The sequence below is a fragment of the Mercenaria mercenaria genome, chromosome 14, assembly GCF_021730395.1.
Source record: "Mercenaria mercenaria strain notata chromosome 14, MADL_Memer_1, whole genome shotgun sequence".
Taxonomy (NCBI): Eukaryota; Metazoa; Mollusca; class Bivalvia; order Venerida; family Veneridae; genus Mercenaria; species Mercenaria mercenaria.
In genome coordinates, this window is record NC_069374.1 from 8,082,278 (window position 1) to 8,217,524 (window position 135,247).

At 34.2% G+C, this 135,247-nt stretch overlaps 4 protein-coding genes across 9 annotated transcripts; 1 reads left to right on the forward strand and 3 right to left on the reverse strand.

Annotated features, from left to right (window-relative positions):
* Positions 1-34,823: 34,823 nt before the first annotated feature.
* Positions 34,824-37,816, reverse strand: LOC123527988 (G-protein coupled receptor dmsr-1-like). The gene has a single exon (XM_045307732.2). The coding sequence runs from the start codon at positions 37,245-37,247 to the stop codon at positions 36,189-36,191; it is 1,059 nt and encodes a 352-aa protein (XP_045163667.2). The 5' UTR covers positions 37,248-37,816; the 3' UTR covers positions 34,824-36,188.
* A 4,479-nt stretch (positions 37,817-42,295) lies between these two features.
* LOC128548351 (serine/threonine-protein phosphatase 6 regulatory ankyrin repeat subunit B-like) lies at positions 42,296-48,213 on the reverse strand. Its single transcript, XM_053522905.1, has one exon. It carries the CDS (start codon positions 47,722-47,724, stop codon positions 43,912-43,914), a length of 3,813 nt encoding a protein of 1,270 aa, XP_053378880.1. The 5' UTR covers positions 47,725-48,213; the 3' UTR covers positions 42,296-43,911.
* Positions 48,214-59,350: 11,137 nt separating this feature from the next.
* Positions 59,351-117,249, reverse strand: LOC123526308 (polyamine-transporting ATPase 13A3-like). Of its 6 annotated transcripts, XM_045305396.2 has the most exons (34): positions 116,876-117,131; positions 111,623-111,861; positions 107,514-107,587; positions 91,789-91,956; positions 90,636-90,694; positions 89,740-89,812; positions 89,057-89,089; positions 85,953-86,038; positions 85,587-85,731; positions 85,059-85,193; positions 83,179-83,245; positions 81,212-81,343; positions 79,730-79,906; positions 78,929-79,074; positions 76,049-76,249; positions 75,627-75,688; positions 74,305-74,449; positions 73,600-73,716; positions 71,899-72,055; positions 70,175-70,295; positions 69,477-69,601; positions 68,140-68,333; positions 67,821-67,931; positions 67,238-67,317; positions 66,391-66,543; positions 65,777-65,873; positions 65,247-65,319; positions 64,281-64,431; positions 63,708-63,859; positions 63,297-63,385; positions 62,287-62,370; positions 61,473-61,552; positions 60,888-61,069; positions 59,351-60,297 (listed from the first exon to the last, which is right to left on the reverse strand). In XM_045305396.2, exons 3-34 carry the CDS (start codon positions 107,568-107,570, stop codon positions 60,143-60,145), a joined length of 3,807 nt encoding a protein of 1,268 aa, XP_045161331.2. In that variant the 5' UTR covers positions 107,571-107,587; positions 111,623-111,861; positions 116,876-117,131; the 3' UTR covers positions 59,351-60,142. The 6 variants fall into 6 exon arrangements, with proteins under 6 accessions (XP_045161331.2, XP_045161333.2, XP_045161330.2 ...); XM_045305398.2 differs by lacking the exons at positions 111,623-111,861; positions 116,876-117,131 and adding an exon at positions 117,160-117,249; XM_045305395.2 differs by lacking the exon at positions 111,623-111,861.
* Positions 117,250-127,872: 10,623 nt separating this feature from the next.
* LOC128548633 (uncharacterized) lies at positions 127,873-129,898 on the forward strand. The gene is made up of 2 exons (XM_053524007.1): positions 127,873-128,100; positions 128,424-129,898. The coding sequence occupies exons 1-2, from the start codon at positions 127,873-127,875 to the stop codon at positions 129,300-129,302; spliced, it is 1,107 nt and encodes a 368-aa protein (XP_053379982.1). The 3' UTR covers positions 129,303-129,898.
* The last annotated feature ends 5,349 nt before the right edge of the window (positions 129,899-135,247 follow it).

A 135,247-nucleotide genomic window follows, 5' to 3' on the forward strand; every position in this document is an offset into this window, starting at 1 on the left:
GCTGTAGGCTTCGTTCGGAATGTCACCATAAGACTTGAGTAGTATTAAATTCACTTTGCAATAAAACAAACGATTGACTAAAGGCTTTGGTTCCGTATGAAATTGAACAGTACTAAATTATATAAAGGTGGCGGTGTTTTATATGAAAGTTGGGCAGCAAATCCAGCATGTTTGTTATGCTACATATGATCTGTTACTTTTATGACATATGAAAGTTTCTGAAAAAATGATCCCAGAAAGGAGTGACACTTCCAAAAAGTTGAATGTTTAAAATACGATACTGTAGTTCTGGAACTAAAAACGTGTACATGCGCGGGATTTTATTACTAGAATCAATGTTGAATACGGCCGTTAAAGTTAGTCGCAGGTATTTCCTACTTTTATTTGAGACATAGAAAATAGATCAAAGCATGTTATTATTTGAAAAAGGTAATTTTGATTAATTCCAGCCTAAACGTCAACTATATTTCTATTATATGCCAAAGCTTTCTTTTACATCATTCTTTCCAGCAGCTTCTGACAGAGGTATTCAGAAATTGAGTCTAAGAAAATTCAAATAGGATATGTTTAAGTCATGATTCTGTATGTGTGTTTTCAGACAGTCCTTTCACGGTTTTATATAAGTGATAAAATGAGGTAATTTCTGGTTATTATCTGATCAAACGTTATGCAAATGTTTGAATTCGAATTTAAAAAACAGATAATCTTCATAACGACTTTTAGGGTAGAATTGTATGTGAAATAAAGTCGACTGGTTGATCGCTTTGGCACCAAAAACGATAATGTAATGTAAAGCTTACCTTCCGAAGATATTGACTAAAGGTTTTCGGACATTCTCCATATCACATGCGCTTCCGTAGAAACTCCTAATGTACAAACATGAATTTATCATGTATTTCTCGGGGGTTTCAATAGCAATAAACATTTAAAATTTCCATACAACTGGTTTGTTATAGCTGGATTATAAGGATTTGAACGCACTACAGTTATACGTATACACTGGTGTTGTTTTATTGTAAACATGGAGGTTTCACGTAGAAAGGAAATAATTTCCTACATAAAGATGTGCTGTTCTCTATACCAGTCAAGCAGATTCTGCAAGAATGTTACGTTGTTTACGGTGATGATTCTTCCCCATCTAAAGGCGAGTATTGATAGGTAGCGAAAGATATTTAAGAAGGGAGGATCTACCTTATGTGGGGCGCCCTAAAACGTCAGCATCCTCTCATAACATTGCAGCTGTAGCAGTCAATGTAGCAAAAGATATTTTTTCCAAAAAAGCTGCATCAGTGAGCATTTCATCAGGAATTGTTCATGGAATTCTGACATAATACTTGAAATTATCGAATTTGTATCACATCATTTGGCCAAAAAGCAAAAAGCGGATGCTATGATGCAAAAATGAAACTTATAAAAATCTATAAAAGTGCAGATGAAGCTACTCACAAGTGGTGATATACAAGTATATAATTTCTCACCTAACAGGCATATACACAAAAAAGCAGTAGCTTAGGAAAGGGCAAGAACGAACAGTTTTCGCAAAATTGAACTATATGTTGCGAACGAGTTCTTTACACAATTTTCTTCCATTGTAAGGACACTGCTGTCCAAATACCAAGTGCATACGGCAGATATGTTACCCTGAAAGTTTTACAAAGACAATGTTCTAAAGTCAGTAAGAAAACATTGCGTTAGTATCGCTCACAAACTGGTTTACCGGGCATTAGCCTAATTCATGACAATGGATTTACTTTCAAGAGCAAGATTGTACCGTTGTATTTAAAAGGACCAGCAGGTCGAACAATAGCCGCACCCTCCACATTCGCCCGGCCTAAGTCCCAGAGTTCTTCTATCGCTGAAAACAATGGCTTGGTGTCGCTACAATTCCAGTGGACCGTTGGTAGCGCATTACATCAGTGTCTGCATATTAGTATACCAAGGCCACATTAACCTGCGGCATTCATGTCATCGACGGTCCGAATGGAGAAGTGCGTTTCTGTCAAGTGTTAATATCGCGTTGTAGCTTAGTCCGCATCTTAAATATATTGATATTTGGTTCGAAGCTATACTTCTTTATCAAGATAATTATGAGATGTTTAAAACACAATACAATAATGAATCGGAAAACAGATCGAACAATCTCAAGGAATTGTGTGCATGGTACAGAAATAGCAGGAATATTGTCTTAATGACAGATTTAAAGAGGACTTTTAAAACAAAGTAGCATAGAGAAATACCATTATGCCTATCACCCCGAGATTTCATAGCGATCCAACCACTTCCGTCCCAGTTATAAGATCCTTATAAAATATAAAAGTTAAAATGTTGAGAGGGGAATATCTAACAGCAATAAGTTTCAAAATATTTACAAACCTGAACATCAAATTGATCAATTTAGACATATGAAAAAAACAAAGACAAGAAAAACCCGAATGTACGGAGTGTTGTGATATACATAGATTTTGTTTAAAAATGTAAGATCTGAGAAATACATAAATCTAATTTAACGGTTAAATGTGCTTTTGGGATGTGTCTAAATAGGATATTATCAGGATTATAACAATAAGGAAGAGAAATGTCGAATTTTAAAGATTAATGATATGCTGGAAACTATATTTGAATTATATTTGATAAGTGCCCTGAAATACATACATCTAGTATTCGGACACGATAATGCAGCCTTTGGTTCTCTTTTCCATTTCGAAGCACAAACAACAGATCAGAAGGGTTATACATTATAAGAAGTCAGCGATCTTAACTATTCGGTCAATGAGCCCCTCAGTAGTCTCAAGCACTACAGTTTCAACATGGAAACCACAAAAATATACAATTTATCTATCTAGACCGTGAGTGTATGCAGGAACATACAGGAGCCAACTGCGTGCTATTATAGCTAACTTATATCTATTGACGTCCATACTGTTAAACAGGACATTTCTGTGTTACTTGTACTAAAAATAAATGTCATGCACAGACCAGGATATGCTAGTGGGTGCATATTTGAATGGACTATTTGCTGTGATAGAAAAACATCCTCCTGTCCGCACAAAACAACAGTTCTTCGACCACCTGCTCCTGGATAAACTTAACTAGGCCAAGCTTCTACACCGCACAGTTGTGCGTAAGTGGACAGAAGTTTACACGTCGATTAGATACCTAAGATCAAAAGACAGTGCCATCCTCTGTGCATAAAACTTGAACTGTGAAGTATGACTACCGGAGCAACGTTTTGTTTTACTCATAATAAAGACATTTCGTAATATGTCAGAATCTACACTCAATTTGTGTAAATAAATATAAAAGTTTTAATGGCACGGGCGTTGATAACGTATGTGAAGCACAACACTTCGATTTTTTACATCTTTAAATTATTTAGTTAATCACATTGAAATGAAACTTTGATATATATTTAAAATATGTATTTAAAAGTTATAACGAAGTAATAAAATGATATACAAACAATAATTTTAATAAAACAAATGCGGATTGCAAACATCTTTTTTTTTCAAACAGAAAAGGTTGAAGTTGTACTGTTACAGTAATACTTTGTAGTAAAAAAATACGTTAGTACATACATTGTATATTATTGTACTTTTAGACCTTCATGCATTTATACTTTATGAATTTTCACATGCCCCGGTGTTTAATTTAGTATTGCTTATAATTTTACTTCTAGATCTGAGGACGACTTGCCATGCTTCAACTTTCGGTGCTTTAAATAGCATGGTACTATTATGTTCGAAAATAATACATGTATTTGATATTCTGTATTTGGTAGGCAAGAGTATATTAAGCTTTCAACTAAATTCCCTTATTATCAAAAATAAATTTTAACATGCGAATGTAGCGATGAAACGAAGTTTTCATGATTGTAAATGTCGTTTATGATTTCAAAACATTGTGGGAGATTTTATATTACCAGTTATGTTTAGGAACTTTAAAATTTGAATAAAATATATTTCCGCATCTCGTTGACTAGCAACGCATTTTTCAATAATAACAAATCCAGAAAAATCATCATTATTTTGTCAGTACAAGGTACTGATACTGAGGCTTGGAATAAAATAAGAAGCAATTGTTCACCCAGTTTCCCGAAAATCAAGTTATGAATAGATTAGTCTATGACTATTTCAGCCTATTAGAAAACAAATCTACGAGTAACTCTAGGACACGCTATGTGCAATATAGTAACTATTATTATTTTTGCAAAACGTGTGTTGAACAAAGTATATTATTCAATATTCACACATAAGTGCATGCAACATAATACATTTTATGAAGGTCAACATGACCCATGATCAGAACTTGACATGTGTAATTAACAAAATTGAAAAGGTTTGTCGACAGATGTCCGGGAGAAAAAAGGCAAAATGAAATACGCAGGGAACATTACAATTTTCTGTGTAATACCAATCACTTGTACGCGTCAAACTGTCGTCCGTTTCACTGATGGATAAGCTGTACAAACTCTCCGGGAGATATGCATTGTATATGTCATTAATTGAACTCCAAAGGAGGCGGTAAACTGCATTTACGATTGTATTGCAAATAGCAGGAAAGTAATTTAAAGAGTTGTTTAAAGTTTGTCACTGTCTTAAGCATTAATGAAACAGTAAAATGTAATGTAGAATACAAGGAAGTATTTTGATTTGTACTTTTTTACATTTTTGAAAATAATTTAATTGCCTGGTTAACTTACTCTTCGTCTTTGATAATGCAGTACTGACTTGTTCTCCTCCGCACATCTGTCCCAAATGTTGTAAGAAGACACTCATCCAATCATCAAAATCGAAATTAAGACGTCTGCCGATCTGTATACAGTACACTTTACTTACCAGGTCGGATGTTTTACGCCTACAGAACAATTTCTTGAGGCGGTAGTTTTTGTTAAATTAATGATATTAGAACTCATCCAGGACGTCAAACGTCAAATAATAGATGAATAGCGATATCATATAATTAAATTTCTACATGTATACATAATATTCAGCTTCTGCCAAAGACTATCGGATAATCTTTACCTGATACATAACTTGTACATTTACGCATACGAGTAACCTTTTGTGGATAATTTTTAATGTTCTTTGCCGCTGGAGACTCTCTTTGAACCTACACGTATGTGTACTCGCACAGGTACAACCCCTCAATTACAAAACATACACTGCCAAACCTGTATTAAGCAGCTCCTAAAGGAATGAACCCATGCCAAACACAAGTGGCTGCCTAAGTCAGGTGACGTTGAGCATATCTAAATTTATATAAATAAATATGGACAGAAGAAACATCACTAGTTAAACACCATAGCAACTTACAGGCAACGCAATGAGGAAATATTTTAAACTGTAAACGAGAAAACTCTTCAATTACAGCTGATAGGAAAGTGAGGTGAATTGTTCATCGTTTGCTTAAATTTATAAATTGCTTTAATTGCTATGCCATACCTAAATGCGGCCACATGTGTATCGAGGGCTCCTGAATTTTTTTTATGAAATACATTTCGTCCACTCGGCACATAGAATGTTGTTTAAGTTGTTGAATTATTATTTTCAAATTATTTGTCAAAATTATATGTTAATTATATGAACATAAAAGTATATGAAATGAATAACTCACCTTTACTGTTTTAAGGCTTAAACAAGACACTTTTTTCCATTTATAATGAAGTGCGGTCCGGCTTCTGTCTTGTAGTAACACAAGGTGCATATCCATATCGGCGAACTCTTTGCAAAATCTGCTATATCGGCGGTTTCTTTGCGTCGGTAACGGCTATTCTTTGCTATAAACAATGTCCAGTTCGGTAGAGGAGGCGAAAAATCGAGCTGCCATCCATGATATGCTGCTCAAAAATAAGTAGAGCACGGAACATTAGAATGTCTTTACTATGTATTATAGTGTTTACTTTTTATTATATATATAATAACTAACTTTTTGAGTTTAAATTTAACACTGTTAATAAGGTGACTTATAGACCTGCGTGGCCTTGTGTTCTCTAATTCATTGTATATATGTCTTGTTATTATCATGTTCGTAAAAACAGGTCACTACAATAAAAAAAAATATCTTATCTGATCTGTGACATAAAAGTAATGAGCCGCACCATGAGAAAACCAACACAGTGCATTTGCGACCAGCTTCGATCCGCGGTGCGGCTCAAATGGTCTTTCCACAGCTTTTGAACTCATCAAACAGAACGCTTCACCGAGATTTCTCATGGTCATGAATTATGTATGTATTTTTATCCGTTGTGCTCATTTAAACATCACTCATAGACATTGATTGCTAAATCCCATGTTAGACGTAACAGTGTGAATTATTGCACTGCGCATTTGCACAATTCCTGGCGGAATATGGGAGCCTCTTTAGAATGGAACTAATTTATCTTTATTCCAATTACTGACTTGGATTTCCTTTCATTAGTCAGCGGTCTTCAAACATGAAATTTGAACGTTTTGATTAAATTAAAAACAATCCTCTTTAATATGTTTGAAAACCAAGTAGCCATCATAAAATCTCTTCATATTTGTCCATAAATACACACTTTGTAACACTGTGTTTTTTATTTAGTTTTGATGATTCCATACCAGCAGTTTGCAGAAAATAAAATTTGTGTTCGGAGTTGTACTGGACGAAAAAGTTTTCTATTTATTTATGTTCTATCTTTACGATTTCAAACGGTCTTCACAGAAAAAATAATTTATTTTGTAAAGTATATACTTTAGTCATTAGCATGCCAGGACAAAAAGTATTAGCAACTTAAAAAGAAAAATGACCTACATAGATATTGTAAATCATATCAATTTATTTCAATGACAATAGTCTGTGTAGTTTGTTTTAACATTTTATCATACATCTTTCACTGGCGGACAAGATATGTTTATTTTACATACAAATGCATTGACCTTGACATTTATGCAGTTTTTGACCATACAAATAACCTAAAGACAAGCTGTATTCATTTTACACGCGAAAGCATTGAAGCTAGTATTTATGCACTTTCGACCATTTCTTTGATACGTTTCCATTTCATAAAAATACACTGTATTTTTTATTTTACATAACTGCTTTTATATTAGTTTTTGTTCTTTCGTATTTTACAGTTTGGCGTATATTGCATTAAATAAACTTTAGCATTGGAGTTTGTATTAATTTTCATTTCTACGTAAAGTAGAGACGTTTAATATTGTTGATGTTTCGCTTATTATTAGATAAACAAATGATAAATAACAGCTGGCTTTCTGCGAGCAAATGGTAACTACGAACTGTGTTACCGCTAATATTGATTTTATCACATGAAAGTGAACTTTAAATTTCATATAGAACAAGAATCAACGTAATCGATTCGTCATACTACATGACGTCATAATGTTAAGTTGAATGCACGCTTGGGGCGCCCCCCCCCCCCCCCCCTTCTGACTGTTTCTTTAGAAATTACTTTTATAATTAGTTTTTTTTAATGTTCGCAAATGATTATCATTTTAGTTATTTTGGTATTAATATTTATCATTCGTTATACTTTCATGAATGTACATATTTAGCAAAATATAACTAGGATCAAATAAATAAAATACGCTAGATCATCATTGTCATTCAATTACAAGAGACTTGCATAAGTTTTTATGTATTTAAGAACCATATCAAATGAATCACACGGTGTCAGTTAGAGTAAAAGTCTAATTAAATATTACTTGTTCACAGTAATCAACAGGAAGAAGACTTTTAAAACCTTGAGACATATTTGACAGATACACAATTAACATTTAACATATATGAAAACAATGGTAATCGTGCAATCGGTAGAAAATTTCTTTCCAGAGGAGGTCAATATTTCCTGTTTAAAATACTTAAAATATCAAAGCTTTTAAATATCTAAAGCCGCAAGAATTTAAAGCAGAAATACTCAATTAATTAAGACTTAGATGTTATAATGATTTTACCAACAGCAGTTACTCAATGGAAATATTAATGTTTCCTGGGGAAAATACCCATTTTTCAAAATACATCCACATGTACATCGAAACTTTGATGACGGAGCGAGGAATATACTTTTTCCCCTATGTCCCATTGGTACGATCGTTTGATACTATGTGTTCAAAACATGTCTCCTTTTTCTAAGCGAAATATATCCGTTACGATGCAAAATGTAGCAAGAAGGAATTTAAAGTAAATTGAGTTAAACGTGGTAGCTAGGAAATACCTCGTTTTCTATCAGTATTTTTTTGAAAATAATTGTGTAAGTGAAAATGTTGTTTTTCTTTATCCACTATTTTATTGACCGCAGCGGTATGCTTTTATCATCTCTGTTTTAAAGTTTTGAAAGATAGAGTGATAATGTTTGCTTCTATTCAGGAAAATCCGAATGGAGATTCTATTTAAATGATATAGTTGGTAAAAGAATTCATTAGTCGCTGTAACATGACCGTATGACATTCTCATTACGTCATTTGTATGAATTAAGTGACCGAATGGTGCGCAGCATAATTGTATAGCGTTTAATATACCTATGACATAAATGCATTCTCATATGAAATCTTTCATTGGCCAGCCAGTACTTAACAACCATGATTTATGTTTCAGAGGTTATGATATTTGATTATTCAAATCTAAGTTCCACAAGTGCTTGAACACGCACGTCATCATAAAGTTTGTGTCAGGCACTTTTCGTTATACTGCTTGGAAGATATTTCACAGTAGTGATATTTCGCTATTCTGGATTCTTAAAGTTTATCCATGCACTCACTGATATTTAATGTAACATGCAAGAACATTGCATTACTAAGATTATTGCTGATATTATATTTTTCAGGAACACAGTATTGCGTATTCCTGCTGTAATGTAGTATAATTACACAGATTTTGATAAATAGTTGGTATTTAGTACATGCGAACTGGTGAAATGTATCTAAGCATGGCGTCTTCTCCTAAATGTTAAAAAACAACTTACTACACTTATCAGCACAGAGAAACTAAATGTCCTTAAAACATTAGAGAAAACTGACAAAATATGGGAAATATTCAAACCTCTGATTGCGGACAACTAGGTACAGTAACAGTAAAATCATAAATGTGGCTAAATACATAAGTAATTTTACCATATCCTAATACATGATTTATTGAGCATTCTGATTTACCATATCTCTAATCCACACTTTTGAAACTAGCCTTTTTTAAAAACAAGCGAAGGTATGAATAAATTGCTTATCAGAATCTGATATATGTACACAAAATGAATAGGTAATATTTAACGATCAAATAATAGTATTAAAATGCCAAATACTAGTAATGAAATGTGTACAATTTGCCTAATACTAATACATTGCATGTCACTTACATCCCCTCATCTAGAGTTTGAGGTGTACTAAGGAGACGTAATGTCAGTCGGTCTTTTGCATGTCTGTCCACGTATTCAAAATCAAAATTAGAGAGCAAGTTAGAGGAAATGTGTGCATCATTGAAAGTTCTCCAGCATACCGTAAGCTTTTTGTCTACGCCTAACGGAGTTCTTCCCCTTGGACCTATTGTATGCTTCACACTTTTATTACATCGCTCCAAGATCCGTGGAGTAGTACCACTGGATCTCATTAGTGAGGCAAATGTTTCTATTCTGTATAAGGTAGTAAAATGTAAAATGTATTACTTTGTGGAGCAAATCACTTATTCGTTCTATCAAATGATGCAGTCAAAGTAGATTTAAAATGTTTTATTGTATGTATATGTGAATAGTCTTAAGCAATTACTTTACTTTGGCCTTAGTATTAAAAATCCAGAAAGGTTCTTCTAATATAGTATGCTCTCTTTTTTCAATGTGATAGATGAATGCAAAATGGTCTGCGAAATTACGATTCCATTCTGTCACAGGGTTATCTATGTCCTAATTTTGTATTATTTGGATATTATTTAACATCACAAATTATACCTTTATGTAGTATTTCACGCGACACCTAGATATATTTTAGTTATTACTCCAATCTTCTGACATGAACTTTCGATACAATATTTTAATATTATTATCAAGTTTGTTATGGAAGGAACAAGTCCCCTTTCACTTAAAATACCGTATATTTCTAAATGGAAAGACATCTGTCCCATTGCCTCCGATGAAGGTAAAGACCCTGCCTTGTTTGTCACGGAAAGGAAACTTACAACGGTATGTCCGATCTAGGTGCTTTTTTTGCCATTTTAGTATAAAACATTTTGTTACCTTTACTGGAGCAGAACCTCAACTGAATTCTGCATAATTATAAAAAAAATCTTATATATGTATTTAGAGGAATAAAGTCTGAAAAAAAGTACTTGCATTAGTTAAAGTTAACCACTTTGCAATGTAATTCAGGAGCGTTCAGGTGATAATCTTTAAACAAGAAAGAGTTGTGATTTCGTTAAGAACTGTGGAAAAGAAAATGTAAATTCAGTTTACAGTCGTATCATAAACAAGCACACTGGTTTCAACTGTATGCTATGTTATGTTTGGTATAATATCCATTATTAATAATTTCGGTTTGAGTACATAAGAGGAGATAATATTAGGTTAGTAAATATAATGCTAGATTAGATGGGGTTCATGTTAGATAAAATGTAGAGACTTACCCGAAGCCCTCTTTACCCAAGGGAAGCTGTTCACTGCGGGGAATCACATGATCAAAATAATCTCTTAACCAAAGTTATATTTTGAAGGACATGAATTAATGTCCTACCATGATAAGATATTTCAACATAGCCTAACATATCACTAATGAAAATTGTTAAATTATTATGTAGTTGGTAGATATCCTGTATTTACAAACACTAAGGAAAATAAGAATTCTCAGTTTCTTGAAGTGTTCTTGATAATCAGAAGGTGATTGTGATTGAAATCTATATAACTTTAGGATACATCTGTAACACACACAAAAGGCTATATTTTAGATTTACAGCAAAAGTTGCTTCAATATTATTACATATCATTCACAACTTTATTTTGGTTTAGAGATTATTTTGATCATGTGATTCCCCACAGTGTGTTAAATCAGTGAGAGAAATTAACTCCTTGCATAGAAGTAAATAAGAAAGACGTCAAATATGATAATGAAATTTAATGAATGAATAACGTGTCAGATTCAAATTAAGTTTAAATGTCAAACAAATAATATGAATTATGATTATTATCTATATAATTCATGAATATATCATCAAAACCTGCCAATCAACAGCCTAAGCAAAGCAAAACAAAAGCAACAGAACAAGCATAAATGAACATAAAGAACATAAAAGCAGCAAAAGAAAATATATCCAAAATGCGTTAAATCATAAAATAAGCAGCAAGATAATAATATAAAATCTTACCATACATTACAGTGTCTTATCACTGTAATTTGAAAAAGACAAGAGTTAATCTCTTAACACATAATCTCAATCTGTTTTAGATTTACAGTTTTATTTGGCATATCGGCATAAACATGCCTTTGGCCATTTACAAAACAATATCTCAGATGGCCAAGACATACATTTATAAAATACAAATTCATGATATTAACAGTATATAATGCAAATACAGTATATTGTATATATTGTATAATATACTGAGTAATTACGTCACATAAACGCTCATATAATACTATATTTGTTCACAATAAATTGAATTAAGAAGCAGCAGTATCAAGTTTTTCTTTGCGTATTTTCATAGCATTAAATACATACTTGGCTACATTTCTAATAGTTCTAACGTTTTTTGATGATAATATTTTCACAAACTTATTAATAGAAGGAAATGAAGGATCAATACAATACTTTTGGCTTAGATCACGATAGAAAGGACAACATAGCATAAAATGGTACTCTGATTCAACATTTTTCATACAGATTTTACAAGAACGATCATTTCTAGCTACATTTATAAATCTACCACTCTCAATTTCTAAGCAATGTGCAGACAGTCTAAACCTAGATAATTCAATTCTTAGAGAAACACTATCAATAACATCTAGATATTTTTCATAAATAAACTCAGTCTTGAATTTTCTATAATAATTTAGTTTAGACTGATTTGATATTGTATCGTTCCATTCTTGAACATATTGGTCATGCAGTCTTTGCTTAAGCAAAGGTTCGTAATTAACAGCAAAATCAGTTGTATACCACAAATTACTATACCCAAGGTTATTAAGTAGATCTTTCACCGACAAAGCCCAAGAGTTTTTTTATGTTTGTATTGTTCCCAGTAGTATTCAAAGCATCAATAAATACCTCGTGAATTATAGAATTAGGATTTTTCATTATTTTTAGCCATTGTTTCAATGCACGTTCCTTGCAGATCATAGACAATGGGAAACGACCAAGTTCTCCTAATATAGCAGCATTAGAGGTCTGAGACCGCACACCAAGAATACGTTTACAAAATCGAAAATGTAATTTATCAATTTCTTTTAGATTGTATATCCCCCAGACTTCAGAACCGTAAAGCAATATAGGTGTAACAAGAGAGTAAAAAAGAGTCAACTGAGTTTTAATATCCATAGGAACTGAACTGCAAACTGATAATAAATTATTATAGGCCTTGAGAGCTTGGTCGTTTAAAGACTTTACAGCATACTGCATATTACCTGTGTAATAAAATTTCATACCTAAATAACAAAATGAATCAACAACTTCTACATTATTATCATTTATATACCATTTATAATTCCGAGTGGTTTTTCTCTTTTCAAATACACAAATTTTCGTTTTTCTTACATTTATTTTCAGACCCCACTTGAGCGAGTATTCATATAAATTGTTAAGCAAATCTTGAAGACTGTTAGGGTTTGTAGTGAATAGAACAATATCGTCAGCAAATAATAACATGTACATAAATAATAAGTTTATATCAGTTTCAGACAATTGTGAAAAATCAATAATATTCTTTACATCATTTATAAATAGTATAAACAATAGAGGCGACAGTGGTTCGCCTTGTTTTACGCCTAACGTTACATTAAAAAAGTCAGAATACGACAATGTCAAAGTGTCTTTTACATAGGCTTTTACGTTACTATATATAGACTTTATCATTTTTACCATTTTACAACTTATTCCGGATTCAATCAATTTAACCCATAATGCATCGTGTATAACAGTGTCAAATGCCTTTTCATAATCTATAAACGAACAATACAATTTAGAATTCTGAGATAACACTTTTTGGATTATACTATGCAACAAAAATATACAATCAGCTGTACTATGTTCATTTCTAAAACCGAATTGGGCGTTATTAAAAACATTTTCACTTTCACACCAGTTGTTTATTCGATTGCGTAATGCAAGGGAAAATATCTTTGCCATTACATTAACTAGTGTTATTCCTCTATAATTTGAGGGATCAGAAGTATCGCCTTTTTGTGAATTGGTACGATCACACCTTTCCTCCAGAGATCAGGGTATTCACCTGAATTAAATATAACATTAAAAATTATAACTAAATATTATGAGATAAAATCCTTTGAATCGATGAAAAAATCGGCAACATTGTTTGTTATGTCACAACTTTTATGCCTGTTCAAACATTCAATAGTTTTCTTAATTTCATCATTAGTAAACTGACAGTCTAAGCTTTCAATATTTATAGGTTCGTCTCTTCTATCGAAATCATCAATATTAAATGTTGACTCATGTTGGGAATTTGAAACATTTTTGAAATGTTCAACAAAACTATCTAAACTAATATTACCAGATGCATTATTACATTTTCGTTTATATTTCTTAATATATTTCCAAAACTTTTTCGAATTACTTTTACTCAAATTTGATAATGTTTTCCTTTCTTTTGTATAAAATTTTCTTTTGGCTTTACGTTAACATGAAGAAAAAGCGCTTCTGGCATTTAAAAACAGATTTCTATTATCAACAGAAGGATTGTCCTTATATAATCTCTTACATCTATAAAATTCAGATTTATGTGTTTTACAATCATCATCAAACCAAAGTGAACGTGTATATTTTTTGGTTTAGGATTTCTCTTCCTATGAAATGTTTTACCATGTAATTGAAAGGATATATCAAACATTATATCCGAAAAATTATTAATACAGGTATCTAGGTCAATAGTATTCGTCAGTAAATCGTTTGTTAAATCATCAAAAATATATTTTTTATCATTTAACAATATGTTTAGATCGTGTATATTACAATCATCCCAAATTATCTTATCATAAGTGATATCATTTTTACAGTCAAATTTCATATCATCAAAATTTAAAGCAAAATTGACAGGACAATGGTCTGAAAACTCAGTTAAATCATTTACATGCATATTATTAATAATAGAAAATACATTGCAGTCTGCTATTATATAATCTACAACACTAGCAGCAGTTTTATTACGTATCATATTATAGCAAGTAAATTGTCCTGGTTCTAAACGCCCATTTGCAATATACAAACTACTTTCCTTACATATAGACAATAGTTTGTTACCAAACGTATTTACATGGTTATCACATGATGAACGCAACGATACATTCACAGAACGCTCATCATCATCGGGTAAATCTATAAAACGGTTCAAATTAATATTTTCAACTAAGTCTGAACTTTGACCTGTTCGTGCATTAAAGTCGCCCGTTAGGACTATGTCACCTAACTGACTATACTTTCTTATATCATCAGACAGCACATCAAAAAAATCAATATCGAATAAAGGAGAGTTACGTTGTTTATATACGTTTGAGTCTTCTGGTGGTATGTAACAGCTACAAAAGTAAATGTCATTTAAACACCTAAAATATGACTTCTTTAATTTAAACCATACGATACCTATATTATTTAGGGAAACAAGCTCAATATGACCATAATATTTTTTGTTGTAATAAATAATTATACCACCACTATTTCGTTTAGCACGCTTGTTATATTTTGGACGATGACATGAAAAACTTTCAAAATTGTTTAAGTCAATATTAAGATATCTAGAGTTCCATGTTTCTGTAGCAATAATGATATCGTAGTCCGTTATAACATTAAGAAAGTCACTGTCATTTAACTTATTGCTAATACCCTGAACGTTCCAGAGTAAACAGTTAAGCTGCTTCTTAGCGGGTTCCTAGCTGTCCTCCATACCCTGACTTCCGGTCGGCTGATCTCCCGTACTGTTTCCTGTCGCAGGTTGGTTCCGTCTACGTCGGGGTTCTAGGGGTGGGACAGGGCCAGGTGGTAGATTGTCGGCCGTGTAACGCCTACCGTTAATATAAAGAATGTCATGAGAAAGAACGGCGTCTTTATTGTCCTTTCGGGCTTGGACAAGATAAGGGATTAGCCTTTTCCGCCTCTCCTGTATTTCACGTGGAAGCTGATCACATACGGGATTGTTTTTACCCATAAATTTCTGACGCGTCCTATCTTTCACTTCCACCTTATCTTTATAAAAGTTAGATTTTGCTACGATGGGCCGGGCCTTAGTAGGTTCAAATTTGCCGATTCGATGCGCCCTATCTATTTTGAATCTGTGTGCGTCAATAATTCCCAGCGAGTTCACGCAAAAATCTAGCACTTTTGTGGTACAGTCTTCGGACTTCCTCAACTCTACATCACGCTCCTCCTCAATAAAATGGAACAACAGATTATCTCGCATTGAGCGTGAGTTAAGGTCAATAACTTCATTCACAACAGTTTTATTTTCAGATCTCATTTGTTCAATAGAGCTCGATAACGATTCGTTTTTAACCTGTTCAGCCTTTAATAATTTTTCAATTTCTTTGTGTCTCTGATTTATATCGTCACACACCTTACTGTCAAAATTTCGACTATCCTCAATTTCAGACAATTTTTTGTCAGACGCCTTTAACTGCTGTTCCACAGAACCTACGCGTGTTTCAACTTCGCTCATTTTTTTCGACATACTGATAACATCTGCTTCAATTTTGTCAAGCTTTGATAATTTGATTTCAATATTTTTCTGATTTGATTCTATGGCAGTTAATTTTGTCATCAAGGCATGGTACCAAGACTGTTCGTTCACTGCCCCCGCCTGCAGGAATGGGGGAACTCCTGGGGATACGGGGGATCCCACTGTTTGCAAAGGCGGGTTAACAAATTGAAGGTGCGGGGGATAATATTGTCCAGCATATTGCGTAGAATTATTCACTTGGGGTGGCGATGCCATGATATGTCCAGAATAAATAGGCTGCGTCTGTTGAGAAACTATAGCAGCCCGTTTCTCCGGCTGAATACTATTAGAATTTGGTGACACTTCATCTTTAGTCCGTTTCTTCTTTTTCTGTTTATTGCCACCGTTTTGCTTAATTGGCGTTTCGGACATTTATATGGTCAACTATTGCCCCTGGCTCCAATAAATTACACAATAGGACACCAAATATCATATCAACTAACATGAAGAAAAACTGGATAATCCGTCCGCTATTGACCATTGATTATTATCGATTAACTACCGTACAGATAATCCGTGACCAACTTGCCATGAGATTTAGAAAAAGCTGAATCTAAACTAGTTTGTAACCAGTTAAGATGGTAAGGTAGAGATCACCCTTAAAAAGAAATGTCTGAGGCGATTAGAGCCTTCAGAATTCAAATGTAGCCCGCCATCTAATTTGGCAAACAAATTTTTTTTTGACTTGTCCTTTAAAACAAAAAGGACGATAAGAGATGGTGAACTTAAAGTTCAGTTCAGCAGCCAAAACATCCTCAAGAAAATCATTTAACTCCTTTATTTTGTTATCAGACAAAATATGATCCACCGGTCGAGGAAGAGGATACAATAATCTTTATTGCAGGATTTTCATGTCTGACGGCAGCAATTAAATTGGTAAAATCTGAAGAGCTGACATAGAATGTAGTGAATGGTGATAACTGATATTATTTGTACCAACATGAATAATGATATTATGGCTATCACTTAAAACAAATTTCGTCTGGCTAACCAGAAAGGATAATTTTCCAATGGTGGCACCTGGGAAAGACTGTAACTTTACTCCCTCGATCGGTGGAATATTCTTAATAAAGGAGTCCCCAACAACAATCACTTGTCGCACTCCTGCAAGTACAAAAAAGGTGTTAAAACACTTACACGTGACATACAGATATAATATCAACATAAGTTATTAAATAGTGTTTAATTAAAAGCTTACATGCAAGCTATGTTGAAATAAATTGTAAATAATAATTGAATCGAAGTACTCAAAATAAATAGAAATAGGCAAATATGTCTATTATTTAGTTTTATAACTTAAGGAAAAGGAGCACTCATATATATATATATATATATTTTTTTTTAACAATTATATGTGATGCACAACATATTACTACTACACTTAATGACCCAGTTATGCCGATATCTGTATTGGTATATATATTCTGTCCAGTTTAATAAAAAATTCCCAACTGATAATATTATTTATTTACCTATTTTGATGCCATAACTTCTGATAAGATTTCTGATTTTACTGAATTTTGTTTATCGATAGAAAGTTCACTTTTACCTTTCAGGGCGTTGACCTCTGCTCTCTTTTTCTTTAGTTTCTGGCGAGGCTCCTCTTTCTCTCGTAACTTTTTGAGTCTGGCCTATTCTCTTTCAAGACTCTCTAGCTCATTTTTCATCTTCGCCGTATCTGCATCTTCTCCGTCACTATCTAATTCCTCTATCAACGAAATAGAAGAAGACTTTCTTCCCACCTGTTCCAGTTTTACGACTCCCTCGGTAACTGACTCGGTCGGCTCAGAATCAATTTCTGCGGTACCTTCATGCATCTTTTTATAGTCGTGCCTTATTCCTTTGCGTGACTTTGCCACTGTGAAAAATATACACTGATAAATGTCTAAATAACACTGTATATTTCTGTCAATCAAACTGTTCTTCTGGGCGACGTTTAGAATGTCAGTCTGTGATTTCTCATCACAAAAAGTAAAAGTTACCCTTCTTGCAATAAGCCAAGAGGCTCCTGGAAATCTCTCTCGAATTGTATCTCCTTACTACATATCTGTCTCTGATTTAAAACTACATCTATTATTCTGTTTTATCTTCTTCTTGTAACTACTACCGTTTAAATTGTGTACGAGAAGTGACACGATCACAAAGAATTTCAAGAAGTGGCGCGAAAACTCTAGCGCGTCGTTAAATAAACCGAACGCACCAATAGAATTACATGTTATAACTTAAACCAATGAGAATAGCCGACAGACAATTTAAAGGAATGATAAAATTTTTAATAAATGCAAAAGAAAAGCTGCGCTCGTCAATTAAATATTTTAATATCTATTAAAATATCCAATTGTCGAGTGAACACCGTTTGTCAATCTAATCCTGTGTATCAGTGCAATGCAAAAGTAAGCTATCTATGTTAAATGTTATGCATGATAATACAACCATGCATCTTATAGTCCTGACATTGTTTTCTTTAATTTTCACACATTTCTTGATATTCCAACACGTTGACGCATATTATTATTATACCAGATTTATAAAGCACCCTTTTCATGATAAACACGTTTAAAGGCGCTTTACATAAAGCAAACGCAGCTAAAGTGCAAAATTTATCCTCTACTAGTACAGACACAGAGCGATCTGACCAGAGGGACAGAGTGAGATAAAGTCCCCAGAACAAATAGAGAGAAATTCTTTTTTAGATACAGGCTTGTTCAGCTTACTTTGTCTAGCTCTTTGCGAATAGGCAGTCTGATTCTTTAACGTGCCCGGTATATAGCACCGATACACGCGAAACCGTCTTTCCTGGGAAGAACAGTACAGGCTTCTTACTTAAAGGTATTGGACCCGTAATAGAGTACCTCCATTTTGAAGAGTATTCAATTCCTACCATAAACCTATTTTGACAACAATGTTCAGGGGGCGTAGGTTCAAGGTCCACTGGGACAAATTTTTTTTTTCCATATTTTCCTTTTTTCCTAGTAAGTTTTTACTTCTTTCAAGACTTATTATGGATGTATTGTACAAAAATGAAAATTTTTCATTTTATAAGCGAATTCTTGCTGTTCAAAGTGAATTTACTTCTGAATCAGGAGGGGTAGAGTTAGACATCTTTAAAAATACTGAGTTACATGCGGTAAAAGTTCTCTATTTTGCCTTCATTCTTTAAATTACATATTGTGGAAGAAATGCAAGTAGGTTTTACTTCTGCTCCAAGGTTATTTTTGAATGAAGTGAGCAAAATTCAAAACAGACCCACAGGATTCGACCTTAATTTTTCAATGTTGGAGTTAGAATTTGTTTCATTAAATCTGTTTACTTGAGGCACCCTAGAAAAAATGTTATTTACAGTCAGTTTTATTTTGTGTTTTATAATTGTTTAACAATAGTTTGATGTTTCTTTTATCAAAACTAATTCTGTAATGAATTCTCTGCAAGCGTTTTAGATAGTGGCCATCACATTGAAATTTGTCTCTACTTGGGCTCGAGGAAATACCATAAATTATACAAAATTTACAAAAAACGGCACGGTAAAAGTTGTTTAAAATTTGCAACACAGTGCGAAACATGGTCAGCTTTAAGAATATACCATGCAAATGCCATTTTTTTTAAACATTACCATTAGGGGTCCAATACCTTAAGTGGGATACACTCAAGAGCATCTCCAATTTCCAGTGCCTGGACCGGGATTCGAACCTCCGACCTCTGGATTGATCCTCAAGCGTGTTACCACTAGACCATCGGCCCACTACTTACCACATATATGGGTAGCAGTAGCTTTTTCAACATAAATTACCTTGTGAAATTCTGTGGGTTTTGGCTCTTTTTCAAAAAGATATTACAAATTTCACTACAAAAACTGTAACACCTCCCCCAGGGCATTAACTGATTTGATATATGTTTACACAATTTACTTTTCAGGCACAAAATGCATGGTTTGCATAAGGTATTGGTTAATATTTACCTAAGCCTGCAAAAAAGCACCGGCTTAAGCCGAATTCTTTTACATTGGTTTTGAATGCACTCCATGATCCCAAAGGACCAGAAAATATAACTAAAGTCATATTGCAATGAGGTTCTCTAACAACAAGAAAACTGATGTCCAATACTACAATTACAGTAGCCATCTCGATGATTTTGTTTTGGAAAGATGAAAACTCTGTTTGATACTTAGACTATTCAAAATATACTTAGGCATTTTATATTGCTACAACGTAATTTGTATTTTGCATCGTTGGGTTTGAGTGCAAAGCGATAAAGAAGCTAATAACTTCCCGGGATTACATTTGTTGAGCACATAAAAAACGAATATGCTATTAAAAGATCATTAGTCTAAGGTACCGCCTTACTATCTATTTAATAATGTTTATTTTCTGCTAAAATACATTTTTAAATACACAAATGCTATATAAACACTTCAAAGTATAATACAATTTTAGCGAGAAACTGCACTTACATAATTTTAAGATGTTAAACATCACCCGTGTCTAAATGAAAGTACAGATGTAACATAATGTATTTAAAGTACGTAATATAATTACGTTTTATTTCACAGACGTAAATTGCTGGCAGTAATAACTCACTTACAGACACCTTTACACGTATTATTTATTACGTCGAAAATGCCAAGGTATTAGTCTAAGTTCTACTAAAAAAATGGGAGTTCATTGATATTGCCAGAAGTGCAATTTATAGTTAACTTCACGAAACATGAAATCAGAATATATTTAATTGAACCTTCCAAAACCTGCAACTGATGCTTTAAGTGTAAGAAACCATGGACACACACAATTATAATTGTGCAGTAGAAACAAAGAAACACAATTGCCCTGAGCTAAGACCAGTTTTATGGTGTTCACTAAATCAAACATTGATAAATGCTTTATGCCAGATTCGATAGTGCTATTTCATTGCTTTTTCACTATATGAAAGCGTAGATCGCAATACACATATTCTAATACTATTACTGATTGTCTTAAATAAATGACTCCATTGCGACAGTGTTCGTCCACCAGGAATGCAAAAAGTCTAAATATTGGCTTTCTTTGAGCATGTACCGTCCACCAGGGACGCAGATAGTCTAAATAATGGATTTCTTTGAGCATGTGTCGTCCACCAGGATTGCAAATAGTCTAAATACTGGCTTTCTTTGAGCATGTGCCGTCCACCAGGATTGCAAATAGTCTGAATATTGGATTTCTTTGAGCATGTGTCGTCTACCAGGAATGCAAATAGTTTAAATATTGGCTTTCTTTGAGCATGTGTAGTCCACCAGGGATGCAAATAGTCTAAATAATGGCTTTCTCGTCCACCAGGAATGCAAATAGTCTGAATATTGGATTTCTTTGAGCATGTGTCGTCCATCAGGAATGCAAATAGTCTAAATATTGGCTTTCTTTGAGCATGTGTCGTCCACCAGGATTGCAAATAGTCTAAATACTGGCTTTCTTTGAGCATGTGTCGTCCACAAGGGACGCAAATAGTCTAAATAAGGGCTTTCTTTGAGCATGTGTCGTATACCAGGAATGCAAATAGTCTAAATACTGGCTTTCTTTGAGCATTTGTCGTCCACCAGGGACGCAAATAGTCTAAATATTGGCTTTCTTGGAGCATGTGTCGTCCACCAGGAATGCAAATAGTCTAAATAATGGCTTTCTTCGAGCATATGTCGTCCACCAGGGATGCAAATAGTCTAAATATTGGCTTTCTTTGAGCATGTGTCGTCCACCAGGGATGCAAATAGTCTAAATATTGGCTTTCTTTGAGCATGTGTTGTCCACCAGGGATGCAAATAGTCTAAATATTGGCTTTCTTTGAGCATGTGTCGTCCACCAGGGATGCAAATAGTCTAAATATTGGCTTTCTTTGAGCATGTGTCGTCCACCAGGATTGCAAATAGTCTAAATATTGGCTTTCTTTGAGCATGTGTAGTCCACCAGGGATGCAAATAGTCTAAATAATGGCTTTCTCGTCCACCAGGAATGCAAATAGTCTGAATATTGGATTTCTTTGAGCATGTGTCGTCCATCAGGAATGCAAATAGTCTAAATATTGGCTTTCTTTGAGCATGTGTCGTCCACCAGGATTGCAAATAGTCTAAATACTGGCTTTCTTTGAGCATGTGTCGTCCACAAGGGACGCAAATAGTCTAAATAAGGGCTTTCTTTGAGCATTTGTCGTCCACCAGGGACGCAAATAGTCTAAATATTGGCTTTCTTGGAGCATGTGTCGTCCACCAGGAATGCAAATAGTCTAAATAATGGCTTTCTTCGAGCATATGTCGTCCACCAGGGATGCAAATAGTCTAAATATTGGCTTTCTTTGAGCATGTGTCGTCCACCAGAGATGCAAATAGTCTAAATATTGGCTTTCTTTGAGCATGTGTTGTCCACCAGGGATGCAAATAGTCTAAATATTGGCTTTCTTTGAGCATGTGTCGTCCACCAGGGATGCAAATAGTCTAAATATTGGCTTTCTTTGAGCATGTGTCGTCCACCAGGATTGCAAATAGTCTAAATACTGGCTTTCTTTGAGCATGTGTCGTCCACCAGGGACGCAAATAGTCTAAATACTGGCTTTCTTTGAGCATGTGTCGTCCACTAGGCACGCAAATAGTCTAAATATTGGCTTTCTTGGAGCATGTGTCGTCCACCAGGAATGCAAATAGTCTAAATATTGGCTTTCTTCGAGCATGTGTCGTTCACCAGGGATGCAAATAGTCTAAATATTGGCTTTCTTTGAGCATGTGTCGTCCACCAGGGATGCAAATAGTCTAAATATTGGCTTTCTTTGAGCATGTGTCGTCCACCAGGGATGCAAATAGTCTAAATATTGGCTTTCTTCAAGCATTTGTCGTCCATTAGGGATGCAAATAGTCTAAATAATGGCTTTCTTCGGGCATGTGTCGTCCACCAGGGATGATGCAAATAGTCTAAATATTGGCTTTCTTTGAGCACGTGTCGTCCACCAGGGATGTAAATAGTCTAAATATTGGCTTTCTTTGAGCATGTGTCGTCCACCAGGGACGCAAATAGTCTAAATATTGGCTTTCTTCGAGCATGTGCATTTAATCACTATCTTGTCTTCTTTAGATCCATTATGGGATACTAAGGTGTCAGGAACACAGCGGTGTACAGATCGAATCCCGATCGAAGGCAAACGCTTCAATATCCGTTGGCAGCAGAATTTGATAGAGGTTTAGCGTTCACAATCTTTAAAGAAGACGCGATTACCTGCCGGAATATTTGAAATCAGCTTTGCCGTACTTTACAGAAATAGTGTTAAAACTTATGATCAGTCGATGAAAATGAATATGTTTAAAACAAAACTCAACATTATATCAAAGTTAATCATCACATGACACACTGCTTCAAAGTTAAAAATTGTTTCAGTTGTGACTTTGACGACATTATTTGATTCTAAAGATAGTCACTTTACTAAGAGCGCCTTCGCTGTTTGTATGTTTTACTATAACTCTTAATAATTGAGCTAAGAGTTTTATGAGTATTAACATTACGTACCAAGTGACAATTTCAGAATTCGGAGTTCAATACAGCAAAGAAAATTTTCATACGTGTATAATTACACGATAACTGGATTTAAACACTATAACAGTTATTATTGATTATTTTAAATAATAAACGATAATTGACCAAAAACGTTTTATGGTTCCTTCTTGTATGACCTAATACGGTAACATTGGTTTGAAATGGAAAACGCAATGTGACAAAACCTTTTTTTGTATGATCTTTTTTATGAATATCACACTCATGTATGCTACAAAAGGCTTTGAATAGGTTACCATACGACACGTGTATCTTTTGCACTGAACAAAAGAGGAAACAAGAATACTTTAAAGTTTATAAACTTTACTATAGAGTATACTCTCTGACAAACTCTAAGCTTTGTATGTCAGGCATACAGTTTTATTAACCAATAGCGTGTTAACTGATATATTACTTCATGCAATTATACATGCATACATTATGCAATTTTAATTGACAGAAAATTTGACATGGAGTGACATCCATTATCTGTCATATATTCTTATTAGTGAAATTTATACAGCGTGTTGTTCTTCTTCCGGGATTATGGATTCCATTCAATGTTATTATAAGAAAGAACTTTGCTTAAACCTGTCCTGAGGTGTTTCACTGCCCTCTTTCTTTCTTAGATAGTTTCCGTTCTGCTGATGGATGGTGAGGCATTGTGGAGATTTATTTTACTCTAAATTACTTTCCATTTCATAGGTCATTACAACCTTTTGCCGATTTCAGTTAGCAGATTATTTCCTCCGTCTGTGGTTTCTTGACTTGCAGCAGGTTTTGGTACATCAATATGATGCTCCTGTGTGAGATCTAAAATAACTGATCTATCAGCACGACATTTATGTTTTTGTTAGTTTTAGTTGTTAGCATGTTGTGTCAGTGGTACTGTTTAGTTTTTCAGCTTAAACGTTTCGGATTGGGTAGTTCCAATACTCCCACTTCAACAGCCCAAGAAATTGTTTAATCACCCTATGGATAGAATGCCTGCTTTTTGATTTTGTCTTTAAGAGGCCCCATAACCTTAAATATCTCTCTAAATTCCAGTTGTTTAAGTCTACCCATTGTTTCATCCTGTATGACAAGCCTATTATTTCAAATCGGAACCAAACGCCACTTTTCATTGAACTGTATACTACTGCATCTTTGAAAGTCCTTTGTACATCGCCGTATGGAGACATTTGCAAATGTCTCAAAATTATCATTTGGAATTTGTTCTATGTAAAAATGTTGAGTTCTGCTTAACCTGGTTCTGGAAGGTGTGGACGGTAGCCTGCATTCCAACACAGGCCTTGAACAGGCTCAATCAAACCGAGCCAACAACATTTTACCTTTTGTCGTGTTGAGCTACCTTTGGAATCTCCACTATTTTTTTTAGTTTAGTTTTCTCGCTGTGACTGTATCATAATATCAAATTGAATGCTCATGATTTGCAAGAATCTGTTTTTATGTCTAACCTCTTTGTTGTATGACATTGTATCAAATTAAATCGGTTGACTTTTCTAAGATTCCTCTTTCGATATTTTATCGTCAAGGACGGTCAATGAAATCTGTGAATTATATCATTGTTACAGTATCTATTTTGTGAAACAACACAGAATATTTCACTGGCATGAAGGGTGGTACTTGAAAGAAAAGATTTCTACTGTTTTACTCTACCATCTAAACATTGATAGTAATTTGACACCATTAACTTTCATTTTACTACTAGAATCCACTGCATTAATTATTGCATAGCTATTTATTACATTTTGACAGGTACTTGCAACAATTGTATAACAAGTTAGCACAAAACGTTCTTACATGTAGGTATTTAAAGTTTAATTCAAGTACTTTCTTGTGAGGTCGTTACTGACTTCGGATGACTTCCTTCACATCGATATGGGTTCGAGCCTCATTCCTGGCGTTGCATTCTTCATGTGAGGAAGCCATCAAGCTGGCTTAGGGAAGGTCGGTGGTTCTACCCAGTTGTACGTCCAGGATGAAATGATGCACGGAGGGGCACCTGGGGTCTTCCTCAACCATAAAAGCTGAAATGTCGCCATGCCATATGACCTATAATTGTGTCGGTGATACTTTAAACCAAACAACAAAAAAAAAGAACTTTCTTACACTTTTCATTCTTCAACAAATTGTAACATGTCTGGAAAATTGACCAGATACGTTATTGAAGTATTGAAGACAACACATCCGAATATTAATGGTCTCTATATATTAAACGATTTTCTGTCTCGTTGGATAGATTTATTGTAAATGGAATAAGTAGTGTGCACTATTCAATAAAATCTGTAAAAAATCCTATAATAATAATGCGCTTTATGAACAGTATTGTCTCCTCGTAGCTATGTCAATGACCACTCAATGTTCATGGGTAATAAAATTATGCTTAAGCAGGTGCTAGGGGTCTGAGAGGTGTTACACTTTTTACTACCTCTCATGAACAGACTCAGTCAAAGCGAGTCTGCTATTATTTTGCTTGGTTGCATTTATGCTTCCAAATGATCTTTTTACAGATTTTATTAGTGTAAGTTAGAAATGTTATATTGTAATGCAGATGTCAAAATGTTTAATGTATTGCATTTGTTTACATTTTGTCATGTCGTTATAAAACATACGTGCACTTCATCTTAAGTTACAAATGGAAACCAGTGCGTTTTGACGCGATGCTAGATGCGCTCTCTCTCTAATTCGTCTTTTTGTAATGTGTAATATATTTTCAAACTCCCTTGCTGGGTTGCTGTCAGAACGGAACGCTCTGATAACCCTTTATCATTCATTATAGTGTAGTTTATAAATTAGGTTGTTGCTAAATTCGTAGAAAATGTTTCATTAAGACAACATAATTGTATCAAGTGGTGATGTCCATTAAAACTGGTTACAAAACAATGTGAACCTGCTGATCGAAGATTTGATTTCAGAAAGTTCAAGCTTAACTGACACGGTTAATGCGTACAAATCATAGGTTCACTTTGAGCATAAGACGGGATTTCGGCAGTGCGCAGTCAACATAGATATTTTCTTTTTAGCATCACTGACAAAATATAAGTTAAAGCAATATTTAAATTTCATTTATTTCGCCTGACAAGTGAACGTTATAGTTTGTACAATTTATGTAAGGTGAGATTCAGTGCGAACGTTTGATTTATCTTTATGTGTGCAATAACGCATATTAAGGTATACTAGTAGTCATAATTCATGTTGTTTATTACACTTTATTCCGGAAATACGGACATATGAAATACATCATTGCTTGTTAAACTGTTTATTTGTTATGTAATGTGATAATATGTTCGTCTTGTTAAATCGTTTATTTTGATAAGAATGGGATAAAACGTTGAAAAGGAGTTTTAAAAACGTATGATGTTCAAGTTTATTCCAAATAAGTGTTTGAACAAAACAGAATCGCAAGACATTACTTTAAACAGTGTTTTGATTGATTAGTTAAAAATACGTTGTAATACGACTTTTATACACCTGTCTATTGTGGATTTTTAAATTAATAATATCAAAAGAGCAACTGTTCTTTATGATAAAGGATTTACAGCTAAAATGGATACATCGACAACAGCAAGGCCAGTAGTACAAGATGGGTTTGATGCTTTTATGGTGCACGTGGTGGGACTGACATCGCCTGTTTTATTCGTCATCTTGATACTATTGATATTGTTATATATAATTTTATACTTCATCTAGATTAATTCCTTTAAAGGAAATTGTATTCAGCTGACGTGTGATACAATATTGAAGTGTTGTTTCTGGACGAAATTAGCCGACAGTTGCATGTACGTTTCACTTGTTTTATGGTGACTGGACGTGAAAGCGAATATTGGCGACAAAAATGAAGAAAATAACGTATAACTGGTGTTTGAAAAACATGTCTAAGTAATTTGTATACCTTTCATCATGAAACCATATTTTCTAAATTACTTTAACACATATTGTCAATAAGTGATCAATGAAAACGTCTTGCCACGCTTGAATGCATTGATTATGTAATGAGTTATTACATTTTGATGTAATTAATGTATTTCGACAACGTTATTGATTGCAATTTATTTCCTACTTGTAGCTAATGGACTTTGGAGAGTCTTTCTACCTTGGTATTGTGACCACTATTGTATAATGTATATAATTCCATGAGATTTGGTTTTTTTTATTTTTCATTTATAATACTCTTGAATCAGTTTGCAGGATGTAATAACGATTAAGTTTAATATAATTATATTATTTCTTAACATTTCTCAATTCTGAACAATACTTAATATGTACACTAGTCTTGAAAAATTTCAAAATATGAAACAAAATGTAAAAACATTCCAACAATATGAAAATCAAGCTAGAAATACAGCGATAGTTACAACTATAAAAGGATGTAAAACAACTGGAGCAGCTCCTAGTGTCAGCCTTACAATACGAGTAATCACTTTCAAATATCCAAACATTCTCGTTTATGCCTTCAGTGAAATTATTTCAATTTCAGACTATAAGCAACTGTGCAAATATTTCAAATTAATATAAGAGAAACCATTTATTACTACAAATACATATGACGCTATTAAATGTTATAATTTAATTTCGAAAGTTGAATGAAACAATCCATGAAAGTTATTGCTAACAAGACTTGTCGAATTAACACTGCATTACAAGAGGACCCTGTCGCTTGCGGATGTCATAGACTGACGATAATTAGATGTACTGAATAATAAGACGTATTTTCCCTCGCATTTCATCGTTTTATTGCTCAGGAAGATTCATTAAAGTTACCATTATGTGTAGGATGTAACTGCAAATAGGTAACTTAAATTTTCATGACATACTCTAATGAAATAACAGAGCAAATTTGCAATTTTCGGACTTGCATAAATTTCAAGGGTTTAGTTTATGACACTATTGTTTAGCTGTGAAATACGTAGGTATTTCATGTTTCGTCATTCGATTTCAACAAGGCAAAAGATAACCCTAACAGTTATCCGAGGCCAAAAAATACATTTATTGAAGTTAACCTGCTTTAATTTATGTAAGCATTCATGGTTTGCTATCTTGAAATGCCGAGGCAATGCTTCAATATACGTTAAAATATTATCATTTCATGTTTATTATTACATGAACTGAACGGTGACAGTCTATAATAAAAAACAAAAACAAAAGCCCTGTAAACTTTACACGTGCTTTATTTAATGATTATGTTTGATAATGAAAGCAAATCAATATCATTAAGGACTGCAAAGAAGTGTGCTGGTATTTTATGTTAGCGTTATTCAGCATAGGTTTCACGTACATGAAAGCATACGAAATAATGCAGTACTGTTATAAAGATAAACCTATTCACATTAAGAATTTTCAATTTCAATGATTTTTTTTTCAAACCAAACTGTTTCGAAAAAAAAAGAAAAAAAAGAAAACATTCCATACAATTTTGAAGTGAAACAATTATCGATATACTAGCTAAAAGCTCAAGTTTCTTTCAAAAAAAGAGCTGTTTCGATTTTTACCCAGGCCATGATTCAACGCCGATATACGTGTATAGATACAAAATGATAACAAGGACTCTATCAAGGTGTGAACTTCTCAGTTAAACCAAAGATAAGTATGATGTTTTTTTTAAAGTTGTATATAGGGCTAACAAAAGATAATAGGTAAAGGTTGATTTCTCGGAAGCACAGAGCACCTAAAACACAGCCTCGGGGCCACGCATTAGCAAAGAAGGCCCAAAGAAAGCTGTAAAAAGAAGCTGTAATGGAAAAATATTACAGACGGGTTGCTTCAAACATCTCACAAGTACATATTACTTTATGTGAAATATAGATAGAGGGTGAGGAAGTGGTAAAATGGTGGGGTGAGGGGAGGGGGGATTTAAAGAGGAAAGAAGAACAAGGATGAAAATACAAAGGGAATACTACTTATAATTGTGACTTTAATTGCCCTTTGGATTTGGAGCAAAAAAGGAGTGATATTCTTATGGAGATCCGTAGTAGTGTCCAGTTCACATTCTCTTCACAAAGAAATATACTACATCTTCACCACAAATTAATTTAGTTTCGCTGAAACGATAACAAACTTTGTACAACACATGAAAGATAAGAGATGTAGAAGAGACGCTTAATTAATGAGGATGGCTACAGTAGCCCCTTTTAAATGTGTTTTTCAATACTAAATATATAATTGAATTGAACATATAAAGCTAAATCTATAATGAAATGCAATGCAGTAAAAGTTGTTTCTTAAGATAACTTTCAATTTTATCATAAGAAATTATAAAGACACATTTAAACGGAAATTACTTAATTATTCCTGTCTTAAATGTGTTTTATTTAAAAGCTAATGAATACTACACATAACCATATAAATTTATGTTTAAATAAACTGTTTGTAGTATCAACAGAAAACGATAATGAAAACATTATCGGAAAAGTCGATTATGTCTTTACTGGTAATTCAAGGTTTACTTTATGGTAAATCAGGGTTTTCTTTATAATCAATACGATACAAAAGTAGTACAACTATTTTGTCACGGATAATGGTTTCACTACCCGATTCCCCTTTTCTCAGAAATAACATTGACATGTTAATATTACAAATACCGTGCGGGAGTAGTAACTGTTCGTACGCTGGTTCTAGTATACATCTTATGTATCAAAAAGCAAGGGGCAGGACGTGAAGTGGTTGCACACTTAATTCAAGCATGCGAAATGGTCTGCTATTATTCTTCTTGGTTGCATTCTTTGCTTCTAAAGGATCTTTTTACAGATTTTATTAACTACCACAACAGCAATCTTTAAGTGCCGTGTTGCGGCGGTAAAAAGTCTCCCCGTACTTGGATTCAGTGTTGTTATATTTTCTGGTCCTTTGGGATCATGGAGTTCTTTCAACATATTACGTGTAATAGAGTTCCGCTTAAGTCGGTGCTAGGGGGTGTGAGAGTAGTTGCACATTTCATTACTGAAGTGATTCTGTTATTATTCTTCTTGGTTGCATTCTTTGCTTCCAAAGGATCTTTTTACAGATTTTATTGCAAAATGGCGGATATTTTCTAACGTTATCGCTTGTTATTTTTCACCAGGAAAGTGGATTTCTGTAGTATTTTGAACTCTACGGATATGTGCATGCATCAGTTCTATGTCTAAGTCACACTTGATTTCGCGTTTCAGCGTCGTAGATATCGAATTGTTGAAGCTATTAAAGGTATAAAATGGCCATGTGCATGTTTTGATATTTAAACGGCGTCATTTCTTGCCTAGTTTTTAATCATTATGATGAAACTAACCTGTTCTGGGTCTCTTAAATGAGACAAAACAACTAATTGTGAACGATTTCGTAAACGTTTGGTCTGCGTGTTTCATAGATGATTCTACACCCAAATAAATCCTGTTCAAGCTCTAATTTGTTGCAAACTTGTACTTCAAGCAATTTTAGACGTAAACGTTTACTTGGAAATAGTGTACAACTCTCGGAAAATGTCGATAGTGGTACCTGTACAAAATTTGTTCTGATTGGGATTGTACATTTTGTGTAGCATCACTGAAATATATTAACAAGAGAAATAAATCCTTGACAGCTTTGCAAGTGAACAATTACTGCTGGTATAACATGTATTGAATTAATAATAAATATTCTTTTTACAGTGAAGTGGTACGGTTTGTGCGCATTACGGTGCTGCAAGGGATATTCCTCCACTCGGACGGTAGCTTGTATTGTACTAGTTTGTACTAGTTTGGGCGCCGCGATGGACTTCCACCACTCGGACCGTAGCACATTTTTTACTAGTTCGGGCGCAACGATGGATATGTCCTGTATTTTTCATAGGGTATTTGTGAATCTTGCTCAACATGCTCAAAATCTTTACTGATGCCTGAGTGGCCGCAGTGACTCTCCTGTTTTCAAGGAATTGTAAATAATTGCAACAAGAAGTGTTATGCACCTGTTGAGGAGACCAATATACAGGTTGATGCAATCGGATTAGATTGAGATTATATTGTGCTGTTCCTGGATATGGAGGACACCATCATCTGTAAGGCCCAAATTTTGAAAGAAGCACTCGCGAGTGATACTGTCTGTGTAGATGACATTGATGTAGAAATAGCAACGTTGTCCGGGCCACTTCACTTACATATAAAGAATATTATCAGTATAAGTTTTACAGGAGTGAACTGTGTTTCTCTGCAAAAATGGAAACTAGTCTGTTTTAAAGCTGTCCGCTCTGTAAATTTTGGACCCCTTGAAGGGTTCTAAAGAAACTTGACATAAATGTTCACCACATCAAGACAACGTACAGAGCGCATGTTTCGGATGGGTAGATTAAAGTTTAAGTTCACATTTGGGGGTCGAAGGTCATGACTTCTTTTTTGTGCCCGCTTTGTAACTTGTGAACTGTTTGAAGGATTTTGAAGATACAAATGTTCATCACATTAAGACGATGTTCAGAGTGCATGTTTTGGATGGCTAGCTTGTAGGTCACATTTGGAGTCAAAGGTCATAAGTGTTTATTTCATGTCTGCATTGTAACATTTCAGCTGCTTGAAGAATTTCAAAGAAACTTGGCATTATCAATTACCACATTGAGACGACATGCAGAGCGCATGTTTTGAATGGCTCCCTCTATTGTCAAGGTCACTCTAAAGAGTCAAAGATCAAATGATTTCATTGAAACTCCTGAAGAACCTAAAAGATTTTGAAGAACTTGACACAAATGCTCACCACTTGACAGGACTTGCAATGTAATGTTTCGGATGGCTGAGTTTAAGGTCAAGGTCACATTTTTGGGACAAAGGTCATATACTTTCAAACATACCTTCGGGCGTATATTGCTTCGCATTGCGGTACTCCAGTTGCTTTTGCATTTGCAAATTGTTGTACACATTACAAAGTTATGTTCGAATATATTACTTCTTTGCCAGGTAAAGATAAAGAATTATGAATTTATTGGGTAGTGATGGGTTCTTTTGAAAACTAAAGTTGTACTAAAAATTTTGTTAATTGTGAATACTACTACAATTTACAAAAGCCATGAAAGAAATCCAATCGTAACTAGTCTATATTGATTCTATATAAAAATGGTACAGTAATTAAACGTTATATGGAAAGGAGTGTCAACTTGTAGTATTCATTTTAACATTATTCTCCAGGGGAACTGGCATGTACTATTTGTTTTGTTTTAACATGTAAAATTTGTACATGTATTAGATTATGAGTTCCTTATAAGAAATTCTGTGCTCCGAACGCAAGGTCTCACTTCTAGGTATAAGGGCAACATAGTAAGTGCTTGGCAGCCATCTTGTTTAAGGGCTGTGCCGATATCTTGTTTTATACTAAATGTTTTATTACAGTTCTTATAACAATATCTCTTTTTCATGTGGAAGTAATAGAATTCATTATGTGGAAGCAATAGAAGACATAGTAAACAAAATTTGCTGGGAATTTGTATAAGTTCGCTCTAATAAATTCATAGACATTGTTAATGTTGTGTCACAACATTGGTCCTGTTTTAATGTGTTGTAATGTGCTGTTCAGCCAATTGTGTTATAATGTTTAGTATTTTAGATAGTTATTAGATGTACAATTTATGCTATTACTTTAAAATAAGTCTCATTTTCTAGTATTTTGTTTTATAATTATGTATGTGTACCGAGTTATAGCTATACTAGGTTCTTGTTATGCGCGCATGTTACTATGATGTAACAAAGTATTCACATGGGAAACATTATGATAGTGTTCAACAAATTTCATTTCATGTAAAGTTGCTGGAGTCAAGATTAAAGACTAATCTTGTTTTATACTATATAGGCAAGACGCCTTTGTTTTCTTTCTGTGTATTATATGGCCAGATTTATTTGAGACATTGCATATTCTCTGACCTTAGGTCACAAGTCATCGGAGCATGGGCAAAAAGTCCATTAAAATATGGTAAAGCGTGTTTTCTAATGCATGTAATGTGTCAAGTTAACCTCGCCGTATAATACATAATAAAAATGCTGATATTTAACAAATTAGAGGGGTTTATCGTCTAATTTGCCACGGTTCAGAGTTTAGATGCGTAGGAATTGAACTACGAGGGCGTTAGCCCGGGTGGGATAAATACTGAAACATCTGACCCATTAAACGTGGTAAATTAGACGATAAATCACAAGAAAGCCTTGATTGTTTTCATTCTGACATGATCATTGACATGTTTTAATAAATATTATGCTGGACTTCATTTATCGTATATATCGTGACGTCATATTGCTTACTTACCGGTCTGCGCGTCAACCGTTGTTTATCGCAGAATATACAGAGCTTGATTTCCTGCTTTGTGTAACTTGAAATCAAACCGAACCATGCTACATTTATCACTTCAATAATAGCTCTAAGATATGACAGTAACCATCTTGTTGAAGATGTATAATGTTTATTTCATTTGATTTCAATTTTATACGCCCCTCTCTGAAAGAGCGGGGCATATTATGTGAACACCCGTGATTGGCGGCGGGCGGGCGGCGTCCAAAAGCGTGTCCGCTCTGTAAGTCGAACAGTTTTGTCCGATCTTCACCAAACTTGATGACAATGTTTGTGGGCATAATATATCGGCCAAAATTGATAACCAGCAAAATCGCCACAGGCATTCTTGGGTTATGTCCCTTGAATTACTCAAAATCTGAAAATTTAGCCTTGTCCGCCCTCTAAGTCAAACAGTTTACATCCGATCTTCACCAAACTTGTTAAATGTTTGTGGCTAAAATATCTCGTCCAAGTTTGATAACCAGCCAAATCGCCTCAGGCACTCTTGGATTATGTCCCTTGAATTACTCGAAAATCTGCGAATTTAACCTTGTTCGCTCTCTAAGTCAAATAGTTTTCATTCGATCTTCACCAAACTTGGTGACAATGTTTGTATGCATAATATATCGGCCATGTTTGATAACCAATCACAATTTTGGCCCAATCTTAATGAAACTTAGTCAGAATGTTACTCTTGATAAAATCTTGGACGAGTATGATATTGGGTCATCTGAGTCAAAAACTAGGTCACCGGGTCAAAACAAAGGAAAAGTTTGCTAACACTCTAGAGATTACAATTTTGGCCCAATCTTAATGAAACTTGGTCAGAATGTTACGCTCAATAAAATTTTGGACGAATTTGATATTGGGTTATCTAGGGTCAAAAATTAGGTCACCAAGTCAAATCAAAGGAAAAGCTTGTTAACACTGTCAGGGCCACATTTATGACTGTATCTTCTTGAATCTTGATCAGAATGTTAATCTTGATGGTTTCAAGGTTCTGTTTGAATCTATGTCATGTAGAATCAAAATCTAGGTCATCAGGTCAAATCAAAGGAAAAGCTAGTTTACACTGTAGAGGCCACATTTATGACCGTATCTTAATGGAACTTGGCCAGGATGTTGATCTTGATAATTTATAGGTCAAGCTCAAATATGGATTAGGGAGCGTTAAAAACTAGGTCACTAGGTCAAATCAAAGGAAAAGCTTGTTAACACTCTAGAGGCCACATTTATGACTGTATCTTCATGAAACTTAGTCAGAATGTTAATCTTGATCATCTTTAGGTCCAGTTTGAATCTAGGTTATGCGGAGTCAAAAACTAGGTCACCGGGTCAAATAAAAGGAAATGTTAGTCAACACTTTAGAGACCACATTTATGACCATATCTTAATGAAACTTGGTCAAAATATTAATCTTGATGATCTTTAGGTCAATAGGTCAGGTGAGCGATACAGGGCCTTGATGGCCCTCTTGTTGTTGCCTATATTGATTAATCGTTCTAATAAGCAAAAATGAGTTAGACTACTGTACTTTAATTGGCCTTAAATAGCATTAGAGCAACATCCCCCTTTATGTAGTCTGTTACGTGTTCTATCTTGACAATATAAAGCTTTGCTAGCAAAATGGATTGGTCATCAGATAAGCAGATAATAATGAAATGCATCCTGGTAATATCTTACAGGTAAAAGGTTTTCAGTGAATATAAATAAGATAAACGTGTATATTTTGAACAAATTCAAAACTTACAATTTACCACCTTAAAGTTGATAGAGAGATGGCTATCAAGTTGTTAGAGAGATGGCTATCAAGTTGTTAGAGAGATGGCTATCAGGTTGTTAGAGAGATGGCTGTCAAGTTGTTAGAGAGATGGCTATCAGGTTGTTAGAGAGATGGCTGTCAAGTTGTTAGAGAGATGGCTATCAGGTTGTTAGAGAGATGGCTATCAAGTTGTTAGAGAGATGGCTATCAGGTTGTTAGAAAGATGGCTATAAAGTTGATAGAGGAATAGCTATAAAGTTGTTAGAGAGATGGTTATAAAGTTGTTAGAAAGATGGCTATCAGGTTGTTAGAAAGATGGGTATCAAGTAGATCTATTCATATAGGTTCCCAGTAGGAGTAGGATTTCTGAACATGATAGGTGTCTATTTTTGGAACATACAGCTTTTCGCAAAATTGCGGTCTTTCAAAACATAAAGATTTATATGTTGCTGGAAAACAAAAAGCACTTTGTCAAACTATTTTAGCAGACTTCGAGGTCTGTAATAAGGCACACTCAGACATACACGTCCGCCTTATTAACTGGTGTCAGTACAGATTTGACTTCAACGGAATACGACTGCAAACATACTTTCTTGTTAAACACATACAGCAAATAAAAGTATGAGTTATTCATCTCCAAACCTTATCACCGTTTTAGCTGAAATTATTTCATTAATTTAGGTGGTTGTTTCCTTAAGTGGTTCGCAGATTCTCTTTCATAACAAGTGCGCTGCACTTAATGCTAACTGTGTCTGTTTGCACATCTGCAGAACAATGATAGAAATTTCTTCCGAAATTGTTTGCTCATGGTGCAGTAAAGTACAAAGTTCACCCCATCATTGATTAAGGTAAGAATGTCAATCATGTCTCCCAATGGTACGTATACATTTGCGAAAAAATCTGGAATTAAGCCACTTAGGAGAAGTAAAACCCCGTGCGGTGTTTCTGCTATTACTGATAAAAGTACAACAGCAAGAAGCATTTTAGTTGTTCTGCGGCTGCGCAGAGCAAACGTGTTATTCAAAGTCATGTTGTTGCGTCTTTTGTCAGCCTGTCGCATCGTTATGATAAGAAATACGCTAAATATCATCAACAAGCAACTTGGTAATAGCCTTGTAAATATTGCATGCATCCAGTAATTGACTTTTTCTAAGATGACATCATTTCTCTTGGTAATACTCCAAATGGATGCACTGGTATCATTACTAGTCTCATTCAGCGGCACATGTGTGTTTTTCATCTGATACAAAATTGAGTTTGGTATACATATTATGGTCACCATAATTACGACTATACCTTCAGCTGCTAAGGCTGATTTCGTATTTCCGTACTTTAATCCAATTCTAGGGAATCGTATAAATAAATACCGAAACACAGCTAGCGTTACCGTCAACCAAATTGAAATGGAATGAACAATTGTGCTAATAACTGCAAATACCACTTGATAGCGTACAGCTCCCTCGGTGTTCCTATCAGGACTCTTTGTAGTACCGTGCATCAGATACATCTGTACCAGAAAAGGACAATAGAGCGCCATAGTTATTCCATCAGAAATGGCCAGTCCAGTCAGAAATATATGCACAAATGATATCATACCCTTCCGTGTGAGCACTGTAATGTTAAGTATGTTGGCGGTAATACCAAACACGCATATAGTCACGGCTAAATAACCATGTACAGGTTTATACATTTTGTCAAATGTTTTCAAGGCATTAACCATGTAGTTTTCTTCAAAATGTGACTTCTCATAATCGTTCGGAGCACTATCACTTGTATTGGCATATAGTCCATATCCAGCCATACTTTTATTCTTAAAGTAAGTATAATTAAGTAGAAACCAAATGTCAAATCAAGAGATACACTTACTATAAGCAATGAAAATACTATGATGTTGACTAAATCAAAAGCAACGATATCGAAACACTTGGTATCCTTTGGTCGCCGAATATGAAAATAATTCTAGCACTGCTGCTAGAAATTGCAGTTAGTTTGATGAATACTATCCACCATTCTAGTCAACAGAATAATTGTTAAGAACGCGATATTGTATTTTTCAAATTGAACAAAGTTTAAATATGAAGAAATATTTTAACTGCAGCGCGGTTATAAATTTTCGTGTTTATTAAAGACATTTAGTACATTAAAATAAAATTAATGTTTAGATGCTCCTCATGATATTCCATATATTCTTATTACGCATGCTTCAAGAACAAAAATGCCTCAGTTGATACCACTGTGACACAAACATCGTTGTTTCAAAGCTTCAAGTACACTGGAACGGTCGATTGAACGTAATCTATAATTATTGCAACACCATATGGCAGGTTCTCGAGACTTCAAAAAGTGTAACTGTTTATAACACTTGGCTTTATAGTCTGCCCTTGAATCAATCGGTACAACAGTTAACAGAACAAGATATTGCAAAACGCAAGTAAATTTAAATAGTGCTCTTTGGTTGAATGCAAATTTTAAAGGTAATTTTTAAAATGAGCGCTTGCGAATCCGCGCAGTCTGGTCAGGATCCACGCTGTTCGCTTTTAAAGCCTATTGGAATTGGAGAAACTGTTAGCGAACAGCATGGACCCTGACCAGACTGCGCGGATGCGCAGGCTGGTCTGGATCCATGCTAGTTGCAAACCCACTATGTTGGTTTTCTCAAGGCACGGCTCAAATATTCAAACCTTATATCAATGTTCATTATGTCGCTGAATAAAACAGAGTGGGCTTTACAACCTTACTCGCAGGCCTTCGCAGTATATTGGTTAACAATGCTACTCATGATATATCTTACCAGAAATATTACATTCGTTCTTGTAAAAGTATCATAAATATTAGCAAAACGGCTGCCGACACATTCTGCTAAACCAGCTAGATATCAGTATGGATAGAACACCATTTATCTTGCAATGGCACATTCGCTCTTTGCAACTATAACGGTTTCTTCGCGTATCTGGCATAAATCAACAAGTTGTTTTCATATTACATTGTACTTGATTTAGTAGGTGATTACCGCGATAAAGCAGAGAACAAACATGATTATTAAATAAACAAATTGAAATGCAGTCGTTAAGTGTTTTTTATCAGTGGAAACTAGTCCGTTCTTTTGTATTATTTTCTAAATTGATACAGGCTCAGTAAGTGGATCACGCGGCAGACGTAAGAAAGAATTGTTTGAACTGGTGTAAAATATAATATATACGTAATACTATTACATTTTATTTTGATACATGTTGCTAGGCTTTATAAATATGTCGAATTTCGCAAAACCAGTAGATCTACTTAATATTGGAGACTTTAAGTATCGGTAGAATGCAAAGCTTTTGTTTATGTCATGAAATCTTAAGCCACAATATGTAACTGATACTCTAAAATATTCAAAACAACATTTAATGTGTATGAATTATGCAATTAAAACTGCCAAAAGTCCCACAATAAACGCAGTTTCCCTGTGCAAAATGTTTGATATTGGAGGTTTCACTGAAGATAATGAATATTGTCAAAATAGTAATGAATGTTTCACGCCATACTCGATTGTGCTAGTGTCAATGAACTTGGAACTTCATAAATCAAAAGAAGATACATTGCACAATATATTCCAAGATAAATGCATGCATAACCAAAATCCTAATTTTAGAATAGTTTTTGTGTTTTGCCGGTGTTGGAAAACTCGTCTTACACCCCAGGCTGTAAGAGGATTCTCGTTCTATAATTTATGAATGAATGCGCTAGTATAATACAAATAAGTGGTTTAAAGAAAAATATTCGTTTTAACATATTTTTTTTTATTTATAGCAGAATACGATATGTGAGAAAAAGAATATATCAGTAGTTGAAGGTTCGGATGGTTATATCTAGCTGTCAGGTAACTGTACTGCGGTACCTCGGTACAACCTCGCGGTAGACTCTTTACCACCTAAACAACTACCCTCGGACACTTTTAACTAGTGAAAGATCCAGCAATTTTATTCAGCAGTCTTAATACCATGTATAAATGTCTGACATACAACAGTAGGCTAATTATTTGCAGGGCTTAGGTTAGACTGTCTGTGTATATAGACTGTCCTGACTGTATGTTTAACGTCCTCTTGTTTATTTTAATCCCGCGCCAGCCGGGTACAGGCGCTAGTGTGAGTGAGGCTGGTGTGAAGCTGCAATTACCTAAATACTTATTTTCATCACTAAACTATATCTAAAACAACGACATCGCTAGATGCATTCATTTCACCAAACCCAGCGAAGACCTTTTTACTTGAATATATCCTTTCCGAACCTGTAACGTGATAAAACGTATTAGCGTCTGATGGCCCTTTCACGCTTCTGTAGAATCAACATTTATTACACGAAATTCATTTTGAAAATATTTCTGAAACGTCTAGGTCTGCATCTCTCAAATACGGAAATATCTTACACCCGAGGCTTATACTGACACTTTCAGACAACATCAAAAAGGACCTTTTGAGCGATTTGTCGAAGTTCCAAAAATCTCTAAGTACCCTTGCCCCGTTACGGACCCCTGTGGGATTTGTGTTTATTTCGAGAGCAAATATTTTTTTTGTAGATGAAGACACCTGCATGTGACCCCTGACTATCGACCAATCCAAAGACGACTATCGTTTTCAAGTTTTGCATGTCTACTTTCATTTTCTTTACTTTCCGGAAATAGCTGAAGGTCGAGTGACGTCATTTTCTGTGTTGTCAAAAACATACATATGCCTGGCGAGATTGCATAAAAATGTGCCCGGTTTCCTAAGGATAAGTAGAAATGTTCCAGATACGAACGTTTCCTGACATCTACGGTTTCTATACAGTCGTATGATAAACGATTTTCTGTCTTGGTAGAAAGCTTTAGAGCATACGAAATAAGAATATGCGTGCGCTCCTTCGTCTTTATAAACAAAATAATTATGTTCCTTGCAATCTATGACATTTCGTCTACTCGGGCAATATCATTGATTTGAGGTGTGTCAATACAATGTAATTAAATCGTGAATAAGAAGCTATTTTTGTAAATGTAAATGTAGTATTATTATGTTTTCTTAAACGTTATAATATTTTTGTGTATCTTAATACAACCGATATTATTCTGAATGTTTTATGTTGTTGTAAATGTTACAATGCTATTGTGAGTATTTATGTATTGCAAGTGCATATTCATGTACATTTTAGCTTGAACATATTTTATTCAGAAATTCGTGAACTATTTACATATATAATTTAACGAATTGAACAGAAAGCTATTATATTAGCTTAAAGTTGTGCGCTTCATATGTATATTGCATGTCAAATACATTCCAAATGGAAGTATAGTATCCCTGCAATCTTATGTGAATACATATGGGTAATTTTGACCTCTCACAACTTTTCACAAATCTACGTCGCAATACCTGATTGTTCTGGTGTGTTTACATACGTCTGACCGTCATATACGAACTATAGTGTGTTTTTATTTCTGTAAGAAGAACAGACGTGCGTTGCTTAAAGACATTTGTTTAGAATTTCAAAGTAATAATTTGATTAACAATTTGGAAGATATTATTTCAGCACTCCTGTAGCTCAGTCGTAAAAGAATCGAAAATACCTTGTCTAATATTTACCAACGTTTCATTCCAAAATTTAGACTTGGACATTAAAATGCTAAATATTCTTTCTACAAAGTAATTGTTTAATAAAATAGAATGATTTTAAGCAACTCTGCAATATGACATATCAGCAATATAAATCATGTCTGAAAATAATGATATTTTCGTCTTCATCTTGTAGGATATCTGACGCCAATTCGGTTCAGTGGATATTCAAGACTTGGATGAAATATACGTATCCCTTCAGAATTCGGCTACCGTGTATTTTCGCTTATAAGACGCACTCGCTTATAAGACTCACCCCGTGATCTGACATGCAATCTGGCGTTTCTTTTTCTTTTAACTCCCTTGTAGTACACGCTGAAGAAATGTTCCCCACCCTTTGAACTTGAAATATAACTCCTAATAATGCGTCTTATAAGCGGAAACATATTGTACAAATTTCCATTCTGTGCTCTTTGTGTATGGGAGTTCCTGTTCGGTTGTGTCCCACTCGATGGAATCATGGGATGCTGTGGTCCCGGTCTGGCAGCCGCTTGTAATTTTTTGAATAATTTATTGTTGTTGTTGTTGTTGTTGTTCTAATAGTCGTGCAGCAATTTAACTTACCGTAATGTAGCCTTTATCATTCTTTTTTAAATTATTGATATCAAAGTGCTCTTAGCCGGCATATTCTAAGAAGGATGCAGAATATTTTGTATTTTCTTTATTATTTCTGGTACCTTCATGCCTGAAATACGCCAGACGGTTTTGAAAAAATCCGATAACTTCACGTGGCCACCAGTGCTACATTTACCCGCAGTACGATATAGTTGCAGCAGCTTTCACAAAGTTTATCGTTAAAAAGTATTATTAATTTTTTTCTTCAAAACTCTTACCGCTAATATTTGTCTACACACTGGCCAGTCTTTTCTTTTGATTCCCCGCCATATGCTTTAGACTAAATGACAATTGAATTTACATTAATTATTCCCATTGTTTTGCATTCGTTGAGGCCACCGTTGTTGTGTAACTAGTAACTATCATCAGTTAAGAGCCATATTATTATTATTCTAATTAGTCCTTTAAGTACATAGTTTGTTACAACATGAAGGACCGTCTTATTGCACTTATTTTCACCACTACAGTTACAAAAGAGAAATACCATTAATTTGTTTATGTCCCCTGAAACGGTAATGTTAACTTCTTTACAACGTATGTAAGATGAGATTCAGAATTGCCATTTGATAAATGTTGATGACTACACAAATGCGTAGACATTTCAAAAACATAAATAACTTACGTTGTTTTGTGAAGCGACAGTATGAAAGTTATGAAAGTATAATAAATCTTGACGTGTTACTATAAATTATTATAAACTTGTTTGTCTCTTACATAATACGATAACATTTGTGTCTTCACGAAATATATATTTTAAAGTCAGCTATTTGGACAATACAAGATGAAAGTGTTCGTTTCAGCCATTACTAACAATCAAATAAACATAGTTTCGTGGAGATGGGGTTCATCTTTTGAATAAATGGATCTGTTGGAAAGCAAAGCTATTTAACAATAAAATTTTGTATTGTGCATTGTGTTCAAAAATATATCTATACACATCTGCATAAGAAAAAAGTTGGAATATTTATTATAGTATAATAAAGTTACATCAATTAAAAAATAGATACAATAATACGAATGTTTTTAATAAAAGTGCGCTATGTGGATAATACATATTTAGGCAATTCAAAAGTGAAATAAAACAAACATGGATGCAACGACAGTTGATATTCCTCCCATGCAAGAAGGATTCATAGCTTTTCTGATGCTCGTTTGGGAGCTGGTATCGCCAATTATATATGTTATCATGATTCTGCTGATATTGCTATCTATAATTCTTAGTTTTACTCAAGTATAATAAAAGGAATAAGTGTTCACTTAAATTGCTAAACAGTGTTTAGGGGACATTGTCAAGATGTGCCGACATGTTATTCTCTTGTGTTGTCATTGTGATTGTCGTAAAAGTGATAGGGAGAAAACGCAAAATTGGTGTTTTAAAGATTAAGCAATGGCTGTACTTTCCACTGTGATGCAATGTTTTCTTAACACATTTGTAGGCATATGTGTAATTTGTGAACAATTAAAACGTCTTAAAACGGCCTTTTAACAATTTTCTTTTTATTTTTATATAATTTCATTAAATTCTTCTTTTATAACATTTCGAATACATTTTATTCTTTTCTCTGTACATGATCATTTAAACGGAAATGTAGGACTGCACAGAGCTCCCAGCACCTTCTAAGATAAGCTCTACGCCTTGATAATACAAACGCACAGGGCTCCCGTCTCATAGAGTTGTTAGTTATATCAAGTATGTAATGGAATCATTCTACGAACGATTTATATTTTCAAAGAACTAATTCTACTCCCTGTATTCATCGTTGAATAACAAAAATAAAACAGTACACCATCACAATTATCATCCACCTATTATCTTCACCATTATGTAAATACATGATAATCATCACCATTATCATCACCGGTATCATCATCACTAAGATCCTTATGACACAATACCCAACCTTGCGACATTAAACGGTAGTTGGGACTTTTAGTCTCTTAATTATGCAGTGCAGATATCGACTGGGTAAGTCTCGGTAAGGAGATAATATAGAATACAAGAAGATTAAATCGATCGCCTACGGTTTTCATATTGTTGTATGGGACAAGAATAGTATTTTGCTTTTGAAAGTACATTTTCATTTATTTCATAATTTTATATAAGAAATTATAACTTTTCAGCGGCGAATAAATGTTACAGAAAACGAAGCAGGCCCTATAATTCATCCTTGTCAAAAAATACTCATAGCAGTAGAAAACCATCCAAAATAGACATATAATGTACGTCTACGAAATCATCTGCTCGAGCGAATTCGGGTCCAATTCCTGTAAATTTCTGGTATAGATATCTCTTGAAACTGTAAATTCTCGCAAAACGTCTTCAAACAGATCAGAATAACAGTCCTGTTCGCCAAGAATGTCAAGTACCAGTTTGCAATACACGACTTTACGTGCACACTCTTTATGAGTTTCATCACGTGGATCTAATAATTGACTCTGGAAGCTAAAAATGTTTTGCCATGGAAATACAAACGAGGGAAGATTTCCATTGGAAGCAAACGCAATCAACTTCCTGATAATTTTGCATGCATAATCATGTAGCAAATCTGTAGGGGGAACAGAAACACCATGCTCTTTTAGTTCTTTGGACTCTTCAAAGACGTGGAACATACAATTTTTGAGTATGTAGCTGCTGATCTTAGCAGCGTTGGACTCTGACATAGTACCCTCTCCAAATACCTCAGGGCAAATTCGGGAATCAAACATCACTTTTGAAATCACGTAGGCATCTCTTGCTTTCTGTGGAAGTGCTGCCATGTGCGCCTTTTCTGCATTTAAGGCTGAAACACGAGCTTTCAAACCAGATGGGTGATCAACATTACCTCTGAATAGTATTAACGCACCGTCGTTTTGAATGGGTTTTTGATCACAGGAAAGCGAATTTAGCCGTGAACCAAGAGGCCACCAATTCTTAATCTGACATGCTGGAACAAGATCAATATCTATTGTCATGTCCTTGTACACAGCTCCCGTCCAACGTAAGGTAAACTGACAGTTTGGTGACCGTAGAGAACTTCTTTGTTTATACTCAGCGAACGATATATTCGGATTCCTAAATAATGAAGGATGCTGTAAAACGTTCGTCAGTGCAATTCTGAATCTTTTTGAAACTTTTCCGGGTTCTAGAAAGCAATCGCTATTAAAGAGACTACGTGTTTTGTAGCGTTTACAATCTTTCTTGAGCTTTAAATAGGCGTAGTTAGCATCGCGCATAGACAACTCTTCGTCTATCTCACATATTTTTGGAAATTTACTTATTAAGCATACGAAGTCAAACTCATCCGGAAAACCAATTTTCGTATTTTCTCCAACACTTCCAGATTGAAAGACGGTGTTACAAAGAAGATCATCTTCTTCTCCTATAAGAGTACAAATATGTCTTATTATCTCAATGACAGTTTCCTTAACTTCACGAGATTCCCCTTCGAACTTTACTAATCCTAGATATGGGCAATTCAGAAGATTGTCTATGGCATTTCTTTGAAAAAGTCTTTGTTTTAATCGAAGGGATGTTTTACAAGGTATGGTAAGCTGGCCTTTATTTTCAAAGTCTATAAACTCTTGTGAAAAGCATAAGCCATGTGTAGCATTTCCACAAATGCAGATTTCATCAAGCATTTTCTTATTTCCTCTTTGTTCTGCAACATGACATGGAAGCTGACCAACTTTGTCTGGAATACATTTGATGCCAGCACTTCTAAGCTGTTCGATTACCTTTGTATCGGTATCACACCATGCAGCATAGTGTAGAAGGTTACTTCCATGCACATCCGTTTCATTCACATCAGCTCCATTAGCAAGAAACATTTCGATAATAAGTCCAATTTCAGATTGTGATCTTAATACTTGCACAAGTAAAGGGGTCTGTCCAAATTTATTACGTATTTTCAAGTCAGCTCCACAATTCAAAAGATCGTTTACTTTTGAAATATCATTTTCGACTAAATAAATTGGAGAGTCACCATAGTTGTTCTGTGCATTAACGTTTGCACCGTGACTTATAGCCAGTTTCATAATGTCATCTCTCGTGGAACCTGCAGCCAGATAATGTAAAACTGTGTCTCCGGATTTGGTGCAACACGTCATATCTGCTCCAGCTGTCACAAATCTTTCAAACAATTCCATACGTATTTCAAAACATTCTATATAGGTAATCAATGGTGTTTTCCCAAACCCATTTTGGATTCGTAAAAGTTCCTTTACTGTTTCTGCCGAACAGTTTTTATATCTACCCTCCAGAAAACTCATGATAAAATTTGTTGTCTCTGCAGGAGGCACATAAATTAATTTTTCGATGAAGGTATGGAAAAATGTTTTACCATTGTTATCAACGATAAGCAAATTGATATTTTCAAAGTTATCTAAAATAAACGCCAAATCGTCATATGCAGTACCACCTGATGCAATGATATGTAACGGCGTTTGGCCATTATTATTCTGTGCATTAAAGTCAAGGTTGAGCTTCGTCATCTGTTCTAACAGGTACTTCCATTCATCCTTGTACGACCATTGCATCATCAAAACATGCATCAATGTATTACCGTAATCGTCACGGTAATTGAAATATCTCTGCATTTTAAGCAATCTTAGAAACGTTCTAAATGAATTGATCAACTGTATTGGGTCATATCCATCATTGTTTTTGGTGAAAACAGCTGAACTCCCTTCAAGTAAAAATTTCAAAGCACCAAAGCTTGTGTATTGATTCAATATTGCCATATGTAATGGCGTATTACCATCGGCATTCTGTTTGTTAATGTCGGCACCTAGATTAATTAATGCTTGAATATTTTCATCTTCTGGTACACTAGATATAGCGATATGCAATGGCGTATCCCCTTTGTTATTTTGCTTATTAACATCAGCACCTGCATGCACTAGTAATTCTATTATTTCTATGTTTTCTGATTCGACAGAAAGCCCTGCTAAATGCAAAGCTGTGTTTCCATTAGCATTTTGTTTGTTTACGTCCACGCCTGCATTAATCAAGGATAAAACAGATTTTGCGCAACAACCTTTTGTAAAGGCGTAATGAAGTGCCGTGTTTCCATCTTCATCTTGTATGTTAGGATCGGCATCTGCTTTAAGAAACCTTTGAATGAGCCTTTCATTTTTTGATTTAGCGGCGAAATGGATAGGAGTTTTTCCATCAATATTCTGTTTATTCATATCGGCACCGGCATCAACGATTGTTTGAACGTCAGTGTCATTATAAAATTGCAATGCAATAAAATGCAACTCATCATCATCTATATGGGATTTTTTCACACCTACTTTTACCAGCGATTTGGAAATTTCTTCCACATCTGATCGCATCAGAGCAAGATGTAGAACAGTATTACCATACATATCTGGTATATTAACATCAGAACCTGCTCTAATTAATGTCTGAATATTATTGTTGTTATTCTGTTGTTTCAGACAGTCTTGTTTGGAACTATTACCGTTTCCAGTTACAGTGTCAGGTATCGTGTTAGCAATAAAACAGGCATCCGTAACTTGTTTTTCTTGACTAATATTTGACACTTGTTGATCAATTGAATGTATGTCTGCATCGGTATCAGTGTTGTCAGGAGACAGTTCTGGTGCCATGTTCTGACTAGTAGCTTCTTCATTTGTTCTTTCACGTAGTAATTCACAATCTGAGTCAATGCGTGGATGTAAGTCAGTGTCTGCGTTGTCCTCAATATCAAATTCGTGTTCTTCGTCATTGGATGAGTCATTCCTAACGGAAGAGCTATCTTCATCAGATGATGTATCATCATGCTCGTTAACTACCAAATGTAACGGCGTTTTACCATTGAAATTTTGAATGTTTACGTCAATCCCTGCAGCTATCAGTGCTTTAACAATGTTAGAATTATCATCTTCTGTAACAGCAATATGTAAAACAGTATCACCATTTTCATTCTGATAATTTATATCTGCACCATTTGCAATTATTTCTCGTACAAGAGCATAGTCATTTGATTTTACGGCCGCCTCAAGAAATCTTCTCTGTTTTGGACACCTTTCATAGATAATAACAGAGTCCGCCATAATTGTACTGAAGTCTTTTACTTTGATCCTTCTGTTGTCGCACTATCTGTATTTTCGCTTATATGTGATATCTCACCAGATACAATATTCATGTATACCGCTCAACACACTTACACAGTTTTTCGATTGTTCTAAACACATCATTCAAATAATTCTTTAAGTTATATTCATTTTAAAACCATTTGTGAATCTTATCTTGTAATATATGTATTTTTCTAATATTTTCCAGCTATTGTTTAATATAAAACATTTACTTCACCGTCCATATTGCGGGCCTATTTTTTTTATTGCGTTTCACTTATACACATTATCTTACTAAACTTAGATTTATTCAAATATTAAATTTCGTTTTGGATACAAAAACATTTATAAATTCTATGGTCCCGAATGTTATCAAATATTCAAATATTGGATCTAAATCATTGGGTTTTAAACCAGCTATTGTGTGTCCTCAAAAAGTTGTAGTGGATTTTTGTTTTCTTCATACTTAATACATACAAACAAATAGCACAGAATTCATAAATTTTACAAGCTTGAAATGTATATATCATATTTGAAATGCCGGTCTTCTTCAGCTACCGAAAAGAAGCAAAACCGTTTGCGAGATCGGGTCTACTGTCGGGTCGGATTTTCACAGTAGCTATTGTTGTGATGTTTAAAGACTCGCCACGAAATGACCAAAACCTTTTTTGAATAGTTTAACAAGAGTTAGAATTATTAAAAATGCCTGTTTACCGATAAATATTCTGGGTAAGGAAATCTGATAAAGATGAGTTTTACTTTTATATATGTTCGGAAAAATAATTAAAGCATGATTAAGCCGCTGGTCAACAACATGTTTTAGAATACAGTGTTACAATTTAAAACATCCACAATATGGGTATTCCGTTCAACATACTTCTACAGGGGAAAAAATGAAAACCAAGGCATAATCTTGAAACTAATACTGATGATATTTTGAAGGATTCGAAAATTTTAAAAGAAAGAAAAAATCTGTATCACTCATTTATGGAAGATACTTAACAAACAATAGTTTTATGATATAACTGTAATACCACTGAACTACCCAATAAATCATTACGTTTATCTCGTTTCAAACTTGTATTTTATTAGATTAATTTGTTTGCACTTCACTAGAAGATGTAATATATGGCAGCAAACATTGATAATTCATATTTTACAACCTCTTGTTGTTTTGTTATAAATAGATCACAGGCATGAACGCCTTGTTGTGACCTAGATATACTTCGTGAAAAAAAGATGTCCCTGTATTTTGTAATATACATGTATGTAGATTGCTACTATATTTCACTTTGCTCATAGCAATGCTATCCAGAACTGATACATAATCTAGAAGTAGCTTAAGACAGCGCTAATTTTTTCGTGATTACCTCTTTATGTTCAGACTCGACCGTTCGGAGTATACTATCATTTTGCTATGCTGCGTTCTATGCTTCCAAAGGATTTCAATAAAGATCTGAATACCATTCGCACTAGTTGAATGACAAACATAAAATGTTTGTACGTCCGAGATTATTTATAATAAAAACTTTAAATCGACACACAAAAGTCATATTCAATTATCTTCCACATGTCTGAATGCATTATAGCTATATAGTTCTAGATTCATATAGCGCCATTTAAATGATAAGCATCTTCGAAAGCGCTTAACATACAATGAGCCAATTCATCATCTTCCATGGCAGACGCAAAGCGGTTTGACCAGAAGAAAACACTATATTTCTAGACATACTCGCAAAATTGTTAGCTTAGTGTTATTGCGGAAGGACCTTGCCCTTTGTTATATTTTGGCCATTTTCACTGTGTCAAAATAGGTTTCATCTCTTTCAGGTTACATTTAATTATCGTCAGTGGATAAAATGTAATTGTCCTAAATGTGTTCAAAAAGGAGAAGAAAGATAATTTCATTAAAATAGCATTTAGGTTTAGAGGATTTTATACTAACTTTCAGTATGGTCCCTGAGAGGATAATCTGAAGTTCTTTTGAAACAAATTCATTAGTTGTATAGATATTCAAGAATAAATAACAACTTTGCCACATTTTCTTTGTCCAAAACAATAAAGGGAAGAACTTTGTCAAAATAAAAGGTAGAGTTATGGTTTGTAATCTTGTCTCATGAGCTTTAAAACAAAGTTTACGTTTCAATGTAATACCTGTATCCTTTCCAGAGATTCGGGGAGGATAGGTCGGATAAATGTTTGGAGTGTTAAAAAGGAATATACTTGCCAAAAGAGTCAGAGGTACAACCTAGTAAGCGGACTTGTTTCATAATCCTTGGTAAATTCAATAAGAATATCCTTTGGAAACATAGAATGCAACTAAGAAAAACAACGGCTCAGTTTAACTGAGTTTGTTCATGAGGTGTAACGAAATGAGCAAAACTCCTCAGGCTCCTTTGCACGTGTGTAAGCGGAATTCTTTCGCACAGAAGTTGAATGCGTTCAATGATCCCTAAGGATCAGGAAATGTAACAATACTGAATCCTTGTACGAAGAGACATTTTTACAGACGCCATTCGGTACTTAAATACCGTTGATGCATTCAATAAAACCTATGAGAAGATCTTTTGGCTGCACAGACTGAGTCTGTTCATTAGACTATATGAAAAGTACAACAACCCGCACGCCCCGCAGCATCGGCTTAAGAGGAATATTGAAACAACACAATGAATCAAAACGATCAGAAAATATAAGAACACTGTAACCAAGCGCGAAGAGACTTCACTGCCACCAGGCAGCGCTTAAAACTGGTGTTTTGACAGAAATGTTAAAGAGGACCTTTTGGAAGCATAGAAATCAACCATGTAAATGATAGCAAACAGTTTAACTGAGTCTAAACACTAGAGGTAGTGTGCAGTGAAACACCCCTAAAATCTGTTTAATTTGATCCAGGAGCACGCATGTGTATGTTTATTATATAATAAATAATAAAATATGTAAATATATAAATTGACTGTGTATGTTAACTGAAAACAATTAATTATCGTATATAATAAGGCATTTGTTATAAATATTTACACCGTGTTTACATGTGTGTTTCTAACTCTGCAGGATTTTAAATCTAACACGCAGTACTGTTTAAACATACAGTAGGCCTACTGTCGCCATTGTCACGAAAGTTGTTAAATAGCTCATAAAGCAATACTAGAAAAAAGTTCTCATGTCTGGTAATTTCATTCGTTGTGTTTAATTTTATTTTTATTTAAGTTTGACCAATCAAAATCACCACAAGTGGTCGCATCTTCGAAGTCTCTTGACCTTATAAGAGTCGTTGTCAAAACACAATATATAAACAGTTTTGTTCCCTTCAACACCCTACACAATAGATCTACAATTTAAAATGATAAGCACATTTATTTTATGCTCTTCAGTGAAATACTGAAATTTATCAGTGAAATAAAATTGATATTTTTACTGTTTCAAACAGAGAAAATATCATTTTTATTTTTCACCAGTGCGGAACTACACTTGAATGCGAAAGAATAGGAATTATAAATAATAGAAAATTCCATGCAAAATATACATCAGTAAAGATTTAGATGTATAGGAATACTAACAGAATCATAAATATATACATTCTATCATAACAAAGTGTAACAGAAATCAGGAAACGTAATAGAACTATTTACAGTTTTTCTACAAAGATATCCTGACGTCACGAAATTATGACGTCATGATGCGATGCACGTGACGTTGCGCGGACAAACTGGATGTAATTTGGTTAAAACCATTAAAAATACATAAAATAAATAGAAAATTTGTTTGTTTCAGTGAACACCATAATTTACATTTTCACTCGTGGCTGCGCCACTCGTGAAAATATTGCATTATAGCGTTCACTCGGTGAAATATATTTCGATCTTGCACTAAAACAAACAAATATCCTCTATTTAATTTGCCTGCAAACACAAAAAGTTGAGCTACGTAAAACAATAAACTATGTAAGTTTGTGACAGGGATGCAGTGTTGTCATATGAACATCGTTGATGTCTACAGTAACGCGTAGGCATCAATTATAAAGTATGAATGAAATTAGAGTTTAAGTTACGGTAAATTTTTTCTGGTTTATAATAATTCATTACGGAAATATCTAAGTATGAAATATATCATAACTTGTTTATCTGTATTATAATACATATATGTCCTCTTTTGGTTGGTTAAGCGGTTAGGAGTGGCATCTTGTTGCATGTGCATTGCTCTTTGTTTATTGCAACAGTGACTGTGCCATGTCGTTAATCTTGCAAAACATTAGCCATAAAACGATATGTCAGGTGCCATACGCAGACATCTAGCTTTGAGGTCAATGACATATTCAGATGTCTGATTTTATATGGCATGTTTTTTCCGGCCTGTATCTCTTTATACATTACAAAACCTAGTATTTAAATAAACTTTGCACAATTATTCACCATAGCATAACAACCAACGTGACATAAGCAAATATTAGAGCAAACATTGTAGGTGATGTACGATGGGACAGAGGTGACATAGATGTTTTAATACTAATACGTGCACACGTTATAACTAATATGTGCGCACGTATTAGTATCAATACATGATCGCGCATACTAGTACGTGCTCACATACAAGTATAAAAACATCTTCGCGCGCATAAAGTAATACGTGCGCACGTAATAAGTTATACGTACGCAGGTGTGCTTTTATACTAATACGTGCGCACGTAATATGTTATGATGTTTATTATACTATAACGTACGGAGATCTTTTTACAGATTTTATTATTATACTTATACGTGCGCACGCATTAGTATAAAACACATATATGTCACCTCTGTACCACCGTAACGATGTTACTTTTCCTGTTTTTAGTTGATTCATAAATGAACTTTGAAATTGCATGGCAGAAACATAAAATGTGATGTCGGATGTCTGAATCAGCGTCCTACGTCACAAATGTATGTGTATGTGACCGACATCAAGCCTAATGACCATTTTTTGTTCTAACGTAAAGTAAAGTAAATTGCAAAGATTTACAGTACCTATAATTACCAGCAGTTTATACTGATTACAGACAACACCACGAACGAGTAGCAAGCGATATGGTAACATTTTATTCAATATTGCGAACCACAAATCGAAAATCAAGCTCAATTCATATGCTCCTAGAAAAATTAAGGTACCTCAAACACTAAATAGATAAAGCAAATAAACAGGATTTATTCGTTTAGCGAATATATCAATCAACTGTGCAAAAATGCCGTTTACTAAATAGTTATTAGTATATCCTTTCACTTAGATAAACGCTGATAAATCGGGTGGTGGCCTTGAATGAATATAGGTTTCTAAAGTATTCATAAAATGTATGCTTATTGCTTATCTCACTTGTTTAGTTGTTTATAACGATATATTGTTCTAATTGAATGGTATTTTATCTCACATGTAGTGGGGTGACATATTGATTTAGGGTTGTCCGTATATCTTTCAGTCTGTCTGTTTGTCGCAAAGTCAGCCACAACCTTGCGGATTTTCACCAAACTTTACAAAAATGATCACTGCCAATCCGGCATATTCCGGTGTGGCGATTTTCAGTGCAGTTATGACCCTTGATTCGTCAAATTTTATGATGACTTTTTCGTGTCTGAGTAAGATAGAAATAGTTTTCAATAAAATGTAATATCTGGTGAATTATATGTAAAATGTAATCATTTTTTTTTATTCGTTTTATCCAGCCATGACGTCACAATATGATAATATTGAAAAAAAGTGAAATAGTTCTAACAGATTCATAATTGCAATTACATTTCAATATGAAGGGGTATAAAATTGTCAATGAAGCTCTGAGAAAGTATAGTCATCTATGATGTCTCTATGCAACTATATTTTCACAAGAATCATTCATAAATTATTTTTTAGCAATAAAAATATGACTGTACTTTTGATAATCTCACTCTTAAAATTATGTTTGGTATAATCTACCAATTCATTTTAAAGAATCACTGATAATTACATAAGTAAAAAAAGTACTTCTTAATCATTTTTCAATCACGAAACAATAGATCATATATAATATAATGTTACATATCTATAGTAGATCTATAACAACTTTTAAATATGTTAAGCTATTTTATTTATAGAATAGCAAAAGAGAACGAAAAATGAAACATGTCTTACTTCAGATATTGACTAATGGCAGGCGGATTTATGTGTAACTGACGAATCCCGTGCACATTTTCCATATGATTGGTGTTAAACTACTATACCGTAATTTTTCTTTTATAGGTTTCGTGGGTTGTCGTTTATGACATAAGTACTGTTCCTTGATTGATATCTATTTTGTCTAGTTTCATTTTTCGTAACACACCGACAAAACAGACACAAAAAGTCATTTCGAAATTTCTCGCTCATGGTGCAATAAAGGACAAAGTTCACTCCATGATTGATCAGGGTAAGAATGTCCATTAAGTCACCTAAGGGTATGTAGAAGTTGTCGAAAAAATCTTGAATCAAGCCGCTAAGCAGAACTAGAATTCCGTGTGGCGTTTCCGCTACTACAGATAGAATGACAACACCTAGAAGCATTTTAGTCGTCCTTTTTGTACGTAGAGAAAACGTATTATTTACAGTCATTTTGGTTCGTCTTTTATCAGCCTTTTTCATTACTCGTATAAGAAGTACGCTAAATGTCATTAACAAGACACATGGTAACAATTTTTTTTAACACTGCATATAACCAGTAATTGATGTTTTGTAGGATGACGTCCTTTCTCTGGTACATCCTCCAAACGGTGATATTGTAACTATAACCAGTGTCATTTACTGACATACGCGTGCTTTTTAACTGGTACACAATAGAGTTTGGTATACAAAATATGTTTACAACCGCCACGACTACTATTACCATTGCTACAGACGATTTCGTAGTTCCGAACCTTAAACCTTTTCGAGGGAATCGTATAAATAAATACCGAAACACAGCCAGTGTTACTGTCAACCAAATTGATATGGAGTGAGTTATTATGCTTGTAACTGCAAATATCATTTGGTAACGGGCAGCGACCTCTGTGTTCCTCTTGGGGCTTTCCGTGGTGCCATGCATCAAATACATCTGTAGTAGATATGGTAAATAGAGCGTCATTGTTAAACCATCGGAAATAGCTAATCCTGTAAGGAAAATTTCTACGACCGATGTCACATTCTTTCTTGTGAGCACTATGACATTTAGAATGTTCGTGGTAATAGCAAAAACGCAAAGAGTCGCGGCTAGATATCCATGCACAGGCTTATACAATTTGCCGAACGTCCTGACTGCGTTCACTATGTCATTTTCAGTAGTATTTAACTCCATATATTAATATTAAGCTAAGCCATTTTCCGTTTAATTGGTATATGGTTCATATTATATTTACTATGTGCCACAATTACAAACGTCGAGGTAGGAATAGGCAAGCTAAACATCTGGTGCCGAGGAAGAAGAAACTTACATCTTACAACTCATCGCTTGAATTCTGTCTGTATCAGAAAGTTGTAAGAATAAACATTTCGTTTCTTTTGGTTAACATTAACAAAATTTCCAATCAAGCGAAAAGATACAATACGCTTAGTTAACAGAACACTAGATAGAAATATAGTTCCCTTATTTCTTTGAACGTTGGCTTAATGTGCTTTATTAAAATGTAAAAAAAATGAATAATATTTTAATTATTTCCATACACTTGCGGCAAATGTATGCTTCGCTATTTATACCTAGTTTCCGAGCAAATTGGGTTTGTATCAAGTTTCAATTTCTCTTGAAAGCTCGGTTGACAGCTATCAACAAAACCTTTTTAACAATTATCATGCCCTAGCAAAGTGAACTACACCACGTGAAAAACAGGTGTTCGCAAGTTCTCGCTAAATTGTAAGTGTTACGTGTACTTTAGCTGAAATAAAATCGAATTAAAATATAAGTATCATTTTAATAACACATGATAAAACATGGGACGGCTTATACACCTGAAGGATCATCTATAGATTTATGTATATGTACTGTCCTATTAGCAGTCTTTCTGTGCCGTAAAAGTCCTCTCCATATTTTATTTTTGTGGTCCTTAAAGACTCTAAAGTGCAACAATTAAGATCTTCTATAGATTCTACTGTGTAACAATTACGCTTTAAGGTGGCATATTTTCTAAATATAACTAGAGCTATCACGGAAGGTGATGAATGTACACCCGCACGCACTGACATAGTGCATTGCTATTTGACGCACACAAGATTGCATAATTATGTAGACTGTAAATATAAAGTAGTATATTAACAAAAACAAAGTCCCATAACTCTGCAGAATATTTATCTAAAAGAACGTAACATGCACCGTGCACAAGTAGGGTTGGTACTGATCACTTGTGTGAAGTTTCATTAAATTGTGTGCAAGAGTTCTGGAGATTAGGCACGCACAAAATTGCATAATTTATGCAGACCGTATTTATATAGCATATTAACAAAAAACAAAGTCCCATAACTGTGCAGAATTTTTTTTCTGAAAGAACCTAACATGCACCACGTATAACTAGGGGCACTACTGATCACATGTGTTAAGTTTATTTAAATTGTGTGCATGTGTACAGAAGATTAGGTGCGCACAAGATTGCATATGCAGACTGTATGTATATAGTATACAATGTGTAGTAACAAAAATCAAAGACCCGTAACTCTGCAAAAAAATTCTGAAAAACCTATCATGCATCATGCACAACTACTGTTGTTACTGATCACTTGTGTGAAGTTTATGTAAATTGTGTCAAGTTGGTGCGAACAAGATTGTGTCTATGTATATAGTATGGCAACAAAAAACAAAGTCCCGTAACTCTGCAAACAGATATTCTGAAAGAACCTAACATACATCATGCACAACTACTGTTGTTATTGATCATTTTTGTGAAGTTTCATTAAATTGTATAAAGAGGATGAGGAGAGTTGGTGCACACAAGATTGTGTTTACGGACGGACAAACGGACAGACAGATAACCTGAAACCAATATATCCCCGCCCCCTTACAACTTTGTTGTCGGGGGAGGGTGGGGACGGGGTACAAACCTCAGTTTAGTTAATAAAATTTTATTCGTCATTTTGGTATGGACGCCATGGATTACATATTTTTAAAAAAATTACTATGGTGGTAGAGTTATAACAGAGGAAAATGTTTTAGCTATCTTTTTATCTATGTGAAAAGCATGACATAGCTTCTTTAATACCCCAGTCTCACATACGGCGCGGAAAGCTACGTCTAGCCACGAACAGAAACGTAGTAATCCGTATCGATCCGTACGTGAGTCGTACCTTAAAGTAGTAATCCGTATCAATCCCTACCAGTCCGTACGGTTCAGGTACGGATCGATACGGATTGCTACGTTTTATCCGCGGCTAGACGTAGCTATCCGCGCCGTATGTGTGACTGGGGTATCAACCAGAGTACCATGGTATATGATCGTTCCTAAAGCTACAGTCAGACATACGGATATGTCCGTGCGTTGAGGTACAGTGAGGATGTGATTGGTCTCGCGGGGAGGATTGTTGGTGGGGGGGGGGGGGGGGGGGGGGGGCACGTATAAGTACGGAGCAGAAGGTCTTAGTACGGGAAAAGTGGTGGGAAACGGGGGACGCGAATAAGTACGGATAGGTACGGGGTACTAAGATGAACATCGTTTTACTGCGCCTGGCAACTTGCCAAGACGGGTCTGCGATGAACTTCGCTTAAGTACGGGCAGTCTCGGATAACTACGTTCAGTACGGATAACTAAGAATTAGTATGTTTAACTACGAATGAATAAGTTTCATCCAAGTTGGACTAAAACCACGCTCACATGGCTACGGATCGCTCAAACTTTTGTGCATGTTCAAAAGTTGGAGAAACTTGCAAGTTTGGGATAAGTCTTAAATACGTTTTGACTAAGTGTTGGTATGGATTGGTAACGGATTACTACTTTGACGTACGGCTCAAGTACAGATCGATACGGATAACTACGTTCTTATGCGTAGCTATCCGCGCCGTATGTGTGACTGGGGTATAAGCGAGAATGAGACTTTACGTACTTCACTGCATAGCACTGTAGGCATTATTAGTTACACTGCTTGTTGGTGACAGGATACGGGTTATACGCTGTCGAGGAAATCCATATCAGGCGAGAGCGAAGCCCGAGCCTGATATGGATTTTCGAGACAGCGTATATCCCGTATCCTGTCACCGACAAGCAGTGTAACGATTTTATCTTGCCGACTACCTTTTACATCCTTTATATTCCACGTGTATCTGAATCGTCTTCTTCTCCGAATTCAACTATGTCGTGCTGTAGTTCCGAGAAGTTCCGTCTCATTTTAGATGATCATACACCGTGACTTTAGTATAAAACGTATCCTGAGTCAGAACACAGAACTAAAGCGAACAAAGTGCGTTATATATTTGTAAAATGCTATTAACGCCTCTTGATTTTGTACATTGTTATCTGCTTGATCTTATCAAACCATTAATTTTTAACTAGGCCATTTTGCAAAATGTAAGCGTCAAAGGCACATTACAGCCACACATGGTTTTAAAAAAAAATCTAAATGACCGTTCAGTTTCAAAAGAATAAAAAAACTAAAAGAATCGTCAAAAACTCGATATTTCACTAACGTCATTTTTTATCATAGTACCATTTCTCTTGGCATAATTCATATTAAAACCTTATCCTGTATTTTTCTCTATTTATTGAACAGGTCGCTATCATATATCATTCCGCGAAAACGCATATTAAAACACGATTATATTTACACTGTCGAACTATGGGAATGGTCACTGACAAGTAATAAACGATCTTGATTTATTTAATAACGATTATTTGAATAAGCTAAACCGTTGCTATCATATTTCCTGGAGAATATGACCTGATCAAGCATTACAGAAGTGATTATATTTACTCTGTCATAATATGGTAATGAAACAAATAAAATGTAGTCATTAACAATGCTCTTGCATTAATTTAATTGACTGTGTCGCGAGTACATGGATAGGTGAAAGTTAGTCTATGCCTTGACATTTTTCTCTACCCTTTCATTTTGTTTATTTTAAAGCATTAAATGAAAACAGCTTGAGAAGTAGTTAGACCCCAGATGCCCCTCCGTGCATTATTTCATCACCGGGCACCTGGTTAGAACCACCGACCTTCCGTAAGTCAGTTAGATGGCTTCCTCATATGAAGCATTCAACGCCACAAGTGAGGCTTGAATCTACGTCGATGAGGGGCAATGATTTGAAATCAGTGACCTTATCCACTCGGCCACACCTAAATAAAACATAAGTACACAAGAATTTTGTCTAGTATCAAAAAGAGGCCGGTTAGGTTAGGGTATGTTCAATATATTTGCCTAGGAGTCTGTTTTCAACATTCTCTCGTACAAGAGGTCTACAATGGTCCCCTAGTTGTTCCTCTCGGGATTGAGTATGGTAGCATCGTGGGATGAATGAGAATGTATTTTAAAAGAAACCATCGCAGTCATGCTTTCTGTGATGACTTACGTTTTGGTAAATGGTTACAAGTTCCCATACTAATTGTGTCAGGATAGTGGATTTGTAATTATTTATGCAATTTCCATGTTGTTCCCATATAGTTACAAAAAACACATGCAGTGAGCAGCTAGTTAAACAATTCTTGCAAATATAGTATATTTACAATAAAAATATCTATATGAAATACATGAAATCAAGTAAGTAAAATATTCTTTATTTAAAAAAAATAAAAATATATAGTATGTACATCTAAAAACTGTATGTATGCTACTTTATAGATAAGACTGTAAACACAAATAACAATCGGCATAAAATTTCGGATACAGTACAATATACTTCTAATATATAGGTGCATTTCAGTCACCTAACAAACCAAGCTTTGCATTGTGTAATATAGGGAAAGCAATCGGCAATTACAGAGAAAGAATCCAGTAACACTTGTCTGACAAACATTACGTAATGTAATTCATTACGATATTTTTCAAGCTCTTACAATCCCTACGAATTATGCATTTTAGTATGGAAAAGTAGGATTTATAATAACTTCTAATATAATCATATTGTTACATGCAAACTTTCTACAGGGTTATGTCATTTTAAAACTACGCAACATAACACTTCTTACATGTTGCATAATATGACACGAGCTTCTGTCCTCACAATACTTGTAAATTTTTTCTCACTTAGAAACAACATATTCATATTGCGTAAACGTCACAACAATAGATATTTTACGGACTCGTGTTATTAAAAAAACTTGTATATTCCTATCTTTCTCTGAAATCACTGTTTATCAAGACACAAGTGTTTAAATCATATTTTGCTTTTCCTTACACAAAAGGACCACGTATCTTAAATTTCTTTGGCAAAGTCGCTTTATTTTTGGCTATATTTTGAAATAAATTGTTTGCCTCATAGCCTCATGCCAATATATTCGTTGGCTGTTGAAGAATTTTCATTGCTGTGACTCTGCTTTTCGTCAGTTTCGAACGCTTTATTTGAATATCCTTTAGAATGAAGTTGAACATCTTTTGTAGAAACAGCACTGCTTGCTATTTCAGTAGCTCCTGAAAAATAAATTCAGACGGCAGTGTTTTAAGATATGGATTTTTTTTATACAAGTCTTTGTAAGGAAACATGGGAACTTCTCAACCCACCTGTGAGAATTCTTACAATTGTAAACGTCCAAAATTTATAGATACACTAAATCATCATAGCACCCCACGCTCTTAAAGCGGTTTCGCATAATGGGAGAACCGTACATAGTTGGTTTCCCTGAGTATCGTTTTCCCTAACTTTATTCCAAAACTTTTCTTGCTGGGATTTCATAGCAGGTCTATTCTTGTAATTCGACAGGATTTCTAACTTATAATAAGCTCACTTCATCATTTGAACACACCACAACAAAATATAAAACAAACTGACACCCGTTTTATTTGACTTAAACATCGTTCATACTTCTAACATAAACAACAAGTCTTATCTTTTGCTGACGCTGTTTAAGATACACAGTCGGAAAAAAATATACCCATGAGTTACTAGTATTCCTTGAAAGTTTTTCATTTCATATTGAAAATAAAAAGGTAAGCTATTGTGTATATTTAATCCTATAATGATGATATGGCGGCTGTAAATATATTAAAACACTTGAGATTACCAGTAGACGTGATGCTACCAGTCTCACTTCCGGACAGTGATATGTTATCATGTGCTTCCAGTGAAGATTTGGACATCGCTTGGAAGGCACTGTCTAACCGTTTGAATGTTCCAGCAAGATCTTCGGATTTCACTTGCGGCCATGACGCATCTCTTTGCATTTCTTCTTCTAACGCTTCATACCTGAATGCACATAATGTAATTGATATATATGTCAATAAACATCATAGATCTATAATACGCTGTCTGTTTCAATTTGTTGAGAAAGTGCATATTTCGCCACTGCTAATGTCATGTTTGAAGGCTTCTATCTGTACTTTGTGGAAATCTGATAAAATTATCACGATTTGTAGTTTTCATTCTATTTAAATATTTAAATTTAATCTAACAACATTCGAATAAGAAATACGTCAAATCCTTAAGCTAGGAACGTTTAAACGATGCGTCACGTTATAAGTTAGTAAAATGCGACTGTTGATGCCAGAGTAATTCACGATTAATTGAAATACATTAATCAATGGGTTGGGGAAATACATTTAAGGGTTCGGTAAATTAAAAAAAGTGTATACTGTTGTTTGCCACCTACCCAGGTCTTGCTCCAGGCAGATATCTGTCTACTTTATTTTGGAGTGTAACTGTAACAAAACGGCTGTCTAAAACAAACGTCTGCAAAATAGTAAAGCATAATTACAATCATGCATTAATTTTCAACTGCCGAAGCAGTTAGACAAAAGCAAGTGCTTTCATACCAGGATATGTGTCGAATTCTCTCAATGGTGAGGTTTTATAATTATGAATATAGTAACAAGGCTTTGACATTTTAAAAATCCTGGCTGTACTAGCTTACAACCGTACAATCATACCAGGGCAATCTTACGAACGAAATGATGTCAAAATAAAAGATAACAGTAAACACTTTGAAAAAAGTAGTAGAGCGAACAAAGCCAGTACCAGCATTTGAAAGTAGGACAACCACAAAAAGAAACTGCAGTGGAAAGATATAGTTTTCTTCAAATATCAACCAACACGTAATTTTGGTTATATGAGAGACATATATAAAGTGGCTCTAACTGAGCATTGGAGTAATGGACTAGATGGTGCAGGAATAACAAAACAAAATGCACCTATGTATCAATCCATTCACATGTATTTGATTAAAGTCCATCGGCACTTAGAATATTTTATAAATACTTAATAATTAATAAAATGATATATCTCTTAGTTTCCTGCTAATTTTCTTCGAAATGAGGTCAGAAACTGCAAAATTAATATAGATTTTTGCACTGAATATATGATTATATCATCTAGACCAGAACATGGTTACTACATTTTCAATAAACAACAATATCTATTCGTTTTACTTGACTGTTGTATAAGAGTTATCACTAAAATAGTCTTACCTCTAACAACAGACATAACAATAGGTTGATAAATGCACCACCAAGAAAAATAAACCTGTATGGTATACTAGGTATTATTTCTATCTGAAACATGGAAATAAATGTTATCAATTACTTTTCGGTTACCAAAATGTATCATATTTATCTCGACTTGAAATCAATAGGCTATTATATATATTATAATATATAATATAATCGGAAGAGTAACTAGAATTAAATTGATTAAATATAATTTAAGATGCAAACTACTGTTCATGAAATGTATTGAGAAGAGCAACGCCCTTCGTATCCATTAGCACAGTCTTGACCAGACATCCATTATCCACATATATTTAATGGAACCTATGATCCCAGAACAAATCATAAGAAACACTTAAGTCTAGTCCCAGTGCGGCTGCGGCCTCTGCTGTTATATCTAAAAAGCATAAAATGCAACTAAACAAGTAATAGCAAACTTGATTGAAGTCAGTTTACCAGAGGTAATGAAATGGGCAATATCCGTCTCATCCACCAGCACTGTAAGCACTTAAAGGCTCAACCAAACCGAGGCCGCCGCTATTATATTGCTTAGTTGCATTTAGTGCTTCCAAAAGATCTCCTTACAGATTTGAGTTACTATCACAGCAGCAATCTTTAAGTGCTGCGAGAAGGCTACAAATAGATTCCCCTTACATGGATAACTCCTTACACTGAGTAAGTGTTTGTTATAATTTCTGGTTCAGCCATTCAAAATCTATATGATAGAACTCCACTTAAGCCGGTGCTGGGATGAGAGCGTCAGGGCTGTTGCATTTTTAAAACTCCACCAAACCGAGTCTGTTGTTAAATTGTTTTGTTATATTCTATGCTTCCTTGGGATCTTTTAAAATTCTTTATTTTTGATACCAAATGACCTGAAAATATTATTTCAAAATTAATCTGTCTAATAAGATACAGTTTAAAATAGCAATCAACTCTATAACATTACGAAGATTTGGTGTACGTCGATGTTATAAAGTAAAATAGCAAACCTCAAAAAACTCTGCAACTCCTTCGGTAGGGTAAATATTCAACCAAACAGTGACACCAAAGCAAATGAGGAGATTTGCCAAGAAGAGGACTGAAAATCAATGGAATAATATTTTAGGCACCACGCATTTTTTTTTCTATTACACGAAAATTTGGATGACACTGACAATATATTGTACATGACATAGGCATTTTGTAAAAAAATGTAAATGTTGAAAACTTAAAGCTATAAAACAAATAATTAATAAAACTGTTTCATTGGAAAAGGAAAATAATAAACACGTTAAATAACATCTTATTATTAAAGTTTATGGTACAACATACATAATCAATTTTTTATCACTGTTAGAAGTGAGATAAAATATCCTAATATGTGTTTTAATTCCGTGTTTCATTTGGAATTTGGCACGTACTATTTGAAAATATAGCTTTTCTATAAGGTTTTCCTTTAGCAAATACGATTGCAAGTATGATATACTGATAAGAAGAACTGTAGAAAACGGCAGTGTTCTCAAAACTCTGGTAGTCGTAGTCTTCCTCGGGGTCATCTTTCCATGGGACAAACCTATAACGTACAATAGCAATATTTAACGGTAGAAATACACAGTGTTCTCAAAACTCTGCTACTAAGATAAAATGACTTGCTAAGGGTCATCTATCAGTGATGTTATTCTATAAAACATACCGGAAACATTAAAGTGTAAGAAATGACAGTCTGACTGTCTTCTAATAATTTTATCTTTTGTAGTCAGAGCAGGGCCATCTTGCCGCAAACGGCCCTTAAAATCACACAGGAAGCATTTGACTGTAGAGCAAGGCGGTTTTGTCAATCTGTGCTAGTCGCATTTTTCTTCGAGGTTCCTTTTCTATATAACAAATTTATAAAACATATTCTGCAATAGAAAATTTCCTTTAAGTCACTGGTAGTCATAGTCTTTTTAAAGGAAAACATGTCTTTATTTAGTTTGAGCAAAGACAATATTTACCAGGTGGCTTGCTGTATGTAAAAGTAGAAGAAGACTTGCACGGCTACCATGATGGCCATCTGTAGTATCAAGGAAAATACTGGAGAGAGACTGAGTAAACTGACCAGTGGAGGATGTGGATGGACCTTCCTGTAAGCGGCCGTGAACCCAACTGAAAGTATCACATATTCTTATACGGTTTTAAGTGAATTATTTCAATATTAAACGACAGTATATCTGATCATTTCACATTAAGAAACGGCAAATAACAACTATTTACTTAAAATTCATGAACTAAAACGAAAGAAAATATGTTTCTTTTACATTTAAGATCAAAGATCTTTTGCTAGTGAACACCAGATTTTCACCTTTTCACTTGTGCCTATGCCACTTTAAAAAATATTGCATCTGGAGTTCACTAGCGGAAAGATATTTCTTGCACTAAAACAAAAAGCACTTTAACTATGTACATACAATAATGTCAAACTTAAAACATTAAACATATTTTTGGACGCACTGAGGACATCAAATAGAGGGTTGAATGTAATACTCTCTTAGCTCATATCAAATAAGGTAGAATGATGACAGTACTGCGTTCAACTCTCGAAATGCATTCGAAAACAAACACGGCACATTAAGTCAACATTAAAATTTTGCGTAGAGCAAACATAACTAAAAATGGAATGCAAACTAAGGTACATCGACATGTAGCTAAATGCACAATGATTTTTGAATGATCAAAACGAAGGGTCTAAATATTTTTAAAGCCAGATAATGACATTCCCGAGCATCCGCTTTTTTAAGTCGTGAATATTTCTACAAGACATGAGAGCATTCATTTATCAGCTAGATTCCTTGTTTCTTTATTCGATCCTTATGTGCGTATACATATGATTATAAATTATAGAAAAAAACAACGTTGTATAAATTTTAATTTCACATTAGGGACAGGAAGAAACACAATTGTTGCTGAAAAAGGCAACTTACATGTGATACTGAGTGTAGTAAGGAGAAACAGATCTATATATAGAAACTGAAAATCTGTGACGTTGACACCAACCTGTGCGACAGAAACAAAATCTAAGATCATTACTGTTGGGTAAACATAAATGTTAGTGCTAGCAAATTATAAGATTTTTTAATACAAACTCAAGAGATAATAAAAATGATAAGTAAATCAATTTGTGTGTTTGTTTTGAATGTTATGTTTTTGTTACATCGGCACAAATTTATGCCATTATGGCGACGTTCTAGCTTTTTGTAACATACATCTGTAGATTAGTGACAATATTAACCAGATTTCTGATTGTTATGTGGCTTAAAGAAACGTCAAACTACGCATGGAAGAAACATTATGACGAAGTGTTGAGATACCAATAGCGAAAGTAAAGATTTTGAATCTCCAACGAGAGTCTATAACGCGTATAATAACTAGAAAGCGCGTAAAATAAATGTAGAAAAGAAGCAAACAATAAGATAAATTATACAATTTGCATGAAGATTGTAAACTAATTTACCCAGTAGAGAATGAGAACAGATGTAAATTGGGTGAGACTGTAGCAAGCCATATATTTGAATATTCCGAAACTCGTCACTAAGGCTGCACGCCCCTCCCTAATAAATAAAATAGAATGATAATAACATTATAAATCGATGTCAGTATGAAGATCATAAATTTATATGTATTTGCAAGTTACAGAATTGAACGTCAACATCGAAATAAAAATAAAATTTAAATATAAAACAGAAATGTAAGTTTCGACAAACAGAAAATAGTTTACTGTACCCATTTCAAATTTAAAATAGAATCTAACATGTTTGTCAGCTGAAATGATGTTACTAAAGAAGATTACAGCATCACGTCCTATGCTGTTTTCTATCATCTTTCTTAATCTCGTAATTAATCATGTTGTTTCCATATGACTTCTATGTTACACAATTAATTAACTTCATCAAAACAACTTTCATTTTTTTAACAATTATACACAATTAATTATGGCACAGAAAAGAATTTTCGTCAGTCGTTGAGAACATTTTATTTATATAAAAACTTTGCCTTTCATTTTGTAATTCTCGTTTTGAGAATTCAGTCCACATATAAAAAGAAAAAGAACAAAAACTTGTGTATGACCTGATTGTAGTTGGAACACATGATATATCCGGCGTTTTCGATGTAAATGGCGAAGCGACTGACGCCTCTGCTTCAGACAGGGATATTCCTGCATGGGCTGTCTTCAGGGCACCACAGTCGTTCGCCCCATCCCCACACATACCTACATAGTACCTGAAGATATCAATATATAAACATATACTGGGCCCTAAGGTTATTTTATAATTCTATTAAATCACAAGCGGAAGTGTTATCATTGTAACGGATTACGTTTAAACTTGATATTAGCCTGACCCAGCAGGCGAACAACTTCTAGATGCATACATATCAGGGTTCAATTTTAATAAAAACAAAGTGTTACCACGGTAATTTGAAGAAAAAAAAACACTGATAAAATGCTTTCAAATCCGTGGAAGGGAACATTTCTATTTCATTGATTTATTTGTGTTTGGTTTAAAGTGTCACACATACCAAATGTCACACGGTGACGTTTTCAGTTTTCTAATGGTAGAGAAAGACGCTAGGTACCCCTAGGCGTGGATTGGAATATGGATAGAACCACTGATCCGGACGGCTTCCTCACATGAAGAATTCTACATCTCAAGCAAGGTTACGAACCTACAACAGCTATCCGCAAGAGATTCGAGACAGTGACCTTAACCTTGCACTTTTCGTCAGCGGCCCGCCCTCTATTGTAATGAAGCGTGATAGCATTTTCATAATTTATTCTGGCTACATACTCACTTTGTTATTCATTGGTTTTTATTAATAGTTTGCTATTAAAGATTAAGTACACTTTTATGAACATCTCTTTGAAAAATTGGTTAAAGTAATTCTAAACGTACATTAAATTATTAATCATATTTACCCCAGATCCTGTAGATATTCAACCAGCTGGGCTTTCTGATCAGGTGCCATCCTGGCAAATATTGTTCCTCTGACCACAATCTAAAAGACATGGATCAACAACCTCCCAGCTCAGAAAAAGTATATACTATTTCCTTTGATTTGATATACAAACACAGGTTTGGTTGTCGTGTACAACTAAAATTCTCTTGAAAAATGGCGCTGTACATTATTAAATTATGATAACTCCCATAGAAACCTCAGTTAAAGTTTCCAATGCACGCCTTACACTAAAATATTTTCTACATTTACTTCAAATGATGGACATCCTCACCGGAAGTTTTTAACTATATCAAACGGTATATACATTGTAGAAAATGGACATTGTACCCTTTGTATAAGATCAGGATGATTGAAGATGGACATAGTACCTTGTGTATAAGATCTGAATAGTAGAAAATGGACAACGTACCTTTTGTATAAAAACTGAATAGTAGAAAATGGACATAGTACCTTTTGTATAAGATCTAAATAGTACTGAATAGTAGAAAATGGACACAGTACCTTTTGTATAAGATATGGATGGTAGAAAATGGGAATAGCACCTTTTGTATAAGATCTGGATAGTACTGCCTCAACACTGACCATGACTTTCCAGTGACAGCAAAGTGATAGTGTCCTTTCTGGCCATACTCAACGTCTGCTTGTATACCATTCTAATGATCAAAAATAACATCAGTTATTGTACAAAAAATGCAATTAAGGTTCAACTACTCTTGATATTAATTGCGTAATTCCATCTTGTTATGAAGCTTTTTGTCACTTTAAATTCAGCTATTACACTAAGACAGTGAGTGTATCAATAATGACCATATGTTATAAAGTTTAGTAAATATTATTGAACATTAAAAAAAATAATGTTACCTCATTACTTTCTTTAGTTAAAATGTCCATTTCTTGCTGTGTGTCTGTGTACACATATTCCACAAATGGGGCAGCTGTTTCATTACCATATTGGTCAGTCTGCACAGGAAAAGCTTGTACAAGCACGATAGGCTCTGACGATTTGACAAATCCACATTCTCGTGCAACACTGAGGGCAGTCAGCATATTGTCTCCTGATCAAAAAAGAAAACAATTATTAAATTAACGTATTTTTCTATACAAATTCCTTCTAAATCGCTGAACACATTACAAATCATCGCCATAGCTCAACTATTGCTATACATTTACAACATGTTTACAGCAAGTTAATTATATAATACGTTTATTCATTTTTCATCCAGAAAGTTTATGTCCCATCAAGTGACAACATCACAAATTATAACATGACTCCTTGCACAAATCGCAGCTCCATATGTTGTGCTATTACCGGACAGATTCATAGTTCAATTCAAAGTTTTGTTGGCCTAAAGGTGAAAGTGATTGCCGAAGAAATATAAAAAAATATTCCTGTTGTCATGTAATAAAAACCTTCTTGAATGACTTATTAGCTTTAATTCAAAACTTTTGCCACCCTCCCCCCCCCAGCACCACCCACCCAACCTCTCCCCATCCGGTTCTTTGGACCTCGTGCAATAGTTCTGACTACTGACCGGCAAGACATTCTTGAAGTGTATACAATATACATAAAAAATCTGATAACTTTATATAAGTAGTACGCATTCTTATGGCATTTTTTATAAAATGAGCCGCACAATGAGAAAACCAACATAGTCGGTTTGCGACCCGCATGGATTCAGACCAGCCTGCACAACTATGTTGGTTTTCTCATGGTGCGGCTCAAATGTATATATTTCAAATGCCTGCATAACACAACCTTTATCGTGATAAACATATTACACTGCATAAATATACATACAATTCGATAATTACATCAATATAACTATGCGACAGCATGTGTTTAGCATGTGTTTAGAAATAATGTTTCATCGTATACATATGCTTAAATGTATCCCCGTCAACAAGAAAAAAATTATCCTGCAAAATACAGTTGCAACATTCATATTAATTTACTTTGTTTCTATTCTCTTCTTCTTTTACAACTCATGAAAGTATATATTTTGTGCAATGTGACATATAAAATACGATTTATTAAAATAGAAGTTATATATTAGTACTTTCTCCAAAATGATCCACGCTCAAAAAAAGTTCCCTCACAAAAAAGCAATACAAGACAACGTCCTTTTATTATCCATGAAATATTCAGTACAGTATTATTTTCGTTTTTATTTAAACTACTTCATTTCTAAATGATCTACCTGTCACCATTATAGGTCTAATATTGGAAGAAATCAGCTGTAGGATGATCGGTGTGGTTTGTGGCTTCAGTCTGTTTTCCATCACAATCAGCCCTAGAAATGTCAGTCCTCTCTCTACCTGCTCTCTGAAACATACCGTTTTGTCGTTATGTATTTAACTATGAAATACAATTTGGGCCAAAGGCCTGAAATCTCTAGAGCAAAGTATATTACACAATGCACAGCGCGTGTAAACTTGCACGCTAAGTTCGTAAATTTGCACGTGTTAGCTGATCCGTTCACAATTCACAAAATTAGAACTCAAGAGGATCGTGTTACGACATGCTATAGGATATATAATAATCTTGTCCCCCACGGCGCTTCTTTTACAAACCAAACACTCCAAAGTAAATGATAACTAGCACGCAGGCCTCTTAAATGTGAACAACACCCTATGTGTATGGTTTCAAACGAACCATTTATTCATTTAAAGATGTTATTTTGAACCCAGTTCTTAATCGAAAACAAAAGCATAGTACTTTTTACGTTCAAAGCAATACCTCCAAAATACCCCTTTGATGTTCTAATTTATCAGTCAAAAAAATCAAAGTATCATGTTTAGCTTCTTTTCTAGTTATTCAAATGCTTGAAAAGGAAATGGTTCTATATTTTTCTAATATTTTATGTCATAAGAAGATGGTCTCTAAATTGTTCGTTACCTCTGTATCCGTTGTAGCTTTGGGTATTTCAGTTTTCGTGGTAATGATTTACAAGCAAGAGCCAGAACTCTGTACCCGTGTTTGGTGTATCCATTTAGCATTTCATGAAAATCATCAGGCACTGAAAAAATGGAAATAACTCTTCTTGCATATTTCTTACCATCCTTGAAGGTCTGTAATAATTTTACTTTCCGCCTACCACAACACTTATACCGAGTTTACAATGTCTTACCGGATATGCTTATAAAACACAACCTAACACTGCATCTGTTGTTTTTGTTTAAATACACATTTAAATTTTGTGTGTGACTCTTTATAATCTGAAATGTGTTAAGCAAATACTATCAGATATTCAGTTTCTTTTCTATTGAATGCCGGTCACGACATGCTACTTGCCACTTGCTAGTGGCTATTTGCTAATTGCCACTTGCCACTTACGGCAGGCAAAAGTTTACATGCACACCGTTCAGAGTCAGTCATGACGCATGATTATTTCAAATTGCTAGTTGCTACTTGCCAGTTGCTAGTTGCTACATACCATTTGCTACTTGCTAATTGCCAGGCAATGTACTTACATAATCATAACAGTAGCTTTATCGCACTTATTAAAAATATATTTTGATTATAATTGCACTCTATTGTACAATGATAAGGAGAGATGAGAACGTATTCGTTGTTAGGGCGGGGGGTGAGTATAATGGTTTCAGGTTGTCTGTCTGTCCGTCCGTCAGTCTGTCTGTCTGCAGACACAATCTTGTGCGCACCAGCTTTCCTCATTCACACGAGTGATTAGTTACAACAGCCATTGTGCATGGTGCCTGTTAGGTTCTTTCAGGAAAATATCATTACGGGACTTTGTTTTTTGTTACTATACTTTATACATAGAGTCTGCATATGCAATCTTGTGCGCGCCTAATCTCCTGAACCCATCCACACATTTTAATGAAACTTAACACAAGACATCGTTAGTAATCCTATTTGTGCATGGTGCATGTTAGGTTCTTTCAGAAAAAATTCCGCACAGTTATGGGACTTTGTTTTTTATGGAATGCGGTAGGGACATGCCAGTTGCTAGTTGCTACTTGCCAACTGCTAGTTGCCACTTGCCAGTTGCCACTTGCTAATTGCTACTTGCCATTTGCTAGTTGCCACTTGCTAATTGCTACTTGCCAGTTGCCACTTGCTAATTACCACGCATCGTGCCAAATGCTATCATACGGTGTACATATAAATTTTACCCAACTTGCAAGTAGCAACTGGCAAGTAGCAACTAGCAACTGGCAAGTAGCAACTGGCAACTGGAATGTCGTGACCGGCATTCCATACTTTTCAGTATTAATCTATATTAGTGACAAAAATTTCAAAAGGAATTCAACTAAATAATCTGGAATAACATTATTTTTACAATATTGTAGTTCCTGCATGAGTGCAAGAAAAGCGATTATTTTTCCTGTACTTTAAACTATTAATTATGTAATTATAATTATATCTTGTCAAGATACTGTAAAATCATTAACATTCGTGGGAGATTTATTTTTGTGAATTTCGCTGCTATTTTTGGGCAATCCAAGATTTTTTTTTCAAGACTTGAATGAGCATGTTAAAATTCCGATTCATTTTGTAAAATGAAATCCACGAAAACAGCTGTATTGGCTAAAACCACAAAATTTACTGCCTGCCCATGAAATAAAATGATTTTACAGTAAACAGCATGACTGATGTACCTGTATCAGTGACACACAGCGAGGCAATCATTTCTGGAGCGCCCTTGGTATAGATGTCAAAATGATCGGAGCCTAACTGACGAATGACCACTGACATTCTCTGTAGACTGGACGAGAAGGTAAACTGTCTCACTATACCGATTTCTTGAGAAGCAGTCTACAACAGTATATTAAAACTTGGTAAAGCGAATCAATCAATGCAAAAGTATCAATCTCTCAACGGGAGATATGAAAAATAATAACGATTTTGCGCATGTAAAATCACTGAGGTATATGACTGGGCATTTATGCGAAGGAAAATAATTTTAGATATTGACCGGTAAGCCTTTCAAGAAGTGTTTTTATTATCACATGATATCAGAAACAAATTTTCATATTTTTCTTCAAGTTTTGATTTTAATCAAGCAAAAATTAAACTGTTGACATGTCAATAGCGCCAAGGAGTCATGTAATAAATGTAACTGACTGTAATACGAAACCTATGAGTATTATATAAATATTGCATTTCTGAGAGGGTGATATGAAAAATGTTCACCACGAGATATATGAATATCGACCGAGGCGCCAGCCGAGGTCTATATTCATATTTCGAGGGGTGAACATTATTCATATCACCCTCTCAAGAATGCAATATTTATTTTATTATACCGAAATGACATTAAAGGTCAAACATTTACTGTAAAATCAACATAATGATTTAAATGATTCATCTAACGTTAAAAATGAATTACCAAATAGTGGAGACTGAATTAAGGATTGCTTACTTGTTAGCACTCGGGTGGCAACTCTTCTGTGTAATAAGACTGAATCCTATGTTTATGCGCATAATTATTTCAACATTGTGACATACTGCTGAAATCGCTAACAGTAACATTCGAAAAACGGCGATAACTATATTATTTCTAAACGAAACGTATATGTGTGAGCACTTATTTTCTTAGTTAGATCATTTCCAATCTCATGGAAATAGTGTCGATTCAATATTTGATAAAAAGTTGTTTTCGAAATTTTTGGCACGTAGAACAAATCATTAATAAAAGAAAAATCGGCCGGGTTCACAAATGAAAGAAATTTAATATTAAATTATAAAAGCACATCTTCTAAAAAGTTAACGTCTCAGTCTTTTACTCAGTGCAAAAGTATCAATCACTCAACGGGAGATATGAAAAAATAATATCAAATGCGCAGAAAAACAAAATAGCGCTTTTGCGCAGGTGAAATGAAATTATGTATCATATCACCTGCGCAGAAACTGAAAATAACGATTTTGCGCATGAGATATAAAATTACTGGGGAATATGATATATTATTCAAGATAAACTAATGGGAAATTTGCATTGGATATTTATGTGAGGTATAATAATACAATATATCTGTAGGCCTATGCTTAGTTGTTCCGTTTTCAACCCTTACCCTGCTAAATTTCTATGACGAACTTGTCCGTCTTTCTGTCTGGACAGTACCATTAACTGTTAAAAGGGATGCTTACCAAAAAGATACAGGCTGAAAGGCGAATAATGCAGATCATGATCAGACTGCGTGGATGCGCAGGCTGATCATGATCTACAATAGTCGCAAACTTTTAAGGCAGAATCAGTCGTGTCCAACAGGATACGGGTTAAAATTCAAGTCCTTCTATAAACTATAAAAAAAAGTTTCTTTAAGGTGTTATAGTTTCACACTTTAACTGGTTGTTATTACCTTGTTTCCAGAAGACAATTCATCGGGTGGTGAAAGCCTGGACGATTTTGGGTAAACAATGGTAGGACATAACATATCAAATCTTGACGTCTCCTCGTGGCCTGGTTCTGTCAGCTCCTGTAAAGTGAAGGTCATTTTTAAATTAGCATAATCAGTAAATTTTGTTCGAAGACATTTTGTATTGTCTGTATATCAGTTTCTTTAAATTTATCAAAGCAGCATGGATAATATGAAAGAGTAAATTTAAAATCAACTAAAATAATTTCTTATAAATAAAGTATTTTCATAAAAAGAACTCTAAATTTCGTCTTAGCGTCTTCTACCCTTCTACAAGTCTCTGTTTCCAAAAGCTGCAAATATATGAACAATTATAAAGGACTAGTATACTATCGATGGAAATTTACATACAATTTCTTTAACCTTTAGCCTGCTGGCGTTAAGTCATTCTGCCTTTGCGACCAGTGCAGACCAAGATCAGCCTGAACATCCTGATCATTGTCTGCATCGTTAACCAGTCAGTAAATTTTCAGTGAACACCCCTTCGAATAACAAATGGTATTGCCAAAATTGAATGATGGACAAGTCCATTTTAGAAATTTAGCAAGCTAAAGATTAATAGTAAAAGATTCAGCTGTCATTTTACTCCCTCTATGTCTTAAAGTCTTATAGCTTAATATTAAAACAGAGTGCAAATAATGAGGTTACCCAGCCTGTCGACTCAAACATGATCAGTTCTAGGGGATCCCCACTAAGGACGCCGTCAATGATTGTGAGGCTGTGACAAGTTGCCATCCCGACCATAAAGTTACCACGTGGAACAAGGTTCATGTTTTTTATCTCTGTGTCAAATCTAAAAAGTGTAAGACAAAGTATAGTCTATTTCTGTGTTTGTAATTCATAATTTTGAACGGTAGGTTTGTAAAACAAATAAAACAAAATCTAATACACGTACTGGATCAAGATTTATGTTTATTATTTCAGTGTAAAATCTAAACTACAAATAGGCCTATACACTCAATGACACCTGGTTTTTTGTTTTTATCTCTGTCAAATTTTGACAAATTTTAATGAAAATTGGACACATTGTTTAATAATCAGTTCAGTTAAATAAGACATAATATATGTTTAAGTCAATTGTACGTATATTCTTACAGCCATGACAATTGCAATCAGGTAAACCAAAAATAAAGTCACAAAATGAATGCAACTTGGTGCTGGCCTCTATGCGGCAAGTAGTGTCATCTGCGAGATTAAACTGACAATATTGCGGCCAATATTACAATCTTCAAGGGATAGAACATGATCCTATCCTTACAAACGATACTTTTTTGCAAGTGTGCATTAATAGATTATCATATTTGTATTGAGAAATATGCACGAGTGATGTGCAACATTACCGGTGCAATATTAATCTGTGAAGACATGAGTGCAAATTTATCGATGCAAAGCTTATCATCATTTTGTTGCATATTCATTTTTAATTTACAAAGTCATACATATTTTGCTTGTATGGCTAAGAAAATTTTAAAATTATTGAGGTAAATGTACTTTAAATGTGGTGTTATTAGTGACGTCACAAACCTGATGTGAAATTAACATGTTGACTTCAGTTAAACAGAGTTGAACATTCAGTATATAATAATTTGAATTTCATCAAATTCATAGGTTCAAAGTGCACTGCTGTGATTTTACTTATTCGATCTACGTAACTTTTGGTTTAATGGTTACCTTATTGTTACTCTTACGGTTAAATGAGTTTACTTCAGACTATTATCATTGTCATGTTTTATCATAATAAAATAATCATTAAAGATTATGTTCAAATTTCATTCAAACCTGTAAAATTTTGGAAGAGATAAAAACAAAAAATCAGGTGTGGAGTTAGAAAAGTCGTTGAGTGTACTATTCAAATTCGAAACTCGGCAAATATAGGTTTTATCACAGGCGTTAACGTTTAAAATAAATTCGATCGAAAAAATGTTGATCATTCAAACGAAAAGAATGTCGAAATAATTCTAGAAACATACTTTCCGTCTCTGGCAGGAACAACGCCATGCATATCTAGCCCGTCTTCCGTTAAAGTCCCGGTCTGCAGGAAAAAGATAACAAACGAAGTCATAAATACAGAAGAAAAAAATCTTACTGATTGGAAACTGAAACATGTCAAATTGAAACACTCGAGCAATTAAAGTTTAAAACCCCTCTAAACTAATTATCAAGCACGTATTTTAATCACGTTTATCCACCCTGTTACCTCAGACGTAATATGTGGAATGTCCTTCGTCCTGTATGGAGAATTTAGGACGTCAGAAGTCACTGGCCACCTTATACAATTTACTGCTCTAAAAGTTACATTAAACCTGACAAAACAAACAAGCAGACAACCATGTTTGAAGAGCTGGTCACTCCATGTATATACTTTTGAATGTTACTTTTGAGAATAACTTACCTTGTCAAAACATACAGTGTTCAGGCTGCCGCACACGTTGATGCTTCGAGGACTAATGCAGTAAATCTTGGCTTGTTTCATTCTACGCTGAGCAAAAACAATCCCGACAGTCAGCGCGGCCGGAAGTGCTGGTGGGACGGCAATTGTAATCAGATCTAGTGAACGCTTGATAATATCGCCTACCGAATCTCCTCTACGTGTCTGCAAACCAGAAACATAACGAAAATGTATCAAATAAAATCTATTAAGCGTATAGATGATGTTTTCTTACGACATACCAAGGGACTACCGTGGCCAATATGTGTCAAGAGTGACATATACTATTCTCTAGTTTATACGTTTCCTTTTCTAAATTTGAAATTGATCAGAGTTTCATTCTTTGAAATCGGAAATTTTTCAAAAGACAGGAACATATTCAGATTCATGTAACTAAAATGAATATATTACAACACTTGATGATCATCCCCAGCTTTTATAATATTTGACTGGCTTATCACAGTAGGTTGTCCCCCTTGAAAATTATCCGATAATCAATATTGGTTTCCCTATTCATATTACGTTGAGCAATAGATTATATAGGAAATTTATTTTTAATGATTAATTTCAAATATGTCTTTTGGTTTGTGAATATTTTACCAGATATGACAGTAAACTTTAATTTCTCCTCTTTAATTTAATGTGAAAATATTTATTCTAACTGAACATCTTCTTGCTTCCAATTTTGTTTTAAAAGTATCACCGTCGCTTATATTGAACATATAGTGAAAAACAGTGAACTTTTCAATTTCTTTTACTTTAGAGGCAAATAAGTCATATTTTCCAAAGCATGACAATCTATTATCACATATGTAGGTATTCTTGACTTTATAAACTATACAATAATATAATTTTAAGTGTAATAAGGTAAAGGCTTCTTGCTTCCATTTTACTTCAAAGTGTACCAAGAAATAAAAAAAAACTTGACTGTGGAGTTCTGATTAACTTATACCGTGTTAATTTAAGGAACTGCATATACCAACAACTGACGTACGATTCAATATAGTCTTTTGAAATAATAACGTTCATAATTGTTAATAAGTCAAAAAAAAAAAAACAGAATAGAACAGAGCTTTGATTTTTCACCAAACTGTTTATGATAACAATACGAATCAATATAAATTACATAATTTCCGACTGAAAGCTAAATATCTTATTGAAACATTCGACGACAGGAGAAAAACAACTTCAAAGAATAATTTTCTAAAGAAATAGTGTAATCTGCAAGTTAGGTGCTCATTGAAAGCTGGTGAGAGGGGGAGAGAATGTGCACATTTATTTAAACAAAAGACACAGCATGGTTTCCACGATGTGCAAAGAAAGGGTGAAATTAACAGACGCACAATATCATGTCTATTTTAGAAATGAAATCCAAGCTTTAAACAAATTGGCATGCTTTCCATGAATTTGCACGGTAGGATTATCTCTTCAGTCCGACCTACATTTTTGTCACGGTTTTGTTCGTGGAAAGCATGAAAAACAGCCCTCTTTACAGCTAAAGACTTTAGTTTACACGATAAATTTGATTTCATGATTGAATTGTATGGTATGTACAAACACATATCTGATTGGCATATTTGATTTATATATAATCAAGTAACTTAGACACTATAAATAAGTAGACAGGATGAATCAGTGCTAATTGTTTTTAAAAAAAATGAGCTAGGATCTCTATGATAGACATACACCAATACTGATCAGACAAAATCAAAAACTTGATTCATAATTCAATAGATTCTTTCTTTCTTTGATTTCTATGGAAAATCTTGGATCAAGACCAGTTAATAAAACATGTGTGTGCGTGTTTTAGTAACATGTGTGTTTTTTAAGATTGTTTTGCTTGGGGTTTTCTTTGCCATTGCCTGTCAAATACAATATTGCTAAGTTTATTACTTTATTTTATCATGTTTTAAAAGGTAAACTTCTAGGCATGAAAGTTAAACAAAAGTACCGTTATATGGACAAGAACAATCAGTCAAAATGGGAATACATGTATCTTTACAAAAGTTTCGTTTTTCTCGAGGAAAGTTATTATTTATCCATGTGTTTGTGGGAAAGCTCGTTTATAAAATAATCCTCGGATTTCAATATTTAACCGTCATTTTCTGGAGGAATTCAAAGTTTCAAAAGAAAAGAAAAGAAATTTATTTGAATGTTTTCATTTTCTGTTACATGACAACACGAATGTCGCAATATCATAAGCTAACATAATGTTTTTCTTACAGAAATGTGTTATATCTTTACATGAATAATACTTCTATATGAATCTATAAAACAACAAGATTTATATCAAAAACTGGCTACATATTTTGTTGCTTTCTATGGAGTAACATGCGAGTTTATTTCCGTGTATTACCTAAAGCAAAAAATTAGATCAATGCAAAATCCACGACAAAGAATTATTGATTTAGGTAATGAATGACACGGCTTTAGCTAATGTAAGCGAGGCAATCCAATTTGAAGGGAATTGCTTTAACACAGTCAATAATTAAGGGAGAGAATTCTTGCAAATTCTCGTTAAAAGCTGACCATGTTTAGCCGAGAAAATTCATCTATTACGACTACCTGAAACTTAATAACATCATTTTAGAATTGATCGAAAACTACATTATATATTTCTTTAACTTGAGGACAAAGCATGATACACTGACGATGTCCAAGACTATAATTATGGTATTAATAACTTTATTCATTTAACAAACTTCTAACGATGTTAACTATTCTCAATGAACTTGTGACCAGAACATGTATCTTGGTAAGAGACTTGAAGACCGCGGCCAAAGTCTGTTTTTCACCGGGATTGGAACCAGCGACCTAGGACCAGGAGTCTGACGCGGTACTTACCATAAGGACAATGGTGTAGATGAAGCCCATCAGCGCAATACCAGCCAGTATGCCGACAAATTTGTAAGTGTCTTTGTTAAACCTAAAGTCTACAGGCTTCGGGTATAGAATACTCCTCACAAGCTCTCCTTTAGCAGTTGAAAACCCTGAATATATGGAGAATGAAAGAGAAGTATATCAATATTCCCTGTTTTCTTGCGCATTTAAGGCACGAATTAAACTTCGAGTGAATCTAAGACACGGTGACAAGTGATTGTACAACCTAGATTTTTATACATGTACTGCAGTCATTCAAAATGAATTAAATCTCGGAAACTTTGGTTGCTGACAAACTAAGTTTTTTTTCCACTGTAATTGTAGAAACGATATTATTGATTATTGGTTGTATTAATCTAGCCCATCTATAAACATGTCTTAGTGTATAATACATGCTCGGATCAAGCATATCATCTGGCTACGTTTGTCTCCCTTCCATTAAACTTTGTACGAAATGAAATATATAAAACGCGTTGAACCACCAAAGATATGTCTTTACTTCAGTTTCCTTGCAACATATTAGAGGCATTGACAAATTCAACTGAAATCAAATAAAAGAGATTTGCAGAAAACATACTGCAAAATAAATAAGGAGTGTTTGTTAATTGTCATTGATTCTGTTGTAAAACAGACCAAAAATACAGTGAATAAAAGTCCTGTCATGGTGTTTATTTTATTCCTATATGTTCCTGAGGTTGTTGTGTTATTGTTCATTATTATTTTAGTATCACCTGCAACTGAATGCCACAATACGCTTGAACTTACCTGTTCTAAACACAACAGCTTTCACTTTTTGTCCCCCATAGTAACGTGTTTGTATCACGTGAGTACCACAGAAAAGCACGTGACGAGCATGATCTTTGACATTAAAGTGCACAACGCTCTCCTCGTGCGTTAGTTTTGGATTTGGCAATGGTGTTTTGGTGACTGGTACACTTTCTCCTGAAAAATACGAAGATAGAAACATGGAAGTTTTTATATATGATAATTATAGAGTGCTTTATTATACTAGGCCTACCTTACTGCAAATAGCTATCGCCCTTGAAACGGCTGTCTCGGTGCCTTTTAAATGCAGATAATGGCGTATTGTGCCTAACGCATCATGGCTATAGAGGCCCGTGAGAGGGTGTTTAAAGCATATTAGAGAGATAACAAGATTTTGATGGAATCATCAATAAAAATAAGGAAAACTTGATAGTATGTGTTTGTGGAATTTGAAAAATGAAAATGAAACGTATGAAATAAAGACGTCGATAAACGGCCGAGAGTGCCTTCTGATCAAAATGGCACATTTACCTATAATTGTGCTAATTAACCATCCCGATGAAAATTAAATTAATTTAAAAGTAATTTTAAAGATGTCATACACACAGGTCGTAAAATAATATACAGACATATGTATTCAAATAAGCATCTGCAAAGTCTATAATGTTTTATATATGCACTTGAAGATGAAATAAATTTTACAAAATTTTAATGGTGACACACCGTGTTTTAAATAATGCAGTCAAGAATATTGAATTCAGCCTTTGGAACATGTTAATATAAATATAAAGTATTTTGTATAGATCATTTAATACTATGTTTAAAGTTTGGTGGTAACCCAGTGTAGCAAAGTGAACGCAATAACTTACTTCATAAAGGTAAATAAAAATATATAAGCTAATTATATTTTCAACAAGTAAAACTATAGCAGCATCGACGTAACCCAAATAAATAAAGGATATTTGTTTATTTGTTGTTTTTTTCTCCCACCGTTTTTCACCGTGTGAACACCGGGTGCGATATTTTTTTATGAGTGGCGTAGGGTGATAGATATTTTTTGATCTTACTATGACTATAAAACAAGTAAAATATCTTTAGATTTCATGCTTTAAATTAGTGTCTCAGATTTCATAGTTTCTTTTGAGTGAACAGTATGTTTTGATATTTATCACTGTAAAAGACAGTTTCCTCTTTAATATTCAAATAACCCACTGAGAAAAGATGTAATACGTCATCTGGTTAATGAATCATCTTAATACTAGATATTGTGTGATCTGTACAAGGTATAAAATACAGGTAACTGAGTTCAAAATGAACATCTCTGGTTCAGTTGATTTGATATTTAAGGCCAGATGAACTACAAAATATTTTTCAGAGTGGTAAAGATCTGATTTGTTTTTCATATTATCAGCCAAAAGCTATAGAACCTGTCGATCAATGTCCCACTCGTTGCAGATACCGGAAGTCAGACTGAGATTATACCTGTAAGCATACTCTCGTTCACTATACAATTTCCTGTGACAAGAACAGCATCGCACTGCATGATACATCCTCCTCGTGGTATGTCTATTATATCTCCTGGAACAAGATCCTCCGAGGAAACGTCGTGGAACTCTTAATGATAAAAATGATAACATATTACTTAATAATAAAGAAGTAAATATGTAATAGAAAAGGGGTAGGTGGTATATTTTGGCCAAACAAACTTTATATTTGGAAGGTTTTCTTAGTTTCGTACTGTTTAACATGACCTCCAAGCAGTCTTCATCCGAGTCGGCTTAGTATGTGGAGGTCAAGACTTCCAATCAAGAGGCTCTAGGCTCAAATCCCAAGCTAAGTATATGTTCGGGATTCTGCAGATATTATAACTAAAACATATATGTCTTATCCTGGCATGCAATTTTGTTAAAAGCCAAATACAACGATTTTTCTATGATTGTTAAAGAAATAGAAATGTTCTCAGTGTGTGTTTTCCATGAACAGGCTGTTAATAGATAACACGGTGAACTCCCTCTACATGTAAATTGTTCCGGTTACAACTGGGATATACCGTAAATATTTCTATTTTCATAAGCCTAGCTCTGTTCAAGATGAGAACCATTTAAATTATGTTGAAAACTGGCTTGCAAATTCAGAGGAAAATATTTTCAAAGGTTACCTTAGAGTCATAACGGAAGAAAACTGTATAGCTCGACCTGGTAGCCATGTTTTTGATACAAATCAGGATGGCTTTAACAGTTTTTGTAAAAGGTCTTTCAAGGACCACTTCTTTGAAATTATATAAAACCAGGACAATATGTCTAGGAAGAGACTTTGTTGGAATAATTTCCATTTCTAACTCTGGCAGCCTTTTCCAAATCGGAAAATATGAACAGCCACGGCAGATTGTCATCCAAGAAACATTTGTGAGAAATTATCTTAAAATCAGACAGGACTTTTTTTTTACATGAACATTCTCCCTATTATACGTTTATCATGGACACTGATTGCCATGTTATTGACTGTTCGGAATAATTCGAACAATCTTGGTAGAGTTTAACCTAAAAACATTTATGTGAAATTATTGTAAGATCGGGCCAATAGCAGCTATGTTTTTGGCAATTCTGAAAAAAACTGGAAAATTCTTGGTACAAGATCTTCAAAAGACCTCTCCCGTTCAGTTACTTCAAAAGAGATCAGAAGCTTCCGATGAGAAGATATTTAAATATCCTTTTATGAACATTATATAAAAATTTGCCATGCCCGCTCGTAGCCATGTTTTTAACAAACAACAAACTTGAAAAATCTTGGGAGAAGTTCGCTCAAGGAATGTACATTTCTGCTATCACACTTTAAAATCATACCAATAGTTTAGGTCTTGTTTCTTTTCTTTTTTTTTCTTTTTATTGACCAAAAGGAATCATTTAAACAAAAAAGTCAAGAAACGTGGGTGAAATGAGTTTTAAAGTCGGGCTTGCAGTTTCGGAAAAAGTTCCAGAAATGTCTACTAAATACAATATAGGGGAACTGTGGGTACGCCCCCTGGTTGCAGTGTTTTTTCTACGAACCGTAACAATTTAAATTCTATTGGTAGAGGGCCACACAAGAATGTTTTTTTTATCAAATCATTTTAGAATCATGCCAGAAGTTCCTGATATTGTACTTTCAGAATTTCGTTTCCTTTTTCCATGGCATCTGTATTTTATTTGGATCGAGTTTCTTTGAGCCTCTTTGGTAGAGGACCGTCCAAAGAACATCTCAAGCCAAGTTGATTCAACTTGCAGCAACTGCTTTCAGAGGATATGTCCTGTACAAACGGTGAGTGACCACAACAGCACACAGTACGTTGCACTCGAGTAAGCTGACGTTGGCCGTTACTTATCTACAAGTACGAAATATTTACGAAGTACACTGATAAATAAAAGACTAGATTATCGTAATTAATCATCGATTGTGATAAAGATGATTACCTTCTTTCCCCCTGCATACACTGACAGTGGTCGATGACTGAATGGTATTTCGCAATGCTCGTTGCATCTTAAAACAAAAGAACACCATCCGTTATTTAAAAGGAAACATGAAACAGTTTGTATATTAAAAAAAGCTTGGTGACTCATAAAAAAACTCGCGACAAAATAAAATTAGACTACAAACAAAAGATATGCAGCCATTTGAATTATATTCTTAGGAAGAAAGAAAACAGCTATTTTGGGCAAGGTGACATCACCATTTCTTCCCTTACATGGCATTACTCTATCTGGAAGAATTGATAAAAGCAACGAAGCTAGTTATATATATATTTACCAAGTGAATCTTTTTCGGCATATAATAGTGTATACCTTGAATTTATGTTCTACATTTTATTGTATTATCTTTGTCATAAATACAAATGTAGTACATTTGATAGTGCATATGTAGTAACCTCATTTAAAACGAACACGATTATAACGCATTTCCGGATATATAGAACAATTTCCAATGTCCATATTTCCGTCATTCTATGCTTGTTTTATGTAAAGAGTTATAACGAACAGAGCCATAGCGAATTATATCGGCTATAAAAAACATTTTCATTACGGTCCCAATGTTCTTGAAATAACTTCGGTTACCGCGAACCCAAAAATCAAAGTTATTAATATATCATCGTTTATCTATCATATGATGTTGTGTTTCGATAATTATTGCATTTTATGCGTTATATTTGTTGCAAACTTGCGATCATCGCGTAACTTTCAAGGGTAGAGTAGTAATGAGAATTTCAAGAGTTCATGCAGCATTTTGGGGAGCATATCATTGATGTACTTTTCATGCACTTCTTAAACAGATCAGTGACATCTAGATATAAGATGATTATGCGAGACAAGTAACGCCTACTGTGTTAACACGGTGGGGAAACCAAGAATGCAACGTCATCAAAACCCAGCGCAAATGAGCTGACCACACACAAATTTACGTCGATTCAGGTCATAAAGTCTTGTAACTTTTTTATTACTGCAGCTTTCGACTCGATATAAAGAGCACCGTACCCGGCCTGGAGTATACTATTCTGCGGTAGTGTTCCATATTGTACGTATAGCTTGGTTTTTGTTCGAAAACGCGAACAGTTGGCAAAGAGGGTATGAGCTGTACCACACTTTTGTCTAAGAAAGTGAGTTTTGACCGTATTTTCGTGAAATGAGGACAGACTTGACGCTCATTTAATATCAGTGACGAGCATAAAAGTCAAGCATTGTTTTATTTTGCTATTTACAAGGATTTCTGACGATATTTTATTCAAAACAAACAACATTATTAAAATGAGAACATCCACACTGACGACTTTGGAACACTACCGCAGAATAGTATACTCCAGGCCGGGTACGGTGCTCTTTATATCGAGTCGAAAGCTGCAGTAATAAAAAAGTTACAAGACTTTTATGACCTGAATCGACGTAAATTTGTGTGTGGTCAGCTCATTTGCGCTGGGTTTTGATGACGTTGCATTCTTGGTTTCCCCACCGTGTTAAACATCTCTCCAAACAGTTTCATTCAAAAGCTCTAAGGCGTGAGATTATACAATGTGAGAAACTGTCTTTAAAAAAAAAGCATGCGTCAGTATAGACAGTGTGAGATTATTCAAACTGATTGCAGAATAGATAAACAAATAGTAAATTAACTAGATAAACTAATTTATTACATGTATTACATTTACGTTTTTGAAAAAAATACATGTGATATTAAAATTCAGCGCACGGGTTCAGTTAGTTTCTTATATAAATCAGGCCGCTATTCAAATAAGAGAATTGTTCATACTACGTTTATAAAAATCTACGGATGAAACAAAAACGTTCTTCTGTTAATGAAGCTTCACCTTTCTAGTCTGATATATTGTGGCAATTATGGACACAATTGAAATAAAGACGATGCATCCTGCGTAATAATAGTACTCATCAGCAAACCATAGACTGCAGCTGAAGATCTGGAAGATGTAGAATGGCGACAATACCTGAAAAAAAAGACAAGTAAGTATCTAAATGAATGTAGGCATAGGAGCAGAGGGCCAGGGAGAGGTGAGGCCTGACCCCCAATCTTGAGAGCGGGATTGCCTCATCTCCATACCATTTGACCAAGAAAAGGTGATACTTTAACAAAGATTATAGTAAATTAAGGGGAAAAGAGAAATTCTACGATGTCTGTTGTAAATAGTAAGAACGACGCTACTTGTCCAAACATTTTTTTGTTTGACTGGAAATATCTTCAAAGTAGAATAATGATGTACAGTTGAATAAGAAATTATACGAAAACGCCACTGCCGACATTTAATTTGATCCTAAATCTGAATCTGATCTCCACGCGGTTATATCTAGGGAAGGATATAAAACCAAACTGGGATATTTACCTCTTTGAACAGCAACTTCACTATTGGTGTAACGTGTATCTGTATAGAGTTAAAGCCATACATCCCGCGTCTCGTAGAAACTTCATCATATGATAAGAAAGTTGTATCATGGAAAAAACCGCAAGTTGCATTGTCTTCTATGCCTCTGTAATAAAATAATTGTATAATCTGAAATAACTACATGTTATGTCTGTTTCCATACGGTCATGAAATAATGTACTCGTATTATTTATAAAGACTTATTTCTTTTGTAATTAATCAAAAAATCGTTATATATAGTTCGATGACAGAAGTACTTAAACATGATTGTTGTTTTTTTTTTCACTGTGGACAAAATTGGACATTTTCTGTAGTATTTATCATTACCTGAGTTTTAAAAATGTTGCGTTTTCGCCGTCCCATATATACTTCACTTTCTTTGTAATGAAAAACCTGATTACATCCGAGAGACCCTGAAAAAAATCCAATATAAATGTTAATATTTGTTATCAACGACATAGTCATACTTCGAATAGATAGGTTAAGTATACCAGTTTAATGTTGTATTCGTCTCAAGTGGGTTTGTCACACCTGGATCTAACGAGGCTCTTTCGGCGAGTGTAATCTGGTATGCAAAAAATCATGAGAACCAAATGCATCATCCAAGAACAAACTACTTATGTAATGGCTTTTTCTACTGAAAAAAAAGAGAAACTACTCCCCACCCCATCCCCCTCTGTCCCACTTCTGCTTCGTTTGAATGAACGTGGTTATTGATATGAACTTTTTGTACAACAGATTATTTAATATTAATGAAAGTAGTGAAGACACATGCATGATTCATTTTTTTGTAATTTCCACAAGTCTGACAAAGATTATTCCCAACAGTTTGTGCTTTGTTTTTGAAACACAATCGTGTTTAGCACAATTTTTTATCATTATGTTATTTAACAGTGTTATGTACAATACCGGTATGCAATATACTTCGACGAGTACACATTCGGAAAAAAAACACATATTGGACGAGCCGTGAGGTACATATCTAGATATAATATCATGGTCAACACACTGTTAAACAATATTATATTTCTATTATTTGCTTATTAATTATCAGTAAAAAAACAGCAACAGTCAAACGGAAAAGATCCCATCTTTTAAACCAGTACAAATACATCAACGTCAAGCGTTTACTGATGTTAACATCCATGCAAATACAAATGGTTACTTGGAGATTTTAAGTTGTTTTAATGCTGGACTGTCATGCGGTACAAATGCAAATCGCTGACTGGAGCAGAAAGCAGGTATAGTATATAATAAAGAACGTATTAACTGTAGAGCCGTGGTCCAGTTATAACACTGTCTGACTAAATAGTTCGAGCCGCCGCTCCTCTGGCTAAAATGACTAACACTGGGATAAGAGTTCCATGTATTGGTGACTTACACCTTGAGCACTAAAGGAATAGAAAAGCTTCGTTTTCTATATCTTGCACTATTCTCCAATAACAATTACTAACAGTTCTGGAGCAGCTGTCCATATGGGTTTCCAGTCGTGACTTTAACCTTCAGCTTGCTAAATATCTTAAATGGACTGGTCTATCATTCAATTTGGGACTATATGAAGGGATGTTTACTGAACATTTACAGACTCAATAGCGGACAGAGCAGACCACGGAAATGCAGGCTAATCTTGGTCTGCACTGGTCGTGAAGGCAGAATCACTTACCGCCAGCAGGCTAAGTGTTAAATAAAAGTAGATATACATTGTATGTATACATATTCAAACCTTGCCCCTGATGCTGCAGTTCAAGTGATCTGCGTGTACTTCTCTTATGGATACACAAACAATATTTATAACAGAAAACAATCCGGTGTTATTTGGGGACTAAACTTCAGACCCTACTGTGAAGCAGAATAAATATAAACCTATGAATAAAAGATATTTAAAATTAGATGCAGAATGTAAATGTTTGAAACCGTGCTGATCTCGGTTACTATTTCTTTGGTACGCAACATGCAGTTATATAATGTTATATATAGGTCAAAGCTAATTTGTTTTTTTTCATAAAGGCTTTGGCGATATTTTGATGCTAAAGCATATACGCAGGAAAGTAATGAGATGTGTTGGTTTCATAATCTTAACATAACAAGGCAACTTATGACATACACAGGTATAACAAGGTAAGCAAATTTTGCCTTGAAGGAAATGGAAAGAGTCTTGATGAACAGATGTCTTGAATGCAACTTAGACAATAGAAATGTGCAAACACAAAAGTATATTTTATTACATTTTGCGAAGAGAAAGCTGTAGAACACAAAACTATATGGAGTCATTTTAATGTTTAAGCCATACAGTCAGTGGCCTCATAGAAAGACCAAATCAACCAGTGAAGGGCAGTTCATTTAACAGAAAGGATCATTAGATCAGGACATATACAAGCTTATGTGCAACAGACGCGGAAGACGACGCTTACCTGACAACTGTTGTACGTCTGTAAACAAGCAAATATTTATACAACTTAAGCTATAAAATTTAAGAAGCCGTTAAACTTCCGATAATTTTTATCTTACATAGAACAAACATACTTTATATCTGCTCATAATAATATTCATACTCTTAATGACTCAATGCTGGTTACTAGTAAAATATATTGCCCTAGGTCGTGGAAGGATCGCCGCCTAGTGAAATAGTTCATTCTGCGATCAAGGGAAAAGAATGGTCAATTATTTATATAATGAGGTAATAAAAGACCGGTCATTTAGCAAAAAGTATTGACCATTGGTTTATACCATATGAAGTCAAGTTGATGAAAATACATAAACATTCAACAGTGATATATTTCGTTATATCTGTATACTAGTATGGCAAAAACCACTTCGCAAAAACAACCAGCTGCATTCGTATGCAAAAGGCGCACCCGTGAGCTTTAAGCGTTTGGCAGCGGCTAACATTAACCACATATCATTTCTATGGTGTTCCCTTTCCAGCATCGATTCTGACATGCATCCTATCGTATATAACACATGCACTGGTCAAACATCATTCTAACACGATCCGAATTGCTTTCTTGTTAAACAAAGATGACTGAAAATGTGACGTAATTATGTAAAAAAAATACTGTTTGTTACGGCGGCGTGGTGGAAAGGAAATGCACAGAAAACAGACACCTAGGTCTACCTGTTGGATATCGTCATGGGATATCTATTCTTGAATCGTGTTAGAATCGAATAAGTATGTCAAAAACAGTAATTTTGTCGTTGAATGAAATCATTGTTGGAAGTTAAATGTGTCTTCGTAATAAAATTCTATTGCATCTGAACTCCAAACAACAACAACAAAATATCTGTTTCTAAAACAAAGCATTGGTTATTAGAGTGTTAGAGAACTTGTCATTTTTGACAGAGCAAAAAGCAAAGAGCAACACCATCTACCGTTCTTTAGTGTTACATGTTAAACGTTAGATTTTTACAAGCAGACTAAGAATTCATTTTACGATCAACGTCAAGGTAATTCCTCCATTTCTATACTGCGAAGAGAATAAGCGAGTAGTTAATTAGCGAAATAAATAAAATGGAAATTGGAATAATAGTAAAAGCAATTAAAAGTGATTTTATTTAAAGCGACAGGAACGCAATGAATTCGAGAGAAGCAAGATCTCAAAGAGTTCAAGTTATAAATCACATTGCATTCTATTATAGGTCTATAATACTTAAATTTTTTATCTTAAAAACAGATGAAATAACTTTTGTTTTCATATAGATGCTATGCATATTTCTTACATGGTTAGAAAAGCACTACTTTTAATATTGCACATGAACTGTTATAGTTAGAGCCATAAAAGGAGGTAATAAAAACAATGCATTCAATAAAAACATTCTTACTAGTGTATTCAGCAATATTCAAATCTTTGACAAATGTTAATGAAAGTACTTATCAGAAATAGGATTTAACAAGAAATTTATGTATGTTCATAACGGAAAAAATGGCAGCCACATTTTAAACAAAGGCATTATGAGCCTTTAAAAATACTTTCCATTTACATGTCAGTTTTCTGACTATTGGTATTTACTTGTAAAACATAGGTACATTGTATTGTTAAGCGCAGGAAAGGATGTAGTCAAGGACGGAACATCTGGAATTCGATTTATGGTATCAAAACATTGAAAGAAAACATACCCGTGCAAACATATCGCTTGATAACGGGGTCCTGCTTCCATTTGGCTGACCTCGTCGTGAACTTCCTTTGACCCTTAAAGAGATTTATATAACATATTTTAAAAAGGCTAACCGTACAATATTACTTTCATGCTTAATTAACTTGCAAATTTTCATGTATAAAATATAAGCATTACACACAAAGATGTATGGTACGCGCAAAAGTACTTCAAACTTAAAATTCTGAAAGAACTAAGAAGTGGACCGAATTCGTATTTCTCTTGCCCAACATACTGATGCTCATAATGATGGTAGCGACTCAATCATAATGTGACATATTATCAATTTTGGTAGATTTAAATCCATTTCACTGTTTATTCCTTATATTCACAACTGTCTTCTTTCTTCTTTCACCTTCATTTGTTTCGTTGTATTTTGAATACTTAAAATTAAAAAAGGAATTGATAACGGCAAAATCATCGTCAGCTAAAAGCGACTGTTAACGTAACAACGTTGCATTACTTTACAATCCGTGGCCGAGTGGTTAAGGAAGCTGACTTCAAATCACTTGCCCCTCATCGTTGTGGGTTCGAGCCTCGCTCGGGGCAGAAATTCATGCGAGGAAGCCATCCAGCTGGCTTACGGAAGGTCGGTGGTTCTACCCACGTGCCCGCTCGTGACGAAATAATGCACGGAGAATCACCTGGGGTCTTCCTCCACCATAAAAGCTGGAAAGTCGCCATATGACCTGTTAATCTGATGACAACGTGACGTGTGCAAACAATGGTAGCTAATCGAGCGTCTTCGGATTTAGGGTCAAGCAAACTTCTTTTGACACAGTATATTCATATCGAAGAAGACACATTAGGAAAAAATAGAGCGTAAACGCGTAAGAACCTTTAATACGAAGTACTTACGGTTGCCCATCTTTTGTCACCATCTGGACCTTGGACACGAACCATTGGTCATATTCATCCTGTATAATTATGTTCATTTATATTATATTAAGTTAAGATATTATTGTTCTAATTATATTAATATATTTTATAATGTCGCCAATTCAGGCTAAATCACTTTTATGAAAAAAATACTAAATTAATAATCAAAACACAGAATGCAACACATGTATTTTGCTATAAATTTCATAAGGTCAAAAAGTCGCTCAATATGTTCGCTGCAGAACTCGCGCATATTTCTCGATACAAAGCCAACGACCTATAAATATCTCGGCGATGAAACTTTGGATATGATACACGACACATGAAATATATAATAGCATTACAATAACATTTGCATGATATTGTATGCTGTCTCCGGCTCGCATGTATTTGGCGACTTTTTGTGACCTGTTCTTTTTAAATACGATGAGTCAAATATACCATATACATTTTTTGTCGGTCAAGTTACTTTTATAATGACAATTTCATTTTGTAATTATCCCTGTTTTAAATCAAAATCACTTTGAAATAATCTCCTCTGAAAAAAAAAACCCTGTTTTTTACCGGATACTGAACTAAACAGAATCAAAACGCGGAATCGGATTTCTACCTTATGCAATATGGATCTAATTTCTGTCAGTTCATATTCATTTGTGAAATACAAGCCTTGTGTTTTACACGATGTTCATCATTAAATAATTAAAGTAATTAAATAGTTTAAAGATAATATCGAGTCCTTTGTTTATCCATTTAATATAGCACAACATTTTAAACTTACTACTGTAGGAAATGGTATGACCCCATATGTCTGGCTTAAAAGTACTTAAAAATCACTAAAGGTTTTTGGTGCAAACAATTTGCATTGTCCAAAGACCCGTGTATATTCTTGGCGCAACACACACATGTGGCTTGCTTTGCCAAATAATATTAAGTGTAGTTGACATGAATATGTGAGGTAGTTTTATTATAGCTAGCGATCCTGCTTCCTCGATTGCGCTATGTTCTGTTTTCAAACATGTATTAAACAGGGATTACTTATCATAATCCTTGTATGTATTATAAGTCATGTAATATTGTAGATATAGCGTTCTCTCTGGTTAAAACTGTTTCTAGTCATAAGTTTTTCACCGACCTTTAGGACAACCACTACCGCATCTGCCAGATCACATCTGTCGTACATGACTTTGATCATCAGGTGTGGCAGCCAATAGAAGAAGAGACGAAGCAGTCCGACTGTAATGAGGATAAAAAACCACGTGACTGCAGACTTGAGCATGTTCCGACGATAACCTTTGATTTCCTGGAAAATGTAAAAAGACGCCGATAGTATATGCGTATAGAATAAACACAAAATATGCAATTTGATTTTATCCCATTATATTATATTCACGGGTCAGTAACACTACACCGTATAGCGTTAACGGACGCTACTGCTCAGTGCTCTCGCGACTGGTGTATTGAGCGCATAAAAAGCACAGTCACAGAGCGATCTGACCAGAGGGACAGAGTGAGACAAAGCCCCCACGACAGAGAGATCAGAAATCAGATACAGGCTTGTCCGGCTAACTTAGCCTAGCTCGTTTCGAATAGACAGCCTGGTTCTTTAACGTGCCCAGTGTATAGCACTGATACACGCAAGGACTGCCTGGGTTCCTTACCAGTACACCTCTAGTACACCTCATATATAGAACGAACAACGTTCAGTTAACGGATATCACCTTACTAGTAACGGACTTGTACCGCGTAAAACGAAAGCGCAACGCATGAGAAACTGACAAAACGTTCTTGTCAGTTATCGTCCGTTGAACATACATTACATCCGTTGCATGTCCGGTAGTAGTCCGGCCGTGAATCAGGTCCACATGACAAGAACGGATACGAACCGGACAAGTAAAGAATAAGGAACGCACGAGTAACGAACAAAACGCATTGCTATGGTACATCTAATGGACAACTTTGTCCGGTGGTGTACGTTCTAAAATTTGAGCATGCTCAAAACCTTCCACCGGATGGAACGAATATCGCCGGACAAGGAGCGCAGGCGCCGCATGAGAAACGAAAAAAGAAACGCATAAGAACGGATTGAAAATTTCGTAATACGTTGGACGTCCATTAACACTATACGGTGTAGTTTGACTGAGACTTCAGTAACAGTCATTAATGAATATATAAAGAGCACGAAACGTATTTTAACGCCAATATATGTCAGGTTATTTAATAGCGTGCTTGATACTGGATTTGTCCCTTCTTCTTGGCTTGAGGGAACCATTATACCTATTTTTAAAAATAAAGGAAACTCGGAGGAACCTAATAATTATAGGCCAATTACAATACTAAGCTGTTTAGGCAAACTTTTTACCGCAGTTCTAAATTATCGTCTCACAAAATATGTCGAAACGTTCAATTTGTTAGATGAAAATCAGGCTGGGTTTAGAAAAGGCTATTCTTGCTCAGATCACATTTTTACACTTCATGCCCTTATTGAAATTCTAAAGAAAAAGAAGCAAAAACTTTTCCGTTCATATGTGGATTTTTCCCAGTGCTTTGATAAAATCTGGCGCTATGGGTTGTGGCATAAATTGTCACAGAATCTAATACATGGGAAGTTTTTTAAAGTAATATTTAATATGTATCAGAATATCAAATCCTGTATTTCCCACAACAGTAATAAATCGTTAGTCTTCCAGTCTGAAATCGGCTTACGTCAGGGAGAAAATTTGAGTCCCATACTTTTTTCCCTGTATCTTAATGATTTACAATCTTTTCTAGAGGAAAATGGTGCTATGGGCATAGAGTTATATAGTCCCGATGATGAGATCTGGCTGAAACTTTTACTATTACTCTATGCTGATGACACTGTTATTGTTTCTTCTAATGCGTCTGATTTTCAGAACTCTTTAGATCAATTTAACACATACTGTGATAACTGGAAATTAAAAGTTAATTTACAAAAAAACAAAAATAATTGTCTTTGGTGCAAGAAACACCAATAATTTTAACTTTACCCTCGGAACACAGCAAGTTGAAATTACGGATAAATATCATTATCTAGGTGTTACCTTTTCAAGTAATGGTTCGTTCCTGAACGCCAGGAAACATGTAGTCCAGCAAGCAAACAAAGCTATGTACCTTTTATTTTCAAGGGCAAACAATGCTGATCTCCCTGTCGATCTCATTTTAAAACTTTTCGATCATACAGTTTTACCAATACTGACATACGGATCGGAAATATTTGGTTTTGAAAATATTGATTTACTTGAAAGAGTTCATAATGATTTCCTTCGAAGGATAACAAATGCGCGCAAAAGTACTCCAATGTATATGCTCTATGGCGAATTGGGTAGATATCCAATATCTATAATAGTTAAAACAAAAATGATCTCTTATTGGGCTAAACTGTTACTAGGCAAAGATACAAAATTGTCTTCTATAATTTACAAATATATGGTATCTCAGGACCAGCTCGACTATAAATTTATAAGTAAAATCAAGGAAATTCTAAATTCTGTTGGAAGACCTGACCTATGGTTACACCAAAATACTTCTGTCACAAAACATTTGCATAAGCAAATTAAACAAACTCTCATTGACCAATTTCAACAAGAATGGCACACCCAGATGCAACAGTCTAATAAAGGAATGATATATAATAGTTTTAAAGATAACTTAGAGTATGAAAATTATTTCCGAATTCTTCAGAAGAATGATTACCTTACTTTTTTCAAATTCCGTACATGTAATCACAGACTGCCGGTTGAAACCGGGAGGTACGATGGCACATCTTTTCTGGATCGAACATGTCCAAAATGCAATAGCGGAGCTGTAGGCACTGAGCAGCACTATTTGCTCAAATGTAACTTCTTTGAGCAACAACGAAACCATTTCTTAGCGAATATTAATGTTACTGATTCTGAACGTTGCTTTCGAAATTTACTTAACTCAAATTCACCATGTATTTTGTCAGAAACGTGCAAAATGATTAGAGCAATAATAACTCAGTTCTAACTGAATTAACTGACCTACTTTTACCTTAGTTTATAATCCGCCCACACATGTTTACTCCATTATGAATGAATAATATGCTTGAGTAATTATTATAACCGCAGTACTATCATAGTAAAACTTAGTGCGCGTTAAAAAATAGTGCAATGTAGCCGCTATTATTAGAATAAATCCCACGCGTAAGTGACTCACCTTTGACCACATTACCCAAACAGAATTTAAAGCGTCCGCATGATATTCATAACGACCTTTTTTTGTTGATTTGTTCTTTAATAACTACATTACTAGCTAGGATTTCCTTTATTTTATTTTTTTTTTACCTACAACTTAAATTAATGTTTGTAAACTATAAATACAACTTGTAGTCTCTGTAATTTTTGAAATACTGATTTTTACTAGATGTATAAAATTTCTGATACATTCATGTTTTCCCCCAACAACAAAATAATATTTGCCTGTCGGAAGTTCATGTAAACATGTTATTATATACTGTCATTATGTTTAATCCCCATATTGTATAATTACTTGGGTGTAATAAAGATCATGTTCTGTTCTGTTCTGTTCTGATTGCAGTTTATGATAAATCAATCTACCACTTTATGTAGGTATTGTATGTAAAAATAAAGGTATGATTACTGTCACTGGTATTACTTTTTATTTAAACAATAATTTACAACGTGTTTTAACACTTAACCGTGTTTTAACACTATTTATACACGATGAGTGGTTATACGTCAGGAGCAATAATTTCACGAGGGCGTAGCTCGAGTGCAATTATTTCATACGACGTTTAACAGTCAGCGCGTATAAATAGTAAATTTGAAAGAAGGCCGGTTGAATAAAAAACAAAATACAGAATTAATTTCTATATAAATCAAATTATGTACTTTCGTATACATAATATGCAGATTATTTAACTTGTGTTAGATTTGAAATAGATATAGATAGTGTCGTTTAAATCAGACTGCCTCGAACAATTCATGCTAAACAGTTGTCATCTTAAGGTAGCGCACAATTATTATCATGATCAATTTGTCGTCTTATCGGTAAAATTATCCCCCTTGAAATCGCCCGGCAGTGCGATATCGATTTTTATCTGGTTGATATTTTCCAATAGAAACAAAGAAGGAAAAAAAGTTTGAACAAATACTGTTTTAATTAGAATAAACACACAATATTTATTATCCTATTGAAGTGTTCGTCATTCTTTTCTCTTTACAAAGATATAAAAATTATTTATCTAAAATGAAGAATTAATGCTTCCCTTGGCGATTAAAAAACATCACTATCAGTCTCTGTTTACGGCATATAGTTACTGAATAAAAATAAGCAAAAACCTGTGATACGCATCTTATTCTTTACCCTGTAGCCACTTTATTCATACCTTGAGAATATTTATTATCCTATTGAAGTATTCTACAGACAATAAACTTTTATATATGTTTTTATTTTGAAATTTTTTTAATGTCTTCTTGCTTCCCTAGACGTTTAAAAGTTGGTGAGTTTTGTATTATTTCTTTATTTGCCGTGTCCGTGGTGTTTCCGAACGCTTGCGGAAACGCACGAACTCGCCCGATGTTTAGCTGCCGATGATACAGAAAGAGCTGATTGTTACAACATAGTATTATTTTCAATTGGTAATTTTTACTGCATGCATCAATATAAAAGAAAGAAAGGTAGAGAGAGAGATGAAATGAAAGTCATAACAATTTTATGAGTTAAATTTACACAATTAGAAAAGAAGCTAAAGTATATAAATGGTCTATATTTTACTGTTTGCTAAACATATTTAGAAAAGAAGCTTGAGTACTTGAGTATGTAAATTATCTATAATTTCAAATGATTAAATAATTATTTATATGGTACAACGACAAAGATATTGTGCAAATGTAATCAATTAACTGTGCAACTTGGAAAATACGTTTTATTATTGCAGATAATTATTGAAGTGATAATAACAGTGCGGGAATAATTTCAGTTATATTAAGGCGAACCATAGTTTTTGGGAATTACAAGCTTTCCGCAAAATAAATGTTACAGTGAAAGATGCTGACGTATCATGTTAATAAATAAAAAAAAAATCATAAGACATGATACACGTTGCAGCTATATATACTTCTTTCTAAAAAAAGATATAACCACTGTCTCGTATTATAAAGATTCGTTTAATTATACTTATACCCCTTAGTTTAAGTTTTAACGATAAATATGTTATAAACAATTTATATAATGCAACATTTTGAGTAAATTGTTTTCGTGGCCTCTGAAACAACCATATTAAAGTACTTTTCGATAGTTGTTTATTTTCAATTAACAGCTTTTTGCAAGTTTATTGCTTATCAACACCTTTTTATAAGGGGATTAGGGACGATCAGGTCTTTTTTTACACAGATAATAATCTTCTCGGTGATTGCGTAAGAGCGTTTTAAAATTGTAACATGTTTAAAGGCAAAGAAAATCTCCTATATAAGTGAACGAGACTTAGATACACAATAAATATATCTTTTCATTTTCAAGTACAAATGTTAGATACATAAGATAATGTGTCAGTGATTGAGTATTTACATGTATTTTATTAACAGTTTTTTTTCCTGAATACAGGCAAAGAGCTATAAAAATAAATGTATTTTATACTTCTTTGATACAGGTTAATTGTTCGATATTAAAGTATAGATATATAGAACACATGTTAAAGGTTCGCCTTAGAATGAAAATATTATACTATAAAGGTTTTGTGACAACATTGTGAAAAATTGTCGTTTATTGATTTATTAGTTTATTCAAAGAAGTATAAAATACATTTTTATAGCTCTTTGATTTATTGTCTCTCCTGAAAATTATTATGTACTCTCTCTGCTCCATATTATATAATGCTTTCACTTGCTGTAGGCATTGTATTTATGCAATAAATCGAAATTGAATTGAACTGAATGTACGCAAAGCTAATCTCAAGAAGGTATAGCACGCGCTAAAAGATATGAAAAATCTGTAATCCCTTGTTCATATTGTAAAACTATTCGTGATAGTTATTATGAATAACCTTAACACTACATTATTGTCATATTATCCTAAATCTTTTCTAAAAGACGTTTTTTCTATGATGAGCTTGTTTTGTTCTTAGGTTAGACATGTTGAAAGATGCTGAGGAATATGTCAGTTCAGTTATGTCCGGAAACCTCCTAGCTACTATAAGGACACCATTACCCGGCAATAGGAAAAGGAGAATATCTATGCCAGATGAAAGTGAAATGAAGAGAGTGCGTAACATTTCAAGTGGCAGTAGTGATTTAACTATGTTAGATTCAGCAAGGCGTAAGTTGAATATGGAAAGTGAGGATGACAGCGCATCGAGTAAGGAATTAGATGTAGATACACAGACTAATCGTGTAAAATTAAAAGCACGTAAAGCCCGTAAGAAAAAGGGTAAAAAACCAGACACTGAAATTGTGGTGACATCGGCGGAAGTGCATAGAGAATATACAGAATGTGATACAAGAGAACTGATACTAAAAATGCACGCAGACATTTCTGATAAATTTTTGCAGATAAATACACGTATGGAAACGTTAGAAAACAACATTGAAAAGAAAATCTCAGATAAGTTGATGAAAAACCTAGATAAAAGATTGAATACAGAGACATCAAAAGTGCGTAAAGAAATGGACAAGAAGGTGAGTGATTGTAAAAGTGACTTACAAAAGGAGATTGACCTTTTAAATGATCAACTGCAGGATATCACCAAACATGTAAGCATGGGCGATGATAAGGAAAATAGGAAGAAAAACATTGTAATAAGGAAGTTACCTGAATCAGACAATGAAAATATCAACAATAAGGTGGGAAGCCTATTGAAGGATGGATTAAAGTTGAAAGACATTAAGATTGAGGCAGCCGAAAGAAAAATTTCATACAACAAGCGGATCCCAGGAGTTGTGATTGTTAAACTTAACAGTGAGATGGAAAAGGAAAGGGTTTTGTCAGCAAAATCGCAACTAAAGGACAACAATCAATATGAAGATGTATATATTCATGCTGACAAAAGTAAACAAGAAAGAGTGTTATCAGCAAACTTTCGTTCTCTGGTTAATGCTTACACTAAAGGTGATAAGATTTCTGTAAGGGGTACACGTGTTGTAACCTCACGAGGCACAGGACATCGTAGTAACACCAGATCAGATAGGGAGCAGGGGACTAGACAGGGGACAAAGAAATCACCTTCCAGGCGCAACCCCGTGAACTCGCCTAGGAGGAGCTTGGCAGATGATACTCGAGATAAGCGGAGCAGACGCTCTCCAGTTAATGCGCGTGTGCAATCAAGGAATTCGCGAGATAACAATAGTGCTAGAAATGACACAGACTATTCCTCACAGGAGGATAGCTACACTCTTTTTTCAGGTCGTAATAATAGTGATAGACAGAATAGTGCAAATATATCTCATAAAAAATCAAGAAATTCCTGTGATAGAGGGTCTAGTAAAAAGCAAAATGACACAGACTATTCCTCACGTGAGGATAGCTATCCTTATTTTTCAGAAAGAAGTTACTCGTCCAGACAAGACAGATCACATTCTTGTTTTGATTACCGTGATTCACGAGATGCAGCACATCGACAGCAACATCAATCCAGATCTGGTAGTCGTAATAGGCAAAACAACAATCAAAGAAACAGAGATTTTAATAGATTTAGTCATAATTATTAGCTAAAATGTGGCTTTTGGAATGTAAGGAGTTGGAAAAGTGACTGTAACAGTGATAATTATTTACTAAGATATCATTGTATAAATAGTTTAAATCTTGATATCATTGGCATTTCAGAAACTCATCTTATTGGTAATGATAATCTTTGTGTTCCTGGGTATAATTGGTATGGTCAAAATAGAAAGAAACTCCATGTTAATGCTAAATTGGGATCTGGAGGGATTGGCTTTTTAATCAAGGATAAAATACTTTTAGATTTTAACATTCAGATTCTTAATTCTGAGTCAGAGGGGATTTTATGGCTATCCTTGACAAATAAAATGGATTCTTCTCGTTTTAATATTTGTGTGTGTTATCTACCACCGATTAATTCGTCACGCCAAATAGATGCACAAAAATATTTTGATACACTGTTATCTCACATTTATGAGTATCAGAACTTGGGGAAACTTTTTATCTGCGGAGATTTTAACAGTAGATGTGGTGATTTATCTGACTATATTGATGGAGTTGATTGTATATCTGCAAGGAATGTTTTAGATTTTACTGTTAATAAATATGGTCATTTGTTGATTGATTTTCTTCTTAACAGTAATATGTGCTTGTTAAATGGACGAAACTATGTCTCTAATGATTTTACATGTGTTTCAGCAAATGGTAGCTCTGTAGTGGATTATTGCATTGTAAGTCATGATGATATACATATGTTTAAAGAATTTTCTGTTTTGAAAACTACAGATGTTATAAATAGTGTTGGAGCTGATAATGTCATTACTTCAGGATCCTATCCTGATCATTCCATTCTTACATGGAATTTTTGTTTAGATACAGACTGTGCGAAGGGTATGAATTATGCTGATAAGGTTCAAGGTTCTTATTTAAAATTTGATGTCAAGTCTATGCCTAATTCTTTTTTGTCCGATGATGTTAAGATACAACAACTACATGATACAATGTTTAGGCTTGAGCAAGGTTTACAACGTCAAGTAGATATTGGCAATGCATATGAAAATCTGTGTTCATCAATTAAAGAAGAAATGTCCTCAAAACTTAAACATAAGCATGTCAAAGTATTGGCATCATCTGTTAATAATAAAAAGCGAAAAATGGGCAAACCATGGTGGACCGAAGAATTGTCTGTGCTTTGGAATGAACTTTGTCTACATGAGCGTAATTGGATTAAAAGTAATAATGGTGTACAAAAGAGATTTTTAAAGCATACTTTTTCTCAGCATAGAAAACATTTTGATAAAATGGTCCTGAAGGCTAAACGTGGCTATTGGTATAAAGTTCAAGCTGATTTTTTAAATGATTTTAATTACAGTCAAAGTGACTCTTGGAAGAGAATTGGAAAAATTGGTATTGCTTGTAATAAAAGCATCCCTATGGAGGTTGTTTTAGATAATGGTATGGTGTCAAATGACGTACCAACAGTGTTGGATAAATGGAAAAATAGTTTTAAGAATCTGTATAAAAATAGCACTGTAGAAAATACTAGTACAATATGTGATAACGACAATTATATGTCTGACAGTAATATTATACATGAACCTGTTTTTGATAATGCAATTTCTGTGTTAGAAGTTAGAAAAGCAGTCTTAGATGCTAAGTGTAACAAAGCCTGTGGTTTCGATGCCATTCCAGTAGATGTACTTAAGAATGACACATCTGTCTCTATACTTCATATGCTCTTTAACGTCTGTTTTAACACTGGTATAATACCGACTGCATGGGGATATGGTATTATAAGTCCTATACCGAAGTCTAGTACGACAGATCCCCGGGATCCTTTGTCATATAGAGGTTTGACCCTTGCATCCAGTATGTACAAGTTATATTGTTCCATTTTAAATAATAGATTAACTAAATGGTCTGAAGATAATGGTATAATTTCTGAGGAACAGAATGGGTTCAGGAAAAATCGAAGTACTGTTGATCACCTGAATACCCTCGCAACTATTATAGAAACTAGAATAAAGAAAAAATTATCTACATACTGTGCATACATCGATTTTAAAAAAGCATATGATTGCATTAATAGGAATATTCTGTGGAAGAAACTTCCTGAATTAGGAATACATGCTAATTGTAAGATGTATGCAGCGCTGAAATCCCTATACTCTTCTGTGAAATCATGTGTTCGTCTAAATTCTTTTACCACAGACTGGTTTGATGTACACATGGGTTTACGACAAGGATGTAGTTTATCACCAGTACTTTTCAACTTTTATATTAACGATTTTGTATCTATAGTTAAATCATGTGGTTACGGTGTTGACATTGGTACTAATGATAAATGCTGTATTCTGCTCTATGCGGATGATATAGTTCTTCTGGCAGGTTGTGAATCTGATCTTCAAAGTATGTTGGATATCTTGCATGACTGGTGTACTATCAACTGTATGTCTATAAGTCCGACAAAGAGTCAGGTTGTTCACTATAGACCAAACTGTATAGATAGAACAAACTTCAAATTTAGGTGTGGGACTGATGAGATAGCCATAGTTGATAGATATGTTTATCTTGGTTTGGTGTTGACTGAATTTCTTGATTATAACATTACAGCAAAGATTGTCTCACAAGCTGCCGGAAGAGCTCTTGGTGTGATTATTGCCAAGTTTAATAATGCTGGAGGGCTTCCATTAGATGTTTATACTAAGTTATATGATTCAATTGTTTGGCCGGTGATTGCATATGGCGCTGCCATTTGGGGTACGAGATCATTCTCCTGTATAGATGCTGTTCAACACCGAGCTATGAGGTTCTATTTAGGAGTGGGAAGGTATACACCGAATGCAGCTGTAAATGGAGATTTGGGTTGGGTAGCTCCTTTTGAAAGACAATGGCAATCCATATGCAATCTGTGGTCAAGGTTTAGTAAGATGGATGATGATAGATTAAACAAGACAGTGTTTATATATGGTATGAACAATGCTAGGGGTAACTGTAGGAACTTTATGTACAGAGTCAAAAGTCACCTAAGTAAAATTGACTGTTCTCAGTTTAATGATATAAGCTATCCTATTCCCAAGGCTGCTATGAAAAAATCTGTATTAGAAAAGATGAGATCAATGTTTCAGATATCATGGCTCTATGTTGTTAATAAAACTAATAGTATTAGAGGTACTGGTGGAAATAAACTCCGAAATTATAAGTTGTTAAAACAGGACATCTTTTGTGAGAATTATTGTAAACTGGTAATACCCAGAATGCATCGGTCTTCTTTTGCTAAGTTCAGATTTGGAGTTGCACCTATCCGTGTAGAAACGGGTCGATACGAGGGATTGCCTATTCAGAATAGAACATGCTTATGGTGTAAGGATTGTGTTGAAGATGAGTTTCATGTTCTTTTGCACTGCCATTTGTATACTGAAATTAGAGCGAGTTTATTTGAAAAAGCTGTATCAATAGACCCAGATTTCTATAAAATGAACGATACAGATAAATTCATCTTTTTGTTCACAAATTCAGATATTATTCGTTGCTGTGCCAAAAGCTGCCATCTTATACTACAACGTCGACAATTATTTGCTTGTAAATAGTTTGGTTCTTGACCTTGGTATCTGAAATAGACACTGACTGAGAAAGTGTGTTGCTTCCTGAAATTGATTCTGGGGGGAAAAGTTGAGAAAACTGTTTCTCCTTTTGCCTCTCTAGTTCCTTATTTGTAAGTTTTGGCTGCAGTCAGCAGATGTTTGAGGTAGGAAGGTCAAATGCCAGGTTTATCTATAGTGTAAGATGTTTAAGGCCCTGTAACTAGAATTTTATTGTAAATTGTACTATATAAATTTTACTCTTTTTTAAACGACATAGATGACATTAATGTTCACTATTTGACGACATAGTATTATTATGTGATAGGCTCCGTCATGCCACTTATCGCATGACTGGGTACTTTTTCAGTGATTAGGCAAATATGTGATTTTGCAAATATCATGTGTTAGAACATGCAAAGATAATATGACATTGTATTCTAAGACATCTCCATTTACTGACTATTTGCTTTGAATACGTCTGAAACATGTTAACAGAACTTTTAGCTGACCCTTAACGTTTTCAACAGGCTAGGTGATTGTAATGTGTTGGTAAATACCATATTTCTGAAATTCTGTGATATTAATAGTACAATATTAAATGTTAAAGGATCGATTTCCTTTATACGTTTATATAGGTAGAAACTTTGCAAAATTACATGTCTGGTCTTAAATGTACATGTTTTTAGTCTTCTATAAAATCTTTTTAGGTTGGCCATATATATATAGTCTTAAGGTTTTTAGCTCGACTTTTCAAAGAAACGGTAGAGCTATTGCACTCGTCCCAGCTTCGGTGTTAAAATAATAATATATTTACTAACTGTCAACTATCGAAGTCTACGCCTCATAACTCTGATTTGAATATAAGAGAATTATCCCCCATTATAACTTAGGAATTTTGGTTAATGTTTTTGATATAGTCAAATTATTTTAGTTACCATCAAAACTTAGAATAATTAATAACTATCCAAGTATACACAAGGAGAAATAATCCACATAGCTCTTATCTGAATTTTGACTGAGTTAGGCCCCTTTTGTGGTGTTTTTTTTTTTTTTTTTTTTTTTTTTTCTTTTTTTTATATATATATATATATATATATATATACTCGCGTAGCTCTAATTCATAGTCAAGCACTGAAAAGTCGAACGAGCTGTTTATTGTAATGGTCAATGTTGGTTTTATAAATAAATGAGACAGCAAAGTTCTAGGTTGCCTGTTTTAATTGGTATATTGTTTCGAAACCACATGCAATTCATAAAATGTGTATGTTCTAGTCTCCTGTAAATCTTTATAGATTGGTCATGTATATGTTGTCTTAATGGTTTTTATATTGTAAATGTCAATGTTTGTTTTATACATGAATGAGACTTAAATAAACTAAATAAACTAATAAACTAGGTTTTCCACTTTTTATTTTAAAAATCTGACATTTTACATTGTCAAGTACGTTTGTTTTTCTGTTCATTTTTCATTAGTGTGTGACAATATGTTTTTCAAATGTTCATTACATAGCAAAACTATTTTGACAAGTTAAATATGATTAAATGCAATCAATTGATTAATTACTTAAATTTTCAATGTAATAAAAAACGTATTTCACATCTATTTATAATAACTGAAAACGAAATTGTCAAGTTTGTAAGCACTTTTAAAAATTATATTTTTTTTCCTGCTTTCTATTTTTAAGATAGTAGTTTCATGTACATGTATGTTATGCTCGCCTAACATACACGATTTTGTGTATTTATATTTGTTTTTAGTCTCAGTTTCTTTAATGTAAAATATAAAGACGGTAATATAGTGTTGATCATATTTTCATATACTATGCAAAATAAAAGAATAAATAACGTAGTGTCATTTTACATGATTGAAAAACAGAATTAAACCAAGTTGTTACTCTGTATGTAACCTGGTACATATAAAGACGACTATATTTGCTGTTGTTGTTTACCGGTACTTAAAATTGCTGTAAAATAAATCACCCTTCCCACTACATTTTGATCCTTGTTTTTTTATGATCGGCACCTCCCGTGATACGATACGCGGAGATAGCCGAACCATAACGATCTGCAACACTCGATAAAAATATCCGATAGTGATCGATATTTAGCTAGACGGTCGAAGGGAGACAATAATGTATAGCGTTGATCGCAATAAACAAGGAAAGATAATAGAATCGATTTTTGCCCAATTCTTCAGTATGAGTGTTAAAGCTAATAACAAGTAGATTGTTTTTTGTTCGACTTTTAAGGACGATACGCATTATACTCGTATTTCAAATAGTTGAAAACTTAAAAGACAATTTATCAAGATAAACAGCAATACGAGAAGTTATCATGTCGGTACAACAAATAGATCACGCTGCAACGAAGATATGACCGCTTCACATTCCTACCTGATAACGAAAAATTAGACACCCTACGTCAATTTGACTTACATTTGTTAAACGAAATATATTTGTCAATATATTTCAAGCTAAACGTTTGTTAGAATTTATTATTTAACTGTTAGATCTTACAGACATGTGGCCATCACCTCACCTTTTTTCAAATGTTAGTAATTCGAAAAAGAAATGTACACGCGATATACCGATGTGAAGTAATGTGGGAGATTTCTCGTAGTTGTTTTTACACAATTGAACTTTAACGTTTTAAAACTTTTTCTAGCATTGTTGGTTCCTTTCTTGCGTTATCCTTGTAGTTCACTGAGGAATTGTGATCGCCTGGATAGCCTAGTGGTACAGCGGCCGCTTCGACTGCAGAAGGTGGGTTCGATCACCGGCCGCGTCATACCAAAGACGTGAAAAATGGTACCAGAAGCTCCCTTGTTTGGCGCTCAGCATTAAAAGGGAAGCTGGCCTCTTCTCTCATACCATCGTGGCGATAGATTCCATCACGAAGGAGGTGTGATTAACATAAGTTGTAGAACTTGTTTCACAATCGACCTAAAATAAACTAACGGAGGTATTGTGATCGCCTAAATCCGTTTTCGCGGTCTGGCTTTTTACACTGAAGAAATCAAAAGTTTGGTCTGGTTCAATTAAAATCTACTACATTATCCTGAGTGAAAAAATAGGTCACAAGGTCAACATCTCGAAAAACATTGTTAAAACTTTCCAGGCTACATTGTCTTCTAGATCTACATGAAAGTAGGTCTGTATGATTGTCTTTATAAAGTCTGGATCACAAGTACAAGGTTAAAGCATAGTAACTACTTTAATATGCCACATTTTTGCTTGATCTACACAAAGCCTGGTACATGAATCTTCGTTATGAGTCAGTGCGGTACAAACTAAGCCGGTCACCCGGTCAGATTATATTAAACATTGGAAATGAAGCTTGGCCACATTAGATGTCTTTACCAACTCAAATTAGAATCTGGGTTATTGTAATAAAAAAGATAATTATGTCATATTGGTTAAATCCCTTATTAAATGCCACATTTTCTACTTTCTTTCAATAAACCTGGTTAGAATGACAACATATGAAAGCCAGATTATCCGGGTCCGAAATTGGCCTGCATAACACACATATCTTTATTGGGTTTAAAACAATGAGGCAGACGACCTGGTCTCTATTTATCTTAACAATGTTTTTTCTACTATTTGACTTTTGCTGCTAACCTTATTCGAGATGAACTAGTTTCGTATTTGAGTTTGAATTTATAAAGAAAATATTCATGTAGAAAATATGGGGTCTAGAGTGTTTACGAAACTAGGTGACTTATTTTTGACTCACTTTTGAAAAAGTGTCCGAAAATTTTATGAAGACTTACATTCTGCCAAGGTTTCGTTTAAATCAAATAGAAATATGATGTGGCCAGTGATTTGTCCTAGTCGCATAGTATTTGACCCCCAGATGATGTTTTAGACATTACCGCATAGTTTTGACCACAGATCATCCAATTCCAATTTCAAACTGATACTATATAAAGTGTAACAGAGCATCTGTAAGTGGTGGTATAAACTGAGCACGACAAGTGTACCAAGGGATGATGCTATATCTTAGACTAACTATAAGGAGGATATCGATAGCATATAAATTCTTAACCCTTAACCTGCTAAATTTCTATAATTCACCTGTCCATCTTTCTATTTGAACAGTTTCGTTCACTGTTAAAAGGGGTGCTTACCAAAAATGATAGTGACTGAATGGCGAACAGTGCAGACCATGATCAGACTGCATGGATGTGCAGGCTGATCTTGGTCTGCACTGGTCGCAAAAGCAGAATCACTTGCCGCCAGCAGGCTAAGCACGGGCAATCTGTAGGACATCGACATTATTAATTCTTAAACAAACATTTAGGCACCTCTGATGCCGAGTGGTTAAGTTTGCAAATGCTAAAACAATGTCGGCTGGAGCAAACAACATTTAGACAATCTATTGTACTATCTAGTTGCCTGTTCGTACCTGAAAGTAAGCCCATTTTATTTTATCTTAAGCATTACAGCTGGAAAAAAATGCATGTACGTTTGACACATCTTAGCATTCAATAACAAAATGTTCGCTTTCTGCTTCAAACAGAGACGCCACAATATCTAACGGCACAAATGCTGAACAAGCTAAAATGTCCCAAACGGATGGGTACCCTATGGCTAAAATGCTACAAATATAAAAGACTAACCATCTGATCGTCTTCTCCTTTGTTGAGATAATCACTGCTGCCCATAGGAGGCGCCATGTTTCTTTATATGTCACCTGAAACAAAATGCAAATACTGCTTTTAACGCACGTGTAGCTGCATAATGAATATTTAATGTGTTCGCAAAAGTTGTCCACATGAACCCTTTATGAATTAGGACAATATGTTTTACAAGAATTTCGAACATTAACAAATCATAGAAAGAATGATTTGTTTTGCTCGAAAATTGAAGAGTATTTGAAACGTGTATATTATTCTACAAAAACGGTTGCCATTCGATTACGGATTAGTATATGATTTGAATTTCTGATTGGTAACATTTTCTGGTCGTGCAGAACCTTAAAACTCTCGCCATTTTTAAAGAACTGTTACATATCTCCGTTTTGATGGATTTGTATTAATGTCCTGCTCAACAGGGGCATAACTCTGTCAAAATTCAAACCAGAGTTATGGGGATTGTTTCTCCTGGTGTAGACTTTGACAGTAAATATAACTATTCTAAGTTTCAAGTCAATAGTTTTGATAGTTACAGAGATATTTGATGTTATTAAAGACTTTAACTGAAAATATCCAAGTTTAAAAGGGGCACAACTCTGTCAAAATTCAAATCAGAGTTATGGGGATTGATTCTCCTGGTGCAGACCCTGATAGTAAATAACTATTTTAAGTTTCAAGTCAAAAGTAGGTATTTGGTAGATGTCATTATGTTGTCAGTGAGTTTTTTGTCCCAGACCCTTGACTTTTTAAAGAATTAGCACTTTTACAATATCAGCAACTTGGTTAAACTCATGAACTGCCGATATTTCACTTAAATACTGAGCCTTTGGCTCAGGTGAGCTAAAAATAGGATAGATAGGTCGGATTTTTTTTTATTAAGTGAGACTTTTAGGAAAGTATTTTAGTGTCAAAATGAATACAAATAAGGGTTATGCATTTAGAGCATCAGTAAGCTGATTTCTAACATCACTGACCATGTTTAAAGCATAAAAGTGCAGTTTTGCAACTTTTTGTTAGTCTGATCGATCCAGTTTTCTTTCTTTCCACCAGAAAAATAGATTTAGCCATAGCTAAAAGTTTTTTTTTCGAAATTTGATATACTCTTTGTTGACGGAGAATAGTGCGTGCAATCTCGCGGAAAGGGATGTCCTTGAATTTAATACATCAAAGTTGTTTATACGAAAACAAATGTTCTTTTTTTCTTTCTATAGGAAGTACAAAGTGATTTTAATATAACTTAATAGTACCGGACACTCGCCAGTTAAATGCATAATCCCTTGACATGACTCATAATATAGCCAGAACAACACAGTTTTCGTTACATTTTCAGTTACATGTACATTAAATTAAACGAAAATTAAAGTAATTAGGTCGTGAAAAAAACTAGATAACTGTATCGACTTATACAGATGCACTTATCCATTTTTCGCGCCGAGGTGGCGATTTGTAAATATTAACTTTGAGTAATGTTAACATATATCTGTTTGAAAATAACTGCGACACACAATAATATTTCAATTCTTTTTTAAATTAGTAAGCAACACTCCAATATACTTGAATACGTATAATTTGACCATACATGTAGTGTTAAACCTAACTGAGAGAGTCGGGCACTGAAAAAAAAATCCAATATTCAACCGATTTTGAACCACCTATTCTGTAAAAGATTCCGTGACTTTTTTCATTCCCAAGGCTTAAGGAAATGCTTTCTGGAAAGAAATATGTCCAGAAGTTCTCTTGGCAGGGCCATTGATCAGTGTCTCAAGCAGATACCAAAAGAAAACTATTTATTTGCTTTTCGCGATTGGGTGAAAAGTTTACAAAGATTTGTTTTGGTAAAGGGGAAATACTTATAATGTTTGTAATAAAAATAATTTTGATAAAACGTAGCATTTAAGAAATCTGAACCCAAATGACTGAATTTTTGCAGGACTCTCGTAACATTCTAATGGTAAAAATAAGATTTGTTATAAATGAAAGTATTGAAATATTTCCATTAGGTTTGATAATTTAGTCAAAAATCTCTCTGGGTGTAAATCTCAGCCAAGTTTTTGAGCTACAAAAACAAAACATAAATAAATAAAGTAGATAAGCTGAAATAAATAAATAATAATAATGATAATAATAATTAACAGATGGTCAAGGCCTTTGAGTGGTTTGTCGTCTAATTTATCACGGTTATGGTATCAGATACGCTGGAATTGAACCACGATGGCCTTAGCCCGAGTTGTTTAATATCTAAGAATCAGACGACAAACTACATGTTCATCGAACTATTTTGATAAAAAAATGCTAGGCTTCATTTATAAATCCGAGCAGTAATAAAGCAGATGTCATGCGGCAATTTGGCGTCATAATTCACGTCATAATGCTCTCTTACACTTAATTAAGTCCGCGGGTCGACCGAATATACATAGCTTGAACTTATTTGTTTAAATGGCAATCAAATCGAGCAATGTTAGAATGAAAAAAAAACCCAACAAAACGTTATTGAGGTTTAACTTTTATAGATGGACTTTTGTGATCTTCGCGTAATGTAAACCATCGGAGTCAGGGCAGTGACATTCGCCGCTTTTACGACCATTGTTGACATTAATACTCAGGTAACGGATGATAGTTTTGAGATTTATGATACTTCACAGCAATATTTGAAACGCGTGACTCACTGTATAAATCGCTGGTCTATAGTCTGTGCTACTGGTCGGTCTATAGTCTGTGCTACTGGCTGGTCTATAATACTCAATTTTGCTGGGCGAAAGTCAAACTTGAAAACATGTTTATTTCTGTTGTCTGACCTCAGGCAATTGCTATGACTTCTTTCACAGACAACGCTTTAAATAATTATATAATATGCTATTAAATCACGTTTATTGAATACATTACAGTGCAATTCATATTTGAGGCAATTGTGTATTCACCCCTACTGCAGTACTCCATTTTTGTTTCGAAAATGCGGCATTTTATATCACAAACTACCAAACGCTCATGCTACTTCTATATTACCTTAACCCTTACCCTGCTTAATATCTATAATGAACTTGTCCATCTTTCAATTTGGACAGTACCATTAACTGTGTAAAGGGGTGCTTACCAAAAAGATACTGACTAAATGGCGAACAATGCAGATCATGATCAGACTGCACGGATGTGCAGGGTGATCGTGATCTACGCTGGTCGCAAAGGCAGAACCAATCGTGTCCAGCATGGTAAGTGTTAAGAGTACAGTAATTCTGTAGTTCACCGCATGTAATAATTGTAAATAGATCTGCCTGAACAGCTGTTTTTAAACTAACCATAATTTCATTACATTAATTTCATTACATATTAATAAAAAAAACTCCCAATATTTTAAACATTAATTCTAACACGACCCGATTTGTTTTCCTATAAACAAAGACGGCTGAAAACTGTTTGTTATTATTCAACAATTCATTTTTCTGATGTCAGAATTATTACGTAATGGCGTTAGACGGCATAGCGGCACGCTGGAAAAGAAATCAACACAAATCAGGCAAATATTTGATTGATATGGGCAAGGACGTAAATAATAATCCTTGATAACGTGTTAGAATCGAAATAATATATCTCAAACAGTGATTTGTGCGTGAATAAAATCAATGTTTGTTGATTAGATTCGTATTATTATATCACTCGGACTGCGCCCTCGTGATACAATTCCTTCGCATCTAAACTCCAAACAATGATTTTATTCAACGACAACTCACTGTTTGGGAGAGTGTATTATGACTGTGAACTCAAACGCATCAAACGAGTGTTCATTTTTTTGTCAGTTAACAATATCACGTTGATCATGTCATAATTTCATGTTATTCTTTACATAGTGATAATACTGCGCATGCGTGAAATATGGCGGACATAATTCAAATTCAGGTGAAATCGATTTTCAATAAAATAATTAAATATACGTTAAAAATGGACTTACTGGATTAAGTACTGGATTAATCGCAAGAATAATACTGGAATAATACTGAACCTTTAACAAAGTTGGATTATAAAATGCATTCAAATGACAAAATCAAAGAAAACAAAGAAAAAACGGACGCTTTCTTCACCTGACAATACAGGTATTTTACCTGAAAAAAGGACGTCTAATCCCACACCGTTAACCACCAACAATATGAACAACAGTATGAACAATATAGCAATGTCTGGACCATCATCAGGTTATATACAGCCCATGAATATGTCGAATATGGCAAGTATGAACTCTTATCAGACTCCCGCTGGTACTTTTATACTCCTCCGCAGCAACAGTTTGCCAACAATCAACCTGCTATGCCGACAGTGCCTACAGTTTCTTCGCCCATTCAATCTCAAATGTACAATGATAACTTTCAGCAGACAGTTATTGAAAGGTTAAATTCCATGGATAAAAGATTGCATAAATTAGACTCAATTGAAAATCAGCTCACAAGTCTATTCCAGAAAATGAACTCTATGGAGAACCGAGTGTTTTCCCTGGAAAAGTCTGTTAGTGAAACTAAAAAGAGTCTAACAGAAATTGAAGCCAGTAGAGCTATGGAATCACAAGTATACGATGACATACAAACAAAACAGCGAGACATTGATAAAGCTTTTAAGTCTGAGCGCGAACGTGTGAGAAACATGCAATCAGAGTATGATAAATTAAAATCTGTTAATGAGGAGGTAATTGACATACAAGCTCGCTCAGTGAGAGAGAATCTATTATTCTTCGGTTTCGCTGAAAAACACAGTGTTGAAGATCGCCGTTCAGAAAACTGCACGCAGACAATTTTAAATTTCTGCAGAGATAATTTAAAAATTAGCGATGCACACGAGGTTGTAAAAATTGAACGTGCACACAGGATTGGAAAATATGATAACACTAAAACTAGGCCGATAGTGGTCAAATTCAGCCACTACCCGGATAAACAAAATATTAAACAAAAAGTGTTCAATGATTTGCCCCAAGACACTAGTTACAGGGTGAGTGACCAGTTCCCCAAAGCCATTCAAGATAGAAGGAAATTACTGATCCCTACCATGATCAAGGCTCGTGAAAATAACAAGAAAGCAGTCTTGTCATATGATAAACTGATAATTGACGGTAAATATTACACAATAGACACGGTGTCCAGTGCTGGCTACAGCTAGGAAGCTAATCAGGAACAGTTAAATGTATTACTGTGGAATGTGCAGGGTATCAAAAATAAACTAAATGACTGTGATTTTCTTAATTTTGTTTCGGATTATGACCTCCTTTTACTTACTGAAACATGGAACTCCAAATTAACAGATATAAATATCAATGGTTATGACCATTTTAACTGCACAAGACCAAAATACAATAAAAAATCAAAGAGACATAGCGGTGGTGTAATTGTATATTATAAGCAGTGCTATTGCAATTACATTGAATTGTTAAGCACAAATGAAAAGGGCATTATCTGGTTTAAATTCAAACAAAAATTGTGTAGTTCTGCCAAAGATGTATATATTTGTTTATGTTATATTCCTCCGGAAGATTCTGCTGTGTATCGTAATGTTAATTCTCCACTTTACGAATTCGATTTTTTTGAAAATCTAAATAATGACATCCGCAGGTATAATAAGCTTGGCTCCGTATATCTCGTGGGTGACCTTAACTCGCGCACGAGCGATCAACTCGACTACGTGCATGACATAAATTTGAACCGTTACATAGATTTACCACAATTGGATAATAATGCCTCAAATTTACCTGCCCGAAAAAATTGTGATACACAGTTAAACAATTTCGGATCAAGGTTGTTAAATCTTTGCAAAGAAAACAATCTCGTTATTGTCAATGGTAGACTAGAGCACGGAAATTACACATACCACGGAATTTACAGAAATAAGCCCGTAGCAAGTACGGTTGATTATTTAATCACATATGTAAATAGCTTTAACTCAATATTGAATATGAGTGTTCTTGATTTATCAGAGTTTTCGGACCACTGTCCTGTTGCTTTTACAATGAATTGTATATTTAATCTGAATATGGATGATAACCATGCTTATGATAAAATATTATGGGATACATCGAATACTGAACATTTTTTAGAGGTGTTACATTCTAAGAAACAATTATTTGACGATATAACAAATCGCCTATCTACAGGAGATATAGACATAAATATGTGTATCGATAATTTTTCTAAGCTTGTGTACGACACTTCATTTACATGTTTTGGCAAAACCTTTATAAATACACCAAAACGTAAGAAGAAATCACTGTGGTTCAATGATGAATGTCGCAAAAGTAAATCAATTTTTATGGAATCAAAACGTAAATTTCTGTCTTGCAAATCTGATGAAAATAAATTAAATTTTTTGTTGAAAAGGGCACATTATGCTAAAATCAAAAGACGTGCAAGGTGGAATTTTCAAAACAAAGAGAAGAGCAAGTTGTCAAAATTATGTAAATCATCTCCGCGTAAGTTTTGGAAATATTTAAATAAATTTAAAAAGTCAAACACTGTAAATACTGATGTGGATATTCAGAGCTTTGTTAAGCATTTTTCTGATGTTTTCAATAATAAAGAAGATCTTTCGGGTAATTATAGCCATGATGACGTAGACAATACGATTAACATTGAACAACTGAATACAAAAATTACTATAGAAGAAGTACAAAGAACTATTTCTAAATTAAAGCACTATAAATGTTGTGATTTTGAAAACAATGTTGCAGATTTTTTCATTGACTCAAACACATTCATATCTCAATATCTTTGTCTAATCTTTAATCATATATTGGATTCATGTGTGTATCCTGAAGCTTGGACAAAAGGTGTCATTGTACCTATATACAAAAAGGGAGATAAAAATGATCCTTCCAATTATCGAGGAATTACACTTGTTAATATAATGGGTAAAATATTTTCATTGCTTTTAAGAAACCGTATAAATAAATGGTGTGAATCGGAGCATATTATAACTGATTCTCAATTTGGTTTTCGTGATAACCGTTCTACGACTGACGCTATATTTCTATTACATACAGTTATTCAAAAAGTATTAGCCAATAAATCGAAACTTTTCTGCACGTTTATTGACTACCAGAGGGCTTTTGACACCGTCAATCATGATGCATTGTGGAATAAGTTAATTCAAACTAGAATAAGCTGTAAAATGATCAACATGATCAAGTCAATTTATAATAAAGTCCAGTCTTGTGTTAAGCTATCAAATAGTATGCCCCTTTCGGATTTTTTCGATGTAACTATTGGATTGAAACAAGGGGAACCACTCTCACATCTTTTATTTATTCTTTTCATAAATGACATTGTAGATAATGTAGATTTTAATCTTTTAACCGATAAAGATCTAGATCTATTATCTATGTATCTAATACTTTTTGCAGATGACATTGTTCTGTTCACTACTGATCCTGTAAGCCTTCAGGCGCAAATTGATTGTATATATCAGTATTCCATAAAATGGGGTTTAAACATTAATATCAACAAAACAAAAGTTTGTATTTTTGAAAAACGCAAACAGTTCCACCATGGTAACTTTTTTATCAATGGAGAACAAATAGAAATTGTTGATAGTTTCACATATCTTGGTGTTAGATTTTCGTATACTGGGAATTTGAATCATGCCATAAAAAGTCTTCATGATCAAGCATTAAGAGCCTACCATAACTTAATGATATTATTTGATAAAATACTTCTAGATGTAAAAACAAAACTCCACTTATTTGATACAATGATTGTGCCAATTCTGTTATACGGCTCCGAAGTTTGGGGTGTATACAACCCAAAAGATATTGACAAATTACATTTAAGATTTTGTAAGTATGTTTTAGGAGTTAAATCTCAAACTCCAAATGCTGCCGTATTTTGAAGAATTGGGAAGATTTCCTCTATCTATCATCTGCAAGCAACGTTCTATTAAGTTCTGGTTAAAAATAATGAAGAACGTTGATTCCCCACTCTACAGTATGTATTACGACCTTTTGAATAATGTAAACAATTCATGCTGGTCATCTCGTATTAATTCAATTATTGACCATTTGGGTTTTACGAATATTAGAAATAACTTCGACGAAAACTTTAATTATTTACCCATGTTTATAAACAGATTACAAGATCAATATATTCAAGACTGGTTTGCCTCAATTAATACTATGCCTAAACTCGAATACTACTGCAAATATAAGAAAACATTTTGTTTTGAAAATTATATAGAAATTATACCAAACGATAATTTAAGAAAGTGTTTGACGTCCTTAAGATTATCCTCTCATAAATTAGAAATTGAAGTAGGAAGATATACTGGTGTAGATAGAAATGAAAGAGTATGCAAATTATGTACCCAAAATGTAACCGAATCGGAGTATCATTTTCTATTGTGTTGTGACAAATATAGAGATATTAGACATAAATATCTGGGCAATGTTTCTTGGCCCTCTTTAAATAAATTTGTTTCTGTTATGTCAGTTATGAGAAAGAAACATCTCTTAAACCTGTGTAAATTTATAAAAGAAGCTATGCTTCAACGCAACAATACCCTGTCAAATATTACTGTTTCCTAGTAAAGTTTTTGTTATTTATGTGTACATGTATATATTGTTATGATTTTGTAAAATTGTGTCTTTGCCATATTTCTATTACAATGTAAATGGCCAAAGGCAAGTACTTTGCTGATTTGCCAATAAAATTTGAACTTTTTTTGAACTTTTGATAAAAACCTGAGTGCAAAATGATTGTGAACTCAAATGCATCAAACAAGTGTTCAATGTTTTTTCCAATAACCTAACATCACGTATACAGAGCGTATCCAACACCGCATCATATCATGTTTAAATGATTCACTTATATAAATATTTAATTATATTTTTATTCGACAGAAAAAGCATGTAATATAAAGTCCATATGCTATATATACAATATATACAATGGGAAATATCTCGTCAAGATCGTTCTATTCCGTGATCTTTTTTCTAACAACAAATAATGCGACAGTGTTGTATGCAAAATGGCTTAAAATTGAATGATGATGTTTACAATAGAATCATGTTTTTTCTACTTTCGTACTGTTTCGTTTACTACGAAATTTGAACTCTGATGGTGAAGTAGAAAATATTTGGTTACAATTAGAAATAAGCAAAATAAATAAATAAATAAATAAATAAATAGAAAAATGTAACTTTATAACCAACTTGATAGAGTAATTTAATGATCCGTTATATTACAAAGTTTAAAGCTTTATAAATTCATCTTTACTTAATGTGAATATAAAATTAGAATATCAAATTAGATTTGTCACGACCTCATTTCTTAATATTCATTTGTAAATATTTTTCACTACATATCAATCAAAGAAAGAACGCTTACCCGCCGAATCCAACTCTGCTGTCAAGGCCTTTTAAAATTAGTTCCGAATCATAGTAGGATTTTTCCGTCTCAAAAACTTTAAAATAACCTGTCATTAAATGAAACTTGTTCGCTTAATTAACATGAACCCCTATCCTCAAATACTGTCCAAATATCACTACTATATCTCTATCACAAATCTCCATTTATCTGGATCTAAGATCTCAAACACGAGTGAAATATAGTACAGGTATATATAAGATAAACAAAAACCGAATTGTATATTCACTATTTACATATCTTACCTTGTGACTGTCATAAATTTTGCGTTGATAAAAAGTGATTTACATTTCATACTGCAGATTAAACGGACTGGTGCATCTTTATTCAGCCACAAAACAAGGTTTAATATGTAAGCAGTTCGGTTGAACATTTAGTGTCTCATTGTAAAAGTTTATTGATCTTTTAAATGAATTAAGGTTTAAACTTCCTGACCCGGTTCGTAGGAATGTATGTCAGCAGTAAACCAGTCTATGATACTTCTGTCCTAGTTAACTTTTCTACCGGTCAAAACTGACATAACCTTTTTTTAATGTATGAATTTAATGACCGCATGAATATAGCACACAAATGCATACAGTCGGTCATTTTTTTCCCCATGATCATGGAGAAAGGCTCTTTCGCCGGTTTCGTTCGGTCTAATATTTAACGCTGTTGCATTGTTCAAATTACCTTTACAAAGTTTTTAAAAGATAATATGCTCAGTGGCATTGTGAATGTCATTTAATTAACATATGATTAAATTGAATATAAAGTAAAATTATTTTTGTATTGAAACACTATGGAAACGCAAAGTCAGTACCTGAATATACATACCATTCGAGGTAGCAATACAGCAGGTCAAAGTCAGGTCATAGCCACGTTAATACTGAAAACGGTTTCTACATAATAACTACTACTGTTGTCAAACTGCACAATATAATTACCTGTAGCCAGTTCGCGACCTCCTTAAGTAACTCAAAGATCAAGTCCCTGAAGCATGCTGAAGATGGAAAGGGTTTCTGCTCAATAACTAGCAGCTTTGACGTTAGTTTGTGTATAGGTAATATCATTAAAATTCATTGTATGTATTGATCTTTAAAAACACTTTTCCCCCACAGATTTTATCTGTTTAAATTTCAGGACTAAGAGGTAATCGCACTTCTCACTCTTACAAGGCAATGGACTGCATAAGTTACTCGAAATAACGCATCGCTTTAGTGGCAGATGCAGGGTTTGACATTGCCGACACCTTGCATTTCCTCATTATACTTGCTTTAGTGGAATACGCGTAATAGCCGTCATTAGCTGTGAAAGAAGTTGTTTAAACCACGAAAGGCTACGCTATTTAAGTAGGATATAAGGTTAGTGAAGCATAAAACTTTCCATAGTTTAGTTTATTTAGTTTATTTAAGTCTCATTCATGTATAAAACAAACATTGACATTTACAATATAAAAAACATTAAGACAACATATACATGACCAATCTATAAAGATTTACAGGAGACTAGAACATACACATTTTATGAATTGCATGTGGTTTCGAAACAATATACCAATTAAAACAAGCAACCTAGAACTTTGCTGTCTCATTCATTTATAAAACCAACATTGACCATTACAATAAATAGCTCGTTCGACTTTTCAGTGCTTGACTATGAATTAGAGCTACGCGAGTATATACATAAAAAAGGGGGGGGGGGGCTTACTCTGTCAAAATTCAGATAAGAGCTATTGGGATTATTTCTCCTTGTATATACTTGGATAGTTATTAATAATTCTAAGTTTTGATGGTAACTAAAATAATTTGACTATATCAAAAACATTAACCAAAATTCCTAAGTTATAAAGGGGGATAATTCTCTTATATTCAAATCAGAGTTATGAGGCGTAGACTTCGATAGTTGACAGTTAGTAAATATATTATTATTTTAACACCGAAGCTGGGACGAGTGCAATATAGCTCTACCGTTTCTTTGAAAAGTCGAGCTAGAAACCTAGAGACCAGACATGTAATTTTGCAAAGTTTCTACATGTATAAACTGTATAAAGGAAATCGATCCTTTAACATTTAATATTGTACTATTAATATCACAGAATTTCAGAAATATGGTATTTACCAACACATTACAATCACCTACCTGTTGAAAACGTTAAGGGTCAGCTAAAGGTTCTGTTAACATGTTTCAGACGTATTCAAAGCAAATAGTCAGTAAATGGAGATGTCTTAGAATACAATGTCATATTATCTTTGCATGTTCTAACACATGATATTTGCAAAATCACATATTTACCTAATCACTGAAAAAGTACCCAGTCATGCACGGAGCCTATCACATAATAATACTATGTCGTCAAATAGTGAACATTAATGTCATCTATGTCGTTTAAAAAAGAGTAAAATTTATATAGTACAATTTACAATAAAGTTCTAGTTACGGGGCCTTAAACATCTTACACTGTAGATAAACCTGGCATTTGACCTTCATACCTCAAACATCTGCTGACTGCAGCCAAAACTTACAACTAAGGAACTAGAGAGGCAAAAGGAGAAACAGTTTTCTCAACTTTTCCCCCTAGAATCAATTTCAGGAAGCAACACACTTTCTCAGTCAGTGTCTATTTCAGATACCAAGGTCAAGAACCAAACTATTTACAAGCAAATAATTGTCGACGTTGTAGTATGAGATGGCAGCTTTTGGCACAGCAACGAATAATATCTGAATTTGTGAACAAAAAGATGAATTTATCTGTATCGTTCATTTTATAGAAGTCTGGGTCTATTGATACAGCTTTTTCAAATAAACTCGCTCTAATTTCAGTATACAAATGGCAGTGCAAAAGAACATGAAACTCATCTTCAACACAATCCTTACACCATAAGCATGTTCTATTCTGAATAGGCAATCCCTCGTATCGACCCGTTTCTACACGGATAGGTGCAACTCCAAATCTGAACTTAGCAAAAGAAGACCGATGCATTCTGGGTATTACCAGTTTACAATAATTCTCACAAAAGATATCCTGTTTTAACAACTTATAAGTTCGGAGTTTATTTCCACCAGTACCTCTAATACTAATAGTTTTATTAACAACAGAGAGCCATGATATCTGAAACATTGATCTCATCTTTTCTAATACAGATTTTTTCATAGCAGCCTTGGGAATAGGATAGCTTATATCATAAAACTGAGAACAGTCAATTTTACTTAGGTGACTTTTGACTCTGTACATAAAGTTCCTACAATTACCCCTAGCATTGTTCATACCATATATAAACACTGTCTTGTTTAATCTATCATCATCCATCTTACTAAACCTTGACCACAGATTGCATATGGATTGCCATTGTCTGTCAAAAGGAGCTACCCAACCCAAATCTCCATTTACAGCTGCATTCGGTATATACCTTCCCACTCCTAAATAGAACCTCATAGCTCGGTGTTGAACAGCATCTATACAGGAGAATGATCTTGTACCCCAAATGGCAGCGCCATATGCAATCACCGGCCAAACAACTGAATCATATAACTTAGTATAAACATCTAATGGAAGCCCTCCAGCATTATCAAACTTGGCAATAATCACACCAAGAGCTCTTCCGGCAGCTTGTGAGACAATCTTTGCTGTAATGTTATAATCAAGAAATTCAGTCAACACCAAACCAAGATAAACATATCTATCAACTATGGCTATCTCATCAGTCCCACACCTAAATTTGAAGTTTGTTCTATCTATACAGTTTGGTCTATAGTGAACAACCTGACTCTTTGTCGGACTTATAGACATACAGTTGATAGTACACCAGTCATGCAAGATATCCAACATACTTTGAAGATCAGATTCACAACCTGCCAGAAGAACTATATCGTCCGCATAGAGCAGAATACAGCATTTATCATTAGTACCAATGTCAACACCGTAACCACATGATTTAACTATAGATACAAAATCGTTAATATAAAAGTTGAAAAGTACTGGCGATAAACTACATCCTTGTCGTAAACCCATGTGTACCTCAAACCAGTCTGTGGTAAAAGAATTTAGACGAACACATGATTTCACAGAAGAGTATAGGGATTTCAGTGCTGCATACATCTTACAATTAGCATGTATTCCTAATTCAGAAAGTTTCTTCCACAGAATATTCCTATTAATGCAATCATATGCTTTTTAAAATCGATGTATGCACAGTATGTAGATATTTTTTTCTTTATTCTAGTTTCTATAATAGTTGTGAGGGTATTCAGGTGATCAACAGTACTTCGATTTTTCCTGAACCCATTCTGTTCCTCAGAAATTATACCATTATCTTCAGACATTTAGTTAATCTATTATTTAAAATGGAACAATATAACTTGTACATACTGGATGCAAGGGTCAAACCTCTATATGACAAAGGATCCCGGGGATCTGTCGTACTAGACTTCGGTATAGGACTTATAATACCATATCCCCATGCAGTCGGTATTATACCAGTGTTAAAACAGACGTTAAAGAGCATATGAAGTATAGAGACAGATGTGTCATTCTTAAGTACATCTACTGGAATGGCATCGAAACCACAGGCTTTGTTACACTTAGCATCTAAGACTGCTTTTCTAATTTCTAACACAGAAATTGCATTATCAAAAACAGGTTCATGTATAATATTACTGTCAGACATATAATTGTCGTTATCACATATAGTACTAGTATTTTCTACAGTGCTATTTTTATGCAGATTTTTAAAACTATTTTTCCATTTATCCAACACTGTTGGTACGTCATTTGACACCATACCATTATCTAAAACAACCTCCATAGGGATGCTTTTATTACAAGCAATACCAATTTTTCCAATTCTCTTCCAAAAGTCACTTTGACTGTAATTAAAATCATTTAAAAAATCAGCTTGAACTTTATACCAATAGCCACGTTTAGCCTTCAGGACCATTTTATCAAAATGCTTTCTATGCTGAGAAAAAGTATGCTTTAAAAATCTCTTTTGTACACCATTATTACTTTTAATCCAATTACGCTCATGTCGACAAAGTTCATTCCAAAGCACAGACAACTCTTCGGTCCACCATTGTTTGCCCATTTTTCGCTTTTTATTATTAACAGATGATGCCAATACTTTGACATGCTTATGTTTAAGTTTTGAGAACATTTCTTCTTTAATTGATGAACACAGATTTTCATATGCATTGTCAATATCTTGACGTTGTAAACCTTGCTCAAGCCTAAACATTGTATCATGTAGTTGTTGTATCTTAACATCATCAGACAAAAAAGAATTAGGCATAGACTTGACATCAAATTTTAAATAAGAACCTTGAACCTTATCAGCATAATTCATACCCTTCGCACAGTCTGTATCTAAACAAAAATTCCATGTAAGAATGGAATGATCAGGATAGGGTCCTGAAGTAATGACAATATCAGCTCCAACACTATTTATAACATCTGTAGTTTTCAGAACAGAAAATTCTTTAAACATATGTATATCATCATGACTTACAATGCAATAATCCACTACAGAGCTACCATTTGCTGAAACACATGTAAAATCATTAGAGACATAGTTTCGTCCATTTAACAAGCACATATTACTGTTAAGAAGACAATCAATCAACAAATGACCATATTTATTAACAGTAAAATCTAAAACATTCCTTGCAGATATACAATCAACTCCATCAATATAGTCAGATAAATCACCACATCTACTGTTAAAATCTCCGCAGATAAAAAGTTTCCCCAAGTTCTGATACTCATAAATGTGAGATAACAGTGTATCAAAATATTTTTGTGCATCTATTTGGCGTGACGAATTAATCGGTGGTAGATAACACACACAAATATTAAAACGAGAAGAATCCATTTTATTTGTCAAGGATAGCCATAAAATCCCCTCTGACTCAGAATTAAGAATCTGAATGTTAAAATCTAAAAGTATTTTATCCTTGATTAAAAAGCCAATCCCTCCAGATCCCAATTTAGCATTAACATGGAGTTTCTTTCTATTTTGACCATACCAATTATACCCAGGAACACAAAGATTATCATTACCAATAAGATGAGTTTCTGAAATGCCAATGATATCAAGAATTAAACTATTTATACAATGATATCTTAGTAAATAATTATCACTGTTACAGTCACTTTTCCAACTCCTTACATTCCAAAAGCCACATTTTAGCTAATAATTATGACTAAATCTATTAAAATCTCTGTTTCTTTGATTGTTGTTTTGCCTATTACGACTACCAGATCTGGATTGATGTTGCTGTCGATGTGCTGCATCTCGTGAATCACGGTAATCAAAACAAGAATGTGATCTGTCTTGTCTGGACGAGTAACTTCTTTCTGAAAAATAAGGATAGCTATCCTCACGTGAGGAATAGTCTGTGTCATTTTGCTTTTTATTAGACCCTCTATCACAGGATTTCTTGATTTTTTATGAGATATATTTGCACTATTCTGTCTATCACTATTATTACGACCTGAAAAAAGAGTGTAGCTATCCTCCTGTGAGGAATAGTCTGTGTCATTTCTAGCACTATTATTATCTCGCGAATTCCTTGATTGCACACGCGCATTATCTGGAGAGCGTCTGCTCCGCTTATCTCGAGTATCATCTGCCAAGCTCCTCCTAGGCGAGTACACGGGGTTGCGCCTGGAAGGTGATTTCTTTGTCCCCTGTCTAGTCCCCTGCTCCCTATCTGATCTGGTGTTACTTCGATGTCCTGTGCCACGTGAGGTTACAACACGTGTACCCCTTACAGAAATCTTATCACCTTTAGTGTAAGCATTAACCAGAGAACGAAAGTTTGCTGATAACACTCTTTCCTGTTTACTTTCCATACGAATGCCGGAGAGGGAATGAGATCCGGTTTAAACTTGTTATAACATGTGTCGCTGAAATTGGTTTACAAGAGCATAATTAACACATAAAACTATTAGGTTTTGGACAGCAGACTGTCAACCCTCCATTGTCAAATAGTTGATACAGCATTTGTGGTTTATATTATAAGTGTCTAAATAATACTTACCTTCCTATTAATATTTTACAGTATTTTAAGTAAAACATTTTAATTTGAAAGATAGAATGTGAACAGAAATAAAATCTTAACAGTCTTGAACGACGGATAGAAATTTTTCGTTAGATATGATAAACTGATGGATGTTACGTGGCGGTTTTTTACTATCGAGATTTAGATTGTGGTGAGACAAGTAGAAAAAAAAGATTGTTTTCACAAAATTAGATGAAATAATTTGTAAAAATGTTTCCGTCTAGCTGTTATTTTTATATATGCTTTTTTAACATTTGAAGGGGAAGATGAGTCATACTACTTAACCACAGTTTGAAGGCTGTACAAACATTTAATCATAGATGCTTCGAAAAATATCTGGAAAGATGTTCATGGATAGTCTATAAATGTTAACATCCGAGTTCAACGACAGCACTAGCGGCCGTTTTCGACAGTCTTTTTTTCTCTCGACCATGCCTATTTAACGGCTAATATACTTTTTCAGGAATAACGTAGAGCCCGGAAACTTTACACAGGTGTTCCGAAAGGACACATCTGTTAAACCAGATGATAAAAGTTTACAGAGGTTGTTCTTAAACAAAACAATTTGCGCAAAACTTTGGATTTTTGCTCGATTTTTTTCAAACTGAAGAAATTGTTAGCGAATATCTCAAAATGTAACGATCGTATTTGGCCCAGAAATTGTAAATGTAAGCCATGGTCATTCCTTGACAAAACTGTCAAGTTGATTTGCAAGAATTGGCTTCATTTTAATAGAAATAAATGAAAAACTTTACCTACCGATTTACAGCTGGGTTATATTTCCAGCTGGGTTACATTTCCTGCGGGCGTCAGGATAGCCGGTTATCCAGTGTGAATGTAGCTATTGTCTTTCAGAGTTGCATTTCTTTAAATGTACCTGACATTGAATGAAAAATAATTGCTATGACAGAAAGAAAAACTTAAACTGTAAATATAAGGTGTAATTAGTGTCTGAATAAAAAGTATATTAGCTGTTTAAAGTATGCATTAAGACGTTTTAGTACGTGGTCAAGTGGCAAGCATAATTTAAAAAGCATATGTTTGTTCGATATATAGTTCTGCGTTTCATTTTAATCACTTAAAATGCACCAGTGGCCACTTACTTCAAAATTACTGAGCTTTGTCAAAGATTTTTTAAAGTAATATGGTATAGTAGATATACATTGTACTTACTGAAATTAAGAGAAATGGCTGCCAGGTGGACATTACCATAAACTGTCTAGTTATTTTGTCACGGAAGTGAGTACACATCATGGTATCATGGTGCCATGTATACTGTGACAGATAATGGATTCAAATGTTAAAATTACGTACATATTCTTAAAATTAATTTTCTAACCATATTCCACCCACACCATACTTTAGCAATATGATTTTAGTACTAGCCATTCATTTAGAGATATCTCACGGGTTTGGAAAAATATGTTTTAGCATTTACTGCATTTCATTGACATTATCAATATTTTTAAACAGATTTGACTAACAAATGCATCTGAACATAGAAGCTCTTAAAACTATTCTTAAATTCTGTCTGTGAAAAAGCGTTTGATCATTGTATGCGATCCCTTGCCGCTTGCCTTATCTTCTATTTTAAGGTCGCTCGAAGCACCGGATAACTGTAGTAATTTGCTTTAAGTGAACAAGATTCTTCTTCAAAATATCAGTCCCTTTGTGAGGATATAGACATATATATGGTCGGATTCAAAGTTTATAGTTTATTCTCATCCACATTATAACCATTTATGATACAATTAACATAACATTTATAATGCTGCACGTGGCCACTCATAAAATGAGTTACATGAGATTATTTATCATAGATGACTGAAATCCCCTATCGGTACTTAAAACCTTACACATATATCTTCAAAATCACCAGACGCACACCGACACACATACGTAGCACCGGAGCTACAGCCACCACGGACTCACATGAACTTAAATCATTACAAACGCTAGAATATAGATAGCGGATGTATCGTAATGCAGTTAACATAGTCATATTGTCAACTCTAGTTAGTGTTTAATTGCGAAAGCTAAAAGCGGCGGGCTTCAGTGTGTGTAAACGGTATCCCACTTCTGTGCATCATGTGGGCCTTATCATGTTGGTGTTAATCATTAGAATATTAGCATAATAAGCTGACTTTTATCTTCCTAATCAGTCTAAAAATCATGTGTTAGGCAAATTTGCTATATTATATCGCTCTCTAACTAATATTGTTTAAAATATGTTGAAGGTAAGTGTTTAAAGGTTTCAAATATTATTAATATTATGATTCTTTGATTTTAGATATAATGCGAGGTAAATCGAGCAAACAAATCACTAGGTATAACGAGAGTTGTCGCGACATTTTAATACAAGTATGGTTATTACAACAGCATAATGTTGTGTTTGGTTTGAATGGATTTTGCAAGGCTGGATTCTGGAACCCTGTCTCGCGAAATATATAATTTGCCGCTTTTCCGGCGCACATCGGCGCACGCCGGATAGACACGCCGGGAAGCCAAACGAATGCATAGCAGCGAAACTGCGCAAACGACAAGGCGGTTACAGTTCGTTTTCGTAAACATCAACGTTTGTAAACTTTAGAGTATCTAATATAATACCCCAGTCACACATACGGCGCCGATAGCTACGTCTAGCAACGGATAGAAACGTAGTAATCCGTATCGATCCGTACCTGAGCTGTACCTCAAAGTAGTATTCCGTATCAATCCGTACCAACACTTGGTCAAAACATATTAAAGACTTGTCCCAAACTTGCAAGTTTCTCCAACTTTTGAACATGCACACAAGTTTGAGCGATCCGTAGCCACTTGAGCCTGACTTTAGTCCAACTTGGTTGAAACTTATTCATCAGTAGTTGAACGTACTTAACGCAGTTATGCATACTGAAACGTACCTTGCCGTAGTTTCACATGATGTCAAAGATAATCGTAATGAAAACGCTGGCTACACGTGGCCGATTAATATGAAATTAACCGACCCGTTTCTAAACCTTAATGCAAACGTAGTCAATCGTATTGATCCGTAGCTGAACTTAGTTATCCGAGGCTGCCCGTTCTTAAGCATAGTTCAACGTAGTTCAACGAAGACCCGTCCACGCGCTGGGCAATTTGCTAAGCGCAGTAAAACGTAGTTTAACGTAGTACGCCATACCTATCCGTACTTATTCGCGTCCTGCATATTTTGATCCCCGTTTCTCACCATGTTTCCCGTACTAAGACGTACTGCTCCGTATTTATCTGTGTCCGTCCCCCACGGACCAATCCCATCCGCACCGTACCTCAACGCACGGACATATCCGTATGTGTGATTGTAGCTTTAGAAAAACGTGAGCTCAAGCTTAAACAAAACATAAATCAAAAAGCAGAAAGGTCATCATTTTTGTTAGTAGAGAAATTTTGGTTTGAAAACATGTAAACACGTATGACCTAGTAATCGAACTGTTACATATCAGTGAGTGTATAAATAAACCAATATATCCTTGCATATAGCCTAGATTTTAGATATAAATAGATTTGTATAATGTGTGAATCAATATATGCGTCAAGGAGAACCGTATAAAATTGTGTTGATTTATGAAACATTCGACCGCATATAGAACCGTCACCGAGATTTACAGACCGACATAGATACGAATGAAATCGCTTTAAATTGTAATGAATATTTATCATACGGTTAGAAGGAAACTGTTGTCTTACTGGAACTTGAAAACTGGAAAAAACCTGGAAGTTCAACAGTGTTGAATTGTTTTTTCAGGATATCAGAAATGTATACTGCTATTACACGCACAATAATTCAAGAGTGGGTGTCAATATTAACATACTAGACTAAACGTCTACGTGAGGATTATCTGTCTATTGCTTTGTATAACAGGATACTTATATATTCTATTTATGTGTAATGAGTAACTAAAATGGCGGAAGACTTCTCAGACTTGCTAAATAGTGCAATGGATTGTATTGGTTACTCAAAAAGAAGTATTGTTTCAAGAGCTGATGTTTTAAATAGATATTTTGAAATATCTAGCAAAACATGTTTGGAATCTGTTGGAATAGAGATGTTACTTGCAGGAAGTAAATCAGAGGGAGTGGTTCCTTTTCTCGCAAGTGACTATGACCTAATGCTTGTATTTAAACGATGTGTTTGTGTTGATGTTGGCTGTCATGAAGATGGTATTGTCATAATTGAAACCTACAACAGAGACTGTCCACCTGGATATACAAAATTACGACCATTAAATATTGAAAAAATAGGCAATACTGAATACTTGCAATTGTGCACAGTATATGACATTTCAACAGGTGTTATCTTATTGAAAAGCTCTAACTTTCAGCAGTTTCTGTCTTTGTGTAGTGAAGCACTTTCTTTTTATGAAGGGCTACAAAGAAAAGATGTAGTATTGAGTGGACCTGCGATATCTGTAACAATTCAGCCTAACTTAGTAAAGGGTGTGAAATCAGCTAGTATATATGGCGACCAAGTGCCAGCTCTACCTTATTATTCCTCGTCATTACGCAAGAGTGGACGGAGCGTGAAAGAATATTCGAATGGCCGTCACCTGATGTTATACAAGATGTTTCGACATTGGAAGGGTATGTTGTTCCGGTTGGACATAAACTTAGTGAGGAGCAAAACTTTGAATGGAGAATATGTTATACGACTGCAGAACGGAAATTGATTTCCAGTTTAAGTGAAGTACAGCTTAAGCTGTATGTATTATTGAAAATGGTAAACGGTGACATTATTAAACCTAAAGTGGACTGTGTAAGCTCATACATAATTAAAAATATTATTTTCTGGACAGCTGAATGGTCACCCACGTATGTCTTTACTCCATCTAATCTTACACATATGCTGCTACAGTGTTTGCGGTTTCTATTACATTGTCTGTGTAATAATTGTCTTCCAAATTACATGATTCCAAGTCGAAACCTTTTCCTGGGCAAGATCAAAAGTGAACAGAAACCCCAGCTTAAAAGTGTTCTACAAGAACTTTTAAACGAGGGAGAGAAAATTGTTCTTAGATGTGACAAATTGAGGAATGCCATGTATATAATGCATAATGATCGTTCTATAGCAACTAGATTTAGGTTGTGGCGAGACGAAGTTGAGGAGCTGTTTCTCATAGTTAATTTGAAAATGGTCTCTAAACTGAAACCCAATATGGTGTTTCAGCATAGCTTTTTATATGATATACTTTTTGAATTTTGGAAAGACGAATCATATTTGACAGAAATATTAAGACTGTTTAATCTTTTATCTGTAGATTTTGCAACGATGCTTACAAAAGGTACGCAAGGAATGGAGGACGTTGGTACTTGGATGAACAAATTGTTGTCATAAAAGTATAATCCTTATCTGAACGATGTTCCAGATCATTGGCCTTTTTCTAAAATAAGAAAAATGGAAAACCACAGGTCGCCAAACATAACGTAAACAAAAATGTTGCAGGGGACCTCCTTTGGCCTAGTTGTTAAGGTCGCTGACTTCAAATCACTTGCCCCTCATCGATGTGTGATCGAGCGCTACAAGGGGCGTTGAATTCATCATGTGAGGAAGCCATCCAGCTGGCTTACGGAAGGTCAGTGGTTCTGCCCAGGTGCGCGCTCGTGATGACCTAGGGTCTTCCTCCACCTTCAAAGCTGAAAAGTCGATATATGACCTATAATTGGGCCAGTGCGACGTTAAATCCAACAAAAAATAAAACAAACAAAAACAAAAATGTTGCAGGCTCGGTTTAGTTTTCCCGAGGACCCAAGAAAACCCAATTTCTTTGTTGAGTGAAATCATTTTCTAAATCTATTATAAATGTGCAAATTTTGAACAGACTCTGTGTTATTTTGAAATAACCGTATCAATATAATAGACGAGCAGTAATACTTTGTCAGAGCAATTGATTAAAATACGCGACGAATGAGATTAAAAACTAACACAAAATTGATGAGTATCTTTGTTCATTGTTCTGTTTTGCGTGCAATCATACCTAACATATTAGTTGATTCTATTGGTTACAGCCATAAGCGATTATTTGCTAATTCGAAAAAGAGTATAAAGGTATCCCTTCGTTTAAATTATTTACTGTAGGCAGAAATATTTTGACAAAATGTCAGTAATTTTATTGTCTGTTTGTTTGTTTGTATGTTTGTTTTGGGTTTAACGCCATTTTAACAGTATTTCGGTTATGTAATGGCGGGCAGTTAACGTAACCAGTGTTCCTGAATTATATACCAGTACCTGTTCTCTGTAAGGAACTGCCAACTTCCAGGCACGAATCACAGTACGAGGACAAATAAATTAGACAAAATGTCTTCTCTCAAATCGCCAAGGAGATCAAACGCCTCGCCCGATGATCAAAATCACGACTCCTCAATCTGTAGATAAACTGTTAAGCGGCATCGTGGTAGTCATTTGTTTTAAACATGAAATGAAAATTTTATATTGAAACGCTATGTTAACGCAAAAATACTATTCAACCTGGCTGTCCAGCAGGTCAAAGTCAGGTCAAAGTAACGTTTATATTAATAACGGTTTTGCTCAATAACTGCAGTACTCGTCAAACTGCACAAGACAATTGCCTGTGGCCAGTGCGTCAAGGTCAATATGACCCTGCTCAACAACTAGCAATTTTGACATTAGTTTATCTATTGTTGATATTAGAATTATCATTTTCATTAATTTATCTATGACTTTTTGGAACACTTTTTCACAATTTTTTATCTGTGTTTATTTTAAGGCCTAAGCTATAATTACACTTCTCATCCTGAAATCCTGAAGGTTAGTCAAAATGCTCGTTATCATAGAAGAATTCTTTTTTGATATTTAGATGAATGTTTTTTTTTTTTTTTTTTTTTCAAATTGAATATTACCAAATCATGTAATTATAAAGAAAGCTTTGCTTATTAACTGTTTAGTAATCTAACTGCAACAATAAATGTAGCTATTGTCGTTTCAGAGTTGCATTTCTTTAAATGTACCTGACATTGAATGAAAACAAAATGTTATGACGGAAAGTAAAACTTAAACTGTAAATATAAGGTGTAATTACTGTCTGAATAAAAAGTAAATTACTAGGCTGTTTAAAGTACGCATTAAGACTTTTTAGTACGTGTCAAGTGGCAAGCATAATTTAAAAAGCATATGTTTGTTCGATCTTTAGTTTTACGTTTCATTTTAATCACTTAAAATGCACCAGTGACTACTTGCTTCAATATTACAGAACTTTGTCAAAAATATTTTAGAGTAATATGGTATAGTAATTATACTTAGTACTGAAATTAAGAGAAATGGCTGTCAGGTGGACATTACCATAAACTGCCTAGTTATTTTGTCACGCAAGTGAGTACACATCATGGTATCGTGGTGCAATGTATACTGTGACAGATAATATATTCAAATTTTAAAATTACGTACATATTCTTAAAGTTTATCAAATGTATAACTGATGGTGGGCAACAAAACACTCATAAACAATAAAGTATTCTTACCAAAAACAACATACTTTTAGAGAATAACGCTAAGTGATTAACAAAAACTGTATATTAACTATACTTAAAAATTTTTCTAACCACATCCCATCCACTCCATATTTTAGTCATGTGATTTTTAGTACTTTAGCCATACATTTAGAAATATTTCACGAGTTTGGAAAAATATGTTTTAGCATTTACTTCGTTTCATTGACATTATCAATATTTTAAATAGATTTGATTAACAAATGCATCTGAACATAGAAGCTCTTTAAACGTTTTTATATTCTGTCAGTGAAATAGCGTTAGATCGATTTTATGCGATCCCTTGCCGCTTGCCTTATCTTCTATTTTAAGGTCGCTCGAAGCACCGGATAACTGTAGTAATTTGCTTTGAGCAATCTGGATCCGTCTTCAAAATAGTCAGTCCTTTTTTGAGGACAGAGACGTAAATATGATCGGATTCAAAGTTTATTTCAAACGTATATTTTCATATATTGACAACTCTATTGAGTACTTGGTTACCAAAGCTCGAATCGGCGGGTTCCAGTGTGTGTAAACGGTACCCCACTTGACATGTCTGCGTATCATATGAGACGATACTTGTCGGTCTTTATCATCAGAATATTAGCATTATAAGCTGACTTTTGTCCTCCTAATCAGTAAGAATCATGTGTTTGGCAAATTTGCAATATTATATCATTCTTTAACTAATATTTTTACACTACGTTGAAGGTAAGTGTTAAAAAGTTTTAACTGTTAATAGTATTATGATGATTCTTTGGTTTTAGATATCTCTATCAACAATATACAAGGTGAATTGAGCAAACACATCACTGGGTTAAAGAAATGTTGTCGGGAGTTTTATACAAGTGTTATCGTTGAGAGAAGACAATGAAATATGGTTATTACAACAGTACAGTACCTTGATCTGTAATGTTGTGTTCGGCTCGAATGGATTTTGCAAGGCCTGAATCTCGCGAGGCGCATGCGTCGAGTGTAATCCGACATGCCAAAATCCAAGAGAGCCGAATGCATCATAATTGCTGATCAAGACACTGTTTTAACAACCCTTTCATTTGTACTAACATATACTTATTTCTTTTGATATATCAATCAAAACTGACATTAATTTTGGATGAATAAGATTAAAAACTTTTCTGAAACGGTGACTGTTTTGACGCATGGAATGTCGAGATACCATCATTACATAATTGCTGATTCAATATTTTAGTATACAAGGTTTTGTATTCTTCAATAAAATACATGCTGTGTTTACAATGTGAGGTAAGTTCTGGGACTTTGAAAGTACTAGCTTGAAAGGAAAGGGCCAGTCACGTCAGCATGAAAACGATATAATTAAAAAAAATCTAAGGAAAATTATAAGATATTATTACATGACTCCTGATATAAATCGCTGATTCATAGTTTGTGCTGTGACATAGTTTGTGCAATATGACCGGTCTATATTCAACACATGTTTACCTGACTGATAATTAAAGAAAACTGTGAAAATTATTTTCTGATATCCTGTAGTAAAACACTAATTGCCTGGTTTGCCGGTCAACAGATTAAATATTCAATGATTGACTTGATATCTTAGACTCTTAGAGAGTAAAATCTTTGACTCCAATAACTCAATTCTCATGCATTAAGCGCCTATGCATATTTTCGACAAAAAATATATATCTGTAAAGTCATGGAGTATTATTTCATTCATTCTGATGTTAACAGAGATATTGTTTAAGGTTTAGTTTGTGGCAAGTTGTGGGGGCGGTTAAGCCGGCCACGTGAGCCACAATTGAATAATAAATCTAGGCTTGAACTCGCACCTGACGATTTGTAATCATTACGCTCTATAGGTATCGCACAGTAATAAGGCGCTTTGAAATGTAAACAAACATAACAATAAACATAAATTCAAATCAATACACAACGTTTACGCTGCAATTAGTAATCCCTCGTTGGCCGAGCGGTATATGTATCAGTCTTATACTTTTTCGTCGGGAGTTCGATTCCCGGACCCGTAAAAAGGTATTTAGAAAACTGTACTTAATTTCTATTTTTTTTCAATAGGAAACTTTGTTCACTAACTTGTAGATGTCATTGCTAATACGAATACTTCCGGTAATATGGCGGACAGCCGCTTTTTATTCTAGTGAGCAAAATAAAATGATTATGTAGCCTTTCTTGGATTTTGAGGGACAGTTTTAGCGGATTATGAGGACTTTAAGTGTTTAATTTTTAAAAAATGTGCGGATATAAAGGACTTTCATAACATGGAAGCGTAGATCTGATAAAATAAATTAGCAAACGTAAAACTATATACATGTACATATATCTTTATTGCTATCTGATGTCCTTGACATTGCTGACTTGGTGAACACGACGTGGATTTCGCTCACTTTGCGGAAGGGTCCGTTATATTTCCGTTATATTTCCGTAACTGACATGAGTAACGGTATTGGAACACCTGTAATATCGTCATCTAAAAAAAGAGATCTGTCTTCACCAGAAGACCTAATCCAAACAAAGAAGAATAGAACTGACGACCAGTCTATTGTGAGTATATCTGAATCTCACTTAACCATGGAGTCTTCCTGTCAAACAAAATCTACATCTCCATCTCCTAGTGAACTGCATCTCGACGAGGCAGCTATTAAAGCGATCGCTCTTGCCCTAAAAGATACCATTCAAGATGAACTTAACTTAATGCTTAAATCCACAGTCGAGTCCGTGGTCAAAGGTGTACTCAGTAGCCTTCAATCAAAAATCAACTCGCTTGAATCACAAAACGAGTCACTTCGTTCCGAAAATGCAGATCTTATGTATAGAGTGGACATTCTTGAATTTCGTTCCGATGCTGCAGAACAATATAGCAGACGAGATAATGTCCGTATTTCCGGCATCAACGAGGAGGAAAGTGAGGACACCGACCAAAAAGTCCTTGATATTGCCACTGCAGTTGGTCTGGGTATCTCACGCAGTGATATAGCTGTTTCACACCGGGTCGGAAAGATCAAACCAAACGGTAAACCTCGTGACCTGCTAGTGAAGTTCGTTTCACGCCGCTCGCGTGACTCTTTTTACAAGAAGCGGGTTTACCTCAAGTCCAACGGTTACTCTGGAACCTACATTAACGAGGATCTCACTAAGTATAGATCGGAATTGTTATTCGATGCACGTCGTTTGGTTTATTCCAAGAAGATCGTTGGCGCTTGGTCTTCAAACGGGATAGTCCTTGTAAAAACCCTGAAAGATAAAAAAAACCAGTGTTCACAAGGTCTTCTGCAAACGTGATTTAGAACAGTTTATTGACTATTCAGCCTAAATGTCAGGTGTTTTTCGCTCTTAACCCTCCAGATGTTATCGTTACTAAAGGAGTGAAGTGTTGCAGTGACCTAACAGTATCTAGACTTCATAAGCAATCTTTCGGATGACCAGTGTTCCCACAGGATTGTGCTCGTAACTCTAACCTGTTATATCTTGCTTTGTTTTGTTTAATCATAAAGGTGGAATTATTATAAAATCTCATAATTCTGCAAAAAAAAAATGTGCAACGTTTTGTAATTTAGTTTTTAGTGCAAGTACAACATACTCGCCTAAGTAATGTTTAATTTAAGACGTATTTTTATATAGATTTTTTGTCTAGTCATAAAGGTGGAATTACGATAAAACCTCATAATTCTACAAAAAAATGTATAACGTTATGTTTTTTGAAATTTAGTCTTTAGTGCAAGTACAATATAGTCGCCTAAGTAATGTTTAACTTAAGACGTAGTTCTTTTTTTATATAGACTTTTTATTCTATTAATGACAACG

What these genes read in the sequence shown, in the direction of transcription:
- LOC123527988 (XM_045307732.2), bottom strand. Translation starts at nt 37,247, where the DNA reads ATGGCTGGATATGGACTATATGCCAATACAAGTGATAGTGCTCCGAAC.
- LOC128548351 (XM_053522905.1), bottom strand. Translation starts at nt 47,724, where the DNA reads ATGGCGGACTCTGTTATTATCTATGAAAGGTGTCCAAAACAGAGAAGA.
- LOC123526308 (XM_045305398.2), bottom strand. Translation starts at nt 107,570, where the DNA reads ATGGCGCCTCCTATGGGCAGCAGTGATTATCTCAACAAAGGAGAAGAC. An exon ending in GAACGAGAGTATGCTTACAG is followed by an intron (nt 79,907 to 81,211) that starts GTATAATCTCAG and finishes CGTATTTTTCAG; the next exon opens with GAGAAAGTGTACCAGTCACC. An exon ending in AGCTGTTGTGTTTAGAACAG is followed by an intron (nt 79,075 to 79,729) that starts GTAAGTTCAAGC and finishes CCATATATTCAG; the next exon opens with GGTTTTCAACTGCTAAAGGA.
- LOC128548633 (XM_053524007.1), top strand. Translation starts at nt 127,873, where the DNA reads ATGGCGGAAGACTTCTCAGACTTGCTAAATAGTGCAATGGATTGTATT. An exon ending in TGCTTGTATTTAAACGATGT is followed by an intron (nt 128,101 to 128,423) that starts GTTTGTGTTGAT and finishes GAAATCAGCTAG; the next exon opens with TATATATGGCGACCAAGTGC.